Source organism: Sus scrofa, chromosome 3 (assembly GCF_054392235.1).
Source record: "Sus scrofa isolate SSC_HxYL_T2T_F1_AM1 chromosome 3, Sscrofa_HxYL_maternal_Yorkshire_Landrace_v2.0, whole genome shotgun sequence".
NCBI lineage: Eukaryota > Metazoa > Chordata > Mammalia > Artiodactyla > Suidae > Sus > Sus scrofa.
In genome coordinates, this window is record NC_139385.1 from 132280995 (window position 1) to 132408803 (window position 127809).

Genomic DNA, 127809 nt, shown 5'->3' on the forward strand with positions numbered 1-127809 from the left:
CCAGTCCTGGTATTTCTATACGTCAGTGATTTGACCTCAGAAGACTTAGGGAAGGGGCTTGAACTCCACTTTCCTCATGACATATCTGTTTCCTGGAAAGCTATGATCATATATCTGTGGGTATGGCCTTGGAGGCAATTTTTTTTTCTTTTTACAAAAGTAGTAGCCAATTCTCTTAACTGAGCCAACAATGGGCCAGTTATGAAGTAAGCCAGTGAACTTTCTTGGGAAGCCTGAGGCCAAAATAGAAACGGGCTCAACCTGTTTTCGGGAGTGATCTTTGCTGAGAATATATTCTTGCTGCAGCTCTGTTTTAGAAACTTAACTGGTCACATTACACCTCAGTCAAATTCTTTGGCAGGTAATACTGTCAGGCAGCTGACCTAACCTGCAGAAGGAGACTGAACACATGGTTCAGAACTACCATATCCCGATGTCTGCTAGGTTGGATCCCAGGGGCTGGATGGAGAAGTTACCCTGCTGTGTGCCCCTTGGGCTCCACTGTGCCTTTTTCTGCTCCCACCGATGAGTGCCCTGTACCCCCAGGTTTCTTCCAACATCTACTCCTCTTCAACACCTACTCTGGATTGTCTCTGCCTTTCCTGAAATTCAGGTACCCATTATCCACTCTCATCTACAGAGATACCTGAAAACAAACAAAAAGCCAAAAGATGCTCTCCAGGAGGAATTTGCATTTGAATTGACTCACACACTTTGTAAACTCCTATACTGAGTGAGTCCAGAGAAGGGCTCTGCTTCTGAGGTCCTAGAGGCAAAATCATAGACTTGCCGTCAAAGAACCAGGACGGTGCTACCCAATGTGGCCTCCACCTGCCACGTGTGGCCACATGTAGCCACATGTAGCACTTGAAATGTAACCAAAGCTGAGCTCTAAGTGTAAAATACACAGCAGATTTCGAATACTCATCATGATTTTAAAAATCTTGGTGATGCTTTTGATATTATTACCTGTTGAAATAACATTTTGGATAGGGTGAGTTAAATCAAACATTATTAAAATAAATTTCACCTATTTATTTCCATTAGAATATGGCTACTAGAAAATTAAAGATTATATATGTGACTGGCATTATATTTCCATGGAACAGTGCTGGAGGACAAGAGGAGAGGAGTCATACTATAAAGTGTTATAAAGACACGGGAAATGTGCCAACGTGGGCCTTCCATATCTAGAGGCTGCCTTGGCATCTTTTGTTCTTGTTCAGTGTTCTTTAAGCAGAAGCACCTGAACTACAGAGCTTGAAAAACCAGCTCACATCCTGGGCGGGTCTGCAGGATTCCCCTTGTGGGAAGGGGAGGCTCATGGGCTGTGCTTCACTTCCCATTACCACCTAAAGTATCTGTTGAGTGGCTCCTGCCTCAGCAGTGACCAGCCTCTGCCAGAGCAGTAATTCTAGGGGGGAAAAAAAAACTCAGCTGAGTAATATTCAATCACTCTAAACAGGGTGTTACACACTTTCAAAAGCTCTTTGTAGCTACAGTAGGTTAAAAGGAGAAGGTAAAATAAGGGTATGGGAGAGAGAGAGGAAGAGAGAGAGGGGTCAGGGTGAGGAGTGTGTGTGTGGTGGGGGGAGAATGATTATTCTGACCTCTCTCTGGTGAGGGATTCTGTGCTCCCAAACAACCTTATTTTCCTTACTTCTTTCTTCAGCCCCCACATCCCTCTCTGATCTATAGCAGTGTTTCTTTCTCTAAGTGTGATCCAAAGACCACCTGACTTTCTGGCAGTGCTGCCCAACAATTCATGTGTATAACAGATTCTTCAGATGAGTCGCAAGAAGGCTGAGAGAGAGAACAACTGGTCTGGAGTATTTACCTGGACCTGACGCAGCACACACCTTCCCAAGGTGTTCCCCTGGTCCATGCTGGTCAGCCTCAGCCTTGTTTGTCCTGCCCTTGTTCATTTCCACTTGAGTTCAGCCTTGGGGGCTCCCTTTGAGCTGTGCACAGGGCCCCTCAATGTCACTCTTACTGGGCCAAAAGAGCAATGGCCTCTCTCATTGGATATCACCAAGCCAGCTTTGCCCTCACAAACTCCATTCCAGATCTGTTAGTTCATTCAACTGGCAACACGCATTCCCCAACCATAGTATCTATTACACACCAGAAGCCCCACTGCATTCTGGAGACACACAGGAACCAGAAGGTCCTGGACCAGGGCACTCACTTTCTAGAACAGAGGTTAGCAGTGTGCAAGTAGTCAGAAATGGGCTTCAGGATGTACCGTATATCAGGCGACAATAATCGTGTATATTCCCACGTAAATTTTACTGGCAAGTAAAAGTTTGCCAAAAGTCTTAAAGGTTTTGCATAACTGAAAAAGGGCTAAGAGCTACTGGATGGGTTGATAACAATGTGGAGTGCTTTTTAGAAAGAGCAGATGTCATGGCAAGCTAGCCAAGTGATGCCAAGTCAGGACCATCAGTGACACTGTCATTAACAGGTCAACTATTTGCTCCAGGATGGGTGATACCAAAATGCAGAAAAGTTTCTTTATGTACTGAGATAAAAAATGTCCCTGGAGGCACAACTAAATGACACTATTGATGGTCTATCCTCCTTATATTCACATGTCAGTATATCTTTTTTTTTTTTTTTTTAGGGCCCCACCCACAGCTTATGGAGGTTCCCAGGCTAGGGGTCAAATTGGAGCTGTAGCTGCTGGCCTATGTCAGAGCCACAGCAATGCTAGAACCAAGCTGCGTCTGAGACCTACACCATATCTTATGGCAACGCTGGATCCTTAACCCACTGCTTGAGGCCAGAGATCGAACCTGTGTCCTCATGGATACTAGTCAGATTTGTTTCCATTAAGCTACAAGGGGAACACCCCATGTCAGAGAATTGAGGTTTGTGTGAATAGATGGCCAAGAAAAATGTTTTGGTAGAAATGAGTCATAAGCTGTATCCTAAGAGCAATTGGGGGAGTTCCCTTGTGGCTCAGCCTTTTAAAGATCTGGCATTGTGATTGCTGTGGCTCTGGTTCCTGCTATAGCTTGAGTTCATCTCCCAACCCAGGAACTTCTGCATGCTGCAGGTGCAGCCAAAAAAGGTGTGTGTCGGGGGGAATTAGGATTGGACTAGGGCTTGCTGGGTAAGAGTTGAAGCTGCTGGACCAGCATCATCTCCTATCCATGTGTTTCTGAACACTAGAACCCACAGCTGCAAAGCTGATGGAAATCATTCAGAAAAGAGCTCTCTTGGCACAAATGAACCTACCTACAAAAAGAAACAGACTCACAGACACAGAGAACAGACTTGTGGTTGTCAAGGGGCGGGGGAGGGAGTGGGATGGACAGGGAGTTTGGAGTTGGTAGGTGCGAACTATTACATTTAAAGTGATTAAGGAGTTCCCGTCATGGCATAGTGGTTAACAAATCTGACTAGGAACCATGAGGTTGCGGGTTTGATCCCTGCCCTTGCTTAGTGGGTTAACGATCTGGCGTTGCTGTGAGCTGTGGTGTAGGTTGCAGACGCGGCTCGGATCCCGCGTTGCTGTGGCTCTGGCTTAGGCTGGCAGCTGCAGCTCCAATTAGATCCCTAGCCTGGGAACCTCCATTATGCCACAGGAGCAGCCCTAGAAAAGGCAAAAAGACAAAATAAGTAAGTAAGTAAATAAATAAATAAATAAAAATAAAGTGATTAAGCAATGAGGTCCTACTGCACGGCACAGGGAGTTACATCCAATCTCTTGGAATACAGCATGATGGAAGATAATATGAGAGAAAGAATGTACGTATATGCATGATTGGGTCACTATGCTGTAGAGCAGAAATTGAAACAATACTGTAAATCAACTAACTTTAATACAAAAAATAAAGGTAATATAGAAAAAAATTAAAAAAAAATAAAATGTGTACTTCCAAAGTGAAAAGAAAGAGAAAGAAAAAATAAAAGAACTCTCCTAGAAAGCAGCCTAATCCACACCAGAATCCCCCCCTGGTGCTCAGAAATGGAGATTTCTGCTTCTGTAGCTTTTCTTCCTGGAGAGGAACCTTCCCAGGAGCCTCTGTCATGAGGTTGGCATCTATTTGGAGAGAGCAGAGAGGATGCCTGAGACTCCCAGTCTGCCCGAGCTTGCACCATCCGGAGGCGGTTCAGGAACTGCTTCGGGGGGAGGAAGGAATGTTCCCTCTCAGGACTGGGACGGGGTGGGGGTGAAGGTGGGGAAGCTGCAGCGTGAGCTTTGAACCTGATCTCTCAAGCTCAACAGGAAGACTCTGCACCATCCACGACTTTCTTATGGTGCCCAGTTTGGCACTTCCAAGGCCCCCTCTTTGAGGGTGGGGGCTGGATTTTCCAAGGAAGAAGGGACCTTAAACAATCTTCTGACTTGTAACAGTCTCAGAAAGGCTGCAGGTAGGCGAACAGTCTTTGTTTCCTATTGGTCAAAAGACTACCAGGTGACTGGTGAGGTGAGTGCCAGGTGATTTTAGATCACAGATTTCAACTCTCAAGAAATCCACGAAACAGGGAGTTCCTGCTGTGGCACAATTGGATCGGTGGCATCTTGGGAGCTGTGGGACACAGGTTGATCCCGGGCAGGACACAGTGAGTTAAGGATCCGACGTTGCCACAGCCGCTGCTTAGGTCACAACTAAGCCTGGGATCTGATCCCTGGCCCAGGACCTCCACATGCTTCGGGGCAGCCAAAAAATTTTTAAAAATTAAATTAAATTAAAAAGGAATAAAGAAATCCACAAAATGATTGCATTCACCTCTGTTCTGTGGGCTCTTTATTCTGAATTCTGCACAGGAGCACATTTCCCAGGCCAGTCACTTCAGGCAGGAGACTGTGTTTCTCAGGACACCCCACCACCCGCCGTGGAAAAGGAAGGGGCTGCGCCTGGGTTCAGATCCCGGTCCCACTAGTTACTCACTGTAGAATCTTCCATCCTTTCTCTGAGCCAGGGCTCATCTGTAACACATGGAGGATAATTCACTGGAACTCACTGAGCTGTAGTGAAGACTAAATAAGACAAAAGCGCCCAGCAAGTGGTGTTAATGTGAGTTGGCTCTTAACTTTCATTTTTAGCATCGCAAATACAGAGCATGCATTTTCATAAGTTCCACACCACCCACTTGGCACGAGTCATTCTTGGAACCTCTGTTTCCTCGATGCTTTCTAGGATCCCTTCCAGCCACAAACACGTCAGGGTCTAAAATTCTGAGCAAACATTTGCAACAGGCTTTCTTTAGGGGCAGAAAACGGCTCCCTTCAGCACATCCTATGGGGCTGCAGAGGACAGTTTCAGACCAAGCCATGCAGCTGTTGGGCCATAGACGTCTGTGTGAAAGATGAGTAGAAGGAAAGGAAAAACTTGGAGCCCAAGAAGAACTGCAAAAGAAAGACAGCTGCAAGTTTGTCCTGAGTAAATCAATTTGTGACGTTTATTGGGCTATTTCCAGAAGAACACCAGCAAGAAAACTGGAAGGCAGGATGATCTTTTCCAAGAAGAATCTTAGCCAAGTGGCCTATGATAACCAGGCTTGTCAACTAGCGTCAGGCTGGCTTAATGAGAAGATCAGGAGTTTGGAGATACGCTGACCTAGGAATTAATTCTGTCCCCACTACATCTTAACGATGATTTGGGGCAGGTTATTTAACCTCTTTGAGCCTCACTTTCCTCCTCCCTTAATAACAAGAAAAAGGGAAAATAATAAAACTTGCAGGGAGGTTGTGGGTGTTAGAAATTAAGGAAAGTACTTGATATTTAGCTAGTATTCAATAAATAGTCGCTATAGGACTATGAGCATAGCACTTGGGGCATATACCATAGAAACTTCTGGACCTGGAGCCATCATTTCTCAAGTTTGTACCAGGTACAATGCAGAGGACTTGGGGGGTGGGGAAGGAAGAAGCAAGCAAGGCTGGGGGTGGGTGGATAGAGAGGAGAAAAGGAGATCAAAAGGTCTATAAATATCTGTCAAACTTTAAAATGCAAATCCCTTGTCTGTGACCCTGTTGGGACCAAATCTTCCATTATCACCTTTCCAGGAAGAGCTTGAGAGACAAAAAGCTTAAGCAGAGTCTTTCCCTTCATGGTGTGTTTTGGTTTGGTTTGGCATGATTTGGGGCCAAGCCTGGATGTCATTCGACTCAGACCTGAAAGCATAAGCATGGTTTTCTTTGTGGACAGGCTGTGAGTTCCTCAAGGAAACTGTCTAACTCTTAATATATCCCCTGCAATTTGCATAGAGTATCTGCCTGTTCAATGAATGAGATGGATGGATGGATGAACAGATGGAATTAATTCTGAGCATAGTAAGTCAGCTTCACCAGCTGGTGACCTAGTCCTCAGGCATCTCCTTATCTTCACTTCACTGGGAGCTGTGGTTGGAGGTTGGCGGTTGGCAGAGTCCCCTCGCAGGGACAGTCTTCATGAAGGGCAGCTGTTGCCTTCTGAGAAACACTTGGATAGCATCTGCCAACGACCAGGGCTCTGTGCAGCCCGCACACGGGGAATACGTGGTACTACAGGGCAGCTTTGTCCTCCCTGTTTCCCAGAGAAGTGGCTTCCTCATATGAGTCCCTGTTGATGATTGATTTCTGGAGAAAGTATGGAATTCCAGGTGGATCTTACAGAGGAGACCTTGAAGGGTAAGAGAGCCAATGATTATGTGACATTCACCTTGTGTTAGGTCCTGGTCCATAGTCCCAACACATGCCCTACCCAACTATCACCCTAAGTCAGAAACATGGAGCCTCACTCCTTTCCTCCTCTCCTCCTCCCTTGCTGGCCTTGTTTTCTCATGAAGTCCTATTTGTACGCAAAGGGTGAGGGGAGTTTTGGGTTTTTTTTTTTTAAGACAAAAGGATCTAACAGATGTGCCTAGCCTGGGATGCCATAAAACGCATACCATTTACGAGACTTTCCTGACAAACTCACCTGACTTTGTCTTATCCAAGAACCTAATAGTCTTCCTTCCCCAGCTCTAAACTGCTCCCACTGTTGGAGCTTCCTGTCAAGTCACTCCCCACTAGGGAGTCCCTGAGGATCTGCTGGGTCCTCACTGACCGCTCTCTTCTGCATTCTGATATCCTCTGGTGTTACTCCCTTCACCCAGCACCTAGTTGTAGGATCTGCTGTTTTAAGAACTGATGAGTCTGGTAGCACAACTAAGCTATAACCTTCTTGAAGAGACGGACCAAGTATTATTCCTGTGTGTTCTGCACCAAGCCTCACCAGGACTGAATCCATCTCATGAGTTCCAACAGAAATTGCAGCATGTAGGTAGTCAAAGCTTGGGCTTGGGCTTCAGGAAGATTTGAGTTCAAAGGTTAACTTTATCCACTCATTCAACAAGGATATTAAAGGCATGCTACATGTTAGGTGCTGCTAAGAACTCTGGGGATATAACAAAGACCAAGACAAAGTTTCTTCTCTGGTGTTGTTACTCCAATGACATAAGACAGACAAACAAACAATCTCATAATTTGTGAAAACAAGTGGGGGTTGGAGTGGGGAGGTGACTACTCGGCTAGTGTGGTCACAGAAGTACTAGTTGGATGTTGTTAAGGACTTTACTATCCAGAGATCTGCCAGAAGTCCAAGCAGAGGGAACAGCAAGTTCAAGAGCCAGAAAATGGAAATGAACTCCATGAGTTTAAGGAAACAAAAGAAAGCCAGTGCCACGGGGGCGAGGTGAGCGAGGGGGAAGAGGCAAGAGATAAGGTTAGGAAGACAGGCAGGGGTTGGCCACCAAGGACCTTATAGTCTCTGTCAAGGACTTTGGAATTTAAACTGAGAGTGATGGAAAGCTTTTGCAGGGGGGCTGTTAGAAAGCAATTTGCCTATTTTATTTATCTGGCTGATGTATGCACTATGAAGGGCATGAGTGCTTTGAAGCAGAGATCAATTAGAGGGCACTCTTAGGAGTTCCAGTAAGAGACTATTGACCAGCCCTTTGCAGGTAGCAACACAACTGGGAGGAAGTGTATGTGTTAATGGCGTGACCACAGGTGTGTTGCTTTACTTCCTTGGGTTGCTTTCAAGATTAATGAAAAATATACTTAACTGATTCCATTATAGTGGGATATCTGGCCCATGGTAGGCACTGTGCAAAGGTGATTCAAGTCAGAAATGAATGCTGAAAAGGAGACACTCTTCACTGATTCTCTGCTGAGAACGTGCAGACAACCTTGTCTTGAGGACATCTGACCTTAGTAGTTAGAGATTTGAAGGCAGGGGACAAAACTTCTAGGATATTTGGTGTCCTGCTTGTTCCTCACATTTTGCTCCTTCCTCACTTCCCCAAATATCTCACTTTTCCAAGTGTTAACTGTGATAGTTATTTTTTAATTTGAAAATTAAAGTAACATCTGTGATCATTTCTGGAATATTCACCATACGACTTTTCTGGGACTCTGAACTACTCTGACTCTGTGGGCAGTTTCCTATAAATAAGATTAGTAGAGGTCATTGCATTTCTCTGAGGGGTGGTTGCTTAAAAAACAAAACAAAACAAAACAACAAAAACTTTAAAAGTGTGGACTATATAGAAGCCTTAATTCTAGCCAAAGAAGCTTTGGAGCTGGACTAGCTCTGGATTCAAATCCTGGTCCTGCTCATTACTAGATATTGACCTTGGATAAATTCTCCATTTATAAATAGGGGATAAAATTGCCCACCTTTCAGAGTTTTTGTGGGGCCATACATATGGATTCTGAAGCATCAAATAAGTGGGAGGACAGAAAACAATGTATATAATTTCTCTTTTCCCAAGATTCACAACTGCTTTGTGTAACTTGTGAATCTACTCATACTGTTTAGCACCCAACATGCTTTGCCTCTCTTTTCTTCATATGTAAACTAGAGACAATTGCCTTCTCAAAAAAAATCATACAGGTTAGAGTGGAACACATTTTAGTGACATCATCTGGGGTTCATAGACGGGTTTAGCACATCAAAACAAATAATGCTAAATTTATGCATTAATACATGTCTCTCAAAAACCCTTTGTCCTCATTATGTAAATGAAGGCAAAGGGAGGCAGAAACATCATTCCCACTTATGAGAAGGGAAGCAAGCTGAAGGCTGGGCAAGTTGTCCTTTAGAACAAGGACAATTACTCAGACCACAGCTTCCCAGGTTAAAGAAAATGTCCTTTGGTCTGTTTCACAGGATGTCGACCTGGTTGTACCGAAGCCTTTGACACCTCCCATAGAACTATCCCAGCTGTGAAGTCATGGGGCCTTCACAGGGCCTGGACGAGAGACGACTGTGTTTGGACAACCCTGAGAAATAAGCCTTCTGGCATCTGGTGTCCACAGAGTCAGCATTCTCAATTTAATAAAAATGTAAATGATTTAAGCAATAATAATTACCTTGGAGCTGTTACTGCTACCAGGATTGGTTTAAATGAAAACAAGACAGAGCCAAAGGATTTGTAGTCTACCTTTACATGGATGGTAAATAAATCACTCTTTCTCATTTTCAGAGTCAAAGCACGACCCTTTCAGACTTCACTCACAGTGGAAAGGCGGGTATCTGTTGATTGGTAAATGAAGGGATTTAAGTTATGATGACGGGAACACTGTGGAATTCAATGATTAGGTCTTTGATCAGAGAATTCTAAACATACAGGCCCTTTTGCCATTGGAGAGGTCAACATTGTCCTTTTCAGGCCTTGCACAAATTAATGCTGAGGAAGTACCATCCCTTAATCCCCATCAAAGAAGTTATGCTTTGGTGCTTAGAAAAAGAATTCTTCTAAACACAAAAGCAAAATACCCAAAGTCATTCTGCCCACAGAAGGGACAGCCTACTTTGCTGATGACTCGCACCTCCATTGCCAGACAGGCAATTTTTTGAATTTATCTGGCCCAGAGCTAAATAAGCTATCTATGCTGACAATCATCAGAAAAGGTTCCACATTTTTGGACTATCACTGGGGCTGATTCTGTAGCATCTCAGTTTAAAGGCAATGTGGCAAGTCCTTGCAAGGGGCTAATGCAAGCTGTTAGCTGAGCCCGATAAAAGCTTTTCCTGGCCAAGAAGGTGATAAACGTTGCCACGTTAATCTGCAGATGAAAGGAGGCTGACTTCAGTGGTATTATTTAAGCTGTTTTACCCTAAGTGCTAGCGGCCCAACAGGAACAGTCAGCAGGTGATTTAGCCCCTCACCTTCAGAAAGAAAGGCATATCACCATGGCATCTTAACATGACCAAAGGGGACTAGTCCCCAAGGAGCGACCCAACTGGATTTGTTCTTTCTCCACAGAGAATGGAAGCACTAAGACCCTGATTTCATCACCAGGCAATCAGCACTCATTCACTGAAAGCTTTCTGAGCCAGTCCCTCTGCTAGGTGCTACAGATTCAGAATACAAGACCCTCACAGTCAGAAGCCCGAAACAAGACTGCACATCAGTCGACACAAGGCTGCCTATAGGTAATATCTTAGAAGCCCAAAGGAAGAAGAGTTCCATAAATTCTCTAAAGCCCTCCTTAGAGAAGACTGTTTGCACTGAGTCTCGATCAGTAAATAAGAGGTGGCGACACAGAGAATTAAACTCAGGGCAACAAAATATTGCAATGAATTAAAAATTGTAATCTATTAAAAATGAATGAGTTAAAAATTATATCTTAATACCATGTCATACTATTCTACAATGAAAAGGAACAAGATAGTAATACATAGAAAACATAGATAAGTCTTTAAAAAGTGCTAAGTAGAAAGTCAAATACAAAGACTATACTATATGGTCCAATTACAGAAATTCTAGAAAAGGCAAAACATAGTGAGAAAAGCATATTGGTTGTTATCTGGGATCAAAGCTTAGGAGACTTACAAACTGCAAAGGCGCATAAGGAAAATTTAAGGTGAGGGAGCTTTTCCATATCTTGATTGTGGTGGAAGTTATACAACTGTATATAATCACCAAAATGCATCAAACTTGACCCTTAAAATGAGTGGATTTTTTTCTATATAATTATACTTCAATAAAGAAAAAAAGCTAGTGAAAAAGGAATTCAGTCTTTAGGTATATTCCTGAGAACATAAGTCAAGACTGGGTGTGGGATTAGGTGAGTAGTTCAAAACAAAATTAATTACTCCAAAATAAAATTTCATCCTCAATACACAGTGCTGGGGTTTTGTGGAACTCTAACCTCAGGACTTAGTGAAAAGCTGTACACATATTTATACAGTAACTGATTCCAATTCATGTCAAAAGCATAATTCCTTGAAAAAAGTTAAAATTTACATTACATGGGCATTTAAAATGGAGATTACTAAGAATACATGGTTCTAGTTCAAAACTGGCTGAACTATAAGATGCAGTGATTTGGGGAGTTCCCGTCGTGGCGCAGTGGTTAACGAATCCGACTAGGAACCGTGAGGTTGCGGGTTCGGTCCCTGCCCTTGCTCAGTGGGTTAAGGATCCGGCGTTGCCGTGAGCTGTGGTGTAGGCTGCAGACGCGGCTGGGATCCCTCGTTGCTGTGGCTCTGGTGTAGGCTGGTGGCTGCAGCTCCGATTCGACCCCTAGCCTGGGAACCTCCATATGCCGCAGGAGCGGCCCAAGAAATAGCAAAAAGACAAAAAAAAAAAAAAAAAAAAAAAAAAGATGTGGTGATTTTATTGAGGAAATATTCTTGGTAACTGCCGGGGTCCAGCCCCAGCAGCCAGGGAGCGTCGAAGGGGAGGATGGGCTACAAACGGCGCGGAAAGAATTGGAGCCAACATCTTAGCTGCATGCTGCAGATGACCCAATTTATTAAATGAAAAGCATCAGCTTTTATACCATTTCACAATCAAGTTTTGTGTAAGATTTGACATTAACATTTGATTTAAAGCCCTTTCTGTTCCCTCCACCTGAGATACAAAAAAAGGTTAGTTAAAACATGTTCCTTTCAACTTTAGATTTTTCTTCAAGATTACAAATTTAAAGTTTCACACTGTATTTTTCTTAAAAGGTCAACAACAGTAGCTATTTTATTCTATATTAAGAACAAAGCTTTAATAAGTAATAAACTATAATACCTAACATTCTTTAACTAAAGGTGTATGTAGTTAACAAAAACGCATGAAAGCCTTAGGCTCATGACATTCTTGAGGCTACGGTTTATTTGGCGCCAGCAAGCTAAGCATTTAACCTATTGTCCTGACTTACATAAGTTCCAAATCACCAATTTCAATAGAAAGGAGTATTATACCCAAAAATTATCAAGTGCCCCCACAAGGGATGAAAGTTACAGGTGACACTGTTATTTAATAAAAAATATATCTGTTGTAGAAAATAGCAATTTGTAGGCCATACAACACTTTTCCCAGCCCCAAACTTCTTTTTATGTAAAGGGACTGAAATCATAAGTTTCCCCTGTATACTCTTACAAAATAGGTGCCATAAATTGTTACTCCAAAACAAAGGCATTTTCCCATTACATTGTTTAAATGACTTCACTCTGTTTTGGTTCAGGTGTTTTACGTACCCAGGGCAAATCCTTAGCTGTAAGAAAGCTGTGAATCAAAGATAGAAAAAGAAGGATAAGCACAGAAAAAATAGATTAACATATTTTTTAGGGGATATCATTTTTATTTTTCAGGAAACTGATGCTTTTCAAGGAATTGCTCTGTAATCCTTCTTTCTTCAGCTTGTCTGTAGCTTTGCTAACCAGACAAGCCTCATGCAGGTGCCGACTCTGGCTTTGTTTTCTTTACTGGAGCGCCCCATGGCTCCCGACAGGTAACCATATTGTCAACTTTTTTTTTTTTTTTTTTTTGTCTTTTTGCCTCTTCCAGGGCTAATTCCAATGGCATATGGAGGTTCCCAGGCTAGGGGTCTAATCGGAGCTGTAGCCGCCGACCTACACCAGAGCCACAGCAACGTGGGTTCTGAGCCGTGTCTGCGACCTACACCATAGCCCACGGCAACGCCAGATCCTTAACCCACTGAGCAAGGGCAGGGATCGAACCCGAAACCTCATGGTTCTTAGTTGGATTTGTTAACCACTGAGCCATGACGGGAGCCCCATTAACTTTTTTTTTTTTTAAATCATAGTTGATCTACAATGTTCTATCAACCTCTGATGTATAGCAAAGTGACCCAGATATATATATATGTATATTTTTTCTCATACTACCCTGCATTGTCAACTTTTTCTAATGTCAGATCCTCAAAGTAAATTTCTTATTTTCATATGTAAATTCATGTCATTTATAATTATTCTAAACTATTTAAGGGCATTTGTGAAATTTTTTAAAGAGGAAGTTTACAGCAAAGTCAAATAGGAGTTTTAACAGGCATTTAAGTGATTTAGATCACATATCTGACTTATCATGGTTTAGTATATGCAAACTTTTGCAGTCATCAGCACTATCATCATTTACCCACTCCCCTCAAAAGCCATCTTATTAGCAGTCATTTCCTGCTCCTTCCTAAACTTCCCTCCCACAAGCTCTGGGCAAACCTGAGTCTGCTTTGTTTCTATATATTATAGGTTTGCCTATTTGAAATAATTTTTTTTTTTTTTTTTGTCTTTTTCCAGAGCTGCACCCCGCAGCACATGGAGGTTCTCAGGCGAGGGGTCCAATCCGAGCTGTAGCCGCGGGCCCATTCCCCGGCCATGGCAACACGGGATCCGAGCCGCGTCTGCAAACTACACCACAGCTCACAGCAATGCCGGATCCCCAACCCACTAAGCGAGGCCAGGGATCGAACTCGCAACCCCATGGTTCCTAGTTGGATTCGTTAACCACTGAGCCATGATGGGAACTCCTGAAATATTTTGAATAAATTGAATCATATATGGTTTTTTGTGACTGGCCTCTTTCATGTGGCAGGTTTTCAAAATTTATCATATTGTACATCCTTTCTTTCTGTTGCCAATATTTCATTGTATCTAAACACCATGTTTTGTTTATCCCTTTATCAATTGATGAGCATTTGGGATGTTTCTGCCTTCAGGGTATTGTGAAGGGCGCCAGGGACATTTAGGTACAAGTTTTTTCTGTGAATGTGTCTTCCTTCCTCTTGGGTATATACCTGGGAGTAGATTTGCTGGATCACACGGTAACGATGGTTAATCATTTGAGGAACCATCAGCTTTTTCCCAAAGTGGCTGCCCTCTTTTACATTCCTACCAGCAGGTTATGGGGGTTCCTATTTCTCTATATCCTTGCTAACACTTGTTTATATGTTTTAATTCTAGCCATCCTATTAGGAGTAAAGTGGTATCTCTTTGTGGGTTTGACTTGCATTTTTCTAATGACATTGAGAATTTTCTCATCCATTTGTAAATCTTCTTTGTGGAAATATCTATTCAGGTATTTTACCCACACTTGTCTTCATTATTGAGTTGTAAGTGTTCTTTAAACAAGTCCCTCTAATCACAAGCCCCTTTACTCCATTTATGATTTGCAAATATTTTCTCCCATTTTTTTTTTGTGGGTTGCCTCATTTTCTTGATGATGTCCTCTGAAACACAAAAGTTTTAGTTTTGATGAAATCCAATTTATTTTTTCTCGTTGCCTGAGCTTTTGATGTCATATCTAAGAAACACTTGCCTAATGCAAAGTCAGAGTTTTTGCCTATTTTTTTTCTAAGTTTTATAGTTTTAGCTCTTCATTTTTAGGTCTTTGACCTATTTTTGTGTTAATTTTTGTATACTGTATGAGGTCAAGATCAAAACCTCTTTCTTTGCATGTGGATATCCAGTTGGACCAGTACCATTTGCTCAAAGACTATTGTTTCCCCATTGAATTGCCTTGCTTGAAAACCAACTGGATGTAAATGCAAGAGCATATTTCTGCATTCAATTCTGTCCCACTGATCTGTGTGTCTACCTTTATGCCATTCAACACATTCTTCATTACTGTAGCTTTGTAGTACATTTTGAAATCAGAATCAGGAAAGGCAAGTCCTGCCTTGACGTTTCTTTCTTTAAAATTGTTTCGCTTATTCTGTGTCCCTTATATTTCCATGTATATTTTCAAACTGGCTCATCAGTTTCTGCAAAGAAAGCAGCTGGCATTGATGGGGATTGCACTGAATCTATAAATTAGTTTGGGGAGTACTACCATCTTAATATTAAGTCTTCTGATCCATGAACATAGGATATCTTTTCATTTCTTTAGGTTTTCTTTAATTTCTTACAACAATATTTTATTTATTTAGGTTTTCTTTAATTTCTTTCAATAGTATTTCAATCTTCTTTAATTTCTTTCAACAATTTTTTTTTTTTTTTTGGTCTTTTTTTGCTATTTCTTGGGCCACTGCCGTGGCTTATGGAGGTTCCCAGGTTAGGGGTTGAATCGGAGCTGTAGCCACCAGCCTACTCCAGAGCCACAGCAACGTGGGATCCGAGCCGCGTCTGCAACCTACACCACAGCTCACGGCAACGCCAGATCGTTAACCTACTGAGCAAGGGCAGGGACCAAACCCGCAACCTCATGGTTCCTAGTCGGATTCGTTAACCACTGCGCCACGACGGGAACTCCCTCAACAATATTTTCTGTAATTTCTTTCAACAATAGTTTTCAGAGTATATAAATTTTGCACTTTTTGTAAATTTATTCTAAAGTATTTTATTCTTTTTGACGTTGTTGTAAAAAGAATTTTCTTAATTTCATTTAGTGTTACTCATTGCAGGCATATAGAAGTACAATTGATATTTGTATATTGACCTTGTATCCTGCAAACTTGCTGAACTCATTTATCAGCTCTAATAGTTTTTAGTGAATTCCTTAGAACTTCACAAATATGAGATCTTGTCACCTACAAGTAGCACGGTTTTTTCCTGTTTGTTTTTTTCTTAAGGCTGCACCTGCAGTAAGTCCCCAGGCTAGGGTGTCAAATTGGAGCTGCAGCTGCCAGCTTACACCACAACCACAGCAACATGGGATCCAAGCTACATCTGCAACCTATACTGCAGCTCATGGCAACAGCAGATACTTAACTCACTGAGTGAGGCCAGGGATCAAACTCTCATCCTCATGGATACTAGTCAGGGAACTCCCAAGTAGCAATGGGAACTCCCAAGTAGCAACAGTTTTACTTTTTCCTTTCCAATCTGGTTCTCTCTAGACTTTTTGAATGCTAAATAAATTAATGTAAAACTTAGTATTTAGAAGTATTAAAGTCAATATTACATAGATTCTTTTTTTTTTTTTTTTTTTTTTTTTTTGTCTTTTTGCCATTTCTTGGGCCACTCCTGCGGCATATGGAGGTTCCCAGGCTAGGGGTCGAATCGGAGCTGAGCTGCCAGCCTACGCCAGAGCCACAGCAACGTGGGATCCGAGCCGCGTCTGCGACCTACACCACAGCTCACGGCAACGCCGGATCCTTAACCCACTGAGCAAGGGCAGGGACCGAACCCGAAACCTCATGGTTCCTAGTTGGATTCGTTAACCACTGCTCCACAACGGGAACTCCATAGATTCATTTTTAAAACAAAAGGGAGAGAAGAAAAAGTGCTACAGAAGAAAAAGAAAACAGAAAAACCGATGAATTGAGAGGCAAGAAATCTGGTTTCCGTACTACTATTAATTAGCTGTGTCATATTCAGCAAGTTTCTAATCCTCTTTGGGTTATACAGTCTATCTTCCAAATCTTCTTCTACTTGGCATACCTGTGAACTTCTGGGGATATGTAAGTAGCTTTCCTAGTTATTCAACTACTATAACCATGGATTTTTACTACATATTTTGATCTTTTTTTCTTTGTCCCTCACAAAAGAGAGTAAGATTACTGAAACTGGAAGAGCAACTAAAAGTATCTTCACATTGAGAGAAAATGTAACTCTCAGAAAGGCACAACAGAAGACATTGTGAAAATGTAGGCAATTACAGTTATTCTCTTGGGGACAAGCTGGAATATCAAAAATGCTTTAGAGAATCACTTAGAAGAAATGACTAAAAACGAGCAAATGGACAGAGCATTTACTTTGTCTACCACTACTTACATCTTAAGGCTATAACTAAAGCATAATCAATAGAGATGTTTTTTAAAATGGCAAAAGTATGATATAAAAATATACACTATCTGAAGTTTTTACTAGAGAAGACTCTTTTAAAACCAAAGGTTTAGGTAATTTTTTTAATTAAAATGGCAAGTGTTTCACAACGTACACAACTATATTAAATTTTTCTACTATACATTAGCTATATACCTTCCCTCCACTTCTGCTAACGCTGACAGTACTAGAATACTAAGTCATACCTATTTTAAATTCTCAAGTGTTTTGGAACCTTAGTTTTAATCTCTGACTTAAGGGAAGAGGACTATCCAAATAAGTAGCAGAGTCTTCTTTTTCCTTTTGACATTGTAGAAGACTCAGAGAACCTTTGGATGAGCAACAGTTTTCTTCATTTCCAGGTGTTTTGTAAGCCTGAATACCCTGTTCAGTCTCTTTAATACGTGTCTTAGGGTTACTTGATTTGTTGGTGTCATTTTTCTTGAATTGGGCTGGGCTATGCTTCTGAGAACTCTGCTTTATTTTTTGAGTTGTGGACTTAGCATTCCCAAACACTGGGACACTTTCTTCATCAGAGGACGGTCTGTCAAGGCAAACACTCTTCTTCATTACAATTTTCTGAGCAGTGTGCACATTAGCTTTTCTATTATGATCTGAAGCAGTATTGGGTGCTCCTGTTCTAACACTGGAGGTCTTTACTATTGGATTACTGACAGAATAAAGTGTAGAAGTATTTGCTTTAGAGTTTTCTTGAAACAGCTGGTCTCCTTTGAGAACTTTCCAGTTTCCAGTTTCACTTTGCAAACAAATTCCTAGAAGATCCTTTGAAAGATGTGATGGACACTTAGAACTACTATCAGCAATACAGTGTTCTTTTACAGTAAGTAGGGACAAAGTTTTCTTGTCAACATCTGGCTGTTCAACATTCTGCGGATATGATGATTTCATATGTATTCGTTCCTTTAAAGGCAAATCCTGAAGATGTAAATCAGTAATACCAGAAAGCAGGTGCTCTTCAGGAACAGTCTTTTGAAGATCCTGATCCAATAGTTTATTAACGTTTGTGGTGCACCATTCTGATTCATACGACAATTGCTCTGGGATATTTTTAAAGCTATCCGGGATAGCTGTTTCAGGTTCCGATTTCAAACCATGAGAGAAAGCGCTCCTGGAGATAGCTGGAGAATTACTAAAAGAAGTACCTTCCCAGTCAATGGTGCTCAAGTGCAGATCAGCAATTGCGGATATATTATGGGTTGAGGTACTTGGTTGACTAGATTCTGCAATTAGAGACTTACTGACAGCTTTAATCTGCTGCCTAGCCAAAGGTCTTGGAGAAGATATTAACTGTTCTTGTGTATTCAAACAGCGGGCATCTTCAGGTAAAAGCAAAGCACTCAATGATGCAGAAATAGATTTCTGGGGTAATGCGGAATCAGGGGATGTTTCCAAATCTAATTTGGAATCCTGCTTAGAAAAGTTTTCACATGTAGGTTTTAAAGTCATGTGTGACTGAAAGCTCATAATATCATCTGATTCTGGCAAACTGTTCCCTTTAGACTTAACTTTCATGCCTGAAAGGAAAAAAATATATAATACAATTAAAATCTATTTTATTTTCTTTAATATGGGTAAACAAACTAAAGTTTGGATCAGAAATTGTCTATATAAGCAATTTTTGCTTTTGTTCAGTACATTCCTAAAAACCATGTTGTACACAATTATAACAAAATAGCTATCAATAAAATATGGTAAAATACTTTCTTTTGGAAACAGTGTTATAATTGAGTGTTTTATTATAAAATAATGTTATAATTTCCTCATTGAGTTCTGTGAAATTAAAAAAATGTATTTATAGTCCAAAATATGGACCATATACATATTAGTTGCTCAATAAATGGTTAGTACAATTACTACTGTTAACACTCAGGTTAGCAGACACAGAGAAGAATAGTTTATTCTTGACTTTCAGATTTTAAAACAAAGTATGTTAAGACAACGAAGCAAGAGTACAATCCTTACTCTTTAGAACATTCAGAAAAATCTAGACAAGATAGATTCCAATAGCACAGGTAGCTCTTGTATAACATTTGTGTGTAGCATAAATAATTATCAGATATGATACTCACTTTTTTGTTTCTTGCCTTTAATTTCTGATTTTTGTTTTTGGTAAATAGCAACAATCTCAGGATAAGCTGCTTCAAACAGTGATTCTTCCTCTATTGTTTGTAGAACCAGTTCTCCATATTCATCTTCTGTAGTATAATGTTCTAAAGGATTAAAAATACAATAAACCAGTATTAATTACAGATTTGAAACATTCTTTTCCAGGTAAGTCAGTTTATCAGGTAAACTAGGTCATTCATAAATGCTTAACTTATTGCAAATCTTGCTTTACAACACTGTATTTCCATCTGTGGAAAACAAGAGTAATTTGATCACTATAAATTCCCATGAGGGAGTTCCTACTGAGGCACAGTGGGTTAAGAACCTGACTGCAGTGACTCATGTCTCTGCGGAGGTGTGGGTTTGATTACCAGCCCAGTGCAGTGGGTTAAAGCATCCAGAGTTGCTGCAACTGCAGCAAAGCTTGGATTCAATCCATTTGCTGCGGGTACAGCCACAAGAATTAAAAAATAAATAAATTCCCATGAAAATAGCAGAGTAAAGGAGAAGAGTAGTACCCCAGGTGCTATTCAGCAATCTTGATTTCTTTCGATTCAGCTATACAATGAAATTCAATGACCAGACCATTTGTAGCAGCATTTTCTTAAGAAACATAAATCAATACTATTTCCATACTGTTTTTGTAAACATGATTTACAGAAGAAATGTCAATTTAAAACATTAAATTACTGAAAATTTTTTATATTTACTATTAGTCAAATGTTATTTACATAGCAGAGGTAAACTATGCAATTAATCCTTGGTGTATATGATACATTTCTTTTTTCACACACATACAAATGTTTTAATATGTATGTGATACTTGCTAAACATACAGAGTAAAATATTATAAATTTTGCTTAAAGGCATACATACCAGGCTTTTCCCATTCTATTTCAAAGCAACGAACTCCATTTCTGATTCGGGTTTTAACAATTCTGAAAAGCAATTCATCTAATGAGGTCAAATTGCATGAGTTATTTGGAAATTTTCAATTTGTACATTGAATAATTCAATTTCCATTAATTTTTATTCTGATTTAATAATATTCTAAAAATACTATGAGGAATTATCAATAGTTACTCTTTTGACTAGTTTATTTAAAAGATAAAGAGTTTATAATTGTTAGATCTTACTAGTAGATTCTTCCTTTCACTATTATTCAGTATTCCTCTTTTCTATAATAATGATTTATGTTTTAAAGTCTATTTTGTTTCAGTTAATTTTGCTACATCACTTTGGTAAATATTTGCCTGGTAAATTAAGTCTGTTTATTTTCAAATGATATAGCTTTATTCAGCACGTACCCTGTAAGCAGAATATTGCTGAATTTCATTTACTCATCTGATATAATATCTTTTAATAAATGTTTAATCCACTTACATTTATGGTGATTACTGATATAGCTGGACTCGTACATTTTGTGTTTCTGATTACCATGATTCCTCTTTGTTATTTCTCCCTTTCACCTTCCTATATTCTTTTGGTTTGATAGTTTTACTTTCCTATTTTATGTATAGATTTTAACTGATGGTTTTAGTGGTTACCCTTAAATGTTTACATGCATGCTTTGGGAGTTTTAATTTATTATCATCATTATACATTAACCATCAGGCATCATGAAGATATTTATATATTTTTTCCAGTCAGTTCACTAAAGTAGCTAAACGTGTTTTTATCAGTTTCTGTGCTGACCACAATGTTTGTTGTAATTCACATCTTCCCTCTGAGTCCCTTATTCTTCTTACTGAAGTCGTCCTTTAACAGCTCTCTTTCTTTTTTGGTCTTTTTAGGGCCACACCCGCGGCATATGGGGGTTCCCGACCTAGGCGTTGAATCGGAGCTGGAGCCGCAGGCCTACGCCAGAGCCACAGCAACATCAGATCCAAGCCACGTCTGTGACCTACACCACAGCTCATGGCACTGAGCGAGTCCAGGATCGAACCTGTGTCCTCATGGATGCTAGATTTATTTCTGCCGAGCCATGGCAGGAACTCCATAACAGTGCTTTTAATGAGGGTCTGTGAGCAGCAAATCCCTAGTCTTCATAAGAAAATACCTTACCAACCAGTAAATAATTGTAATGATGTCTAGGTTGCCAATTATTTTTACTCAGTGCTTTTAATTATTACTCCATCATCTCCTGGCACCTACTACTGTCGTGAAAGATGAATGTTCAGATTGTCATGCTTTTGCAGCTTATCTTTTTTAATGCTTCCCCTCCAAACTTTTTGTTTTGAACATTTTCAAACCTTTAGAAAAGCTGCAAGAACAGTACGATGAAAAATCATATCTTTCACTGAGAGCCACCAGTTCTGAGTTTTAGGCCCTCCACTCACTTTATATTTTCGTCCCCTTTCTGGCCCACTGAGATAATTATGTAGTTAAGCCCAGGCGTATCTGTTTATATTTGTTTAAATAGCCTATTATTACTATGTGTTTAAAGTAGAAAAGTGTATCAAAGTATGAACTATGTTATCTTGACAGTAAGCCCTGAATAAGCTTTTAATATCCCAGTAGACATTTCCTCCATCATTATAAAACAAGGAGCTATATATCCTACTATTAAAAATATTAAGAGAGTTCCCTGGTGGTCTAGTGGTTAGGACTTGGTGCTTTCACCACTGTGGCCCAGGTTCAAAGCCTGGTCTGGGAACTGAGATCCCACATCAAGCTGCTGCATGCCACAGCAAAAAAGAAAAAAAAAAAAAGAAAGAAAAAAAATATATATGCAGAAAACATTAGATCATAAGATATTCCCATAAAAACACAGGGACTTATTCACACAATTCTTTATATTACCTAATTGGCTGTAGTTGATTAGAGTTCCTTCTACCAAGCTTCCTTTCTGTCATGTCATAGTGGGTCAATAACACCAACAATTTCTCACACGCATAGTGATTGGGCCACTCCATTTTTTCAAGAGTAAATCTCTGTAAACATGATACAAATAAAACAAGACCTTGTTACCTCTTAGAGACAAACAGCAATCTCCAGCTATATTATCTTTTTCTTCACAGTTAACATTAAAGTCGTATCAACAAGAATATTCCTGGAAAGAACAGCAAGCTTCCTAAGGAGGGAAACTGCACAAGGATTAAGCGTGAAGGTTTTTGGTTGAAATGCCAGAAAATGGCCAAAATGCTCGATGTTGGGTAAATTACTTACCCTCTTTCAGCCTCAGTTTTTCCCTTTGTACAATATAATCCAGCATCAGGTTATGAAGTTAAGTGAGATTACAAGTGACGTGCTAAATATAACAGCAAATTTTAAGTGCTGGTTGACATTGTTACTACTGCTGTTGGAAGGGATAAGCCAGTTACTAGTTATTGAACCACTCTGTTTCTCTAGCTACTATACCGGGGATTAATAAAAATAACCCCATTTAATCCTTATAGTGACCTCACAAGATAAGTAATATTATTTCTATTTTGAGGAAAACACACATCCAGGGGCACACAGCACATGACAGACCATCCAAATTTAAATTTAGGTCACATAATGATTACATTAATGGCCTTGTAAACTGTACTGTCTTCCATAACAACATGCTTGATCTTGACACTCTCTGGTTATTAGCCTCTCTCCCCAAACATATCCCTGAATATAATATATGCATACATGGTATTTAAGGTATCTTGTAAAGAAAAGCATAACTGTGATTTGTCTTATGGCCTGCAAAGTATAGTTACTGTGCGGCAGAAGAATGAGGATTAGAAATAAATGCTGAACAATATATGTGCATTCAAGAGCTATTTATTTCAAACCTCCTCTCAGACCAATCAAAGTGATTATCCCTCCTTATCTTCCTAATATCCAACTTTACACTGTAAAGCAAGAATTTATTTTCAGATACCTGAAACAATAATAAATCAGGTCTTCGGTACCTGATTTCCTTCACCAATTTATCCTTGCTCAAGAGGAATTCTTGGATAACCTAGCAAGAAAACAGAAAATCGCAGTTTAGACTTCAAACTTTAAAAAAGCCTCTGATACAAACACACAGTTGAATTATGACTTATTACCTCATGGAATGGGAATCCCTCACAACTGCAAGCTTTTCTGAAAATAAGTTGTATACATGTTAATAAGGCAATGAGGCAATTTTAGACACTCTAAAATCATCCCATCTAATCTTCTCTCATTTAATGAGAACCGTCCTTGTATAGTATCCCAGTCATCGAACTTCTCATTACAACTTCATTTAACTACTATCTTCTAGGATCGTCTGTTTTTGAACAGAATTAAGAAAAGCATTTTGTAGAACATTATTAATGTACACATGGGGAAAGCGACGTGGAAATAATTCAACCACAGGCGTATTAATAGTTCACATCGGAAAACAATGAGCACCAAAACCAAACAAGAAACCCCCACTTACTTCTTAATACTGTTCTCTACTGCATTTAGTTGCCTGCCACATTCTGTTTGGTGCCACTCGCAGGGACAGGAATATTCATAATCATGCGGTTCACAGAATCGATCAGTCTTACATAATTTACATCCGTGACGTTCATGATCCCTAGGTGAACCTTTACAGACACACGAAAAGCAGGATCTTCACTTCTTTTTAGAAATACCATCTATACAATTTCTTTTTGCCCTTGTCCAAATTTTCAAAAATAAATACTGCCTAGCACAATGCTTAGCATGTAGAAGGGTTTCAATACATTGAGGTCGAATAGAGAAATGAATACAATATTAATTCTTAGGATAAAGTAGGTCTTGAGCTATTGTTATCACATGACGCTATTTTTTCATTTTTATAAATTACACTTGTATCTGAAAGGATTAATTTGTAACATGAAATTCTATATTGATGGTAATCAATAATGGAAGACTCTGCAGTGTCTGTGTATACAAGAAAAGAATGATATTATTAGTATAAAAAAGAATATTTAGTTAATAGAATAATTTAATAAGGAGCCCATTGTGGCTCAGCAGTAACCAACCCAACTAGTGTCCATGAGGACACGGGTTCAACCCCTGGCTCTCCTCAGGAGGTTATGGATCGGATCCCGCTTTGCTCTGAGCTGTGGGGTAGGTAACAGACGTGGCTCAGATCTGGCGTGGCTGTGGCTGTGGCTGTGGCCGGCAGCTGCAGCTCCAATTCAACTCCTAGCCTGGAAACTTTCATGTGCCACAGGTGTAGCCCTAAAAAGACAAAAAAAAAAAAAAAAAAAAAAAAAAAAAAAAAAAAAAAAAAGGATTATGAAAAGAATACAGCAGTTAATTACCTCTGCTAGTGGCTGGCTCTCAGCTACCTACATAGCTATTTTTAAACTATGTTTGGAACATAAACAAATTATGATTGTGGCCAGGGTTTGGGGCTCTGTTGCCCACTAAAAGGGAAGTGTGACTACTTTCAGTATTGTTTTGAGAATATAAAGGATACCTTATAAGTGATCTAAAACCATCACTTATAAGGTATCAAAAAACTATAAAAACATTTACTTCTTCCATGATTTCATCTATAATTTTTAAAATGCTAATGAAAACACATGAAAGCAAATAGATAAAGCAGAACTTCTTTTACAAGATCAACTAACATGATCTCTTAATCTCTGGTTTCCTTTTTGACATGTAAGGGACATCATTTTTTATCAAGACTGATGAAGAGGATCTAAGGTATTTTCAATAAGAGTGAACATGGTGTATTAGAAATTAGTTTTAAAAACCATCTTCACACACAACGAAAGTGCACTATAGGACATTTAAAAATTCTTTATATGTATAAACATAAATCACTAACATTAACAACAAATGGTTTCAATTCCTCTTTCCCCTAAGATTTATCAGTACAGTATTTTTTTTCCTTAAAAAGGATTTCTATATTGAAATGTAATTTTAAGATCAAGGCAATGTGATAATATAGTTTGAAACTGCACTTGTATTTATCATTTACATCACCTATTTCATTAAATAAATACTTATGAAGTGTCTGGTATATGTATATATGACATGACTCTTGACTCTGAGGGTTTGCAAACTGGTGAGGTAGGTAGGTATGTAAAAAGTACTATTAGAACAGAGGTGAAAACATAGTGATTAGACGTGAATCCTCTAGCGATAGCATTCCCCATATCCTCTTACCTGGATGGGAGCACACAGAGCAATGAGCCAATTTGTTAACAACTAATGGTTGTGAATTAGAAGAATAAGATTCCTCAATCCACTGATTAAACCTTTAAAAGAAAATGATTTTAAAAAGAAAAAAACAAAAACAAAAACGAATAATAAGGTCACCAAAATGCCATGCTCTCAAATGTCAGGCTATCCTGTTCCCTTTCACCTGCCTACTTATTTTTCCTGTGGCAGCAAAGGTGCTGGCCTAGCCTGGGAATATAAAAACTCAAAAAATTAAACATAACTAGGGGGAAAGTTAGTCTGAATTAATAAAATTAGAATGACAGCTAATTACAACAAAATGTAATCTTACTATTTTCAAGCGTGAAGACAAACATTTTCCGAAGCGTTGTCAAAATACATAAGTGCTAACACTGTTTCTATAAAAATGATTTGTACTTAGCCATATTTGTTTGCTAACTATGTAGTTAACCATATTTGCTTACTTTTCCTTTTTAATTTTATTCTTCCCAAATGATACCTTAACTCACTCTCATGCCCAAGTATACTTTTCTTTTCTGCTTTGGAAAACTCTCATCGCTGAGATTACTAATGAATTTATTAAAGTCTTAGATCTATCAATAGCTTTACAGCTGAAAGAGAAGCATTATAGGAAAGGACACAGCTATTTGAAATCTTTCTCATGGTCATCCTTTCTTCATTTCTACCACTTAATGTTTCTTTTCTTACACTCACTATCTCATACTTACTGAAGGTCAAGACTATTTCAGTTTCTTAGTGTTGTGGTTGATTGAATTAAATTGGGAATTTGTCACATTAAAAAAAAACTAAGTTTCTTAGTGTCCTAGTTCCTTTCCTTCCTAGTCATTCTGCATTTTATCATCATCAATATTAATTTTTATGAAAGACTGCTCTCATCAAGTAAATATAAAGGACATGCTTTTAAAACGAAACAGCATCGTCTGTAAACTTTAATATGCTCTGTATCTTAATTGCCTTGAATCCTCAAATTGTACAGTAAACTCATTAGAATGATGAGACTGAGGTACTACCTACTGTACTAACAAGGCATCTTAAACTCATTAACTTAATTCACTAACTTAAACATTAGAATGAATGTATTACTACATTTGTGGCTATGGAACAAATGGTAATCGAGTAAAATTTTTGATCAAGTGTTATTTATATATTTGCAATATACCAGGCATTTCATTTATAGAAAAAATAATACCAAAATATTTATATTAAAATACTTTAAAATAAAATTAATTTAATGTTCGCTTACCTTTATTTATTGGTAAAATAGTCTAAAATAGCCTGTGGCAAATGCCCATAGTTACAAACGCATCTGACATCTTTACTGCTTGTGTTTGTAGTAAGATAATGATGTTGCAAAAAAACAAAGTATGGCCTAGGACCTATACTTTCATGATTTCTTTGGAAAACTTCAGAATAAATAAAAAACAAGTGATTTAAAATGAAAAATATAGATGAGTTTAAAAACACAAAAACTTATTTTGAAAGCATAATTCTTTTTGTAATATTTACTATTAAGTTCAACAAGAATAAAAGACTAATGTCATAAGGAAAAGTAATTTTTAGTTACCTCTGAAGTAAACTTTGCCCCTTCAAAGTCTTTATAAGTTTTAAAGCTTGCTCTTTTCCAACTCCAGGGACTCCCTTGCAGAAACAGGAAAAGAAATTCAAATGTTAATCACCAGGGAAAGGATAAGAGAAGGATGGGAGGTACATTCAATGTAAGATTGTGTAGCTCAAAGAATGATGATGGGAAAAGATGTAAGACATATTGTTACATGTAAAATCAAAACTGCAGAACAGCACACACTATGAAAAGCACATTAACTTAATGCAAACAAAAAAGTCAGTGATTGTTGACAGTGTTTATTCTAGGAAAAAAGCGGAACAGAATTTTAGAGGGCTTTCATTTTCCATGTTAATTATTTTGATACTATTTTAATATGAGCTAACTATGTATATTTGAAATCAGGAAAAAACATGTTCATTTGATTATATGAACATTTAATATTTAAAGCCCCAGACATCAAAAGATAATAAAGGAGGCGTTCCCGTTGTTTCTCAGGGGAAATGAATGTGAGTAGCATCCATGAGGATGCATGCTCAATTCCCAGCCTCGCTCAGTGGGTTTAGGATCTGGAGTTGCTGTGAGCTGAGGTCTAGGTTGCAGATGAGGCTTGGAGCTGGCGTTGCTGTGGTTGTGGTGTAGGCCAGTGGATACAGCTCCAATTTGACCCTAAGGCTGGGAACTTCCATATGCCATAGCTGCAGCCCTAAAAAGACAAAATAATAATAATAATAATAATAATAATAACAAAGGAGAATTCCAAGTTACTTCTTGAAATTAGCTCTTGAACTTAAGAAAATTAAAACAAGCATTAAGTTTCCGATACACAAAAAATATACTGAGTCTTCCAGTTCCTATAAGAGTTTATGAATATGTCTTTGTAAGCAGGGCTGCTCTTTAGCCAATATGCACCTGGACAGACATACAAGTGTTAAAACACTTCCAAACTGGTTAATAAATAGCCACTGCCCATGCGTTCTAAGTACCTGCCAGCAACAGGGTCGCCCCTCTAACCTGATTCCCCTTCCCAACCCACTTACAATCTGGATTCAGCTACTACAAGGGGAACTCATAACATAAGAGAGTATCCAGCAGCACGTTCCTCTCTATAGCCTGTGTTCTTAACATACACATCACAAGATGTATTGTGTATCACCATTCTTGCATTAGCATTTAGTTATATATTAAAATTTTTTTTTTAGGAAAATCACATTAGTACAGATTCTTAAAGATCCTTAAGCAGAAATAATAGAAAAAGACAGAAGTTTTGGTGGCAAGGGATATAAAAGGTCAAAACAGGAGTTCCCGTCGTGGCGCAGTGGTTAACGAATCCGACTAGGAACCATGAGGTTGCGGGTTCGGTCCCTGCCCTTGCTCAGTGGGTTAACAATCCGGCGTTGCCGTGAGCTGTGGTGTAGGTTGCAGATGCAGCTCGGATCCCCCGTTGCTGTGGCTCTGGCGTAGGCCGGTGGCTACAGCTCCGATTCGACCCCTAGCCTGGGAACCTCCACGTGCCGCGGGAGCGGCCCAAGAAATAGCAAAAAGACAAAAAAAAAAAAGGTCAAAACAACTAAGGCTGGTGTATAATGAAATACCACTGCAGCTAAAGTTGGCTTCTGTGAGTTCAAGTTTGGCAGTATTTTCTTTTTTTTTACATTAGATTTTATTTATTTATTTAAAAAAAAAAATTTTTTTTTGCTATTTCTTGGTCTGCTTCCGTGGCAAATGGAGATTCCCAGGCTAGGGGTCAAATCGGAGCTGTAGCCACCAGTCTACGCCAGAGCCACAGCAAAGCGGGATCTGAGCCGCGTTTGCAACCTACACCACAGCTCAGGGCAACGCCGGATCATTAACCCACTGAGCAAGGGCAGGGACCGAACCCACAACCTCATGGTTCCTAGTCGGATTCGCTAACCACTGCGCCACGACGGGAACTCCCAGTATTTTCTTACATTCAACACTGGGCTGATTTTAGACTTTAATTATGATAAAATGACATATGGGAAATAGGCATCTTCTATTTCAGAATGAGAATTATAATAATTATTTTTGTGTTATTTAATAGTTTTTCTCTCTCATATTTTGATTTCTTACTAGTTGAAAAAAAAAGACTGCTCTATTTGGTCACTGGTGACATAGATTTGAAATTAGAATTAATAATTGTACTATCCTACTATATTTTCCTCTCCTAAAAGCTGATGAAAAAAATTTTAGTCATCCTTCTTCAGACTTCTCTTACAGATATTGTCTACAGTATAATGAGGGATTTAGTAAGAATACAAAGGTGATCAGCAGGGCAATAATGGGACTATGTAAAAATAGTAGGAGCTACAACACAAGCCATTTCATATTTTTAAACATCATATTTAAGAATGGGATTATCCTTGTAATTCTTAATTCATCCCTTAACTATTACATCTGTCTGTTAAGAGTATTACATTGTGTATTTAAAGATATAAAATAAAAAGTTTTTACGAACAAAACGCAATGCAATGTTAAGAGGCATGGAAAGATGAATGGCTTAACTCAACCATCATGTTGCCTAGCAATACAAACAATAACAACAGAAACAGTAACACTGAGCATGTGCATAATTAGAAAGTTACAATGGAGATTCTAAAGCGGAACACAGACAGTGATAGAAACTAATACTGGCATGATACAAGGAAAGAGTAATTCCTATATTTCTTATACACATATTTTTTATTTTAGGGCTGCACCTGCAGCATATGGAAATTCCCAGGCTAGGGGTCAAATCAGAGCTACAGCCGCTGGCCACTGCCACAGCCACAGCAATGTAGGATCTGAGCCCCAATACCACAGTTCATGGGCAATGCTGGATGCTTAACCCACTGAGCGAGGCCAGGATACTAGTTGGGCTTGTTAGCCCTAAGCCACAACAGGAACTTCCTATATTTCTTTAAGAAGGTAGACAAACATGAATGTGAACCTCTTATCATAAGGTTTACTGAGATACAAGTCATGATACTAGTTGTCATTCTATTCTTGTTTATAACATTTAATGTCACCATGAGCCAGGTTTCAGTGTCACTTGAAATGCTGATTAGTTATTGAATAGTTTATTATACCAATATTCTAAACTAGATTCTTACTTAAATAACCATGTTATATTCAGATTTATACAGCATGTAAGTTATCAAAAAAAAAAAAAAAAGCCACTATGAACAGAAAATAAATACGACAATTTCAGCATACCTTCGGAAGATAATCACAGCCAAGTAGTATTGCTAGGCCAACCAGAGAATCTCTATCCAAACCTAGTATATTCTTGATAGACGACATTGTATAACAGTCAACGTGTGGGTCCTAGAAGAAAGTACAGATTTAGCATCGTCTTCAAAAAACTAAACATCATAAAAAATAATTTGTCAAGGCTGTCTCTAAATGTTTACTTCTAAAAGTTTAAATGGGAAAATTATCCTGATCACCAGAATCTTCATAGAATTTAACACTTCAATATTTGGAAATAAAGTCATAGTTTCAAGAAGGGCTTTAAAAATTAACTACTAGGATTTCTTGCCATGGCTCAGCAGGTTAAGAAACAGACTAATATCCGTGAGGATGTGGGTTCAATCCCTGCCTTCGCTCGGTGGGTTAAGGATCCAGCATTGCGATGAACTGTGGTGTAGGTCACAGACCTGGCTCAGATCCTGTGTTGCTGTGGCTGTGGTGTCGGGTGACAGCTGCAGCTCTGTTTCAACCTCTAGCCTGGGATCTTCCATATGCTGTAGGTGCAGCCCTAAAAAAACCAAAAAAAAAAAAAAAAAAAAGAAAAAAAAATTAACTATAGTAGTCATTTTTTTCCATGTTGTCTTCATCTACAAAAGTAGATTTCCATCTTACAAAATTAAACACTGTAAAATGTATATTACAGAAAGTAAACATTTTTTGTAAGTATATCATCTGAAGTTAATGATTATTAATAGCATGGTGCATGTTCTTTCAAAAGAACATCTTCTTTGACACACACAAGGATTTATTATTACTATATTTTAAAGTAAAGATAGGATTATATAAAAGTGCAATTTTTTTTTTGGTCTTTTGTCCTTTTTTTTTTAGGGCCGCACCAGCAGCATACAGAGGTTCCCAGGCTAGGGGTCTAATCAGGGCTACAGCTGCTGGCCTACGCCACAGCCACAGCAATGTCAGATACCAGTTGCATCACGACCTACACCACAGCTCACGGCAACACCTGATCCTTAACCCACTGCGTGAGGTCAGGGATCGAACCCGTAACCTCATAGTTCCTAGTTGGATTCGTTTCTGCTGCACCACGACAGGAACTCCTAAAAGTGCAATATTTTATGCCCGCTAATATAACTAGATATCTTAATGCCAATAATACGTACCTTTTTAATGACTGCTTACTATTACACTAGAAAGACTCTAAGGCAGTGTTTCTCAGTGGAGACACTGTTAGCATTTTCAGTGAGATAACAGAATTTTCTGGCAAGAGGTTTAGTTTTCTTGGCTCCAATCCACCAAATGCCTATAGTCTTCCTTACCTTAACCTTGAATAGTTACAACCAAAATGCCCCCTGGTAGTATTTTCCTCGCCGAGAACCCTGGCTGTATTTAGCCATTCTCTATCAATGGGCATTTGGTGCCAAACTTTTGTGATTACTAACAATGCTGCAGTTAAAATCCTCATATACCTCTCCTTGCATATGGGGAGGTGTTTTTGAGGATTGCTAAAAGTGGAAATTCTGGGTTAATGCAATACATATCACATGCAATTTTATAGTATATAATTGAAACCGACTTGGAATTAACCATGTGAAACTGGTCAAGCCTTTAGGAGAGAAATCCACATTTCAAAGGGAATGAACTATATGGCAGTGACATATATATTATCTGCTCTTGTGGCATATGGAAGTTCCCGGGCCAGGGACTGAACCTGTGCCACTCTGGCGACCCAAGCTGCTAGCCCCTGCAGTGATGATGCTAGATACTTAACCCGGTACACCACAAGAGAACTTCCCTGGCAGTGACATTTTAAAAAATTAATTAATTTATTTTTATTTTAAATGATTTTTATTTTTTCCTTTATAGCTGTGAGTGTTCTGTCAATTTTCTACTGTACAGCAAGGTGACACATTCACACATACGTATATACATTCTTTTTCTCACATTATCCTCCATCATGCTCCATCATAAGTGACGAGATATAGTTCCCAGTGCTATACAGCAGGATCTCACTGGCCGTGACATTTTTAATGTGTAAACACTGGCTTTATTAGCAATTGCACTATGGTAAGCATTTTACACTTTTTAGTTCATTTAATCATGTAATAATCCCTTTTAAAAAGGAAGTTTGTACAACAAATGCTGAAAAAGAGAAAGAAAAAAATACCTTGGTATTCATAGTGAAATTCCTATAAACAGTCTGGGCCCCATAAAGGAAAGCGTCCCCATCATTGGTGAGGCAGCCATCTACACAACCATTGGCATTGAGGTAAGCACACATAGCTTCAGCTTCCCCAGCAGCTTGGACCCAGGGAATTCCTAGGCATTCCAGCATATCAAGACACTGAAAAGAAAAAAGTAGATGCAACAAATCTAAGAATATTTTTTTTCCAGTGTTTAACTTCCACATTACAAATATTAATAGCAACTATTTAGGTATTTTGCAAATTATGATATTCAAGAAACAACTGGAAATCTGAACACTGAATACTTTATGGCATTAAAGAAGGATTGATAAACTTTTAGGTGCAATAATAAAAATTGTTTTGTAGTAATTTACTTTTTTGAGAGCCTCTATCTTTTAGAGTAAGGTACTGAAATATTAAGGGTAAAACAATATTATATCTGGGATTTGCTTCAAAATAATGTACGAGTACGGGAATGTGTGGGGGACTGGATGAAACAAAACTGGTCAAGAGTTGATTAATTGTTAAAGATTGGTGATGAGTTACTTTTGTAATGATTTAAATCTTCTGTAACGAGAAGTTAAAAATTTTAATGTCCATTAAAAAGTATTCCATATTCAATTTAAAATTTTATTTAAAAATTACTTTTAAAAGTAATGGATATTCATTTTTCACTGCTTTCTTTAATGTTATTTTTTCAAGATTCTGGAAATATCTCTAAATAATAATTAATCACATTAACATTTTTATAATTATTCTCACATGATGATCAACCTAACATGAGCTCTTCCAAAGAAGATGCTATTACACAATTTTGGCTTGACCTTAAAGTTCACCTATTACCAACCCTGTACAATGAAACTCTCATATTGTGGGAAAGCTCATGCGAATAGTTGTTGGAGTGCTCCTAGGAACTCAGTTTATATCAATCCGGTGATGCAGAAATAATCTGCTATAAGTTTTCTTTGGGTTATGAATTCAACCCAGCTGAGGAGCTTATGGTTTAGCTTTATAGCCCAGTGCATTCTTTCTCGTCCTATAGTATATGCTCATTCTATCACTGTGGAATATTGGGCATGGTGAGGAAAAGAGGCTATTTACTTACAGTTTCCAAAGGCAGATAGAATACCTATCACCTCTTCGCTTTAAGTGATTAATTGCTTGCATGCTGTATTACATAATAAAAACCTTTGCTAGATGTTGCCCAAGATGGACCAGGTTCAAAAAGACAAAGTACGATGTTAGAAAAAAGGGCATTTTTCAGGACTCTGGTGGGGAGACATTGTGTTGCAGGTATTGCTTTATTGCACCACCATAGTTGTTTCTTCCTTACCCTTAGATAAAAGTATCCCTCCCAAAAAAAACAAAAAGAGCTAAGTTATTTTAAATTCTTGTGCGTGTCATTGCAATTCTTCAAAAATCAGCGGGAGATAAGTGATGAGAATGGCTGTAATTTTCCTTACCCTACGTCTATCATGTGGGTTAGAGGTTGTGTTGTAGGCCTAATATGTGCTTTTCATGCATGTAACTAAAAGATGGCCATAGATTAGAATGAGAGGCCATTGAAATGCATAACAGGTGGACAACACTGAATCATTACAAAATGCCATGAACACCACAGTAAGTGAAATAACAAAATAGGAATAGAGCAGTTTTCTCTAAAAGACATAAACGTCTTTTTGCTGTATACTGGGTATTTAATGCCTTAAGTATGTGAGTCATAGGTATCACCAGGAATAATTAGAATCCAGTACACTTCAGATATTTTCTTTTAATTATTGATAGTCATTAAGGTGCAATAGTCACTAACTGAAAATTAGTTTTTATTTTTATTTATTTATTTATTTCATCTTTTTGCCGTTTCTAGGGCCACTCCCATGGCATATGGAGGTTCCCAGGCTAGGGGCTGAATCTGAGCTGTAGCCACTGGCCTACAACACAGCCTCAGCAATGCCAAATCTAAGCCAGGTCTGTGACCTACACCACAGCTCACAGCAATGCTGGATCCTTAACCCACTGAGCAAGGGCAGGGATCAAACCCGAAACCTCATGGTTCCTAGTCGGATTCGTTAACCACTGAGCCATGACGGGGAACTCTGAAAATTAGTTTTTAAATAAATCACATAAAAATATAAAACTGACATGGGAGCTCTCTTGTAGTACAGTGGGTTAAAGATCCAGCATTGTCACTGTAGTGGTGTGGGTTCCATCCCTGGCCAGGGAACTTCCACAGGCCACGAATGCAGCTCCTCCAATCGCTCCAAAACTCATATATATATTTGACAAAATTATATGAATTTTGTCAAATATATATATTAGACAAAATTTTTCTGGAGAAAAATAATTATTAATTGATGCAATGCCTTTTCAAAGAAATTAAATTTTTTAACCGTTAAAAAGAAAAATAGGGATAAGAATTCAAAGCAAATATGACTAAAGGATTATATCCTTAATATATAAAGAGCTTGAACAAAAGAAAAATTAAAACCTCGAGACATAAGTGGGGAAAGAAGATGATTGCCATTCCCCACAGAAACTAAAATTAAGTTAACCTCACCATTAAAAAAATAATATGTATTGGAGTTCCCATTGTGGTGCAATGGAAACGAATCTAAGAACCATGAGGTTGAGAGTTCAATCCCTGGCTTCACTCAGTGGGTTAAGGATCCAGTGTTGCCGTGAGCTGAGAGGTGGGTTGCAGACATGGCTTGGATCCTGTGTAGGCCGAAGGCTTCAATTGGACCCCTAGCCTGGGAACCTCCATATGCTGTGGGTGTGGCTCTAAAAAGCAAAAAGCGAAAAAAGAATAACATGTATTACATATGTATTACATATATATGTATTATATAAACAAAGAAATATCCTTGATTTTGCACACTAAATAGTACAAGGCTAAACCTCCTAATAGCCAATGATCTTGTGAGTGCACTGAAATTGCTCATCTCTGTCTGTACTGGTAGAAAGTCATTGGCAAGACGTATAAAATCATTCCTAAACTTTGGTCTATCAATCCCACTTGGGTAATTTCATCTTAAAATCATATGAAAAAGCTATGTTCACAAAAAAAATGATCATCATAAATTCATGTATGCTAGAGAAGAACTGAAAAGCAAACGATATACAATATACAATCATGGGGAATGAACTCATAGCTTTATATATGTTATACAGCCATTACGAGTTATGATTTTGAATACAGCAACAGAAAAATATGGGTATACTAATTAAGGAAGAAGTCCAAGATAAAAACTATTTGTGCATTATTATGGCAACTTTAAAAAATATGTACATTTTAAAGGGGAGAATAACAGCTTCTTATTGTTTTACTTAAATATTTCTCTTCTTTCTTAACTTTTATAAAAATATATATTTTATAACATATAAATATTGCATAACAATAAGTATTTTTAAAAAGGGAAGTCAAATACATATTCTATCTATAAACATTAGTCCTGAATGAGTAAAGTATGAATTAATGAGACCCTTATTCTGGGACTTCAAGTGCTAAAGATGTCATAAAACATAACATAAATCAAGTACCAACTATGTACCAGTTATTTTAGATACATTTTTTGTAATTCTCACCGTGGAGACTATTACTAATCTCATTTTACAGAGGAGGAAACAAGGCTGAGATGGGTTAAAAATCTTGTCCACTGTCTGAGAGTGTCTAGATGCCAGAGTTAGAATCTGAACTCAAGTGGCTTTTATTCAAAAACATAAAACTTTCTTCTCTACCCACACTGGCCTTCTATTTACAGTAAAGTTAGTATTAAGGATATTGAACAAGTTTTATCTGAGTAAAACATATCAAACCAGAACTATTGAATCAGATCTGAATGCTCACCTCCTTTAAGACTGATTTAAAATGTGATCTTCCTGTTTTGTGAGACCATGTTTTTCCAGAAGGCCCATACCGAATCTGATTCCTCTTATTTATGACATCAGCTTTCAGCTTTGGGGGTTCCCCTTCCATGACAAACACCAGTTTCACATCCATTAGTGTTAAACATGAGATACGAAAAAATAAGTTTCTGAAATAGAAAATTAACAATACATTCATCATCAGATATTGAGAGCAGAAATCAAGACAGCAGTATGACATAATGGCAGGAACATTAGTATCAAAACAGTTATATATGCAATAACATTTTATATACTAAGATTTTAAGTGGGGAGTTCCCATCATTGTTGGAAATTAAGATAACTCTGGCTTGGGTCGCCAGTGTCGGAAAGTGAGACGTGGACAAGGAGGAGTCTTGACAAGGCTCTTTACTTCTGCACAAGGGCTCAGGTATTCCAAAAAGCACGTGTGCCGAACAAAGGACCCTCCCCTATTTATCCCTAACGCAGGTGATTTACCTGTCCCCTCCCCATTGGTCAGGTCAGGGCACACATTCTTCCCGGTTGGCTAATTGAAACAAATTGTGGAAAAGAGGTCAACAAGAAGAGGGTCGCAGGGGCATTTCGGCCGAAACCAGCGAAAAACGGAGTAACCAAGATTTCCTTTGATAGAAAAGACGTGGCGTTACTTTCCACATCATGGCGCAGCGGAAACCAGTCCAACTAGGAACCATGAGGTTACGGGTTTGATCCCTGGCCTCACTCAGTGAGTTAAGGATACCGCGTTGCCCTGAGCTGTGGTGTAGGTCACACACGAGGCTTGGATCTGGTGTTGCTGTGGCTGTGGCATGGTGTAGACCTGCAGCTATAGCTCCGATTGGATCCCTAGTCTGGGAACCTCCATATGCCACAGGTGTGGCACTAAAAAGCAAAAAAAAAAAAAAAAAAAAGATTTTAAGTGGTTGGAGAAACCACTGCACTTTTTTTTTTTAGCGAAGGAGATTAATGGTTATTCTAATTGCTCTGTGGAAAATGGTTTGGCGGAGGAGGAAGAGATTTCATCTCAGCAGGGCAGGTAAGAGAGGCTGGCACACACTGAGGTAGTGTTTCTGGACTGCAAGAGAAGTTTGTGAACCCAGAATGTATTTTGGAAGTAGACATGGCAATATTTCCGAAGGCCTGGATGTGGGGAGGGGTAGAACAGGAGAAGATTGGCTCTCAAATTTCTAGCAGGCGGATATGTTAAACAGGCAGCTAGGTATGTGAGTATGAAGCTCAAGTGGTAAGATGTACAAACTTATGAGTCATCGATTTAAAGAAGGCATATCTAGACATGTTAACATATTATAAAATCTCAAAATGTAAAACAGTAACAAAAGACATGAAAATAAAACCAATACATCAAGTGTTTATGCAGTCATCTATTTAGCCTAAGAATTTGACTCTACCTGAGGTGGGGCTTCATGACTGTTCCAATCATTTTTTTGACTGTCTGTGCTTCACATACCCAGAGACTCAGATCAACCGCAATAGTTTTCCCAGCAAGACTGTTCAAGTGGATGTGTTGTTTAACTGGCTCCAAAACTTGCCACAAGTCATTCACTCCCATCCTGGTGATTATCTGCTACTATTTGAAACACACATTTCAAAAGATTGTTAAAAGACATAGAAGCTCAGAACAGAAATTCAAACAGCATACTTTGAGCTAGTTTAGGGGTGATTCAGAGATATGTGTTCTCCTTATTTCTTTCATGGGTCCACTTTTCAGAATGAATCAAAAACACTGGAAACACTAAAAATGGTGGAAATACTCTTAGTGACGTCAAAAATACTGATGTAACTAAAAGATTAAACATTATTAGCAGATAATAACACTGAATTTGTCCTTAAAATCCGCTCATGTCACCAAATAGGGGTTTCTCTATATTTTGGAAAAATTATTTTAAAATTTAATGTAACCAGATGTCAACGGTCCCCTTGTCCCTCCTCACTCTTTCCTCTTCTTTTCCACGTTGTCTTTAACAGTGGCTGGGAATAAAATTTTTCGCATGGTCACATTGATATTGAATGAAATTTGGAAAATAAAAATTACCCCCCCCCCAAAGGTGGTAATTGGCTTTGTTCCAGCTAATAATAAGAGCTAACAAATGCAGAGATGAGTTGAAAATCCAGGGATGTGGTAATGCCTATTTATCTTGTTGATAATTCACTCCTTGATTTACATACCTAAGGAGAGAAGAGGACTAGTCCTCTATCACAAGCAGGAAAAACAAAAAGACAAAAGCAAGGAAGCATGCATACACACAAAAAGACAAAAGGAAAAAACAAAAGATTAATGAAGGAAAACTCTGATGGAAAATTGGGAGTGGAGTCGGGGGACAGCAAATGCAGAGTTGAAGGAATATGTAATCATTTTTTAAAAAAGAGTATTGACTTTTTAAATTGCAAGGCCACACATATTCATTGTGGGAAAATAAAAAGTCTTTTAATTTTTTTTTTTTTTTTTTTTTTTTTTTTTGCTTTTTAGGGCTTTCTATGGCATATGGAGGTTCCCAGGCTAGGGGTCCATGTGGAGCTATAGATGTTGGTCTACGCCACAGCTATAGAAATGCCAGATCCGAGCCACGTCTGTGAACTACACCACAGCTTATGGCAATGCCGGATCGAGGCCAGGGATCGAACCCGCAACCTCATGTTTCCTAGTCAGATTCGTTTCCACTATGCCATGACAGGAACTCCAGAAAAATATTTTAATATCACCAATAGTTCCACTATCCAAAGAAAACTGATGTTAAACTCTTTCATGTGTATGCGACATTTTAAAAACAAAATTGACTTAAACTCTGCTATTGTAACCTGCTTTGGTATTTCTATAGGTCAGTTTTTCCTTATCAAACATGTATATGTTTCTCTTTTCCTTTGTTTTATTCTATAACAAATATTATGCAGCATTTGTATTGAAGATTCAGTCTCTGACTAGCGACCTTAATTCATCCCAAAAACACAAGGTATGAAATAAAAATACATTAAGACAAAAGGCTATCACCGCAATCCAAAGCCATTCTATTTAAATGTAACTGCATTGTCCGTCCCTTTAATATAGTCCGCAGTAAAAGCAAATGTTCTCAAATTGTACATGGCTGCAATGAAAATAAATGCTAGAAATGTGGCTGCCATTTCTCTGAGATTTTCTGAATCTTAATGTGGCCAGTTTTATCATAAGTACAATTTTGTGCACTCATTTTTATGAAGAGCTGCACAAACATTTGCTGTATCACTTTTTCAGGAAAAAAAAAAAAGATTTAAATGCAGAGAAGCATTAGGTAGTTCCAATGTTAGTATTGTCTATGTCACATCGAGGAGGCCCACTGATTGAATGAGTGGCATTGTGGCATAGATTCGGTCAAGGTTTTATCTGTTAGTGAAAAGTTGTAGTTAAATTCTGGAAAGAGTGAGACACATATATTCTCTAAGGGAGTATTTTGAAAGGAAACAAGTCTCTTAAAGCATTAACCATCAGAACATGTAAATTACAGAAAGTTTGAGGGGGAAGTTCTTATTGATAATTGTGCTTTCCTTTTATTTGTGACTCATACAGGATACTGGTATGGATTGTTATTGAAGGAAATTAAGCAATTCTTCTCTGGAGAAACATTATCATAACTGATCTTAATTCATTTAAATCTGATCCTGACTCTAGCTGTCAATTTTTTAAATGCAGTTATCTCCTGATTTAGCAATAGCTCTCCTAGGAATTTAAGATATGCTCCGAAGTGTTTACAGATTCATAAACAAGGATACTCACTGTAGCATTGTTTATAATAGACGATACTGGGAAGAACCAAATGTCCACAAGACATATCTTTAAGCAAATTATGGTATATTCACACAATGGAATAGATGATGCAGCAAATAAAAATGGGATAGATTTACTTGTACTGATAAAAAGCCTCTGAGTTGCAAAATGAAAACAGGTTATTTATTAGGGATGACTGAGGTTGAGGGATGTGAAAAATTACTCTTCAAAGTATATTTCTTTGTGTTATTTATTTAAAACTAAACACTTGCTTGTATTACTTTTCAAATAAAAAAAAACCTTAAAAATGTGGTCTTATCTGTAAAGGGTTATTAGGCAAATAAACTAGTAATCTTTAGATGATTCATGTTCTGCCTAGATACTAAGTAGCAAAGTATGCATACAGCTCATGGGTCAACTAAAAACTAATACGCTACAAATTTATGAGTATCTGAATATCAAATATGACTTTAATATGTTACTAAACTCAGATTCTGCTGTTCACCCGCTCAAAAGCCAATAGTTGAAAGCCAAGCAGCAATAGAAGGTGCTTTAATCAGAAAAGCCAGCAAACTGGGGAGAAGGCAGACTTCTATCTAGATACTAACTCCTAAGATTCTGCTCAGCCATGAAGGGTTTTAAAAGGAAAAAGGGGGAGAGAAAGTCAGTGAATCATGGAGGCAGGAGGTTGGGTCCTGGATCATCCTCCATTGCACACAGGCTGGCTGACTCTCTCTTCACATGTTCTTTTGCCTGCATGATCTGCCTGCAGGATTGCTAAAGGGGCAGTTGGAGGTTGAGAGCTAGTCATTCTTTAACTACTTAATTCTTCATTCTGCTTTCTTTTAATCTAGGAAAAGAATCAACAAGTTAGGTAGGCAAGGCATGTTGTGCATCCAGGAGAGCATCAATCAGGAGTTAGGTTAAATTGCTTAGTGATGTCATTCGTATGATTAGGTTCTTGCAAGGTTAGAGGGGACTACAAATGGGCAAACAGGAAAGGGACAGAAGAGCTGCTTTCAAGTATGGCTTTTTAGAGATGAGAGATTCACATTTTCTGGTTTCTTTCAGAATACCTAGGAAAAGTTGTGCAGTCTTAGGCAAGGCACACATCTTTTCGCTGGCCCTCCCAGCTCTAAAGTTCAGTCCTTCCTACCATGTCTCTAAGACTTCATTACATAAATTGACTTTACAGATATAAATGAATAGTAATGAATGAAGACTGACATAGTATGGTGTAGTTTATCACAGCGCATACAAACATACATTTATGTAAAGGACTGGGGATGTAAACTATATTCCTTCGAAGGGTGGTGGAAAAAAATTAGAGAAACATCGATGAGGTAGAACTGTCACCCTCGAAATATTTAAGCACATTCAGGACATTTTTAAAGACTTTAGTGGAATACGTTATTCAATGGGGCAGATATACCTGGAAAAAAAAATAAGCCCAGAACTGATTCTATTAATACATTAAGATTTCCACAAATTGGATCCCTTCAGCAAGATAAATAGGGCTTTTAACTAGACCCACAAGTAATATCTTTAATATAACAAGATCATTACACTTAAAACTTAATTATCCATGTTATTTTAATTTCTTTGGTTAGAAGTAAGTCTGGTTTAAAGAATGAGCATCTGTGGTTATGTTACAGAACAGCTAGCATTGGTAGGTGAACAGATATCATTAACGTCTTACTAGGACCTCTACCTTGGCCATTCCTTTACGATGACAGGGGCAAAGACTACAAAGCTGTAACAATGGCTGCTTAAACACAAATGGAATGAACAATGAAGGCAAAAAGAAAAAAAAGTCCTTGACAAAATTCTCTGTTAGTTTCCAGAAAGCAAAATTTGAGTTACTATCTCTGAGCTAAGGTCTTCTCTACTTAAGGATGTGACATTTTCTAGGGGAAAAAAAAGTCTTTTTCATTCCCAAGCTTTCTGGTCACCATATTTTTTTTAATTTTTTTTTCTTCTGGTTTTATTGAGATGTAATTGAAATACAGCACTGTTTAAATTTCAGTTGTACAACATGGCAATTTAACTTAATACAAGTTGAATGATTACCAAAATAAGTTTAGTGAACATGCATCCACCTCATATAGATGCAAAAAGAAAAAAAAAAACAACATTTTTCCTTGTAATGAGAACTACCCTCTTAACATTCACATATAACATACATACAGTGGTGTTAATTAGTCATGTAGTACATCACACCCCCGGTACTTACTCTATACCTGCAAGTTTGTACATTTTGACCACCTTTACCCAACTGTTTTTTAAACCACTTTGGTTCCTCAATCTAGAGTCTCCACGTAGCTACTGAAATGAATGCGAAAAAGGTTAGAATCTCTCTTGCCCGCAAGCATACTCCTATAATGTGGTGATGCTCTGCTAAGTTTCTTTCATAACCATGAAAGGATTGCTGATATCAAGACATATGCTTTTTTCCCTCCACTTTTTTTCTCTGAATGATAGGAACCAAGGGGACATTTTTCAGGAGCTAGTCCCTCTCTCTGACATGCTACAATGAGTCTCTCTCTTTTTTTTTTCCAGTAACTTAGCATTCATGAATTTCCACTAGACCTTGAATAACTCCAAGACTTTATAAAGCCTTCACTACTTTTAACTAAAACATAATGTATTAGAACTATGCAACATTATTTAAAGGGTTGGTGGTAGGCCTAAGAACTAGAAAGTCCACCGAAAGACTCAGAGGAAGATTATTTTTAGAGTCAGAGAGGCAAACTAGACTGGAAAGGATATTATTGCTCAGCCCACTTTGAAGACTCACGATGAAGAAACTTCTCTTCAGTCTCCCTCCCTAATACTTATCCTTCACCTGACAACTCCGAGTTCTAAATAAGAACATCTGATCTCCTACTTTATTGTTACATGTATAAATGATATGCATCTAATTCTTAATTCCACCATCTCTCCTCAAAACTGTTCTACCACTTGGCATTTCCAAATACCCAATTGCTTAGGCCAAAAATCTAGCCGTCATTTTTGATTATTCTCTTTACTTTGCTCTCCAACAGCAACTTGTTCAGCAAGCCCCCCATTTCCAAAACACAACCCAATTCCCCGTTTCTAACGCTACTCCCCTTGTACTGCCTAGTCTCCTAACTGGCCTCTCTGCTTCCGCATTTTACTACCCTCCACCCTCACACAATCATTCTCCCCAATGAAGCCAGAATGAACTCTTCTAGAAATTTAAAGCATATTAAAATCATCTCTCTGATAATGGATAGTGAATTTTCTTAAGGGTGACATAACTTCATTTATGGTGCTATCTTATAGCCAGTTGTAAAATGCAAAAAATATTAATGTAAAATTACAAAGTGTCCTAAATGTAATACACTCTTTTTTTTTTTTTGTCTTTTTGCCATTTTTTGGGCTGCTCCCGCGGCATATGGAGGTTCCCAGGCTAGGGGTTGAATCGGAGCTATAGCCGCCGGCCTATGCCAGAGCCACAGCAACGCAGGATCCGAGCCGCATCTGCAAACTACACCACAGCTCATGGCAACGCCAGATCGTTAACCCACTGAGCAAGGGCAGGGATCGAACCCGCAACCTCCTGGTTCCTAGTCGGATTCGTTAACCACTGCGCCACAACGGGAACTCCAATACACTCTTTTAAAGTACGATTTTAGGATTCTCTTCAGCAGATCTGCAACCTAAGGTCTTTAAGTTCCTTTTGAAAATCACTTGTAAAAGTAGAATATTAAAAGAATACCTTCATAGTTTTGAAAGGGCAAAATTATATGAAATATCTACTTTATTAAAAAAAAAAAACACCATATTTTAAGAAAGCAGTTAATTCAAAATGCTTATTTCCATGATCTATTGTTTTCCATTCCTATCATTTTCCCAGCCCTTCATCTGAAGTAACATTAAGTAGTGATGGTTAGATTACAAAAGCATTTAAAGTTCCAAAACAGGACAGAATGCAACAACTTTTAAGACATTCAAGTACAACTACACTCAAAGACAGAACAGACGGTTCTTGCATGGGGTCATGATCAATCTGATAAGGTTACTTGAAAACAGTAAACCATTAAGTAAAATATAAAAATACTGCAGGTAGAGAACTCACCCCAAACTGTATAATTTTATTTTGCATTTTATTTTAATAGGGGGAAATTTGAAATTTTTTGTGGTGTGGGATTTGGTGAGCCATTACCCATCTTTTATAATGTAATGATTTCATTGACATCAATCTGTTCATTCAATCAATGTATATTCCACACAAAAAGAAGAGTCCACTAATACATTCATAATTCTTAAGAAATAATGAGATGCAAGAATATGTATGTAAATCAGAAAAGTAAAAACAACCCAGAGTAAATAAATTTATAGCCTACTAGTGTCTTCAATTTATTTGCTTTAGGGAAAGAGCATTGGACTTGAGAAAGAAAACCTTGAATTTTGATCTTGGATATGCACTGACTAGCTATATGCCTTCGGGAAGACATTTAACCAATCTACAAAATGAAAGGTATTATACCAGAAAATTAGATCCTTTGAATATCATCACAGATTTTGACAGCTGAGTGTTAGAAGAAAATCACTCTTCCAGATATCACTGCTTGGTAGAAAGAACATGAATTTCTAGTATAAAGAAAAAGCTTAAGAATCCTCTTCAGGTTAAAACAAAACCAAATCCTTTGATGTAACCATATGGTGCCTGTAAATCAATTTATGCTCCTAAAACTTCCTTAAAAGCTAATAAGCTTTTATTGGTTAATTATAAAACTGAATGAGGTGAGAAAAGCACAGAACCTTGCTAATTCCACTAATGAATCAAAATTAAAGAACATAAAACGAGGTCAATGGTTTGATTTATGAAAAAATATATTTTTATTAACCGTTTTCTAGCTTTAAGCAAAAACATTAGAAAGAAAAATTTTAAACAATAAAACAGGAAATACTTTAAATTTCCCGATTCACATGTAGATGACTGTTATTTTCATATAAAGATTGGCAAATTGTATAAAGTTTATTTCAGTTCAGGATTGTATTATATAGGATTTATCACCTAATTTCACTAATTAATGCTGTTTCTATTATTGCTTTATTTCCACACGAATTTGCTTAAACTTTAAAGCATAAAGTAACCCAGACTTACTTGTTAATAAATACTTATTAAATGCCTACTATTGACCAGAACTCTTCTTGGTGCTGGAGATATAAATGAAAGATCTAGCCCTGCATTTAAGGACTTCTGTAGGGTGAGATTAGAGATAAAAAGGGAATTATAACGATGTGACAAGAACAGGCATAGAAGGCTAGAAAACTATAGGCGGATATAGATCTAAAGAAGGCATCTTACCTAGTCTAGGGCATCAAGGAAGTTTTCCTAAAAAAAGTGACATCTAAGTTGAAACCTCCCAACTGTGTTTCCCATCTTGTACCAGCAAGGACCACTTAGGCCAGATGCAGTGTTTTCATTTATTTTGACTATGTCATATGTGCAAGGGCTACAACGGAAACATGTATTTGATTATCTTTAGAAAAAATATTTTTTTCCAGAAATTGCATTACTGAAGACCAAAAGTTTGACATCAGTTGCTATGGGGGTGTTCTCGGGTAGCCGTAAATACCACTTGCTTCCATCCAGAAAGGAAGGTTTTTGAACTATAGAAAATAGTTTACTTAGCTAGGTCAGCATGCACGTAAAGAACCTAAAGACAAGCAGTAGGTTAATTTCACATTGAGAAGGCGCTGAAAGCTAAGCCAAGGAACTTAAACTTCTTTAGTTCCGATATTTATTGAGAGCTTTTAAAACGTAGGAACGCGCAAGGGAAAGAATGACTGTAAATAAACAACCACAATGCCTTAAGAAAAAGAACACCCCCAAGTGTGCCTAGGAGGATCAATGAAAGCTCGCCCAGATGGCCTTGAACCAGGCGTGGGAGTTTGCACTACGGTCCCCGGGGAAGGACATTCCGGACCCAGCGGCCTCGGCCCTGTCGGGGAGAGCGTGGAGCCGCGGTGGACACTTCCCACGCTTGGGGGGAGAACCAAAGGGGCGAGGTGTCTCCAGGCTCGGAAAGCAGAGCCAGATCCTGGCTGGGAGCTTCGGGGCCATTGTCCTAATGGACTCAAAAGAGAGCCGCCGACGGTGTCTTTGGAGGAGGGGCGGGAGCGACGGGGACGCGAACACAAAGCTCGCCCCCAACCCAGACTGTAAAGGAGCCAGTGAAAGGACCCGGGCGGCGCCGTTTCACCACGGTTCTGCGGGACTTACCCCGGACAACCCTTTCTCCTGGGTTTTGAAAGACGCCCTTCCGTCATTTGCCAGTTTGGCCTGAATCTTAATTATTGCTGCCTCCAAATTTCTAAACTTTCTCTTCTTAAAAATAAAAAGAAAGAAAGAAAAGGAAAAACTTGCTCTTTCCTTTCCCGAGCAAAGATTAACGTTTAGGGCTTAGCACCCAGACCCGGAAAGCTCCTGGAAGCACTTTGAATTCGGCGCCTTCTCCCACGCGGCCCCGCCTCTTCCAGGAAGTGACAGTCCTCTTTCCGCAAACGCTGCCGCACTCTCCGCTTTCCTGGCTCCCAGCCGTCTGCAGTACGCATGCGTGGAACTGTAGTTTGGGGGGGCTTCGAGCTTTCTCCCCCTCTCACCCAGGGAAATCGCCCGCCCTGCCCCCCCGCCGCGTCCCGCAGTTGCCGAGGACCGCGCGGCTACCAGCTTTCCTCATCCGCCCAGAGCCACTTCCGGTCCCCTCCTCTTACGCTCCAGTGGCGCGAAAACTCCGAACGGCGCACGCGCGGGCGGAGTCCCGGCGGGAGGGGGGGGCGGGGCGCAGGCGCGGAGCGTCCCGCGGTGGGCGCCGGGGCGTCCGGGCTCCTGCCTTCTCCCTCCGCGGGCTCGCCGTACCCGCCGCGCCAACTGCGGTCGGCTGATGCCGAGACGCCCCTAGGGGGGCTTTAGCGTCCTGTTGCGCCGCGACATCCCCGCCGACCGGTTTCCTAGGGGAGACATCGACTTGTTTGAGGTAGGGTGAGGGCGCGCGCAGTCGTCCTCCCTTGCTCCGGATCCATTCCCAGTCACTGCCCTCTTCGCTGGCGTCCCCCAGCCCACCTGGTGGCGGCCGGGTCAGCGGTGCTGTGACGAGGTCCTCGGGGTCGCTGGCGCCCGGGCGGGCTGGCCCATGGGCCGGCAGGGGTCTTTGCCTTCTCTTCGCAGGCGACACGGGTCCCTTCTGCCGCGGGAAACTTGCCCGGGTCCGCTGGGCCCCTCCGTCGGGCGGCTCTAGTGGCGAGGCTTGCAAATCCCGGCTCGGGCTACGGGACCCGGCTCCCGGCCCCACATGGCCCTTTGCCTTTGACTTGCGTGTAGGGGGAAAGGAGTGAGGGTGGGTTGGAGAATTGGGCGCTTAACAATCTGATGATACCGTACAAGTAGCAACTTAAGTATGTTTAAGAGATGTGTAAATATCACTTCAATTTGATTTGTGGTTAAATTCCAGTTTCATGAAAACGGAGACTGCATTATCTAGAAAAATTGGGTTGTGGTGTTTGGAGGTTTGATGGCATTTATTTTCCCTTATTTTCTTGTAGAAATGAATTGGAAAAGAATCACTATTGGGAATCGAGAAACACAGTCAGCACTCAAGGGTGGAGAAAGGGCTGTAGGACTGATAGAGCTTGAGAGGATACTGTGATAATTCCTAGAAAAACAACTGTTTGGTGTTTAAACCCTGAAGACAGAATTTATGTGAGCGCTCACTACTCTGTATTTCACGAGTAGGAGATTAAAAGCGAATTTTTGAAAGACGGTCATTCTAGAATGTATGTTCAAAAGAAAAAAAATCCAAATTCCCTGACTTTTAGACGGCTGTTGTGTAGTCTTTTAAAATATTCAGTGTCCTGTGCATTGGCCTGCAGATCGTTCCATGAGTGCGTGGGTGGGGAGGGAGAGTCTTAGAACTTCTACTTAGGTTTACTTTGTCTCATTCTCTTACTGTGTGAAGTATGCAGAGTTATAATTTTCTGGGGGAATTTGTATTAAACAGTTTTTTTTTTTTTCTTGAACGGCTATCAGTGCAAAAAAGTTTGGAGATTACTAGAATATTGCTTTAAAATATGTTCTTGTGTTTATAAGATAGAACCAGTGTTGTGTGACCCTGGACTAGTTGGTACCACCTCTGCAAATTTCAGTTCCTATTCTGTAACTTGAGAAGCTAACATAGTACCTAACTCACAGCATTCTTAAATATCTTGGGGCAAGGGGCAGAGAGAGTAATAATTTTATCTCTGTATCTACCTATGGTTAGTGTGAAGTATTAGAATTGAGCCTGGCAAAAAGTCAGTACAAATGGCATATTAAAGTGGTTATGCCGAAAGACCAGTTTTAGTCCCAAAAGTTTATTTTACTGAATACATTTAACTGAGTTCCTGGATGTAGAATTTTGTATAAAACTTGACTAAATATTGACTATCATTTTTAGACCTAAGTTAGGAAAATTAATCATGGCTGTACTTGGCTTATTTTCAGGAATTAATATCTCAAAATTTTACCATAATAGTATGCGTTATATTTAAGGCATAATTAAATGTCACAAATACAACCCCCCCCCCAGATGACTGAGAGTCAAGAGTAGACACTTACCTTCATGTTAGTATTTTTGGTTCACTGGCTAATGAGATACATCTTTCTCACTCAACAACACACTTTCCCTGGTGACCAGATTCAAAATACTTTCTGTGGCTTTCTTAGCTCTACTCTCAAATCTACTGCAGGGTATGTTTTACTGCCTACTGGCCTATCTCAGTATCCTAGGAGCACTTCAAACCCAGTGTTTTCAAACAAAATGAATGTATTATTTATCCTTCCTTCTTACCAAATTTGCTCAGTCTGCTGATACTGGTGTTTAGGGTTAAGAGTGAAGGTTGTTTCTGAAAATTAAAGGCAATAAAATTTATAAAGCAAGCCCATCGTTTTAATTGGCTTGAAGAGTAACATTAGAGGGATACATCACATTAGAATTCTTTCTGTAGCCTTATACATTATCAAAGGATGGACAAGAGGATAAACAGATTAATAGTCAATTTCACTACCTATAAATAGTTGAACTATTGGTTAAACTTAGTTCATGGCAGAAGGAACCTGGACATGAAAGATCAGGTTTGACTTTGGGTTTTGACAACCTGGATTTGGATCTAGGCTCTGCTACGTAATAGCTACATAAGTCTGGGTATCTTTCACCTGAGGTTTAAACTTGACACTTAACATCCCGGTTTGTAAAGGAAGAACAATACTTAAAAGGATGTTGAAGATTGAAGGAAAGGTTTGTACCTTTTAATCCCATTCAGTTATTCTTCCCCCCCCCCCCCCCGCCCCAGCTATCCCTTTCTTCTCTGTGTCTGAGTCTGTTTTCATTTTGTTTTGTTTCTTTTGTTTTTTAGATTATACATGTAAGTGAGCTTATATGGGTTTTTGCCTTTCTCTGTCTGACTTATTTCATTTAAAACCCTCTAGATCTACCCATGTTGTTGCAAGTGGCAATATTTCATTTAAATGGCTGTATAATATTCCTCTGTGTGTGTAACATCTTCTCTTTCCATTTATCTGTTGATGGACACTTAGGTTGCTTCTGTATCTTGACTATTGTAAATAATGCTGCAGTGAACATTGGTGTTCACGCCACTGCTTTTGTTTAGCGCCCTTTAGAGATTGATCTCTTTTGCCCCTATTCTCACTCTGTTTCTTCTCTCTTCTATGTTGAGGCCACAGGAATTTTTAAAAACACAAATCTGAGTATTCAAATTTTATTATCTGAAGTGTGCTTAGTATTTCCCAGTTTTGCTCATCTGGAATTGTTTGATGTGTGGACTAATGAATTTTTTCAGTTTTATTATTTATTATTTATTGCATCTCATCATTTCATGGTGTAATCCAAGCAGTGTGTTTATTTAATTCAGTACACTAAAAATGAGCTTGTTTAATGCAGAATGAATTTTTCTGTGGTGATGGTAGGAGTGGAATTGGGGATGAGGTAAATAGTCCATGGCAGATTCAGAAGCTGCAGCAATTTGCCTTTTTTCAAACCACTGTTTTCTTTTGATAATCCCAAATCTGTTATGACTGTTCTCACTGTTAGCTCCTACTCTGATATTAATAGGAAGTGTGAATTACTAGTTACTCACAATAAAATTTAAAATTTAGAAATTTATAATTCTGTTAAAATGTTTTTGGGCTCTGTCAAATTACCTGGTACATACTTGCTGTAATGAAGCTTGGTGATTGATTTTTTTTTCGTGAACTTATTTTTTATTGATAATCTACATATTTGTTCCTGTTCCTGCTCTGATGTAGTTTGCGTTCTGTGAGGGAGAAATGATATGTTCCTTAATTTTTTTTATTGTAAATAAATACTAAAGACTGTGAAGAGATTTATGGATGATGTATTAAAAATCCCAAAGGAGCTTTTTTCCTATTTTTGTGTATTACAGAATATTTTAAAGTATTTTTCTTTGCATCTGTTTATATGTCTCTTTAGCCTGTTAGAAACATTTTTACTATTGTACCTGTATTTAAATCTCAGGGCATTCATGTATGTTTTTTAAAATCCATTGTCATTAAATTACAAAGTGATTCCTATTTTAAAAGGTAGGATCCTTCAGTGTCTGTTAGATGCAAGTTACCATGGCAACCTAACAGCAAACTGCAAATCCCAGGCTAAACACAGCAAATAAAAAAACATCGTCATCATGTACCATGGTATCTTCTGTGTAGTATAGAATCTTACATTCATTGTGAGAAGCTAATCACATTTACCTTCGTGCCCCTTCCTCCCTCCAATTTTACTAGAAAAAATTACCATTTTCCAATGGTAAAATACTAAAATCAATTAGCTGATGCCTGAATGTCTGCTAACTGCAAGATCATGATAATGCATTAATAAAAAACAGTGTCTCAAAGGGTATTTAATGTTGGAAAAACCAAAAAGTAATGCTTCACCTCTGCTCTTCTCTAAAGAATAAATCATTGTAGTCGAGAAATAGAGGTATAGGTTGGAGAGGAGGAAGTCTTGGGAAAATAATGGTCTGGTGGTTTTCTAGGAAATTTAAATTAGCAACAAACCAGAACTAATATACATTAATTCTTGCAAATTAAATAATTTGAGAGTTTTGTTTGATTTTCAAATTCCTACTTGTGAAAGAGACTCAAAATAAACATTAAATTATTTGTAAAAAAAAATGGTGACTATTATGTAATTGTGACTATAAGGCTAATACTGTCTCAAAAGGCATTTGTTTAGGTGAAATGTCCTTTGGATGTTAACTAATATACCCTTTAAATGATACTCGATTTTATCATGATAAATTAGGTTCCTCGTTGCCCTTGGATAGGATGGTGTCTGAGTTTTTAAATTTGTTTACAACAGTTCTTCTCAGACTTTGTTGTGCTTGTGAGTCACCCGAGACCTTGTTAGAATGAAGATTTAGATTCACTTGGTTTAAATTGAGGCCTAAGATTCTGGATATATAACAGGTTCCTAGGAGCTATAGATGCTGCTTGCTGATCCTTGGGCCACACTTTGAATATCAAGTCTACCATTAATTCTGTGGCTGGCTTCTTCTCTGCTGCCCTCACGTTATTACTTGCTAGCTATGCCTTGTCATTTTAGGGCACTGAGTCATGGACATGCTTCTAGTATCCCCTACAGTAGCAATTTGCCAAGTGTGGTCCAGGGATCCATTAGACTCTTTCAAAGGGTCTATAAGATCAAAATTGTTTTCATAATAGTAGTAAGATATTATTTGCTTTTTTCATTCTCATTCACTTGTGACTGTACAGTGGAGCTTTCTAGGGGTTACAGGACATGTGATGATGCCATTGCTCTGAAGACTGATTGAATGTGTACTTGTGTGTTGCTTGTTTTAAGTTTTTCAGTTTTAATTTATAATGTGGTAAATACTGATAGATATAAACAAAAGCTCTTTGAGGTCCTTAGTACTTCTTAAGACACCACAACCTTGAGAACTGCTTTGCTATGGATTCTTTAAGCCATGGACACAGAGACTCACATCTAGAACTTCACCAGAGCTCTTTGCACAGCTACAGTGACTGATGGGCTAGGGTGGGAGTTTCAGCTCCTCAGTGGCGTGGCCTCCTCACCTCTTGGGGTGGTGGTAAAGGCCTCCTCTGACACCATCCAAGGGGAAGTGCGAGTAAGTAACATCCTGTTACTCCCTGATGGGGGTGGACATCCAGGTTCTCTAAGTGATCTCCAACTGATGCCGTTGTCCTGGCTTCCTACATGGCCAGCACAACCTTGTTTGACACCAGCCTGTTGGGATGCTGAGATGCCTCCTTCTATCCCCAGTGATGTAGAGACCCAGGCTACCCACATGGCCTTTGCTGACATTGAGGAGAAAGAGGAAGGGTCACCAGTTTTTTCAGCGGTATTTGACTGGAGTAGGGTGGTGATTATCTTAAAGTTTTCTGTCTTATTAGGTTTCCTTTTTCCTGGGTTTGTTTTGTTTTGGTCTAGAGAGAACAAGCTTTCATTAGGCCTTTTTGTTTTTCTCCTGCACCTGTTGGTATTTTCCTCCTTTGCTGGCTTCTCCAAGTCTGGGATAGTTGAGGCGAAACAAAAACTGAGGGAACCAGCACTGTGTCATTCCTTGGGCTGTGAGGTTCCTAGTCAATCTGCCTCATTGTCTTTCGGAGTCATCTTTTGTTTGTTTTATAGTAAGTAATTTTCAAGGTTTGTAGTTTTATTCAGCAGGAGGAATGGGAAAAAAAAGTACATCTATTCCATCCTACTAGAAGTGGAAGTCTCTGGTTTCTTTTTTTCACTTGCTCTTTGGGATAAAGAATTAGAGACTGAACTCCAGCTTATCTCTTATATTTGGCTGAATAAAAATATATGAATAAACATGAAAATATTCTCATTAAAGAAAAACAGGATTTGATAAATGCAAATAACTACTTTGGGGAGAAAAAATTTAATTAAATAGAATTCGCATGAAAGGAGTCATGACTACAGATGAAGATTTATGTTTTGGAAAATAACAGTCTCCACTATCTAATAGCTTTAAGCTTAGTTCTTTCTCACTTAAAAAAATTTAAATGTCATGCCGTAGTAGTGGTTTCACAGCATTAAGAAGATGGGGAAACTACTCAGTTCATTTAATGAAGCATGTGTTAATATAATGAAACCTGACAAAGATAGTTCCCCAAAATAGTATAGATATTTGATATTTCTGCAAAATTGGTTCTGTCAATATAAGTTAGGAAAGCAGTGGGTAAAAATTAAACACTGTATGAATGTCTCTTTCTCCCTCACTCCTCTTCTCCCTCTCATTCCTGCTCCAGACCCACTGTTCACCTGTTCCCGTACATCTACTTCATGCTGTCACTGTAACACCACTTCTGCCAGCCCCCAGCCTCCCAACACATACACACACTCTTTTTTTTTTTTTTTTTTCGGCCGTACCCATGGTGTGCAGATGTTTCAGGGCCAGGGGTCGGACCCGAACCACAGCAGGGACTCAAGCCTCAGCAGTGACAGTGCTGGATCCTTAACCTGCTAGGTCACCAGGGAGCTCCCCCCGCCCCCACGCACACTTAAAACTGGCTTTCTTGCCCTGTGTGCGTGTAATCAAATGGAGCTACCCTCTCCTCAAGTGAGGACTGACTAGAATCTTTCAGTCCAAATTCCTAGAAGAGAAAATCTCACTTTTCCACTGCTGCCCAGGTACTGGTACAAACAGGGCTGCTGTGGTGTAGTACAGAGGCTCCTAAATGGGTTGAGGCTAGAACTATTTTTCATATGCTTGTATTTTAGAAATTTTTTATTACTTACCCCATAGGTTTTTCTTTCCAGTTATTCAGCAGTTATTACGTACTATCATTTTAGATCATTAAGTATATTTTAAAGAGAAAAATGAAAGCAACATTTGGAGTAGTCAGAGCATGTAATTCTAATCAAAGACCATCAGCTTTGACTTGAGGTGCAGCATTCATATATTTAGAAAATCTTGTATCATTTTAAATATGTTAATTTTCTAGGTATACATTTTATAGTATATTGGTAAAAAAAAAGAAATCAGCATGGGCTATTTAGGGAACAATTAAGGTACACTGCTGGTACTAAGCAACACTGCTTCAAATATGCTTTTTTGGGAAAATAATTAAAATTAGTTTTATATGATTCATTGTTGCTTTATAACTTGTAAAAATTGCATGATTGCTCTGGAATAATTTCAGAAGGCATTATGCCATCTCTATAGAAACTGTAATTTCACAAATAAAAACTTTTGCTTTTTATGAATTTAGGAGTTAAAAACACTTAGGTAGGTCCATATCAATAAAATATTGTCTGTGAATCACTCTGAAATAAAATTAGCTAGTGTAGCATAAGCAGATTTTTTTTTTTTTAACAACACAATTTTTTTTTTTTTTTTCTTTTGCTTCGTAGGGGTGCACCCGAGTCATATGGAAGTTCTCAGGCTAGGGATTGAATCCGAGCTGCAGTTGGCGGCTTACACCACAGCCACAGCAGCCACAAGTCTGCTGCCTACATCACAGCTTACAGCAACACTGGATTCCTGAGCCCCTGATCGAGACCAGGGATGAAACCCGCTTCCTTATGGATACTAGTCGGATTCATTTTCAATGTGCCACAATGGGAACTCCCTAACAAAACAAATTTATTATCTTATGCTTCTGTAGGTTAGAAGTCTGGCATGTCTGCCTGGGCTAAAATCAAGGTAGCAGTAGCAGTAAGACTGTGTTCCTTTCTGGAGGTCCTTGAGTAGCTGCTTCCCTTCCTTTCTAGCCTCTAGTGACTACTTGCACTCTTTGGCTTGTGGCCCCCTTCCTTCATGCAAACGATAGTTTTACCTTTTTTAAAGTGAATAGGCGTAGTACTGAAACTTACACTTTGCCTGATTTATTTTGTTAAGTTTAATGTACACAGAGCAATCATATAGATGCTATACTTGATTTACTTAATGGTCATTATATTTGTTTAGACCTCATGGCCAAAAGAAAGGAAGGAAATTTCTTTTCTCCTGAAAATGCCAAAAGACCAAGACAAGAAGAGTTGGATGATTTTGATAAAGATGGTGATGAAGATGAATGTACAGTTTCTTTTACTAATGGTACCTCTACTTTGGTGAGTACAAAATTACAAAAATAGGTCTTTTGATTGTCATGTTTCTTCTCTCTGGTTTCTGTGGCATACTCTTAATAATTCAATATCTGGAGCCAAGGCTCTGACTGCAGATGAAAAATAATGTGATTTTCAGAAAGCTGAGGTTAGGGGAAAAACTAATTTTGAAGCTTATGTTAATTATTAGATAATATTAGTAGTGAAAACAATGAAACAAAAAGCTGGTTCTTTGGAAAGAATAATACCTTTTTTTTTTTTTTTTTGTGGTCACACCTATGGCATGTGGAAGTTCCTGGCCAGGGATTGAACCTACACTGTGTCAGTGATCCAAGGTGCTGCAATAACAACACCAGATCCTTAAGCCACTGTGCCACGAGAGACTCCAAAAGAGCAATAAAATTGACCAACCTCTAGTAAGATTAACATGGGGGGAAAGAGTGTGGTCACAAATTACCAGTATCGGGAACGAAACAGTGGATGTGACCACAGATCTTGCAAGTATCAAAAGGATAATAAGGGAATACTTCTAACAACTCTGCACACGTGGATTTGACAACTTAGATGGAGCGGACCATTTCCTCAAAGCATAAACTGCCGCAGTTCATTCAACATGAAATTCATTCAATGTAAATATACAGAGTGGTTTTGAATCACTCCGTAACTATTAAGGAAATTTAATTCATCATTTAAAAACTTCTAAAAGAGATTACTTCAGTCTCAGTTGGTTTGACTGGAGAATTCTATCAAATGTCTGGGTTTGGATTTGGGTTTGGCAAAGAATTCTTAGACTTGGCACCAGACGTACAAACCAAAAAATGAGAAATTGATAAATTGGACCTCATCCATGTTAAAAACCTTTCTTCTACAAAGGTCCTTGCTATGAGAATGAAAAATCAAGCTGCAGATTAGAGGAAAATATTTGCAAACCACATATCTGACAGAGTACTAATATCTTGTTTGTATGAAGAACTCTTAAAATTCAACATTTAAAATAAATAATCTAATTTGAGAATGGTCAGAAGACATAAAGAGACTTATCACTGAATGGAGTTCCCATTGTGGCTCAGTGGTTAACGAATCCGACTAGGAACCATGAGGTTGCGGGTTCGATCCCTGGCCTTGCTCAGTGGGTTAAGGATCCAGCGTTGCCGTGAGCTGTGGTGTAGGCCGGCGGCTACAGCTCTGATTAGACCCCTAGCCTGGGAACCTCCATATGCTGTGGGAGCAGCCACAGAAAAGGCAAAAAGACAAAAAAAAAAAGAGACTTACCACCGAAGAGGAGGATATATAGATGGCAAATAAGCACATGACATGATGTTCAACATCATTGGTCATCAGAGAAATGCAAATTAACACCACAATGAGATGTCACTACACACCCATCAGAATAGCTAAAATTAGAACAAACAGGAGTTTCCGTTGTGGCTCAGTGGTTAACAAACCCAACCAGCATCCATGAGGATGCAGGTTCGATCCCTGGCCTTGCTCCGTGGGTTAAGGATCCTGCATTGCTGTGAGCTATGGTGTAGGTCACAGATTCGGCTTGGATCTGATGTTGCTGCGGCTGTGGTGTAGGCTGGCAGCTGCAGCTCTCATATGACACTTAACCTGGGAACTTCCGTGTGCTGTGAGTGCAGCCCTAAAAAGACAAAAGACCAAAAAAAAGTCAAACAAACAAACAATGACAACACCGTATGCTGCCAAGATGAAGAGGAACTGGATCATTCATATATTGGTGGTGGGAATGTAAAAATGATACAGTCATTCTGGGAAGTAGTGTGGCAGTTTCTGTAACTGCCTGTCATGTAACCCAGTATCTGTCCAGAAGATTTATCTTCACACAAAAATCTATACATTAATGTTCTTAGCAGTTTTATTTGTAATAGTCCAGCAGTTTAATTTGTAATAGTCAAAAACTGAAACAACCCAGGGGTCTGTGATTCAGTGAGTAAATGGTTAAACATACTGTACTCCAGCCATACCCTGAAATATTACTTAGCAGTGGAAAGCAGTAAACTGCTGATAGAGTCAGCAATGGACAGTTATGCTAAGTGAGAGAAAAAAAAAAGTCTCAAAAGATTACATTCTGTATGATTCCATTTACATAACATTCTTGAAAGGACAGTGTTTCAGAAATGGAGCACAGATTAGTGAGCCAGAGGTTAAGGAGAGGGTGAGTTGGCTATAAAGGGGCAACATAAGGGATATTTGTGATGATGGAAGTTTTCTGTATCTTCACTGTATCATTCTGAATGTTCTGGTTGTGATATTGTACTGTACTTTTCAAGATGTTGCTATGAGCAGAAAGTGGGTAAAGGATGCCCAGGATCTCTCTGTGTTATTTCTTAAAACTGCATCTGAGTCTTCAATTCAATGAAAATAAAATGTATCTTTAAAAAATCTTCAACCATGATTTCCAGTATTCTACTCATACAGGGATATAAGCTGGTGTCTAGTAAAAGAGAGCAATGAAATTTTTTTTTGCTTTTTAGGGCCACACCTGTGGCATATGGAAGTTCCTGGACTAGGGGTCGAATTGGAGCTGCAGCTGCAGCTGCTGACCTGAGCCATATCTTTAGCCTACACCCCAGCTCAGGACAACGCCAGATCCTTAACCCACTGAGGCCCGGGATCAAACCCGCTTCCTCATGGATACTGGTTGGATTCCTTACTGCTGAGCCACAATGGGAACTCTGCAAGGGATTTTTTAAATAAACTATTAAAAAAGCTGGAGACATTAAGTGTTTTTCAAAAAAACATGGGGAAGTTTGGTAGACTACGGTGCCAAACTCTTGGTTAAAACATTTATATACCTTCTGTAATTAATCATGACATATCAAATGTAAAATCCTGTTTGTAATATGGAAATTATATCCCCTCCTCTCAGGGGAGTACATTTAGCAATGTTTGGATATATTTGTGGTTGTCACGGTTGGGACAGGGGACGGGGGGTGGGTAGGGTGTGCTACTGGCATCCAGTGAGGAGAGGTTAGGGATGTGCTAGACACCCCAGGGTGCACAAGACAGTCCCTCTCTAACAGAAATGATCTGATTCAAAATGTGAGTGTTGTCATCCTAAGAAACCTTGTGATACAGATATTAGATCCTTTAAGGACTTGAGAATGAGTAGTTACTCATGTAAGTTCTCCATTTAATTTCATTTACTCATCGTTGAAATTAACATTTGAAGTTAAACTTTTTATAACTTTTTTTGTTGGTAGCACTGCTGAGCTTTTTCCTGCCAGCAGATGATTGGATGATTGTAGTGAGTGAATTAGACTGATTGTTTTCTCTCATTGTTTTTTATTAATAGACTGCAGCAGAAGTTGGAATAATTGAGAGTATTCAGCTGAAAAACTTCATGTGTCATTCAATGCTTGGACCCTTTAAATTTGGTTCTAATGTCAACTTTGTTGTTGGCAATAATGGAAGTAAGTGCTTTTGCTCCTCCTCCTTGTTTGAATTTGAACAGTACATTGAGATAGAATGCATTAACTTTTAAAAAACAGGTGTCTATTAGTGCTAATAAATCTAAGTTTTAGGCCTCTTGTGTGGTCATGAATTTTTTTCAGTATTTGCCGCCAGTCTGCACCTTAAACAATTAATGAGCTTTAGTTCTAGGTTCATTATACAGTAGGGATAAACATTTCCTGCTTATTCTTTTGAATCTGTGTACTTGGAATTCTTATCATAGAAGTGTGGACAAACTGTCCTCATTGCAATTGAAGCAGCCCTATGTCTTATTTCTATTAAGCATTGTAATAGAACAAGAATAAAGAGCCATGGGGATCCAGACATGAAATAAATTAATTTTCACTGTGTGGCCAATAAAAGCTTTATGAGAAGGTGGTATTGGTGGTGGTACTTGAATGAAAACTTAGATCTTATTGGGGAGGAGAAAGCTGAGATGTTCCTGGCAAATAGTGTGCACCACCAATGGTCGGGGGGGTGGAAGCAGATGTGTGTGGAGAGAGGAGAACAGCCTCATATGGTTTTAACACAGCTTACACGGTAGGGAGGGGCAGGAGCTGACATTGGAAAGTCATGTTGTAGGTGATGTTGTTGAAGATCTTGAATGTCATGACAAATATTTTGGGATTTCATTCAGAAATCAGTGGGGGAACCAGTGAGAGTTTGAGAGTATAAAGATGACATAGTGACGATCTGTGGGACAAACTGGCCCCGTGGCAGAGGATGGACTAGAAGAAGGAAGACTTAGGAGTTAGACCAGTTGGGCAACTTTGGTGGGAGACCAGCTAGGTGTGAGGTGTACAGAGGGAGAGGAGGCTTCACTGAGCCAGTGCCGAGGGACAGGAGGCTTGCCAGCATCCAAGCTGGAGGCAGTGCTAGAACATGAAGCTAGTACATGTAGCTCCAGAGTCTGCCAAGTCGTTGTTCTTTGTTTTTCCTACTCTATGTGGTCAAGAGGAAAGTGTTTTCAGGAGAAAATGGGCAAAAGGACCAGTGCTGCAGGGAGATCAGAAGGGACAAGAAGTAAAGACAGATTGGTGGGTTCTGCAGTTAGGTCTTAACTTTTAAAACAGTAGTTTTATTAATATAATGCAAGTTGTGGAGGCGGTAAATTGGAAATGAAGGGAAAGGAGAGAATTAGGATAGGGACTTGGACGACATTCCAGAAACTAAATTGGGTTAACCGTTCTGTACTTCGGTTAATTTGTAGTATGTTATGGAAGATGATGGGCTGATAAGAGTTGATTAAATTCTTTGATGGTGGAGATGAGAAAATGATTACCATATTCTGGGTAATTGTTACAGATTTCAGAATTTTAGTTTGTGATATTTTATGTCTGTTACGGTAAAAAAGTATTCAAAGAGCTAACTAATAATATTCCAATTAGGAATGATAATTGTCAAAATATGACATGAAAACACTGGGTATATGACTGATAGTTTTTCATGTTTAAGCTCATTCAGTCAGCCAGTATGTGAATGCCTGTTATGGGCTGATATCAGAGATAAAGCATTGAATAAAACGTACAACAGTCTTGTCCCAATGGAGCTTGCATTCAGTGTTAAAAATAGTTTCTGACTTCTGAGACTTTATGGAAAAAGTAGATTTTAATTAAATTAGAATGTAATAAAAATGAGTTAAATATATATGGGCAATTAGAAAGATAAGTTGTTTTAATAGGCTGATGAGGCATGATTATAGAAGGAGAGTTTGAGGGTGGAAAAGAATCAACCTTTTTTTTCTAATAGCAACAGCTAAATACTTCATGATAGATACAACTTTTTGTTTTTGTTTGCTGCTTTGGCACTGCAAGAAAATTATAATTGAAGTATAGTGCTTTATTTTAGGGTTAGACTAGTTCACATTTTCATTGAGAAATTTTTTTACATCAAGTTGTAGGAATCAGCCTTTCTTTTCTCTCTCTTCGTAATGAATGTGATTTTCTTCAACACCTGTTTCTTTAGGTGGGAAGAGTGCAGTACTGACAGCTCTCATAGTTGGTCTTGGTGGAAAAGCAATTGCTACTAATCGAGGATCTTCTTTGAAAGGTTTTGTGAAAGATGGACAGAAGTAAGTGCTTCCTTTACATGTATTTTTTAGTTCTTTCGTAAGAAGCAGCTTCTTTAGATTCCCAGTGCATGTTGACACTATAGGAAATGAATTGGCTTCCTAGAACTGAAGCAGAAGGATCATATCTTTTCATTCCTTGCTCTTGCCCAGTGTTGCCAGCCTAGCCCCCTGTTGCCTATTCATCTCTCCTGACAGAACACTTGTGTCAGTTTTTGCCATGTGCCTGTACCCACTAACTCTGTTGTTTCTATTCCCTTTCTGGAAGAATGAGCAATGATAAATCTGTGAATTTCTGTTTAAAGGAATATTTGTGAACATTGGCCTTTCCTGGCTATTGATCCAAACCCAGCTTCAGTAAGATATGATATGGACTGAAGCAGAGTTGGTGACCAGCCAAGGCGTCCCTAAATGGAATTTCTGCCTCCAGCTCTCTAAGAATTCCAAGAAAGTTTTCCATTCTCGCATTTTATGTCCTTTACTCTGCTAGTTCACCAGTAACTAAGTCCATGATTTGAGGACTACGATCACAGGTCTCCCTTGGTGAATGGTCATATGACAGCCCTCTGTGGTTTTTTTTGTTATAGCTGCCTTCACCTAACTATATATACTCATTGCCCTGTGTGTGTCATTCATTATAGACCCCTGGCCTTTTGCCCTTGAGGAGCTCTTTTCAGGCTGATCTTATTGTGTTTAATTCTGCATCAGATAACTGAAGGGATCCTTTTTTCTCCTTGCAACTAGATGTCCCAAGCTCTGCTGTTCCAGCTCCCAGAGTGAGGCCGCTTCCGCTATTCATTCCTCTCTCCCATGTCCAGTGCCCAGAACTTCTAGAACTTTGATAATTAACCATGATGTCTTTTTTTCATCTGACAGACTTTCCTTCTGCTCAGTGTTAGATCCATCTAACTCCCCCTATTTTCCATTTTCATTCTAAAAAAATAAATTGGGGACAGGGTGTAAATCAGGTTTGTGGGTTTCTTAGGTATCTCTCAGAAACTTTAGGACTCTTAATCCTAAGCAAAGGTTCCAGGTAGACTCAGGAGACAGGAGGCAAAGATACACAGAAAATGGTTTCCTGTGCTGTATGACCTTGGGAAAGAACTATTTGGTAACAATTCCCCAGCATACTTTCTGTCTCTCCTTATCTTATTTGGGGTCTCAGCCCAGCAAAGTCTTCTCTCCCACTGTCTCTAAACAAAATTATGTCGAAGTCAACAGTTAGTTATTTTAACACTTTTCAGTTAATGGTCCCTACTCCGTTTCAATTCATTATACTTACCTGTACATTCCTTACTTGCCCAATTACCTCGTCTACTTAACCAGATAACACTTTGATCTTCCAAATAGAAGCTTCAGGAAGAAATTATTTTTTTCTGTACCATTAAATGTTTTATGTTTCAAAAATTTAAAAACATTTTTTTTCCCCCATTTGGGTAGTACCTGGACCAAAGCAGAAACTTCTTTCTGAGATGTGTCCTTGGAATACCATTTAAAAAAATGAAGAAAGAAAAAGCCTAGCTTGCACAAATCGCCAACTTTGAAGGACACAGCTGCCTGTAGATAGGAACATTAAAATATTTTAAACTGAGTTAATAACCATTAAAAGCTGTAACATGAGCTCAGTCTCCTTTTTTACTGACCTTCTCTGAAAAAGTAGCTAAAACCAGCTTCCCCAAACTCGTTAACTATTCCTCGTGTCCTTCCCTTCCTCATTTAAAACTTTTGGTATCCACAGAATTTTCCTTATTTTATAGTCTCTGATTCTGTCACCACTTTTTTTTTTACAGAATCAGTTCACCGAGCTTTTTGGTTCTGTTCTGCTTCTAAAATCCACGCAGCTCTCCCATTTTTCCTGAGGAGTGTCTACCAGTCCGGCACAGATTTGAGCCAGTCCTAAGAACTCTCTCTTCCCCATCTGAAGCATTGCACTCCCCGTTTGTGGCACCTGGGCTCAGGGCTACCTGAGGGTCTCCACTGTTGAGGGTCACAACTCTTCTTAGAGATGCTTGCCTAAGACAGCTAGGAGAAGCCAGAGAGCTGTGCCTTGAGGCTCTTTCCCCAGGGCTCAGCCCTCTGATTACCCACCCAGGCTTTGTCGAGGTGCAGGCATGGTGTATCAGTTCTCCGAATGTCTCCTCCTCTCTCACTGACTAGGGTCTCCTGCTCCTAGCTGTTGAGGTTCTTCAGCAGGGTCAGGTCACTGTTGCCTCCCTCGGCCTTCCTAATCCTAGTCCTGGTGGCATTGGGATCTTTGCACCAGTCCTGTTTTTAATACCCTGGGGAGTGGGCTATGGAGAGAGGAAAACTCATCTTCCCACTCTACATTCTTGATTGAGTGAGTCATTGCAGAACTTGTTGCAGATGTGCCGGTTACCCAGAGAAGGAACACATGCATCATATTTTTCTGTGGCTTGTTCCTTGTTCCTCATGCCCACCAGTGTATGATGTTACAGGTCACCTCTGTGCAGATAGATTCTTCTGGAATTGAGAATGAACCTGCATTCTTACTATGGCACTGCTTGCTTGTGTTGTCCTTCCAAAGGAACTCTCAGTGGTAATCTCTTTTCTCACTCAAGAGTCTACCCTATTTACAGACACTGGGCTCTGTAAATTCGGCACCAGTCATTTTAGTGTGTTGAGGAGAGAGCAGTTGTCCCAGCTCAGGTTATCCCCATCTCCTTGTACAGGTTTTTTGAGCAGTTATCTTGAGGGTTTTTTTCCATGAGCCCTGATTTTATAAATAACCTGCCTTATATTTATTAAATTCATGTGATGATAGTATGCCAGTGCCTCCAAAATTCTCGCAGTATTAAAGATAGTTTTCAAAGCAGGGAGTGTCTAGGAAGGAAAATAACAGTAGATGTTTGCTAATCCAGGGAGATATCACTATTTTTAAAATGTTTTCATGAGTTACATTTACTTGATACTAGGTAATCATACTAGTTAATGAAATACAGTGTTTTTTTTGCTTCATATTGTAGGCTAGCTGCCCTTCCCAGCTCAGACTTGATTAAAGTTTCCAGCCTTGACTGTTCATTAGAGTCAACCCACAGAGCTTTGAACAGTCTCATTAATTATAACTTTTCAGGAGCATATCTGTCTTAATTAGGTATTTCTGATTAAACACACACACACACACTCACACACACCAAATCAACCAGGATAGCTTTAGAAGAGGAGATTTATCATAAAGATGCAGGCGTAAAAAGATGAATCTCGGAAGCTTCAGGGAGGAAGTATAATTGGGTCTTATCAGTGACTCAGAACCAGAAGTCTTTGGTTCCTGGGTCTTTTTGTGCACGTGTCTCTGGCTTTCTTTGTCTCTAGGCCTCTGTCTGCCTTTCCCTTCCTTTGGCACGTCTCCCTCCCGGCCTCTCTGGCTGCACTTCTGTGTTGTGCCCTCCCCTGGCTCTCCTCTGACAGGCGTGCAGTGTGTGAATGTGTTTCCTCTCATTGCCTCTGGAACATGTTGGCTCGCTGTTACTCTTGAAGTCTTCGTTACGCTGGGTCTTCATGTGCAGGCATTTATGTCTTAGTGTCTGGTCTGTGGACCTGCTGCCTGTAAAGGAAGTGCTCTTGTGTCTGAGTCACAGCCACTCCGTGATTATCTCTGTCGGTCTGTCCAGGGGGTTTCCCGGGAGCCTGTCTTTTCTACTCTGGCTTCTCTCTAGAGTCTGCAGACCTTGTACTTGCGGATCAGAAAGTCACACCCAGGTGGGGTCCTCTAGTCCCAGAGGCCTCAGAACTTTGTAGCTCCAAGGAGTTACCATCTTTCCACTTGATTTTGTCTTAGAGTTTGTTTTAAAAACTCATGATTTTACAATAATTTTAGTTTTACAAAGATAGTGTAATTTCCTTTATGCCTTTCACCCAATTTCCATTGATGTTGACCTCTTAAATAACTAAGGTACTTTTATCAAAGCTATGCAGTTAACATTGGTGCAATATTATTAACTAAACTGCAGACCGTATTTGGATTTTACCAGTTTTCTTAATTTGACTTTTTAAAAAAGAAGGGAGTCTTACTCAGTTGGCATTCACTCTTTTTTTGTTTGTTTTTGTTTTTTGCTTTGTAGGGCTGCACCTACAACATACGGAAGTTCCCAGGCTAGAGGTTTAATTGGAGCTACAGCTGCCGGCCTACAACACAGCCACAGCAACACAGGATTGTCTGCCATCTATACTGTAGTTCACAGCAACGCCAGATCCTTAAGCCACTGAGCAAGACCAGGGATTGAACCCTTACTTTTTATTCTTAAAGGCTTTTCATAAGATGTTTTATTACATGATTTAGAGTGGTCAGGCAGTATTAATAGTATAATATTATACATTGCTGAGAGGAAAATGGGTGCCTTGTATACATGATGTGAGGTAACCAAAATCGAAATGAATTTTGTGCAATGTGGTGTTTCTGCTGTGGATAGAAAAGTCAGGGTGTTTTTTAAAAAATAGTTTCTCTTATTCTCAGCTTTGTTTGTTTGACAGATATCTTTAACATTATTCCATAATAGCCTGTCAGCCACCAGTTACTGATGTAAAGTTATTACTCAGATGAATTAGCCAGATTACTTGAAGGTTTTGAAAATTATAGTAACCTAGTGTTGTAATTGCCCTGTACCTTCACGTGACTTACCTTAAGCTTCTTGATGTAGCTCGGCAGATATCTCGATAACGTTAAGGAACAGAGGGGATGACGCCTATAGAGCAAATGTGTACGGTGACTCTATAATTGTGCAACAGCACATCAGCATGGATGGGAGCCGATCTTATAAACTTCGAAGTCAAACAGGTTTGTTTCTCTTCACTTCCTTAAAGTATTAGTAAACATCCAGCTAAAAAGAGTCAAGTGATTGTGCAGGTATCATCAAAAGGACACTTCTCATCTCTTGAAACCTCTTTCTTCGAAGAGGAGTGGTTAGTTGCATGTATGTATACATACACATGCAGATATACATACATACATTACACAAGGTTGTTCTACCACAGGGCATTCTGCAGCAAAACCATGATTAGCACAATTTGGATCCTTTTGAAATCATTTTGATCTCACATACGAACCTGCAGTTTCTATCACATGCGGGAAGGAAGGTTAGCCAAAGGTGGAAAAGGACGTAAAGGAAGAGGAGGTGGGTTACTGAAACGAAGAGTTACTGAAGAGATAGACGAGAAGGGAAAGAAAATGTTTAACTATGGGAAGAGAGAAACACTGTCACTGCATCTGTGTGCTTCTTCCTCCTCTGTCCTTACGGTGTGGCTAGTATGTCACCCCAGTTCATTCAGAAGTGTGTATGTGCAAAGGTACTTTTCTTAATGACATCAGGGAAACTAGGTAATATTTACTTTTATAAATAATTGCTCATTTGGGAGTTCCCGTTGTGGCGCAGTGGAAACAAATCCAACTAGGAACCATGAGGTTGCGGGTTTGATCCCTGGCCTTGCTCAGTGGGTTAAGGATCCGGCATTGCTGTGGCTGTGGCGTAGGCCGGTGGCAACAGCTCTGATTAGACCCCTAGCCTGGGAACCTCCGTATGCTGCAGGTGTGGCCCTCAAAAGCAAAAATAATAATAATAATAATAATTGCTCATTTAAAAAATGTGCTATTGCCCTAGAGACAATCTGGTCCTTTTATGTTTCTTGTAACTAGGTGCTGTGGTTTCTACTAAGAAAGAAGAACTGATTGGAATTCTTGACCATTTTAACATACAGGTAGTTGCTAAATTTATGTTTCAGATTAATAAATACAACTGGGTTTTTTTGTGTTATTTCATTTATAGAGTAGAAAGAATTTAAATGGCCTCTTATGTGTAAATTGACCACACAAGAATATATATATAACTATTGTTAGTGAAGTTCCTTGAAACGTCCTAGTTCAAGAACCTTGCATGTGTAATAAATCCTCTTTGATTTGACAGAACAGTAAAGAATATCTGGTCTACACTAGTATGTGCTAAAGTTTATGTTAATAAAATTGATGTTATAGAGTTTTTTTGCATTCTGCTGGCCTAGTCAGAATAGCATTCCTAAACTTAGCTGCTAAATTTTTATGGAAAGGAAATTTATTCTAGAAAGATAGAGATAGCGTTTCTCTATTTATTTTGGAGTTATTCATCAAACCTATTGGAAATGAAGCTTGAGTCCATTCTGATAAGATGTCTTGACCGAGTAACTGGAAATAGAGCAGATATAGTCCTATAATATTAGCACCCAAATCATCTTTGGAGATTGTATAATCCAGACCCCTGATTTTGAAGGTGGGAAACTGGGAGCCAGCAAAGGAAATGAGCACTTACAAGTTGTCTAGCTATGGCTGCTGATGGAGCCTGCCTTGGGATACCTGTTCGTGTCCAGTGCGCTCTCCATTGTATCACCCTGCCTTATTCCTGGATTAAGAATGGCAATAGTAGTCACCAAGGAAAAAGAACCATTATGAGTCTGAGTCTCTTTCCTAGTTTAGTTTAGAACAAGTTGTCCAGAAAAACTATTCTGTGATGGTAGAAATATTCTGTAATATGATGTCCGATGGGGTGGCCACTAGTCATATATAGCTCTTGAGCATCTAAAATGTGTCACTGAGAAATCATATGTTTTTTTTTTTTTTTTTCTTTTTGCCATTTCTAGGGCCGCTCCCTCAGCATATGGAGGTTCCCAGGCTAGGGGTTGAATTGGAGCTGTAGCTGCTGGCCTACACCAGAGCCACAGCAATGCGGCATCCAAGCCGCGTCTGCAACCTACACCACAGGTCACGGGAATGCCGGATCCTTACCTGACTGAGCAAGGCCAGGGATCGAACCCGCAACCTCATCGTTCCTAGTCGGATTCGTTAACCACTGAGCCATGACAGGAACTCTGAGAAGTGATATGTTGTATTGTATTTTACTTAATGTTAAAGTCTGAAATACTGTATGTAGCTAGTAGCTTGCATATTGGCCAACACAGGTTTAAAAAAATAATAGTAAAATCTGGAGAAAAGCAGATACAGCAAAGAAATTTGAGATTGGAATGCAAGGCAATTTGCTAATCAAAATCAGGAAAACCAAAAGTTAGAGTTTGTGGAATCATAGGTGTTGGGAGAATCAATCTCAAAGGGCATCCGGCGTAGTTATCACACGTTATCTGTACTCTTTGTGGACTCTCCGCCAGGCTGCCTTCAGTGGGTACTTGAAGTAGGTACTGATTCAAGTTAGTACCCACTGACTTGTTGGAAGTACCCACTGAAGGCAGGTACTAACCTTCAGTGGGTACGTGATCTCAGCCTGAGGCTTCTCCTTCCTTCTCTAGACAGCTGTATTGTTAGAAAGTTTTTATTAAGAGGAAAAGTTGAATAAAGCCTGTTTCTCCAAGCTCCCCCTTCCTTGGGGAGTGTAAAACATGTTTATTTTCTCTTGAGATATTTGAAGATTTTTATGATAACTCCTCATCTTGTATGATTCAGTTACCTAACGGTTCAAAGTCGTTGATCAAAGTACGAAAGGTCTAGAGCTACAGTTACACGTACAGTAACTGTTACCCACATGTGAATGGATATTGAGCTCTCAGAATGTGGGTAATCCAAATGGAGATGCGCTGTAGTGTGAAATACACACTGGGATTTGAAGACATAATGCACAGGAGTAACGCGATTTTTATATCGATTACAAATGTTAAAATGATAATATTTTAGATGTGTTAGGTTAAAAATATATTATTAACCTTATTAATTTACCTGTGTCTGGTTTTTTTGTTTGTTTTTTCTTTTTTTTTTCTTTTTTTTTTTTTTTTTGCCTTTTTAGGGCCACACCTGCACCATATGGAAATTCCCAGGTAGGGTCAAATTGGAGCTGCAGCCACTGGTCCCTGCCACAGCCACAGCAACATAAGATCCAAGCAGTGTCTACAACCTACACCACAGCTCACGGCAACACCAGATCCTTAACCTACTGAGTGAGGCCAGGAATCGAACCTGCTTTCCTCATGGATACAGCATGAGGTAGATGGGACTGCTGAGCCATAAAGGGAATTCCTGTGTCTGTGTTTTTAATGTAGCTACTAGAAAAGTTAGTTATGTGTGTGATTTGCATTATATTTCCGTTGGATAGTCCTGGTCTATAGTAACCAGGAGGAAGGAATGTTTAATGTGTTTAAGTAAATGATTTTATTTGTACCCCTTGCCTCTCCTTACCCTTTCTCTGAGGTTTACCTGGTTTTGCTTGCCTTTTGCTTGCTCCAGGTAAAGCTGCCAGGTTTTTAAGTAATCTCTAGTGTAGGAACTAGGAACCCCATTTCAGAGGATGTAGGAAAAAGAAAATGAATTTTGATGAAGCTGTTAATCTGGAGATAAAATGGCTGTCATTAAAGTTAGAGCTTTAGGTCTTACTTCTAAGAAGACAGTTGGCTGTGTGGAGTTAAGATACAACGCAGGCCTTGTAAACAACATGTGGCAGTCAGAGTCTGGTCTACCTATGTAATGCAAATGTGGTATGTACAGATTTCTTTATAACTACATAAATGTTTTTATTATCTTAGAAGAGAAGACCCAAAATCTAACCATGGGTATGGGAAACAAAATACAGTCTGCATTTTACACATGTTGAAATGAAAGAGTTAAACATTTTTTTCCACTTAAACTGGTCCCACATATTCTATACCTTACAAACAGGTTTATTTTTTAACACATAAATTCAAATTACTTTGTTACTAACACCAAAGATATACAGGAGAAATGACCTTGAGTCTCTTTGAAACAAGTTGGATTAAAAAAAGTTTTTCAACTGTAATTTGAATTCTGACCATACTGTTATTTTAATTGTACTTTAATTTGTTAGCCAAAGGTAGCGTAATTCAGGCAATGACTTATTTAAAATGACTCCTTCTCCAAAAAATGGAAATGACTCCAGTATTTCATTTACCTTATCCTCACGGAGAAATAACAGGAAATAGGAAATCTGAAGAATTGCTGTATGAAGAATAAACAGTACTTGTCATTATAGTTCTGATTACAAAGAACTAAGTTGGACTTTTTGTATTTTGTTGGAGGAAGTAACTGCCTTGCCTGAGGCTGCATAGGAGGTTGAGACAGAGCCCAAATAAGAACCCAAGTCAGCTGGCTCTCATGCTAGAGCTTTTCCAACTCTGGTCTGATGGTTAACCAGGAACATTGGGGGGATGTTCTATAAAACAGATGAAAGGGGGAGCTCCCATTGTGGCTCGGTGGTAACAGACCCAACTAGTATCCATGAGGATTTGGGTTCAATCCCTGCCTCCGCTTAGTGGGTTAAGGATCAAGTGTTGCCATGAGCTGTGGTGTAGGTTGCAGACGCGGCTCGGATCTGGTGTTGCTGTGGCTGTGGTGTAGGTTGGCAGCTACAGCTTCAGTTCGACCTCCATATGCCTCAGGTGCTGCCCTTTAAAAAAAAAAAAATAAAATAAAGGAAATAGGAAAACTTTCTAATAAAAACACTTCTATAGAGAGTTCTTGTGCTTGTGCCCATAGTATTTATTTTAGCATCATGAAATTTTGAAATATTTTCTCTGCATTAAAAATTTTTAAGATTTTTCTCTTTGTATATTTATTCTAATACTTTGGCTAGTACTTAGCCTTCCTGATGGCACCATAGAATACTTGTGATGTATATTTCAGTTGATTTCTCTTTAAGGCATATTTTAAAATGAAATATTTAAAGATAATCTTTTGTTTGTTTGTTTCAGGTAGATAATCCGGTTTCTGTTTTAACACAAGAGATGAGCAAACAGTTCTTACAGTCTAAAAATGAGGGAGACAAATACAAAGTAAGAAGCACCAAAGTAAACATGAACCTAAAAAAGGAATACATTTTTAGATTAAGTGTATATACCAAATACTGCTTTTGGTCATGTAATAAATATTTAGTATTTTTTCATAAGCCACTATTTAAAGTAATATTGTAGGGACTAATTTAGGAAATTGTTAAGTGAGATGGAAGTATAATTTTCTTGGTAAATCTTTGCTTTTACTTTTTGGATTTTAATTCTAAAAGAGAATGAATTATTCTAAAATTAATCTTTAGGGAAATACAAGAGAATGAAACTTTTGAATGGGTTTTGATATTTCCGTTGCTAAAAATATATGATGCATAAAGATTAGGGATATGAATGTTTTCTCTGTTTTCATATTTGCTTAAAGAATGGAAGAACAGTGAAAGTAAGCTTCCGCTGTGGTATTACCATCACACCAAATGTGTTTTCTTTCATGGGGTTTTAAGAACTTTTGCAAATGAATATGTATATATAAATATAGCAGGTTAAGAACATTTTGGGTTTGAAATAAGACACGTTCTTTTGTGTTTATGTCCACTTGCTAAAAGTATGTTTTTAATGTCTTTATACATAAAAGGTCTAAAAGTTTTTAGAGACCAAATTCTTCTTTTTTTGATAGTCCTGTGGAAGTTTACAGACTCCTAATGGTGTTTTTCTTGTTGTTATAGTTTTTCATGAAAGCAACCCAACTTGAACAAATGAAAGAAGATTATTCATATATTATGGAAACAAAAGAGAGAACAAAGGAGCAGATAAATCAAGGAGAAGAGGTTTGTAGCCATTATTTTTTGAGATGAGTCAATTTCTTAGAGTGCTTATCAGGTAAATGGTATTGTAAAATTATATACCAATATTTCTATGTAACTATGAAAAATGAGTAACATTTTATAGCACTCTGGGAACTGTGGTTTACACATTCAGGGTATTTATTAGCCTTTACTTTTTTGTTTTATAATAAGTTGTCCACATCTTACTTCCTCTATTAGACTATAAACTAGAAGACAGGGCAGTACTTACTTATTCCTTGCAGTATGACTGATTGATTCCACAATACGGTGTCACTGATCGCCACTGGGAAATAGTTTAAAAACTATTGTATTTTCTTTTGATGGAAAATGAGCACAAGCCTCAAGCTGATATTAGATGTAATGTGCATTTGTAATTATATGCAGTAGATATTCCACTACCCTGGTGAGATGTTGACCTTCTTTAAGGACTGACAGCTTGGTAGCAGCTATCCCATAAGTACTCACTAGCTTGGTAGCCATGTGAATTTGCTTGAATTTGAAATTGCTCAAGCCAGTGTGACCTACTTATATTTGTTTTTATATCGGTTGTATTTTGTTCTTAGGCTTTCTTCAGATTCCTAAAGAGACAACCTTATGTCTCATAATCAGAAATCTCAGAATTATAAGACTTCTATTTCAGCTTTTCATCCTTTGTATTAAGTCCCATCAGTTTTTACATGGTTCTGTAATTTGTTCTTTTGTCATTTAGTCAGTTTTATGCAATCATATACTTTCAACACTTCTTAGCCTGTTCTCTTGAAAAAGAATTATATTGATTAACTGAAGTCAGATTTATTAGATGTTACACTGACGTTTTTCCTTCAGGTTTTTTTAGGGATAGATTTAAAATTGGGTTTATAGTTTTATGGCTAATTAAGTAAAGAATGAAAAAGCGAAATGAGTATATTTATTTTTATTTCCCGCAGTATTCCTTCAAACCTGGGTCATATGGTAGCGTTCAAGGAGGTACACTATAACCATCAAGCATAATTCTATAAGCCATAGAATTTGTAGAGCACATTTTCTTGGAGTATCAGTGTTATTATTGGGGGAAAGAAGTATTTGCATATTCAAGAGTTCCTGCTGTGGTACAGCAGGTTTAGGATCCAGCATTGTCACTGCCCCCCTCCCCCCAAAAGTTGCATATTCAAACAAATGTACATAGTATATGTTACATTTATTGTTTTAAAAATGATAAATCAAGACTTTGAAGAAATTTACTTCAAACAGCTTGATTTTTAAACACCCACTTTCTTCATGGTATACTTTTCCATCAACTATTTAAGATATATTGGTTGTGAAATTTAAGAAGTGCTTCCCTAAGAGTGCCCATTGTGGCTCAGTGGTGACAAACCGAGCCAGTTTCCCTGAGGATGCGGGTTCAATCACTGGCCTTGCTCAGTGGGTTGGAGATCTGGCCTTGCCATGAGCTGTGGTGTAGGCCAGCAGCTACAGCTCTGATTGGATCCCTAGCCTGGGAACTTCCATGTGCTGCAAGTGCAGCCCCACAAAGACAAAAAAAGAGAGAGAAGTGCTTCCCTATATCATATAATAGAGTTTCTAATGTGTAATATTTATTTAGTAAAAACATTCTTACTAATGAGTTAAATGCACTTAGTTTTTGAAAAAAACTGTGGGTTTGGATAGTTTTTAAGAAATAGAATGTGAAGATTAGAAACGGGAAGTCATTCACTTATCAAATATTAAGGTCCTACAGTGTACCTGCTAGCATTGTGCTTTGGCCCTGGCCATATAATGGCAAGTACATCTGAGGATTCTTGGGGTTATATATTTAACTATTCAGCAGGAAACAGTAAATAATTGAGTATGATGAGCACTACTAAAGGAATTAAAGATTAGTTTGTTGCAAAGCACTTAATAGGGTACTAGCAATGGGGTTAGTTTCAAGGCAAGGGCAGCAGAAGGAGTGTCATTGTTAGGTAGGTAATATCTACCCTAAGAACTGAAGGGCGAATAATGCCACACGGGAGGTGGTAAGAGTGAGAAGTGTGTTCCAAGAAATAGCATGGTTAGACTCTTGGGCAGGAGAGCGTGTGGTGCTTTAAAAACCTGCATTGTGTAGAGGGAAAGTGCAAGAATGGCAGTTAAGAGGCCAGATTGTGGAGGACCTTGTAAAACTTAAGGGCAATAGAACACACGAAAGTGGGTGACTTGAGTGTATTTTCAGTAGATCCCTCCATTGCAGATGAGAGTGAATTGCTGTAAGGAAGGAACAAATGTAGAGCGATCAACCAGGAAAGTATTACTCTTGTCCAAAGAGATGATGCTGACGGAAGTTAGAGCAGTGGTGGTAGAAATGGAGAGAGGAGCTGTGAAATGATTTGGGCTGATGTTATGTGGGACATGGAGGGCAGCAGTGAAAATAGAAGCCAGATTTATGGGGCTGAAAATGTGAGGAAAACGGAAGAGCCAGAGATAATTTTCATGAAACCTTGAATGGAAAGGGAAGATGGATTTAGAAGAGGAAGTGGTGCCCAGGGATGGACAGTGGTCGTTTTGTTTGTAAGGAAGGAAAGATAAGTAAGTAAAGATGTAAATGTGATACTGGAAAGGAGTCAGTAAAGAGGGTGAAGTGGAAAAAAGATCAAAAGATGGGATGAAAAATCCATTAATTTAGCTCTCCTGAGAAGGCATAAGGGGGTGGATAGGATCCAACTAGAGGTATGAGATAGGGACTGGACTTGGGTATAATGAAGCTACCTCTTCTTTTATAGCAGAAGGGAGAGAAGACTACTTTAGGTTGTTGAAAGTTGGCGGGAGGCGAATTTCTTTCTGATAGCTTCTAGATTCTGTGAGGTAGGAGGCAGGAAGAATAAGTGAGGGATTAGGGTGGTGGGGTGTATGAGGTTTGAAGAAAGTGATTGAAATTATCCTGAAGAATGGGAAAGCAACTTGGATGGGGAAACACACTAAGATCCACAGTGTCAGACCCTAGCTGGACGTGGCAACCATGTGTAAAGAGGAGGAGCCAAGTACCCAGGTATACAGCTTTATAAGCTGTTCATACATCACTGTAGTTTTTGTTTGATGACTTTCTTTATTAAGAGAAAACTTAGAAAAGAAAAAATATAACATTTGATTTTTAGAAATGAATTCTTTCTGTCCTTCCATATTGTTGGAATGGATCCTGGGTATACTTCTGGAAGAACAGCTCCGTCTGTCTATCAGTTAGGGAAATGAGAGAAAATGGGGGACTGAGTTTTGTCTCTACTTATGTGGTCTTGAACCTTTTATTCTTTTGCTCATCTTCACTTAAAGAGTATCTGGCCATTTTTATAGTGCAGAAATTAACAAAATTATTGCACTTAGTAAAAGTATACCAAAGAACCAAAAATTTTTGATTTTCGCTTCAGCTAAAGGAGTCATTTTCCTAGCAGGTCTCTGTCAGTACTTCTTTAGGCAGTATATTCAAAATAAATTTTCAGAAAGTCTTTTCTTTTCAATGTTGGTAAGAAATACATTCTTTTTTCTTTTTTTAAGCGACTTACTGAATTAAAGCGCCAGTGTTTGGAGAAAGAAGAACGTTTTCAAAGTATTGCTGGCTTAAGTACAATGAAGACCAATCTAGAAGACTTGAAACATGAAATGGCTTGGGCAGTGGTAATTTTCATTTAATTATTTATACACGTAAATTTGTAATTTACAAAAATATACTTGGTTATAGTTAATTATATGTCGTTTGCTATATAATATCTTTTTAGGTCAATGAAATTGAAAAGCAGTTGAATGCTATCAGAGATAACATTAAAATTGGAGAAGATCGTGCTGCTAGACTTGAGAGAAAAACAGAAGAACAGCAGGTTATTTTACTTTTTTTTTATACAGATTTAGTAGTTTGAATCATTTGAGGTTGCTGATACTGTACAATTGATGATGTACGAAAAAAGCAGTTTTGAGGTACATAATTATCTGTATTTGAATTTATTATTTAGGTAAAGCCAATCTAAATTTTCAGGCAGGGACTATTGTGGCAATTCTCTTTAAAAAAAGGATTTTGTGGAGTTCCCGTCGTGGCACAGCAGAAACAAATGCTCAGTGGGTTAAGGATCCTGTGTTGCCGTGAGCTGTAGTGTACGTCGCAGATGCGGCTTGGATCTGGCATTGTTGCTGTGGTGTAGGCCGGCAGCTGCAGCTCTGATTAGAACCCTAACCTGGGAACATCCATATGCCACGGGTGTGGCCCTAAAAAGACAGAAGACAAAAAAAAAAAAAGACAAATGGTACTTTGTTACTGACTAGAGATGCTACACCATGAAGCTCTCATTCTTGGGTTCATTGAGGAGTAGAAACATAAAATGGCCTGAAGAATAAAGGGTGCTAGGTTAATAGTCAGCTAGAATAGCATTAAACCCAAGTATCAGAAAGTATTTGAATTCAGAACTGAACCCGGTGCCCAAAGCTTGCTAATGGAACTTTCAGGGAACTGAGTTTCAGGGCTCAGAACCAAGATTACCCATCTGAGGATTTTGTATTAGTGGAACATGTGTGAGATAAGCTGGTAGGTCTATTAAGGTTGATTTCAACCTGAGATCTAAGAGCCCAGGTAGAAACTACTATTTATTTATCTACTATTCAAGAAGCTGATTGGAGTCTTCCACTTGGGGAAAGAGGTAGAAGTTAGTTTAGGGGTAAATAAAGGCAGTCATTTTTTTTCTTTCTTTTTTTATTTTTCTACCACATCCTTGGCCAGGGATTGAGGCCAAGTTCCCAGGCCAGGGATTGAGGCCAAGCCATAGCTGTGACCTGTAGCACAGCTGTGGCAAAGCCACATCCTTAACCCTGTGTTCTGGGCTCTTGATGTGCTATGTCACAGTGGGAACTCCAATGCCGTAATTTTCTGTTGGCGGTTTCCACATGGTCCTTTTTACCATAGAGCATACCCACTCTTTAAATTCATCTCTTCTTTCTCTTTTTTACAGCTTTATTGAGGTGTAATTCATATACCATGCAGTTCACCCATTTAGAATTTATAGTTCAGTGATTTTTAGTATATTCATAAGGTTGTGTAGCCGCCACTATGGAGCTCCTCTATTGTCCTGCCAGAAGTAGAACTCCTAGCTTTTTCTTCATTTATAGGAACTTCGATGTACTCAGTATGACTGACGGATGTCTTAATATTTTGTTCAACTTAACTCCTGACTCCCAGGCTTGGTTGTAGTAGAGGGTGTAATCTTCCCTGCCTTGCCTTTTCCTGTCTGCCCCTAGGATAAGCAGGTAGCTCTTTTTTCTAAGGGTTATAACATTGAAAGGTAATAGAATGATGTGTAAAATAACAGAAGTGATGAAAATAGCCCATTAACTTAGTGATCCCTGCACTGAGTTTCTTACTCCCTCTTCAGGTCGTGAATGGAAATTCAGCCTCATCTACCTCTCACCTCAAATTTTCATTTCTGAGAGAATATTTTCACTAAATTCCTCTCTGTTTCATTTATTAGCTTGTCATAGGGGGAGACGTACTTTCTTCCTTAGATATCCCCTAATCTAAAAGTGGAATTTAGTCTGAGTAATAAATGTTCTTTTTTTTTTTTCAAATGGGAAGGGACAGTCATGAAGCTAGATGATAATTTAGTTTTGTAGGTATATTTTCCAGCTAAGTATTGGGCACGCTATGTAGTAAATGGTAAATTCTTGTAGGGTAAGGACTATCTTATTTTATATTTATGTCCTTCCCACCATGTCTTACATAAAACCTTTAATAGAGTATTTGCTTGTTTACTGATTATAGAATAACTATTAAATGGAAGTTTCTGAAGAATTAATGTCTAACGCAGACTTTAAATGTGTATTAACCTCATTTAAAACTGAAAATAGATGAATTATGTTTAGTTTGCGTAACACCTGGACCAACTTCAGTTTTTGTAAAAAAAAAAAAAAAAAAATGGAGCTTATACTAATGGTGTTTTAAAAATAGTATTAGTAACTAATAGTTTAATAACTGTACTATCATTTTATATCACGTTTCCTAAATAGCTTACATATTGACAATTCCCTAATTTGTATCTCCTATTCAAACTTTTATCCTGAGCACTTGATTCAGATATATCTCTTCACATCTTTACTTTCATGTTCTAGACATTTCATACTTAGCATTTCTAGTTGAATAGCTGTGACCGAGGCTTATGTGGCCCACAAAGCCTGAAGTATACACTCTGGTCTTTCTAGAAAAAGTTTGCTGATCACTGATCTAAATAGTTGTCGTTTTGTCCTTTCTGATCTAGTCCTATTGTCAGTGCTACCTTTGGTCCCTAATTATTCTTGTCCCAGAATATTACACTTACTTTTTACTGAAATCATTTCCCTTAACTTTTCCCTCCACCTCGCCTTCCATGTGCTTCCAGAGTGATTGTTCGTTTAGATTACGTAGAGATTTACATACAGATTTGATCGTATCTTGTCTCGCTGTTATCTAGGGGATTGAGTTGGAAGCTGATCATTATGGAATTGAAGGCCCTTCCACCCTTTCATCACATCCCCCACTAGTACCCTCTTAGTTTAAGCTCCAGAAATATTTTTAATTCCTAAAATAGGTTTAATGCCTTTCTACATGCTTTTTCATCTGCCTGTAGCACTTTGACTTTTTTCCTGGTACATTTTGATTAATCTTTCAAGGCTCAGCTCAGATGCTGCTTTGAAGGCATTTCTGACGTTTTCTGATAGACCTATATGTTCTTCCTCTGTGCTACCTAAGCATTATTGCATCCAAACTGTATGATCAATTTGTGTGTTTGTTTCTCTGCTAAATTTTGTCTCTTCAACTGTGTGACTTTAACAGTTGTTACAATATCTTTGTATTCCCAGAAGATAGCGCATTTGTTGGATAACTCAACATGGCATTAAAATATATTTTAGCTTTTTAAATTATTAGAGAAATGCAAATCAAAACTCCAATGAGATATCACCTCACACTGGTCAGAATGGCCGTCATCACAAAGTCTATAAATAGTAAATGCTGGAGAGGATGTGGAGAAAAGGAAAGCCTCCTACACTGTTTGTGGGAATGTAAATTAGTGCAGCCTGTGGAACACAGTATGGAGTTTCTTTTAAACACCAAAAATAGAGTTGCTGTAGAGATCTAGCAATCCCACCATAGGCATATATCCAGAAAAGATATAAAATCTAATTTGAAAAGATACATGCACCTCAGTGTGTATTTGGAAGCATCCTAAGTGTCCATCAACAGGTGAATGAATACACACACATATATATATATAAAAGCCGAAACACACACACACACACACTGAAATGCTGTTCAGACATAAAAAAGAACGAAATATTGTCATTTGCAGAAACATGGATGGACCTAGAGATTATCATACTAAATGAACTAAGAAAACGACAAATAGGGAGCTCCAGCTGTGGCTCAGCTGGTTAAGAACCCAACATAGTATCCCTTAGGATGCCGGTTTGATCTGGCCTCGCTCAGTAGGTTAAGGATCTGGTGTTGCCTCAAGCTGTGGTGTAGGTCACCTACGCGGTTCAGATCCAGCACGGCTATGGCATAGACTGGCAGCTGCAGCTCCAGTTTGACCCCTTACTGGGGAACTTCCCATAAGACAAGTGCAGCCCTAAAAAGAAAAGAAAAAAAAAAAAAGAAGACAACCAATATTATATGACATCACTTATGTGTGTAGTCTTAAAAAAATGATACAAATGAACTTAGTTGCAACACAGAAACAGACTCACAGACATGGAAAACAAACTTATAGTTATTGTCTTGAGTTTAGTTAGAGCAAAATAAGTTTGAGATATGAACTATATATAATAATTAAAAATTTTTTTTTTGTTTATTGAAGAAAAATAAAAAATAATCCAACAATGTTATTTTCTTAAAGGTCAGACTTAATGAAGCAGAAAAAAAATATAAGGATATTCAAGATAAACTAGAAAAGATTAGTCAAGAGACAAATGCACGAGCACCAGAATGTCTGGCATTGAAAGCAGATCTTACGTCTAAGAAAAGGGTATATAATGAAGCTGAGGTAAGAGAAATTTTTCCAGTATTAGAAATTGCATGTCAAATATACTGTTCATTTATTCCTAAAAGTAGAGGTTTTGTATCTGAATGGAGATCTGTGTTGCTTTCAGATTTTAAAAATGTAATGATTTCACGTGGGTATATATATGTGTGTGTATATATATATATACTTATGTATATATGTGTGTGTGTGTGTGTGTATATATATACTTATGTGTATATATGTGTGTGTGTGTATATATATATACTTATGTATATGTGTGTGTGTGTATATACTTATGTATATGTGTGTGTATATATATACTTATGTATATATATGTGTGTGTATATATACTTATGTGTGTATATATATATATGTGTATATATATATATATATATATATATACACTTGGTTTTGAAAACATATTTCTGCATATATTCAACCTCTGATTTGAAGATTTGGCAAAAGTGGACTTACTGGAGGTATTTGTTTTTCATATTACTAAAGAGTGTCTTAATTTTTTGTTAGGTTTTATATAACCGTTCCTTAAACGAATATAGAGCATTAAAGAAAGATGATGAACAGCTTTGCAAAAGAATTGAAGAACTGAGAAAAAGGTAAGACAGTTACTCTGCAATTTTCACCATTATCACATTTTGTAATAAAGTAATCCAGGTGAAATGGTGTTTTTTATTTTTTGTGTCATTGCTAAATGAATTTTATCACATTGCTTTATGTTTTTAAAATGTTATGTTTTTCATTTAACATTTTTCACTTTGAATTATTCTTTAGTGCTGATCAGTCTATGGAACCTGAGCGGTTGGAAAGGCAAAAAAAAATATCTTGGTTAAAAGAGAGAGTAAAGGCCTTACAGGATCAAGAAATTTCAGTCAATCAAGAGATTGAACAGTTTCAGCAAGCTGTAGAAAAGGACAAAGAAGAACATACCAGAATTAAGTAAGTGTCAATATCCTTAGGTTTTTTTGGCCACTTGAAAATAAGACAGTTTTCCTCTTTATTTGAAAAGTGAATACATGGCTTTTTTTGTTCTTCCTCATAACAAGCAATCTTTTAAAATCACTTTTCTGATAAGACTTCTTATAGTTGTAGAGTTGGGCAATTTCTGGGATTTCTAGTTCTTCGTCACTACTGCACTATTTCTTTTCATGCTTAGTCTTTTTTCCTCTGGCAACATAGCTGTTTTCAAATAAAGAAATCTGCTTTTAGTTTTTAGAGTAGCTGTGTCATTCACTGGTATGCAGGTATTAGGGGAAAAGACTGAAGATTTCTGTGTAACCATATCACATGTCTGTTCTGTTTTTCCACTTATATTTTTTAGGAGAGAAGAATTAGATGTGAAGCAAATACTGAATTATAATCAGAAGCAACTGAAAGAATTGAAAGATAGTAAAACTGATCGACTCAAAAGATTTGGCCCTAATGTTCCAGCTCTTCTTGAAGCAATAGATAATGCTTACAGACGAGGGCAATTTACCTATAAACCTGTAGGCCCTTTAGGTATTTGTCACCAATTAGTCAGGATATAATAAAAATTAGAAATACATTTTTATTTTCAGGAAGGGGTTTGTTGAGTCTAGTTTTAAAAATCTGTTATCAAAAACCATATAGTTATATGTAGGCTTTGTACATATTTTAAGAAATAATGATAAAATTGTTTTAAACTTTGTAACTTTCCTTTTGTATTTTTAAAGCATAAAATAGCCAAAAAAGAAAGAGAACTTAGGAAAAGTATTTTAGAGTTGAGCAGTCTGGTTCAGATTTTTTTCCTAAATGAATAAATCAGTGAACTAATTTGCATGTAATTTGGGAAAATTTGGTGATGTCAAGATAGAGTTGAAAGAGCAATCACTACCTGAGTTTTGTGTAACCTTTATAAAATAACTTGTCTTTTTAGTTTCTGTTTAGGTTGGACAACATTATTTCTAAGTCCTCTTCCAACTATAAATCTGGGGTTATTTAATTGTCCTCATATATACATGAGAAAAAAAATCAACTCACAGGAGTTAACTTTTAATCCTGTGCATCATTGGGTGAAAATGATGGTGTAAATACAAATTTTTTTGTAGTAATGTGCTGTATAGTACAGTATTGTGTTCTGTATTAGGTATTGCAGTAATGTGTGTTCATTTAAATATGTACTGGGATCCACTTCAAGAAATGAGGCATTTTTTTTCCCCTCTCTAAATCTAAAATTGCAATACTAATCAGTTTTACAGAAAAAAATAATTTTGGGTTGATTTTCAAAACTCCATTCAGAGGCTGGATTAGTATATACCTACATAGGAAAAACACTATTGATTTACATTAGAGTGAGACAGTTTTTCACAGGATTTAGTGGGTTTTCTCCCCAGGGTATCCGGTGGAGTGGGCAGATTTCCCATTTGGTTAAAATAAGATCTAGAATATCATTTAAATTGCTTTATATTATACTTTGAAGTCATTTATGAACTACTATAAAAGATAAGCACATTAATATTTCAAGATAAATTTTTATCGGCCTTTTATGATTTTTTTCTTACTCGTAGGAGCTTGCATTCGTCTTCGGGACCCTGAGCTTGCTTTGGCTATTGAATCCTGCTTAAAAGGACTTCTGCAGGCCTATTGTTGCCATAATCATGCTGATGAAAGAGTGCTTCAGGCACTGATGAAAAGGTTTTATTCACCAGGGACCTCACGGCCACAGATAATAGTTTCTGAATTTCGCAATGAGGTGTATGATGTAAGACACAGGTGAGGCATCAGTAATTAAGCATTGTTTCTGATTGTGCTTAGTCATGTGCAAGCTCAGAAAGAGAACATTTGAAATGTTAACCGTATCTATACTACTCATTTGTGAAATTCCATCAAGCCATGTCTTTAATTTGAATCTGAGCATTGGAGGTAAGAGATGCTCCCTGCCTTTGAGGTCCTTAACACGAGGTCTCTTGTGGGAGACATACAGGGAAATAGATGTTTTATGGCTTAGAAGTTGTGTTGATGAGGGAGACGGTGCAGACCTCCTCACATTAAGAGGGAGGGCCTGAGGAAGAACTTGGGCACTCGTGGTTTACAGATTCTTGAAGAGCTGTGGTTGTTTTCTCTGCTGACCCTAAAAAAGCCTTCTCAAGGGCACCATACCCAGACTGCCTTTTTTTAGCTGCTGGCTAGCTAGTCACTTTACTTTAAAATGTATGTATTTCCATTCCCAGATTACATTTTAAAATTTCTCTTCGCTCCCACTTCCACTTTTTCTTATAAATTCTATTTTTCCTTTCTTCAGTCAAATCTAATGCTATGTCCCCCATTTGAGTAAATTTTTACATGAACACTATCTCTGATTTATTCTATGTCAGCATTGATAAAACTGGATCACATGATGCAGATATAATTGAGAAGAGGAGTAATTAAATGTTAGTAGGTAAATTAGGGGAGAAATCAGAGAAGAGAATAAATGATCAGTCGTCTAATTGATGGGTTTGTTAAGTGATAGAAAGATTTAATTGCCTTCTGGGCAGATAGTCCTATGTACATACAGTGTACATGGAGGCATAGCATCATAAGTTAATTCTGCAAAAAATAGCATTGGCTTTATTTTTGGCCACCCTGCAGCATGTGGAGTTCCCGGGCCAGAGACCAGGTCCAGGCCGTAGTTTTACCTAGGCTGTAGCTGCAGCAATGCCAGATCCTTAGCCTACTGTGTTGGGCTGGGGATCAAACCTGCGTCCCAGCTCTCCCAAGATGCCCCAGTCCCATTGCACCACAGTGGGAACTCCATCATTTGCATTATTGATAGTGAGGAACAGAATAAAAGATATTTAGGGCAAAATCACTATAACCTGTATAATAGAAGGGAGAATTGAGGGCTACTGCTAGGTTTCTAACTGGAGTGAGGAGTTAATAAGTTATATTTTGGAATTGTTGATTCTTTGAGCTTTTAGGCTAGAAATACGTATGTGGGGATTTGTAGTAATGTGTTTGCATGAGAATTTGACCTTGTGTTAATTTCTAGTTTTGATCCCAGGTTTCTGAAATGTGATAAAAGTGAAATTTCAGTTGTGCCACCAGACAGCATTGCTTATGGTATAAAAGACCCCTGACAAATTAGTTGCACCTGGACTAGGAGAACTCTAAACATCTGGTGGGATGCCGGTATGGTGACTCTGTCCATTGGGCATTTCCATATGGGGACCTTGAAAATGTGAGGTGGTTATGAGAGATACTGGCTTCTATGCAGAATATATCCTCCTGCACCTGGTCCTTTGAGGACCAAGAACACTAATTTTGGACAGCTACACGGACTGCTCTGTGCACTGCTGCAAGGACTCCCATGAATAGGAATGCCTGGCGCCACCATTGTAACAGTACCAAGTGACTTATAGAAAATCCTGTGAAGGGGTGCAAAGGTGAGCGAACTTTGTACAGTGTAACGTCACTTTTCTTGGCAGTAGGTGAATTCGTGTGCTCAGAACGAGGGCCTCAGGAGATGGCCAGGAGGTGTGGAAGAATGAGAGAGGAAGCTGATCCAAAGTTCCTTAAGATTCAAACACTTATGGTGGCTGCAGGATTTTTCATTAGTAATGTTTGGTTTTTTAATAAATTTGAGTGGAGAGTGTGTATTGTTAAATTAACACTGCATTAGAATTTTTTAGAGGGTGAGTCTCACAAAAGAAGCAAGCAACTGAGAAAGTACTGTTGGGAAAATAGTTCAGTGATTGGCTAGATGGGAAAGAAAGTGAGGCCTGATGAATTAGAGAACAGATTTACTAGGCATGATAAGCCTGGAAAGATGGCAGGTTGTGGTAAGGACAGGACGTTAGAATGTACTGGGAGCAGGTCTGGGATGACAAAGCCCACGTTTGGCTCTAAGAGTAGGTTGCTGAAGTTCCAGTTGATGCAGTAGTGGAGGGAGTTGGATGCTAATCCTTTTGGGTGTTGACAGGATATTTTTTGGGTCAACTCGCAGCATTTTGAAGGGGTGTTTTTTGTGAAGAATTTTACCATTATGCATTGTGTTTCAAGTGCTAAATTTAAAAATTGGGTATTTTAATGTAGAAAAAAATAGCGAAACACTGCTAGAATATTAGAATGAATCATATACATGAGACTTAATTAGATAACCTCAACCAGCATACCTAGGAAAGTACCTAGCTTTCTGGGAGATGTAGAGAAATGTAGTTTTCTTTCCTATAAAGATGCCTGTTTGCCCTTTTTCTAGGAAGTAGAGGCTACTGAACTACTCAGCTTGCTTTTACCCACCAGTAACCACATCTGCATCTGTAGTTCTTGCTGCCATCTCAACAGAAGAGATGTTCTTTCTCTTCCAGATGATTCTACTTGAATCTCAATTGTATACTTGATTCACAAACTATGTTTTTTAGTGATTTCAACTCTCCTGAGCCTTAAACTTCCTACTGCATTGACTTTTCTCCCCTTTCAATATCCTCAGTCACTGATGTGTCTCCCATCTTACAAATAAACTCTTCCTAGGGTGACTGTGTATGCACTCTTTGACCCACTACTACCTGGCCTCCGAAATATACCTTATATTCTCTGATTATTTTCCTTATTGCCAAATACAGTGTAAAGATGTTTATTTTTTTGTATACATATTTACTTTCTCTTAGGTATCTGATACTATTAAACATACCTTCCTTGAAACTTGTGCTCCTTCGGTTACTGTGACACTATTTCTTGGTTCTCCTGCCTTTCAGATGTTCTCAGACTTTTGTGGGCTTTGCTTTCATCTCCCACTCCTTTCACTTTGGTTCTCCTCACAGCCCTGTTGTTGGTTTGTAGTCACTTTTTGACTGTACATATTCTTTCTGTATTTGGAGACATTGAAAACAGGCTTAATTTTAAGCATTTTTCTATATTTAATTATTTTTTTTCTTTATTAGGGCCTCACTCAGGGCATTTGAAGTTCCCAGGCTAGGGGTCGAATCGGAGCTGCAGCTGCTGGCCTCTGCCTTGCCAGTCAATGCCAGATCCGAGCCACATCTGTGACCTACCCCACAGGTTATTTCAATGCCAGATCCTTAACCCACTGAGCAAGGCCAGGGGTTGAACCTGTGTCCTCATGATGGAAACTCCTCTATATTTAATTTGATTGTGGTATTTTTCCTTTTACTTAGCTTTAGAAATTGCATTTTTATTAAACATTTCTTCTAAGCTTAATTCAGATCATCAAATCATTTTGTCCAATAACCCCTCTTACTGGTCAGGCTCATCATGCTGCTTGCCTGGAATTTGATGTGCAGTTTTTCCTTTGTCCCTCCTGACCTCTTTGGACTTTCTACTTGTTGTTTGGTGAGCCTGTTTCATAGTGTCCTTTCCTTGTCTCATCACTGACATGTTATTGCTGCTGTTCCTTCCTACTTTTACTTCTTCTAGATTGATTGTAGAGCATCTCTCTGCATGCAGCTAATTATAATATAAACCAATACGAAGTGCCTCCCAGCCAAGTAGGGCAAAGGGACCAGGTGGTTGTGACTTGACGCTTTTGAGCAAACTGGTAGGAGCAGTCTTGTCTAGCAGTGGTGTGTGCCTGCTCGAAAATAGTTGTTCCTTCCTGGCATGGAAACCAGTGCTGTCGGTGGACTGGCCAGAGTCTGCATTTCCCCACCCTCTCCTACCATGTCCCCTCTGTGTCAGACTCCCACTCCCTCTCCTCTCACCCTTCACCCCTGCTTTGTTTCATTGAACCTGCTTGCTGCTTCTGGAGCACCCACCCCTAGTCTTTCCTATCTTTGTTTTTACTTTCACTTGGACTCTGCCTCTTTTTATAGGAAAAGCTCCTCAAAAGACTTGTCTATGTCTGTCATTTCTCTTCCCCTTCTTTCTTGAACCTGCTCCAGTCAAGTTTTTATTGCCTTTCCTACATACCAGAGAAGCTCGTGTCAAAGGCACCAGTGAGCCTTGCTTGGCTTGGTCCTATGGTCCTGCCATACTACTCACTAACTTGACCTGGCCACTGTATGTGACTCAGTTGATCATTTTATTCTTCCTGAGACACTTTTTTGCACTTGTTCCCTAGAAGCTCACTCTGCTGGTTTTCCCAAATCTCTAGGTATTCTTTGTTAGTGTCTTGCTTATTCTTCCTCACTTGGGGAGCTCCAGTGTCAGGGTTCCAGACCTCTGCTCCAAGTGTAACTACTCCCAGCACTTAACCCTGCTGAGCTCATTCCGCTTCATGCCTTGAAAATAGTCTGTCCACTGAGGATTGCCAAATTATGTTTATGGCTGGACTCTTTCCTCTGAACTCCAGAATATAATACATTCAAGTTATATTTTCCACTTTGATGTCCACTAGACATCTGAAACTTAACATGTGTGAAAATCAGATTCCTGATATTCACCCTAAAACCTGCTCTTCCTGTAGTCACCCCCATCTCCATTTCTCAGTTACTCAAGCCAAAATCTCAGTCATCCTGGACTTCTTTTTGCCATCCCACATCCTATTGGCTGTACTTTAAAAAAATATATCCAGGATCTAAACACTTCCGCAGTGACCACCTTGGTTCAAGCCATTATTACGTCTCAGGTGAGTTTTTCAATGGCCAGTCTTCCTGCTGCTGGTTCCCTTCCACCCACATGCTCAGTGTCACAGCCAGAGTTAAGGTCAGATCACATCACTCCAGCTCAAAGTGCCCTGTGTGTTCTCATCCCTTTTTAGGCTTTACTGCAGCCTCTTGGGCCCACATGATCTGTCCTCCTGCTGACTCTTCTGTCCCCATGTCCAGAAGCACTACCCACACTGCTCGTCCCCCACAGCAGCCAGCCCCCTGGCTCCTCCAACAGCCCTTTTCAGGACCTTCCCAATGGCTGGTCCCTAGGCACTGAATGCTCTTCAGGACGCCCATGTGACTCTCCCATTCCGTCACGTGTCTGCCCGTGGTCACCTTAGTAAGGCTTTCCCTGACTTTTCCTGTGAAAAATCACTGTACGCCACTTTGTCTTAATTTTCTGTCTCTTCAGTAGAATGTAAGCTCCACGGAGAGAAGGTTATAATCTGTTTTGTTTATTGGTAACTCCTCATCCTCTGAACAGTGTCTGGCACGTAGTAGGTGCTCAGTAATACGTGATGAAGTAATTAATAGGTGTAAAGCATGTGTATACAGAATTTCTTCTCTTTGGAATTGTAGAATTAAGAAATCCCTAAGAACACCATTGCCATTTCCCCCTTAGCCAGTTGTCGCTCCTATACCTACTGTTCTTGGTAGCTTGGTATCAATGTCCTACTGAGAGCTCAGAGGCTTAAATTTAGTTAAAAGATTGAATCTCCTTAGGGTGCCCAAATTTCAATTTATAAGAATATTTTTTCTTGGAGTTCCCGTCGTGGCACAGTGGTTAACGAATCCGACTAGGAACCATGAGGTTGCAGGTTCCATCCCTGGCCTTGCTCAGTGGGTTAAGGATCCGCTGTTGCCATGAGCTGTGGTGTAGGTTGCTGATGTGGCTTGGATCCCATGTTGCTGTGGCTCTGGTGTAGCCAGGAGGCTACAGCTCCGATTCGACCCCTAGCCTGGGAACCTCCATATGCTGCAGGAGCGTCCCAAGAAAATGGCAGAAAGACAAAACAAACAAACAAACAAAAAAAAGGAATATTTTTTCTTGGAGTTCCTATCGTGGCTCAGTGGTTAACATACCTAACTAGCATCTATGAGGACATGGGTTCGATCCCTGGCCTTGTTCAGTGGGTTAAGGATCCGGCATTGCAGTGTGCTGTGGTGTAGATTACAGACACGGCTTGGATCTTGCGGCGCTGTGGCTGTGGTGTAGGCCGGCGGCTTCAGCTCCACTTTGACCTCTGAGGATTCCCACCACATCTTGGCAACCTCCATATGCCCGAGGGTGCAGCCCCTCCCCCCCAAAAAAAGAATATTTTTTCTCATATTTTTTCTGTGTTGATAAAAAACTTAGTTCTTCTCATCTCAGTAAGAATGTTAAGTTATTTAAAATGTGTTTTAAGGACTTCTTCTTGTGGCTCGGATAGTAGTAGAACCCTACTACTATCCATGAGGATACGGGTTCAGTCCCTGGCCTCACTCAGTGGGTTAAGGATCCAGTGTTGCCAAAAGCTGTGGTGTAGGTCACAGATGGAGCTCAGATGTCATGTTGCTGTGGCTCTTGCATAGGGCGGCAGCTGCAGCTCTGATTCGACCCCTAGCCTGGAAACTTCCATATGCCGCAGGAGCAGCCCTAAAACAAAATAAATAAATAAATGTGTTTTAATTAATTGACTTTTACATTTATATATGATAGCAATATAAGATTTAGGGGAATTGTAGTTATGAATTATAACAGACAGTAGGACATAATGATTAAGAATCTGAATTCTAGGAACTCCCGTTGTAGCTCAGCAGTAATGAACTCAATGAGTATCCATGAGGACGTGGGTTCCACCCCTGGCCTTGCTCAGTGGCTTAAAGATCGGTCATTGCTGTGAGCTGTGGTATAGGTCACAGATGTGGCTTGGATCTGGCACTGCTGCGGCTGTGGCATAGGCCATCAGCTGCAGTTCCAGTTCAACCCCTAGCCTGGGAACTTCCATGTGCCAAGGGTGTGGCCCTGAAAAGACAAAAAATATAAAAGAATCTGGGTTCTAGAGCTGAGCCGCCTGGCTTAAATCCTAGCCTGCCCACTTAGTTTTACTATATTGGGAACTTATTAAAATCTCAGAAGCTTCCTCATCTAAAAAAAAATGGAGAGGATAATATTATCTATCTCAAATAGTTGTTTTGAGGGATAAATGAGCTAATGCAGTCATCCCTCTGTATCTGTGGGGGATTAGTTCCAGGACCCTCTGTGGATACCAGGGTCTCGGGATGCTCAGGTCCCATAGTCAGCCCTCTGTAGCCACAGTTCCATATCTGCTGATTCAGACACCCAAGGATCCTGCAGTGTGTACTATAGTCATTGAAAAAAATCTGCATGGAAGTGAACCCACGCAGTTCAAATCCATGTTCTAGAGTCAGCTGTGTTTGTAATGTCCTTAAACCAGTGCCTCACACATAGTATTATATAAATGTTTGCTAATAAACCTATTTCAGATGTTTTCAAATATTAACACATATTTTCCATGTCTTATTGCCTATCATCTCCTCACTCGTTTTAAAATCTATATATAATTAAAGTTTGATTAAGTTAATCCTTGTATATTTTTGTCTCCTAGAGCTGCTTATCATCCAGAGTTCCCGACGGTTCTGACAGCTTTAGAAATAGATAATGCAGTTGTTGCAAATAGCCTAATTGACATGAGAGGTATAGAGACAGTGCTGCTAATCAAAGTAAGACCAGATGCTTGCTGTATTTTATGTTATTGTTAAATTTCCTAAACTGAGATTGGTTATATAAATTCCTGTTCAGCTTCTATATCATCATAGAGTTGTTGATCTTTTGCCACAGTGCTTTTACCTCATAGGAAAACCTATAGAGTAATATACAGAACTGACTTTTTGTGCATTTGCTGCCCCAGGGAACTATAACTCTTGGCTCTTCTTTGTAAAATAATTTCACAAATGTATGATATTCTTTTGGTGCATGATGCTATAAAGTTTTTCAGTTCATTCTTTATTGGCTACCAAATCCATTTTTTATTTACCCTTACAGATACTGTATATTATTATATGATAGTTTTTAAACACATGCTTTACTTGATATATTATGAATTATTTTTCTTAAAACTTTGAGCTCTGTAAAATCAGTGTTTATTCTTCATCAGTGTGTATATTTTTATGCACTTGTTAGATTAGATCACCAGTATTGTGTTTTCATCTGTTGGCATAAATTTGCTGAGAAGAGACAAGGAAATTCAAAACAAATCTGTAATCAATACAGGCAGAGTCCGTTTTTCTTGATAATGGTAACTGAGAGATAATGGTGTCAGTCATCCAAGTGTGTGTATGTCTGTATATTGCAAGTTCATATCGTAATTTTTGTGGGGTTGGCCCTGTTGTATTTTAGGCAGATACTTGAAAGAAAATAATAAAGTCCTCTTGTAAAAGTCTGACCCAAGGGAGGTTGATTTAGGCCTCACTTAAGCCTAATCCCCCCTTTACTTCCTCTGGGAAGTATAATATTAAGCATTTCCAGGCTTTCCCTACATATTTCAGTTTATTAATATTTTACTAGAATTTGCTATTCACTCACATCTTTTCTAGGGTATTAAAGTCATTTAGAAAAAGATTTTTATTTTTTAAAATAAAATAAAAATAAGATTTTATTTTTCTATGAAAAGATTTTTCTACAGAAACATTTTTCATGTGAAAAGATACTTAAAAATAATTTAAAATTTTAAATGGATAGCAGTATTAGAATTTACAAGTAAAATGTATCAGTTTGTCATAAAGCATTGTTTCCTGTGGGGTTTTTTTTTTTTTTGTCTTTTTGCTATTTCTTGGGCCGCTCCCGCGGCATATGGAGGTTCCCAGGCTAGGGGTCCAATCAGAGCCATAGCCACCGGCCTATACCAGAGCCACAGCAACGCGGGATCCGAGCCGCGTCTGCAACCTACACCACAGCTCACGGCAATGCCGGATCGTTAACCCACTGAGCAAGGGCAGGGACCGAACCCGCAACCTCATGGTTCCTAGTCGGATTTGTTAACCACTGCGCCACGACGGGAACTCCAGTTTCCTATGTTTTAAAAACTCTTACTAGCTTAATTCTTCAAATCTTGAAAATTGTTTTTTAAATTCTTTTACTTATCTTCATGGAATTATTTCATTTGAGTGTTTAAATAAAAATACTTGAATCTTAAAGTTAGGCAACATTGTGAAATTGCATGCAGCAGTAATGCTTTGACATAATTTAAAATATTATTTCCCCCTCTATTTCTTTTAGAATAATTCTGTAGCTCGTGCAGTAATGCAGTCTCCAAAGCCACCCAAGAACTGTAGAGAAGCTTTTACTGCTGATGGTGATCAGGTTTTTGCAGGGCGTTATTATTCATCTGAAAATACAAGACCCAAGTTTCTAAGCAGAGATGTGGATTCTGAAATAAGGTTGGTGTCCAGTATAGCTTTTCTATATTATTCCCATTATTTCTTTGGGGGTTCATTTTCATTCGTATTACTCTATTAGCAGTTACATCAGTAAAGAATTTTGAGAAATCTTCTTTGATCTTTAAAGATCATTTAGCTGGATATAGAATTCTAGATTGATGGTCATTTTCCATCGTCACTTTAACAACAGTATTCTGGGCTTGTCCAGCTGGTCTGCACATTATTACCTGTCTGCAAGGAGGTAAGTTTAACTCAGCGTATACATCAGTTACGTTGCTATATCACTGTTTAGCTTTGTCGTCTTTTCTCCGTGAGAATACAGGTGTGCTGGTTTACATTCTGGCCCAAGGTCCTTGTTACATCTCTGACTGGTGCTTTGAGTGGCAGTGTTCTGAAAGGAGCATCAGTTGGGACAATGAGAACACGTGCCTAGGCAGATAGGCTGCTAGAGGAGACAAAGTAAAATGCTGGGCATCGTGAGATTCAAAAGCATGCAAAAAGAATTTTTGGTACCAAAAAAACCATGATTTTCCCAACTGAACTGTCAGTTGATGAGTTGATGGGATGGAACTGAATTAATGATCTAGGAGACCTCAAATAGTTCTTAAATAAAAGAACTATCTCAGAAAACTGAATAAAAGCATAAGTATTCTAAATGGCTTATATGTAGATAGAAAAATGAGGTTTTTTGAAGTAGATAGCTGGTTTTCAAATAATATTAGTCATTTTTGTATGATGGTGAGAGCAGCATAAAGGAAAATTACCATAGTGAATACTCAAAAGTTTAGTAAAATTTCTTTTTTAGCAGCAGCAAACTATTGAATGATCAGCAGCTTGCTGTTAACAGCACTCAACATACATTTTAAATTGCTGCTGAATCTTTGTGAAATGATGGATGAAAGTCCATAGACGTTTGAAAGCGCCTGTATAAAAGTGCCCTGTAAAGTGACAAATTTTTGTCCACTGTACCATGACACTTAAACCAGGCCTTTCTAATTCTTAAATGGGCAGGATTAAATTATATAGTAGGGCAAACATAAATGCAAATGTGTAAGCAATATGGTAGTATTACTCCATGTAATTCATCCTTTTTATTTCAACAAAAAATGCATTTGTGTCCTAAATCTTTTAAAAAGTATAACATTCTTGGGAAAGATTGTCAGTGTATCATCAGCAAATCAGGATCCTTGGTTCTAGCATTTTAGTAGCAATTGCTTAATACTTACTTTTGAAGTCAGTAATTGCCTAGCTAAAAGTATTTGCATCAGTGTGTAGTGGACAGAGCTTTTGTTTTAAAACCAGGTGAGCATTAGTTTTTTAAAAAATTTTTAGAAAATTGTTTTCCACATTGATAAACTGTATTAATGGAAAATATACTAAGTTCTGATGATATTTAGTGATATTTATATCATCTGTTTGGGCCTGAACCAGTATGATAGTTGTCTGATGTTTGGAAGTTTAAAAACATTCACTGGTATTATTTAAATACAGAAATATATAAATTAGAAAACGAAAGTAGCTCATAATCCATTTCTCCATGGTCCCTTTTGACATTTTAAAAATAGATAAGTTGGAGTTCACCTGAGGCACAGCAGGTTAAGGATCCGGCACTGTCACTGCAGTGGCTTGGGTCGCTGCTATGGCACAGGTTTGATCCCTGGCCCTGAAATTTCCACATGCCATGAGTACAGCCAATTAGAATAATAATAATAATGAAGTAATTTATGCATATGGTGAGAAAATTTAAACAGTAAAGTATGCAATGAAAAGGGAGACCCTCTGTGCCATCTTTCTCTCAAAAGTAAGAACAGTTTCATATATATTTCCAGAACAGTTTAAAATTGAGATATAATTCACATACCATCAAATTCACTCTAAAGTGTACAATTTAGAGATTTTCTTGTAGCCATAACTGTTTTCTAATTCCAGAACATTTTTTATCCCACCAGAACGAAAACCCATACCCAGCAGTAGTTATTCTCTCATTCCTCCCCACCACTGATCTTGAATTTGTCTTTATGGATTAGTCTATTCTGGATATTTCATATAAATGGAATCATAATATGCATTTTTTTTTTTTTTTTTTTTTTTTTTTGTCTTTTTGCCTTTTCTAGGGCTGCTCCCAGCGGCATATGGAGGTTCCTAGGCTAGGGGGTCTAATCAGAGCTGTAGCTGCTGGCCTCCGCCACAGCCACAGCAACGCAGGATCCGAGCCATGTCTGCAGCCTACACCACAGCTCACAGGAATGCCGGATCCTTAACCCACTGAGCAAGGCCGGGGATTGAACCCACAACCTCATGGTTCCTAGTCAGATTCATTAACCACTGCGCCATGATGGGAACTCCCATAATATGCAGTTTTATGTCCAGTTTATTCCAGTTTAGTATTATGTTTTCATGGTTCGTTCATATTGCACTGTGTAGCGGTACACACGTGGTTTCTGTATCTTGCTTTGTCTCTCAGTATTTATCTTGGAGATCATTCTATAGCAGCACATTTAGAGCTGCCCCTTGGTATGGCTATATTGTAATCTCACTAACCAGTTCCCTGTGGAGGGACACAGGCCGTTTTGAAAATATGTGCATAGGTTAAATTCTAAATGGTGAAAGTACTAAGTCAAAGGGAGTGTGGAATTTTAAATTACTTAGTAGCTGTTGCCAAATAACTGACATTGTTTTATTAACATGCAATTTATGGCTCTAGATTTCAAGGTTTATTTATTGGGTAAATTGTTTTTTTGTGTAGCAAAATTACTGTTTGTTAATTAAGGTATAGATTTGTATATGATAGAATAAATGTTCATTATTAAAGCCTGCAGGGCCATCATGAGTTTTTACATCTGGCCCCATTTTTACCAGAAATATCATATTTACTCTGTTCCTTTTCTCATTTTATCATTTGTTTATCATTCAGTCAGCTAACATTTATTGATTTAGAAAAAAAAAATTTGAGCATTCTACAAGGTAGTGCAATTATAATAGTTCATCCAATTTAACATGCTTTATTATTTTACATATCAGTAAAAAAAGAAAAAAATGCTTCTAGTTGAACCACAGGCTGGAAGATGTTTTGAAAATTCAGAGATGTTAAAATGTGGGGAAATTCGAATCTTAATGAAAGCTGACCTACACTCTTCATCAGAGAAAAATTGCTTTTAACTGCACAAGTGGCCTCTTCTCCACCAGGCACACAATTTTGTGAGTCACATGCATCAGTCAGTGAGGCAGGAAAAAGATCACATCCAAAGACAGCTGTCTCTGCTAGCGTGGAGAGGCTTTATGGCTCTAATATCTGCTGACCTTACCTTCCAACTCTTTTTTTTCCTTCCCTCCTTCCCTTTCACTCCCCACATTCAAAACTGTTAAGCTGGAGTTCCCGTCGTGGCGCAGTGGTTAACGAATCCGACTAGGAACCATGAGGTTGCGGGTTTGGTCCCTGCCCTTGCTCAGTGGGTTAACGATCCGGCGTTGCCGTGAGCTGTGGTGTAGGTTGCAGACGCGGCTCGGATCCTGCGTTGCTGTGCCTCTGGCGTAGACCGGTGGCTACAGCTCCGATTCAACCCCTAGCCTGGGAACCTCTCCATATGCCTCGGGAGCGGCCCAAGAAATAGCAGCAACAACAACAACAAAAGCAAAAGACAAAAAGACAAAAGACAAAACTGTTAAGCTGACTATCAGTTTAATTTGTTTTCACTGCTCTTTGCCTTTTCGTATTTTCTATCTTCTCTAGTTGGTCTAGCTGGGGAAAACTTCAGAGAACACAAGTCAGTTGTCACTTCTCCCAGACTCAGGCTTAGGTTCCCATACTACTGTGGGCATATAGTAGTGTCCTGTTTACATTTTAATGTTATGGTTCATTTTCTCGTTGTTTTGTCATTTTGTTTGATTCCTTTATGTCTTAATTCTATCACTGTACACAATGCCCACCACACGTAAATCATATCATAAATCACACATAAATCAAATCATTTCACATCAATGAAATAAGTAAAATATGATTCCAATTTAGAAGATGCTTCTTGAAATCCTTGTGTTTTTATGTTATGAATCACTTAGTAGGAATAGAGAGCTGGTGTAAATGAATATGGTTTTGCAAACACGCCTTTATAAATAAGCCTTTCTTTGTAAAGGTCTAAATACTTACAATATTTAGAAGTAGATTTAAAGTATTTTTTCCCTTCTCTTCTCAATTAAGTGACTTGGAGAATGAGGTCGAAAATAAAAAAGCCCAGATACTGAATTTACAGCAACATTTGTGTGCTCTTGAAAAGGATATTAAGCGCAATGAAGAATTTCTTAGAAGGTGTCAACTGCATTATAAAGAATTAAAGGTAAAAAGACATTTCATTTTCTCAGCTTAATCACATCCAAGTTATTTTTAAGTTGTTATCATTCATTTAGTTAGAAGAGTAGTTCTTAAACTTTTTGGCCTCAAACCCCTTAAAAGTCTAAAAAAAGCTTTCATTTATATGGGTTCTATCTATAGGTATTTATACTATTGAAAATTAAAGCAAAACTTAAGAATATTAATTCATTAAAAAAAACACAAATAGATTACGTGTTAACATTTTTATGAAAAATAACTGTATTTTCCAAAACCAAAAATACTTAGTAAAAAGATTGACATTTTATATTTTTGTAAATCTCTAATATCTGGCTTAATAAAATTCATCTGAACTGGCATATCAGCTTCTGTAATCAGTCTGTTGCAATGTTACATATCATAGAGTTTATAAACCTCCTGTATACATAGAAGAAATTGATAGTAAAAGTGGTCTTAAAAAATGTCTTAAAGAGTTCCCATCATGGCGCAGTGGTTAACGAATCCAACTAGGAACCATGAGGTTGTGGGTTCGATCCCTGCCCTTGCTCAGTGGGTTAACAATCCTGCGTTGCCGTGAGCTGTGGTGTAGGTTGCAGACGCGGCTTGGATCCCGAGTTGCTGTGGCTCTGGCGTAGGCTGGTGGCTACAGCTCCGATTAGACCCCTAGCCTGGGAACCTCCATATGCCACGGGAGCAGCCCAAGAAATAGCAAAAAGACAAAAAAAAAAAAAAAAAAAAAAAAAAGTCTTAAGTGTTTTTGTGAAAATAGTTTTGACCTCATAGACCATCTGAAAGAGTTTCAGAGATACCCAGGAGCTACTGGCATTGGGTTTTAAGAACCACTGGAGTAGAGTAGTATTTCCGTAACTTGAGATTGGATGTTTTAGGAAAATATTTTCTTGGTGGACTCAACGTTGCCATCACTTTAACTGCAAAGATGGAGGGCTTACATGTGCTTTGCATGGGAAAGGATTAGCAATTATAGTGATAAAAGCAGGCTTTATACATAACTTCCCTTGGTTCACTTAATGCTAATGTATTCTTTCATTAACTGTGGAATCCTTCTATAACATAAAACAGTGGAACTTTGTCAGTGAATACAGCCTTTTAGGGTTTTATTTCTCATTTGTTTTTATGTTACTAAAATCTGAATACTTTTTTTTTTCAAAAGATGAAGATCAGAAAATGTCTTTCTGAAATTCGGGAACTTGAGAATATAGAAGAGCACCAGTCTGTAGATATTGCAACCTTGGTAAGATTCTTTTCTTCAATTTAAATATAATGTTAAAGGACAAAACCATCATTTAGATTTAGAATATCTGCTGTCAGCTTTTTTATAAAAAATCATTTTGCTTGAGGCTGCTTTTTATAATTGCTGTCTCCGTTTACAAATAAGATCGAAACTACCTGGTGTATGGCCTTCGAGTTCCTTAATATTTTGCATGTACATAGCTTGCGTGCATAATAATTAGTTTTGTCTTCAATTACATGAAATGAAACTTTGTCAAAGCTTAATTGTGCATCTAAATAGTAATGTAGTATGCTAGGTAGTTCAAACCAAACTACCTAGCATAGTGTTTTTCAGAATTAATCAGTATCAGTATTAGTGATATCTTTTAGTCAGTTGTAGTTGATCTCTTTGCCTTATTCTCTTTTTTCCAAGTTCATGGGGAAAAACCCCACATATTTGTTACTCTATTTTAATTTATTTTAGGTTTCTTTCTATGACATTTAGCTTAGCTTCCTGAGTTATTATAAGTAGTGAATTAGATAGATTGCAGAATCTTGTTAAAATGAATAAATAGTTATCAATTGTCTACTCTGTACCACACATCATGTTAGATGCTGGGGGACTCAACAGTGAACAAAGCAGATAAAATCTCTGCACCGATAGAGTTTAATCCAACGAGAATTGGTCTTTATTTTTTATTAGTGATCTGGTTTTCTACTTGGTGTTTTCCTGCTGTAAATCCTTTTATTAGTAGACTAAATTTCTTAAGCGTATGGACTATGTCTTGATTTATTTTTGTTTACTCAGCTTCTGTCTGGCAGAAAATAGGTATCTATATATACTATATTTTGAAAGAAAAAGTGAGTAGATAGAGATTATTCCTTTTAATTATGACCTCAAGCACACAGTTTGTCTTCTAAATGTAATCCTTTATTATTTTTGAACTTAATTTCTTCTACTTCCTAATTTACCATTAAGAGTATGAAAATATCCTAATATTCTTTGTATTTGTCTTTAACCTATAGTGTCTCCTTTTCTAGAATTGTTTGTATTGTTTTTCTGTTTGATAACTTAAGTATTTTAATTAATTTTATATGCTCTGTAAATGTTACCAGGAAGATGAAGCTCATGAAAATAAAATGAAAATGAAAACAGTTGAGAAAAATATGGAAAAACAAAAAGAACATATGGAATATCTTAAAAGTCTGAAAATAGAAGCAGAAAACAAATATGATGCAATTAAACTGAAAATTAATCAGCTGTCAGAACAAGCAGATCCACTTAAGGTATATATTATTGTTATTCTGACATAGGTGTTTTTTATGTTTTAGTTTTATATCCACAGTGTATTTGCTAGATATTACCCTAATAGAATTTATGGTTAAATATAGCTATAATCATACAAAACTACAATGAAAACCAAATTTTCATCATCAGATCAATTAGGATTAAGTATTTCTGCTAATGCTTTTAAGGAGAATAAATTGCTAAATTTCTGTCCTCCTGGAAGATTTTAGCTTTTGTTCCCTTTTTATTATGCGATTTTTTTGTTTCTACTTTTAGAACCAGAGTCTGGGACAGCTTGTCTGTCTGTACTGTTTCTGTGTTTGCCTCTACTTTTACCCCACCTTTCCTCAATAGCTGAAGGATTAGTTGATATAAAAGCCAACTTGAAATAAAGTGCCACCCAATTCCTACTTATTAACATACCTGCATTATAATTCCAGCCTGAATTCAGTTGGCTTCTTTAAAAAAAAAAAAAAAAAATGCTTTGGAGTTCCCGTTGTGGCTCAGTGGTTAACAAATCCGACTAGGAACTGTGAGGCCGCAGGTTCGATGCCTGGCCCCCCTCAGTGGGTTAAGAATCTGGCATTGCCATGAGCTTTGGTGTAGGTCGCAGACGCAGCTTGGATCCTGTGTTGCTGTGGCTCTGGCGTAGGCCGGAGGCTACAGCTCCAATTAGACCCCTAGCCTGGGAATCTTCATATGCTGTGGGAGCAGCCCAGAAAAGGCAAAAAGACAAAACAAACGAACAAACAAAAGAAAACAAATGCTTTTTGAAACCAAATTTAGGGAAATAAATTTTAACAATTAAATTCTGTAAATTTCACTAGGTTGTTTAATAGCTTCGCTATCAGTAGCTTATTATTCTCATTTTAAATGACTGGCTCAGTATTCTCAGAACTTCAAATTTTATTTATAAGACAATGAAAAGAATTAATAGCATGTTTTAATAAGGAGAGGAATATTGTGCAGGAAAATTACCCTCTTTGAATCAGAATGTTTTTAGATATTTTAAAAGTTTAAAAGAATTTACGTGCATGTAAACTTTACTGTAATTGTCTCCATTGGCAATTTTAGAAAAAATAATTTCTTAAAGGAAGTTAGAGGAGCAGCTGCATAGAAACAAATTTTCCCTGTTCGTGGTGGCCTTCCTACAGTGTGGTGATTCCTGCCTGCTGTTATAATGCAGAGTGGTTTTGTTTTTTTCTATTTGAGATGAGAATGAAAAATAGGAAAATAGACTGGTGAATTAACTGATTAGGAAGAATATAAAACTTTAATAATGAAGTTGTAAGGAAGGGAAAAGCATTAAATGACTGAAGGATTGAACAGGGTACCTTAAAATCAAAATGATGGAGTTTGCTAAGACAATGTAGAAAAATAATTAACATTTAAATTATCCCAGATAACTTAAAATCAGAAAACGAATAATAAGCTGTTTTTTGTCCTCTTAAGGACCTCTATGTTAAAGCAACTCTTGGAATTGAGAGTCTGTAAATATGTGCAAGAGCAGAAAATATGAGCAAAAGGCAGTAATTCTTGATCTTAACTCTGTCTTGGTTGCACATAAGTGAAAGCCGGGAGGTGAGTCCTGCAGTGACTCTGCATGCAGTCAGCCAGGAGCCAAGAGGGTCTTCCTTTGCAATATCACATGCCACTAGCCAACAGGACCAAGAAGATTTGGCTAACAAAATAATTTAACTCCTCAGAAACTGTCATCATGAGGTATTAGCAGCTTCTGGATGTAACCTGTTTGCTGTCAGGACATTTGTTCATCTTGTGTCAGAGGGGTGCTGAGGAGTGGGATACTCAGTTCAAATATGTAGCCATTGATATCTTGGCTAGGGAATATTTTTCTCACTTTGAACCGTTTGTTTTGATTTACACTGCAAACTTAATGCTTTATTTGCAATTTAAATTTTTTGTACAGGGAGTGTGACCCACATCAAGTCTATGGTGATAGATGATCTGCATTATTGAAATAGGAGGGCCTCTCAGCTTCTAATAGAGATAATAACTGTTTGTTTGGATTGAGGATGACTCTGCTTTTAAAAATTCCAGGATCTAATGATTTATATTTTTTAAATATAATTTAAAAATTTATTGATACAGGGTTGTATGCAACAAGTGATTATAATATGTATTTAGCAATTTATCTATTGTTATTACATAACTAAAATTATTAGTTAGGCATCAAAGAGAATAAAATGTTTAAATGATTCTGTCCCTTCTAGCATCTTAGCCTTTTTTTTCTTTTTTTTTTTTTTAAAGTGTAATTGATTTACAATGTTGTGCCAATTTCTGCTATATAGCAAATAACTATATAGCAAATAACTTAGTTATACATACATACATATATACATTCTTTTTTTATATTCTTTTCCATCATGGTCTATCCCAGGAGATTGCATATAGTTTTCTGTACTAAACAGTAGGACCTTGTTGTCTATCCATTCTAACTGTAATAGTTTGTGTCTATTAACCCCAAACTCCCAGTCTGTCTCACTCCCCCTTGGCAACCACAAGTTTGTTCTCTATGTCTGTGAGTCTCTTTCTGTTTTGTAGATGGGGTTGTGCCATATTTTAGATTTTGCAGATAAGTAACATCATATGGTGTTTGTCTTTCTCTTTCTGACTTCACTTAGTATGATTATCTCCAGTTGCATCCATGTTGCTGTGAATGGCATTATTTTGTTCCCTTTTATGGCTGAGTAGTAGTCCATTGTATTATGTACCACACCTTCTTAATCCAGTCATCTGTCAGTGGACATTTGTTTCCATGTCTTGGCTATTGTGAATCGTTAAGTCTATTTCTTTAAAGGCTGTGCTTTCTTGAAGGTTAGAAATTCTACAGATTTAGGGCTACAGAGTTTAACTTTAGATCTAATCCATTTTAGTCCTCACCCCAAAACCAAGGTGAATGCCACTGTCTCTTTTTAATATCTCTAGGTCTCTGTTTCAACAACAAAATGAAGTTACAGGAAATACTCTTTCGGTTCCTTTTTAGTTTTAACTTTGATATTACCTTGGGCATTAATTTGTTAAATATACAAGGACAAAGCAAAAACCATGATAAACGTGGAGAAAAGAACATCAACACCCATAGTTCTTTTCATCCAAGTTTATAAGTCAAGTCTTTCTAAAGTTGCTTAGGAGAAACGATTAACCAGCACAAATCTTTCCTGATGTAATTGACCCCTTTGGCTTCTCTGTCAGTTACCTTTGTAACTTCTATCACTTGCATTGTTTTTAAGTCTTTTCAGGCTAATGTGGCTTCTCATGAAGCTACCTTGTTTACCAAAATAAAGTTGAAAACGTCATAATAAACGGAGACTTCATTTAAGAACTAGAAGATGATAATGTGACTTCTTAATCTGGGGAACACCTCACTTCTACTGAGACACAGACCTGAGCCCCTTAACACTTGCCTCTTTAAGCAGCATTATCCTGTCCTCTTTACTGAGTTGTCAGTTAGTTTATATCTATGTTGATGATTTTTTAAAGCAATCTTTTCTTTATAGATTATTTTGGTTTTATTTAAACAGGATGAATTAAACCTTGCCGATTCTGAAGTGGATAACCAAAAACGTGGGAAGCGGCATTATGAAGACAAGCAAAAAGAACATTTGGATACTTTAAATAAAAAGAAACGGGAGCTAGATATGAAAGAAAAAGAACTAGAGGTTATCCATCTTTTTTAATGTTTCGTTTACAACCTTAGTCATAATTATTAAGGTATTTTTCTTTATGTCATGTTTCCAAACATAGACGAGTTATCTGATGAATGTCTGTTTTGTATGAAGTAACAGCTGTTTTAGGTGAGTAAACAGACGAAAGACTTAGGGACTCTCAAAGTATGGGGGCTTCGTAGTCCTACATGACATAGATGTAGACAGGACTGTGGCAGTTCCTGCCTCTGAGTGCTTTGGAAAATGGCACTCCATCCTCTAAAAGAGCTCTTTAAATGCCCAGCTTGGCATGTGCATAGCCACTTTATGTCAGAAAAAGGCACTCCTGCCTCTGAGTAACTTTGGTGTGAGCTGGGCTGGAGTTCGGCTCCCACTTTCTAGATAACCCTTGCTGACAACTGTAAGCCACAGTTGGAAATGGACTATAGCTTTGCTTTTACCTGTCTTAGGAAAATAATTTAAACTCTTTAACCCACTGCCTTGCCTGTTTAAGATTTACTATATGAATGCTGTGAATATAAATACTGGGTACTAAAACGCACGGAAAACTGTGTCTGACCTGAGGACCCTGGATGCCAAACTTTTCATAATTGCTGCTTGACATTTGTTTCGCTAGTAAGTTGTGGAGATCTTACAAATTCTTAAAGTTGTATACACTAATGCAATTTTCTCTTGAAGATTTTTGATGGCTCTGGAATGTATTCTGAATATAAAGCTGAGAGAAACGACATTGATATTAAATGTAGTTAAAATAAATTTCTTAAACACAAGTTCAGAATTTTACTTTGCATATTTTGGCACAAGTAGTACAGTGAATTGTAATATCAAAGAAGAGTTTTAAAGTTAAACATCTGTTATCTTAGGAGAAAATGTCACAAGCAAGACAAATCTGCCCAGAGCGGATAGAAGTAAAAAAATCTGCATCAATTCTAGACAAAGAAATTAATAGATTAAGACAGAAGATACAGGCAGAACATGCTAGTCATGGAGATCGAGAGGAAATAATGAGGTAAGCGATGGCTAGTTTTTCTACTTTATGATATTATCCATATATATATTGTTGAGACAAAAAATAATGTTTGTGTATAAATCTTAAATTTGGATAGATTGTTGCTTTGGTGTATAGTTATAGCTAAACTAGTCTTTCATACATGTATTATTAATAATAAACTATTTTTCCTTCAGAATTACTACAGAACTTATTATAGAATGACATTTTAATATAAATGCCAATTTTTTTATCTATAAGATTCACATAGATGTGAGAATATTCAGTTTCACAAGTAATCAAATAAATGCAAATTAAAACAATTAGGAATCATTTGTATAAACAGATGAAAAAACATATTTCATGTCAGCTGGATTTCAGTGAAATGGATATTTTTATATTACTAGTGAAAATGGAAGCTCTAGTATCTTTAGAGCACAGATTCTGAAGCAAGAGAACCTCTGTTTGAATTGCAATTCTGTTACCTACTAAAGTGATTTCGGAGAGTTATCTAAAATCTCCCTGAACCTTATATTTCTCATCTATAAAATAGGTATAATTATAGTAATTACCATATTGAGTTATGAAGATTAAATGAGATAACCCATAATAAACAGAAAATATAAAATACATAGTATGTTAGATGTTATTGTTAACAGGCCCTTCTGAAAACCATTATGGCAGTTTATGTTAAGGGCCTTAAAAACACCAGTTTGAGGAGTTCCCGTCATGGCTCAGCAGTTAACGAACCCGACTAGCATCCATGAGGACACGGGTTCGATCCCTGGCCTCGCTCAGTGGGGTTAGGGATCCGGTGTTGCCATGAGCAGTGGTGTAGGTCGCAAACACGGCTTGGATCTCGAATTGCTGTGGCTGTGGCATAGGCTCCAGCTCCGATTCGACCTCCGTATCCTGGGAACTTCCATATACTGAGGGTGAGGCCCTAAAGAAGACCAAAAAAACAAGGCAGGGAAGAGGAGTGATACTGTTTTCAAAAACACTGGGAAGAAAAGGGGAAGAGTATAAAAAGGCAGGCAATGAAAAGCTTTTTACTTTTACTTATCTAATTATTAAATATGCTTTCAGTGTTTCTTATGCAAATGCAAGATATGAGTGTCTATTATTTTTTATCCTTGCAGATATGAAAAGCACACTGTATAAATGTTTTTGGTTACTTTCTTTGTTAATATATTTTGTTTATTTATTAAAGTATAGTTGGTTTACAGTATTGTGCCAATTTCTGTTATACAGCAAAGTGACTCAGTCATAAACATCTATACTTTTTTTTTTAATATTTTCCATCATGGTCTATCCCAGGAGAGGTTGCTTTCTTTGACTGAATAATGTATTTTGTAGATCTTTCCATGTCATTACATAGGTATTTTCTCATTGTTTTTGTGTGTGTGTGTGTTTCACAGTATTTAACGCTCCCCTACTGGTAGATGGTTGAGTTTTTAAGTTTTAACTTAATCTTTTGCTGTTATAAATGGTGCACAAGAAATAATTTTGTACGTGCATCATTTTGTCTGTATTTAGAGGTGTTTTGTGTGTGTGTGTGTGTGTGTGTGTGTGTGTGTGTGTGTTTTAATAGGGTAAACTCCATTTTGGCAGATTCCTCTTTCTAGGGCTTATCCTTTTTTTCACTCCCATCAGCAATGAGTGCTTGTTTCCTTACAGCCTAAATAGTTTGTTATTTTCTTAGATTCTTTTTGCTGATGGATATATTTCCTTTAAAATATATATATACCTCAGTGTAATTTTAATTTGCATTTCACTTCTGAATGTAGTTAACATCTTTTCATGTCTTAAGGACCATTTATTTATATTTCTTTTGTCTCTAACTTTTGAGTTTGAAAGAAAATTTAGCCTAGTGTAAAATCTTTTTTCTCTTGAGTATCTACTTATGATTTTCATATGTTAAATTCTCTAACTTAACCATAATGTCAAGTTCTTTGATCCTAACCTTGGTATACATAGCGTTTTTTTTGCCTTTTTTTTTCTTTTTTACGGCCACACCTATGGCATATGGAGGTTCCCAGGCTAGGGGCCAAATGGGAGCTGCAGCTGCCAGTCTGTGCCACAGCTGCAGCAGTGTAGGCTCGGAGCTATGTCTGTGATCTCTACACCACAGGTCACAGCAATGCCAGATCCTTAACCCCCTGAACAAGGCCGGGGATCAAACCCACAACCTCATGGATGGATAATAGTTGGGTTGGTAATCTGCTGAACCACAGTGGGAACTCCCACAGTGCTCTTATGTAGATTTGTCTTGTTTCTTAGATGTTTTCTTTTATTTTCAAATATTTTCTGTTCTGTTGTTTAGTTTTCTTTTTTGAGGTCTTCAGTTATACAAGTGTTGCATATCCTTTGTTGCTTTTAGTTTTCTTTTGTCTAACCATTCTATCTGTTTTTTCCCCTTTTTTTGTTTGCTTTTCTCATTTCTGATCTCTGTGTCTGTTGATGTTTTCTGTGTTGGCTGTTTGCCCCATGCATCATCTCATTTTGTCTTCATAGCTTTGTGTTTTTGTTTTTGTTTTGTCTACACTTCAGTGACCCCACTTCAGTTCTGCAAGTTTTTGCTTCTCCTCCTCTTGTTTGGTTGTGACTTTTTGTTGTTTTACCTATCTGTTAGCTTTATCTATTCTTACATTTCTGCTTTGAGGTATTCTTTCCTGGGAGCACTTGTCTCATGTTTTGTTTTCTATTGCTTTAATTTATGCTGTTCAATTATAATTTTAATCTACTTTTGGCAGCATTGTTCTAACAAGTTTTTGTTGTCTTTAGGGAGAATTTCACAGCTCTTTCCCAGCTCCTTTTTTCCCCCCTATAAATATCTTCGTATGGATGTCTTGTGCTTTTTTTGTTAATCATATTTTTAATTAGTTGAATTTTCCTCGGCTTGACATTTGAAGGAGGATAGGGCAGATAACTGAGAGCTGTGGCCAGGCTTTGCTCTTCATACTTCATCAGGATCTTTCTTTCCCTTGCTAAGCAATGAGCTGTTACACTCCACAGCCCTGCTTCTTTGACCTCTTTGACCTTGCCTTGTTGAGGCTGAGGTGGGGGACCCTAATGCTCACCCTGTGTTCTTCTGTTCCTGCTTGGCGTCTGTCACTAAGGGGAATGTTTCTCGCCTTCCAGTGTGATCCCTTCCTTTTTAGAAGGTCTGTATTTGCTGGCATTCTCTTAAGATCAGCCACTCCGGGCCCCATTTGGGCATTTCCTCACCCCCTTTCTTTGTTTTCTCTGGGGCTTGGACTTTGTTTCTGCCCAAACAGTCTTACAGCTCTCCCCAGTCAGAATACACTGTCATTCTAATAGCGTATTTTGTCTTGAGATTTATGAAATCTGCTTCTACTGGGCCCCTCAGCACTCCCTACATTCCCTGTTCGTAGTATTAAATGTATTTGAGATTTTACTTTATGTTTCAGTGACTGGTATTTATTTACTTAATATTTTATTCATAAAATAGGCAGTATCAAGAAGCAAAAGAAACCTATCTTGATCTGGATAACAAAGTAAGGACTTTAAAAAGGTTTATTAAATTACTGGAAGAAATAATGACTCATAGATACAAAACATATCAACAATTTAGAAGGTAAGTACATTAAGAAATATTACCACGTCTACATTTTTGGCTCTTTTGTTGCTGTTGTTAATCACATTCTCCTTTAGAAAGAGTAATATATTAAATTAAAACAACTTGCATGATTCGTTTGGGAAAAAAAAAATGTTTAGTGTCTGGGATCCTAAAATTAACCAGAGAATTCTGGATTTGAAGGGACGTTTATAGCAATCTTTTTTAACCTTCACTACATTAGATTACTGGAAAACTCAAGGATGGCTGTTCAGACTCTGCTTCCTTTGGAGCTCGTTGGTTCCTGAAACAGCCTCTTTCACTCTTGAACATTGCATGTTCTTGAGGGATGCAAGTTTCCATGGGATCTGTTTAGTTTCTCAGTTGATTTACCATGATCTGCGGGAAAGTTGTAGCTGTGTGGATGCAGAATCTGTTTTGTTATTGCTGCTGTATCCCCAGTACCTACTACTGTGCCCGAAATACAGTAGGAACTTGATATATATTGATTGAATGAATGAATACAGATCAGTGAAACAATATTATCAACATACCCAGAAACATGCAGACTCACAGGAATAGATTGATCCCAGCTAAAAATCACAAGAGAAATAAACCAGGGTTGACCCTTTATATACTTGAATCCAAAGCAGCCCTAATCGTTCTACCTAACCTCAAATTTCCCTATGGCATTCCCTTAGTAACATGATTTTATCTGCCTTTATACCAAAAAGTACAGTCTTAAGACCATAGGAAAAAAAATTTTAGTGAGCTCTAGTACATATGGGGAAGTCAGATGAAGCCATGATGAGAAACAGGCTTTGCATGTTTGACCATATTCCTTAACTAAACTGTAGGTTAGTTTTTGAAATGTGTGTTTCAGTTTTATAAGCATGTTATTAGGACTTGAATTAAAGAGTTTTTAATTTTATCCTTTTGAGGCTGCTTTTAAGTTTTTAGGTGAGACCAGAGCAGGCTTTGGTCAAGGACCAATTTTATTCTACCTGTGAACCCGTGCTCTTCTGAGTGCTCTACTGATACCCTGTGAGTTATATTCCACTCGTGCCTGTGGGAATGTGAACTAGTCCTGGCTCTGGGTGACCTCGGGATTGTTTCTGCTGCTTTGGGGTGTTTCTCTTACCAGTCTTGGGCAGTGTCCTCACACCAGCACTGACGAGGAAGGGACTCAGCCCGAGGCTCGCCCAGCCTCTCTGGGTTCTCTAGAGTTCTCTCTGTGCTGCCCTTTCTTCTCTGGACTCTGCTTCCTGAGCCGGAGCGGCCCTGGCCTCGCCAAGCCCCCAGCTCTGGCTTCTCAAACCAGGAGACCTCTAGGCTCTGCTTGGCTTTCCACTCCCTTTTACTCTTAACAGAAGCAGTAATTTGGGGACATCCCCTGGGCTCGATCTGTTTGTTTCCCATCTTTCAGAGATCCTTTTGGCTGAACTGCCGGCAGTGTCTGATATCCAGGGTCTGAAAGCTCATTTCATACATTTTGTCCAGTTCTCTAGTTGTTTCACTCAGAAGAATAAATCTAATGCCTATTACTATACCTTTTCAAGAAGCAGTAGATTTGTTTTTATATCATTAATTAGAAATTTTATATATATAAAGTATTTTCTGTAAAAGCATTGGTCTTATAGTTTATTATCTCTGTGTTTTATATTGCTTATATTTTATATGCATATATATGCATATATCATATACAATATTTATATACATATATCACACACATATACATATATCATATATAATACTTGTATATGATATTTATATTGTTTATGGTATGTTTTGTATTATTTATACAGTCTTGGGAGTACAGTAAAAAATGGTCAAAATTTTTAACAGTTTTATCTCTATAACCTTGCCGTTTCACATGGACAGTCTCTTTTAGACACCCCATGACTGGAAGCACTTGAAGAATACATGTCTGTATTGAAAGGTAGAAAAGTTAACAGTAAATTCTGAAAACCAGCTAGCAGTAGTTGTTGTGGCAGCAAAAGAAAACCCAAGCTCTTGGCATTTTCTAATGTGGAGATTTAATACAGTATAGAAAGGGAATTGAGAGGGAAAAGAATAAAATGATAGCTATTCTGAAGAAAAGAACCTAAGACTCATCAAGAAACAAAGATGTTAAGAAAAATAGCTAGTCACCTGTTACCCAGATCTTATTTTCTAAATACCATTTCTCACCAAAAGGAATCAAGGCTCCTTGGAAAAATGGCTGATGATATCAGATCTGAGCAGAGAAGGTACTGATGAGCCTCTTGATACACCAGAAAGTAAGGAAGTGCCCCCCCAAAATGTAGTCATGATGAAAGAGCGTAAGAGGCAGCTTTTAGGAGCTCCCATTGGCAAAACTGGGACAATTTGAAGACCCAAATTAATAAGAACAGTAATGGGTGGTAACCCAATGAATAAAGTAAGAATCTGTGACTAAATCTTTATAAATAGAAGGGTAGTAAGTAAATAAATAATTGAGGAAAACAAGAAAGGTCTTCCTTACAGCAGAGTGCCATCTGATAAATAAGTGGAGTTTGCGCTGTGAGGCAGCGTGTAAGGTATCACAGACACAACGTGATGTGGAGATTGCGCTCGCCCTTTTGCTGCTATAAAGTTAAAGGGAAACAGGCAAGTGAATAGGCTGTTTATCATTCTCTTTGACACTTCTAGAGGGCAGTCCTCTCAAGGACAAGATTTATGTCTTCTGTATAGGGTGATATAAATACATTGAATAATCAGTAGATTCCTGTGGACTGGCTAAAATATAATGGGTTTTATTGTACCTGGGATGGAATTACTTTATGTTTATTATAAAAGGAAATGGGGTGGTAGAAATGTGGAGACATGAACAAAATATAAAGACATGGGCAAAAATCACCTAAAATTCACCCAATGTTAACATCTTGGCATATATTCGTCCGGTCTTACATTGCTGTTTAAAAGATCATGATGAATATACAGTTCGGTATCTTTGTATTCTTCTTAATGTTCCCAATTTCTTTTTTCAAGGTGTTTGACTTTACGATGCAAATTATACTTTGACAACTTATTATCTCAGCGGGCCTATTGTGGAAAAATGAATTTTGACCACAAGAATGAAACTCTTACTATATCAGTAAGTATCCTAACTCTTTGCATTTAATCATTTGGGGAATTAGCTGCCGCCTTTCTTTTTGATGATAGATGGGTAAGTTTTTACCCCTGTTGTCATTGGGAAAATAGAAGAACCTATTGTTAAGATAGTATTTGCCGAGTATTCAAAATTTAAATAATTTTACTGACTGAAGTTACTAGTTTAGCTTTTTTTTTTTTTTTTTTTCCATACAACTTCATTATTTTCTTATGCTGATAATTAGGAATTTTGTTTTCATTGACAGATATTTACCTTTTATTTTCATGCCACTCATTCTTTCTTATAATCCTTACAGCATTTATGTGAGACATTATAGAAAGTCCATATTCTCTGGTCTCACTATAGGAAACCAAGAAAAAAATTCTCAGTGAATATTCTACCCCACGTGATTGTCTTTGTACCGCTTATTTTGAAAGGTATTCTTATATTTAGCCCCTTCTGTAGAAACAAAGCCACCACTTTCAACTTTGTGAGTCTCTGCGTGCAGATTCTTTCATAGTCACATGCAATTAAAGGAGGAAGTGTGGGATATAGCGTTAAAAATCATGTAGTCAGTATGTCAAGAGCAACTACCCACTAAATAAACTTTTCGAATATTTGCTTAGTACTTTTAGTTGTCATAAATATTATACTTCCGTTTTAATACTTAGAATAAGTAATAGTTTGCAACACACATATACAAAAAAGGATACATATCTAACATTTTTTAAAGATAATAATAATTAAGAAAAAGAATGGCAGTGCATTTAAAATTAGATAAATTTTAACTTATTAATATACCAAGGAACTTCATTAATACACCAAGTGGCCAGTAGGCACCTGAAAAAGTACTCAGTATCAGTGATCATCAGAGAAATGCAAGTTTGTACCATAATAAATTACTATCACACTCCTGTTAGCCTGACCAAAATCAGCAAGACTGATAATACCTTGTGTTCCTGAGTGTGTGGATTTTTAAGGTTCATTCCTTGCTAACAGAAGTATAATATTGCAGAACTAATCTGGAAACCTGTCTTGCAGGGTCTATTAAAACAATTCCACTTTTCAGAACTATTTAGAAACCAGTAAAATTCATCTACGGTGATTAAAGTCATAATAGTGGTTACCTTTTAGGAGTTGGTAGTGACTGGGAGAGGATACAGGGAATCTGCTGAGATGCTAGAAATGTTCTGTCTTCATCTGAGAAATAGTTACTTGGATGTATGTGTGTGTGTATGTACATGTCAAAGTTATTTAAACTGAACACCTAAGCTTTGTGTTTTTTTAATAAAAATGAAAAAAAAAGTATTAGGTGTTTGGATAATCTGTTTCTAGAACTGTAGCAATACAAGACAACTGAAACCATCAATGTCCCCATTAATCAAAAGAATATTATTACATTAAGAATTTTTAAGTTAGGTAGTCTTCATTTTACAAACAAGAAAACTGAGCCTGAAGTCCCATGATAGATTTACCAATAGAACCAGGGAGCAAATTTAGATCTCCATGATTTATCTGGGGCTTCATTTATTAGACTGATAGAAAAATGCAGTTTTGGTGCAAAAGACTGCATTCTGTAACTTGGTTCTTTTATGATGACTTTTTTTTGTGTTGAGTTGGTTTGGCTTGGCGTTTTGCTGCTTATGTTAATGTTGCCTTTTCACTTGGATTTTCATAGAGGATTCAGACTTTGATGGTAAATATAAAATTTCAGTGTTAAGTTTAAATTCAGAGTTTTTTTAAATAACCCTTAGAAGATTAAAAAATAAGCAAATGCTCATTTGAGAACCATATAACTTTTCAAATAGTTGTTTGTAGAATGTGTCTGTTAAAACACATGATAAAACTGGTTGGTACTCTGTTTTTTCACCCTGAGCGTGCACGCGCGCGCGTGTGTGTGTGTGTGTGTGTGTGTATAAAAAATCTGGAATTCTGTCAAAATGAAATAGAATTCCTTCCAAGTTCATTTATACTGTGTTCTCAGGAAATCATATAAAAGCATTATCTCACTAATCGCTTTTTTTATTGTTCCCATGATCACTCACTTATTTTTATTTACTTATTCTTTTTATGGCCACATGCAGTGGCATATGGAAGGTCCCAGGCTAAGGGTCGAATTAGAGCTGCAGCTGCAGGCCTACGCCACAGCCATTGCTACACCTGATCTGAGCTGCTTCTGTGACCTATGCTGCATCTTGCACCAATGCCAGATCCTTAACCCACTGAGCAAGGCCCAGGATCAAACCCTCATTCTCATGGAGACTGTCGAGTTCTTAACCCTCTGAGCCACAGTGGGAACTCCTCAAGAAATTTTTTAAATTTATGCATTTCAATTCATTGCTGCTGTTTTTTGGCCACGTGAGAGCCTGTTTTAAGTTGGTCCTATATCTTTTGACTTTCAGTAATTAATTTTAAAGCAGTTTAACCACTAGATGTCACTATAATTCAAGTAATGAAAGGTTATCTTGGCACTTAAAAATGTGACAAAAAAAATCCCATTTACAGTAGCATCAAAAACAATGAAATATTTAGGAATAAATTTAAAGAAATGAAAGATCTATACAGTGAAAACTATAAGACATTGATGAAAGAAATTAAAAATAAAAATGAATGGAAAGATAACCCTTGTATATGAATCAGAAGAATTAACTGTTAAAATGCCCATATTGTCAAAGCTATCTGTAGATTCGGTGCTGTCCCTATCTAGATTCCAAAGGCATTGTTCACAGAAAGAAAAAACAATCCTAAAATTCATACATAACCTCAAAAGACCCTAATAACTAAAGCAATCCTGAGAAAAAAGAACGAGCTGGAGGCTTCACATGTCCTGATTTCAAACTTTGTTACTAAGTTGTAGCAATCAAAACAGTGAACTACTGGCATAAAAATAAACACATAGACCAGTGGAACAGAATCAAGAGCCCGGAAATAAGCCTGTGCATATAAGGCTAACTAATATTTGACAAAGGAGCCAAGAACATATTATGGGGGAAAGGATAGTCTCCTCAGTAAGTTGTGTTGAGAAAACTGGATCTCTGTCTCTTTTTTTTTTGGTCTTCTCTGTAGCCACACCCACGGCATATGGAGATTCCCAGGCTAGGGGTCTAATCAGAGCTGTGGCTGCCGGCCTATGCCAGAGCCACAGCAATGTGGGATCCGAGCTGCATCTGTGACCTACACAACAGCTCACGGCAACGCCAGATCCTTAACCCACTGAGCAAGGCCAGGGATCAAACCTGCAACCTCATGGTTCCTAGTCGGATTCATTAACCACTGAGCCATGACGGGAACTCTGGATCTCTGTCTTAGAACCACTCATAAAAGTCTACTTGAAATGGATTAAGGACTTAAACCATAAGACTCCCAGAAGAAAACATAAGAAAGAAGATCCTTGACATTGGTCTTGTCAATAATATTTTTGGCTTTGAAAAGCACAAGCAACTAAAGCAAAAATAGACAAGTAGAACTACATCAAACTAAAAAGCCTTTGCTCACCAAAAGAATTGATAAAAAGGCACCCTACAGGGAGGTCCATTGTGGCTCCGCAGTTAATGAATCTGACTAGTATCCATGAGGATACAGGTTCATTCTCTGGCCTCGCTCAGTGGGTTAAGGATCCAGTGTTGCCATGAGCTGTGGTGTAGGTCCCAGATGCGGCTTGGATCCTGTGTGTATGTGTCCGTGGTATATGCTGGCAGCTGTAGCTCCAATTCCACCCGTAGCCTGGGAACTTCCATGTGCCACGGGTGAGGACCTGAAAAGACCAAAGAAAAAAAAAAAAAAAAGGCAGCCTACAGAATAGGAGGAAATATTTGCAAACCATGTATCTGATAGAGAGTTAATATCCAAAATACATAAGGAACTCATACAACTCAATAGCAAAACAAACAATCCAATTTTAAAATTGGCGAAGAACCTGAATGACATTTTTCCAAAGAAGACAGATGGCCAACAGGTACATGAGAAGGTGTTCACCGTCACTCATGATCAGCAAAACCACAATGAGATATCACCTCACACCTGCTAGAAGGGCTATTGTCCAAAAGAGAAAACAAATGCTGGCAAGGATTTGAAGGAAGGGGAACCTCTGTTTGCTGTCACTGGGAATATAAGATTGGTGTGGACACTATGGAAAACAGTATGGCGGTTCCTCAGCAAATTAAAACTAGAACTACCATGTCATTCAGCAATTCTGTATGTATATCCAAAGGAAATAAAGTCACTATCTCAGTGATTGCTGCACCCCTATGTTCACTGTAGCATTATTTACAATAGCCAGGACATAGAAACAACCCAAGTGTCGGTTGACACATGAATGGGTAAAGAAAATGTGGTGTGTGTATGTCATATATGAATATGTGTGCATATATGTGCATACACACACAATGGATTACTATTCAGCCATAAGAAAAAGAAGGAAATCCTGCCGACTGCAACAACATGGATGAATCCTGAAGGCATTGCTAAGTGAAGTCAGTCAGACAAAGACAAATAGAGTATGATCTCACTTATGTGTGAAATCTAGAAAAGCCAAACTCATGGAAACAGAGTAGAATGGTATTTGCCAGCAGTGAGGGGATAGAGGAGATGGGTAAGGATGATCATAGGGTACAAGGTATTTAAGGTAAATAGATCTTTTCTTATATTTTCTTCTAGGAGTTTTACAATTTTAGGTCTTCTGTTTAAGTCTTTAATCCAGTCTGAGCTGATTTTCGAGTGGTGTAAGATAGGAATCCAGTTTCATTCTTTTGCATGTGGGTATCCAGTTTTCCCAGCACAATTTATCCAAGAGACTGTCCTTTCCCTGTTGTGTATCTTGGCTCCTTTGTCAAATATTAGTTGACTGTATATACATGAATTTATTTCTGGGCTTTTGGTTCTCTTCCATCAGTCTTTGTTTCTTTTTATGCCGGTACAAATACTATATTGTGCATTTGAAAGTTGCTCAGAGAGTAGATCTCAAAAATGCTCACCACCAACCCCCCAAAAAGGTAGTTATGTGAGTTGATGGATGTGTTAACTAACCTCATTGTGGTAATCATTGTGTATATGTATTTCAAATTATGCCGTGTACCTTAAACAATGTTATATGCCAGTTTTATCTCAATAAAGCTAGAGAGGGGGGAAAAAACTATAATGGGAAAACTAGTTTAAATAACTTATTTTGATCACTAACCTTTGCCAAACATTGGCACTTTTATTATTAAGCCTTTCGAATTTTGGTAGATTTATGTTAGATCTGGTTATGGTGAGGAAATGTTTTCAATTTGATTATGTTATAATAAAACAAAAACCCACCTACACAGCTCAGTGTTTTACTGTAAAATATTTTAAATGGAATAGATGTCATTTTCACATCACCACGTGATTTTGTTTTGTTTGTTTTTACTATAAATCCATCCTTCTATTGCTAGCTAATCTTTTTTGTAAATAAATTAATCTGATTTTCTATACTTTGTTTTTTGTTTACTCATTCAAGGTTCAGCCTGGAGAGGGAAGCAAAGCCGCTTTCAATGACATGAGGTCTTTATCTGGCGGTGAACGTTCTTTTTCCACGGTTTGCTTCATTCTTTCTCTTTGGTCCATTGCCGAATCTCCTTTCAGATGCCTGGATGAGTTTGATGTCTACATGGTAGTGTTAACTTTTAAATTCTCTTAATTTTTTTTGATTGTTTGGGATACAAATTAGGGAAGGAATTAGTTTTACCCGTAATAGAAAAGATCCTGCTCTGACACTTCGCCTGTGTTAAGTGTAGAGAAGAACTAGAAAATTACCATTCTTTGCACACTGTCAGGGACCCTGTCCTAGATTTCAGCCTTTTCTCTAGTTTATTTCCCTCTTCCGTTTTAACATGGAAGTATAACCAGCTCACCACCCTGGCTTCAGCTCTCACCACTCACCAGTTTGTTCTCTCCCATGTTGCACAGCCACACTTTTCAAAAGAAGGGGGAGCAAGAACATTGGACTTGAAAGTTAAAGAACTGAAGATTAACCTGCCTCTGTCACAGTTATCCAAGTGACTTTGGATAAAGTGTCTGTTCTCCTTTGGGCCTCAGGTTCTGCGTCTATAAAATAAGATTATGAATCACCCACCCCATAGGCTTAGAGTGAGGCTCCAGTGAGGTGCTCTGGGAAATGTGCTTCTGTGTGCAGGCACATGGAAAGTCCTCCCGCTTTGCTGTTCATCATTCTCCTTACCTCTTCCTGCCTCATTCGTTACTAAACCTGCTGTCATCTGGGTTTAGACGGCAATACTCGAGCAAAACTTGTTTAGCAAAAATCATCAATGAACTTGAATTCTTTAAAGGATTTGGCACCACAGACTTATCTTCCAGCCCTCAAACTGTGCCTTCTTACCCATTTCACACTTCTCTTTGTTCCCAGCATGCCAGTCCGCCTCCCCTAATCCAGGCACCTTTAAATGTTTGCGGTCGTCTTTGTTGTTAATGTTCTTGGATATCATATTCTACCTACTCCACTCACCCCGCCTCCACACACACACATGCACGCAGTCCCAAAGTCTACTGCCTGCATTTGGGTACCCACCAAGTCTGAGCATCTCATTCTGCTGCCCTCTAGACCCATGTGCCCAGCTGCCTGCTAAACATCACCTGATGAGCAAACCACATGTCATGCTCAGCCTGTCTCAGACGGAACTTGTTTTCCACTCAAAGTCTTTCTTTTCCTGGATTAGTGGCAGATTACCACTCCCAACCCCAAGACCTGTGAAACCAGTGGTCTGTGATTCTTCTTTCCTTGTTACACATTGTCTGCCCTCTGTCTCTTCCTCATCTAAAATCCCCTCTGCTCCTTCCTCTCCTCTTGCTTGTTGTTATTGTTTGCTGTCCACTCCCCCAGGCTTTCATCCTGCTCCCTGGTCGGAAGATCACATTGGTTCACATTGCACACACCATAGAGGGTGCGAAGGAGGACAGAGTTTTTACAGCACCTTAATCATTGAGGGAATACTGGAGAGGCTCAATTTAATAGGTTTGAAGCTAGTCACTTTTGATGCTGTTCTCTTGAGTAACTATTACTGTGCAAGTTTGATTTATTCTGTAACATCTAGTTGTATCTTTTGACTATTTCCTGATTAACTGTTAAATATATTTGAGGCAGGGAACTATATTTAAAAATACTTTGGGAGTTCCCGTCGTGGCGCAGTGGTTAACGAATCCGACTAGGAACCATGAGGTTGCGGGTTCGGTCCCTGCCCTTGCTCAGTGGATTAACGATCTGGTGTTGCCGTGAGCTGTGGTGTAGGTTGCAGACGCGGCTCGGATCCCGCGTTGCTGTGGCTCTGGCGTAGGCCTGTGGCTACAGCTCCGATTCAACCCCTAGCCTGGGAACCTCCATATGCCGCAGGAGCGGCCCAAGAAATAGCAAAAAAAGACAAAAACAAACAAACAAAAAAAAAATACTTTGACTATAGAAATTACCTGGAAGATAATTTGTAATTCAGTTATTTTCCACTAATTATTTTAGGTATTATCCTTCCCTGTTTGAATTGCTTGGCATCATAGATGGGATGGTGGATGATCCCTGGATAAAAATTCAGGGGGTTTGTAATAACCAGCAGAATCTGCTCTCATGAGAGCATGATTGACACGGCAGCCACTCTGACTTGTGCCTCTGTTCCCCAGGATATGGTTAACCGGAGAATTGCCATGGACATGATACTCAAGATGGCAGATTCCCAGCGCTTCAGACAGTTTATCTTGCTTACTCCTCAAAGCATGAGGTAACTTTGTAAAACTCTGCTGTGAATATATACACATATATATGTGTCGGGTATATAAAAGGGGGAAACGCATGTTTTATAATCTTTATCTTTGCTTTTTAGGGCCACACCCACGGCATATGGAGGTTCCCAGGCTAGGGGTCCAATCGGAGCCACAGCTGCCAACCTACACCACGGCTCACAGCAGTGCCAGATGCTTAACCCACTGAGCAAGGTCAGGGATTGAACCCGCAACCTCATGGTTCCTAGTTGGATTCACTTCTGCTGTGCCACGACGGGAACTCCATAATCTTCATTTTTAAAAGTGCAATTGCATAAATGACCAGTAAAAGAAAAATTAGCCCAAAACTAGTTCCAGAGATTTAAGGTACCTTTTCCTTATTAGATGTTTAAAATTTTGTGTGTTCTCCTGTAATAACAGAGGCAAGTTCATTTGAATATGATTACTGACTTGTTAATACTTACGTTTTGAATCTGACTTCTGTGGTTATCATAACCACCCAATGTAATTCTAGTAATTCTACTAGACGAAAGAAACAATTCATGAATTCCCTAGTCTTAACTCTTCCTGGTGACTCACAGGTACCAGTCTTTAAATAAAGAACTCTACCCTGAAGTTAGTCAGCATTTATTGGGTATCTCTAAGGTGTCAGTCAGGCTCTGTGTCACTTGAGGTTGAGATTCTGTCTCTGAAGTGGTCACTTGATCACATGGGAATTTACTGTGGCTGGAAATATCCAAGTGATTCCTTCCTGGCTAGACAAAAAGAATAAGGGTTAGAAATAGTTCATATATAAATCTCTATTATTTTCTTTTTCCTCCAAACTGAAAACCCATGGCATTTAGCAGGAAGGTAATTTTTTTTAATGAAAACAAATTATTTCCTTATTGCAAATTATATTTCTCCTAGAATTCCAGTTATTAGACATATCCCTCTATTAGCAGATCACAGCCATTCAGATTTATATTTTCATGAGATAGTTTTACTTTTTTTGGTCTTTTTAGGGCCACACCTGTGGCATAGGGAAGTTCCCAGGCTAGGGGTCAGATCGGAGTTGCAGCTGCTGGCCTATGCCACAGCCAGAGCAATGGGGGATCCAAGCCACGTCTGCCACAGCTCATGGCAACACCAGATCCTTAATCCACTGAGTGAGGCCAGGGATTGAACCTGTGTCTTCATGGATTCTAGTCAGGTTCGTTACAGCTGAACCATGATGGGAACTCCCAGAAATTTTTTTAATGTGAAAAAATTTCCTTGGAGATTGGAATAATTAATTTTGCTTCCTTTAGTTCACTTCCACCAAGTAAACTGATTAGAATTCTTCGAATGTCTGATCCTGAAAGAGGACAAACTACGTTGCCTTTCCGACCTGTGTCTCAAGAGGAAGAAGAAGACCGGAGTTGATTTGTGACTTCATGTGCCATATCCTCATATAGAAAGATGTGTAAAGGGAAAAACACTCGGGACTATCTGATGAAGTAAACTGAAACCGAAGATATTCTAAAGTAAAAGAAACTCCTATATATATCCAACCATAATGAAACATGTAAATAAGCCTAGAAGATCAACCACAACCAGCAATTTAAAATTACTATTACTTTACTTTGAGAAAATCAATTTCATAGTCCTGGTTTTAAATCTTTTTAAGTTTGTTTGTTTTTTATTTTAACCATCTATTTTATAGATTCTTTTTCAGAAGTTTAAAATTTTGTACATAATGTACATGTACATATCTGTTTAGTTTGGGTTCATTTCTATAGTATTTTGTAAGAATTAAAATAAAAGTTTGAGCACTTGGTTATATTTAGTTTTGCTTTTCCAGAATATGACATTATTCTCATTGCAGGGGTGGGGCAGTGCACATGCGGGCTGGGCATGAGGACCAGCTTACAGTGAATTTGGTGTCTGTTTTGTGCCTATTAATGATGAGGGGTCTACACAGGACTGTAAGAACTTTGGTCAGACTGCACAGATCACCTTGAACCCTGGAGATGAAGCTACAGACTGAGCTGTAGTTTTAGTTACTGTGTTTCATCACATTTAAGATGCTCTCCCTTTATAAGGCACTTTCTCAGAACACTAAAGCACTGCCAGCTCTGCGACAGTGCCTTTCTCTCAGTCCATCGCCCACCCAGCTAAGTGTCACATCCCTGTTGGAACTGGGTTATGACACACTTGTGCACCCTGGCCTGCAGCATGCTGGCCTGCTTTTAAAGTCCCTCAGTTTGCAATCCAAGGCCTCCCAAGCTCTGGCTTAGTTGAGAGAGGGCACTGGCCAGAGGGACTGTGCAGACCAAGCTGAGAAGAAGGGCTGGAAAAATAGCAGCGGAAGCAGTGCCCCCCTGGACCAGAGAAGTAGCTGGGAGCCAAAGGCCCAGCTGCTGATGGTGAGCTTATGTCAGTTATAAGACACATCCTGAGTTAGAGTTAAGAAGTGTGCTTCTTAGAATGATGAAATATAGCCTGTTGCAAGCAGTGGTATTTATGAACTTTTTTTTAAAGAAAGTATGAGTCGAACTCGTGTTTGTATTCTCTATGTTTGATACTAGGAGTAGTGCTAACCTTTTTAAAAAGACATGAATACCCAACAAGAAGAATTGCTATATTGCTAGCAATAAATATTTATGAAATTGAAAAGAAAGTATTTTAAGAAAAAGGCAGTATTTTAAAAGCAGCGGCACTTATAGTTATGGAGAAAAACTGGATTTTGTTTTTGATGAGGGGAAGGAGTCTAATTTAGTCTTAAGTTGAGATCAGTTGGCAGATGTGAAGTCCAAAAACTTGTGCTTTTCTAAATTAAAAATTTACAGAAAGAGGAAATGTGTGCTGAATGTTTTAAACATCCTCCATTTACAATACAAAGTCTGATTTTTTTACATTTATAATTCATTTGTATCAAAACTATTTTAACATACATGTGCTTTTTCATATAAAAAAGAAATAGAGTATACCAAATGCATAAACTTTTATTAGCTAAATAATTTCGGTGTCTGAATTTTTGTGATAGTTTTTGAATGTTGTTCTTTATACAGAATGGGAAATAGAATCCTCAGGTAGCCAAGCATCTCTTGTTGAGCTGAAGATTATTCATTGCTTTGGCCTCAAAAAATTTTGGTTTCAACTATCATAAGTGAAAATATCCTCAATATTCTAATTAATGGTTATATTAATTAGAATACAAAGATTGCTTTTTTGAAATATGTTTAACTTCTAAAATAAAGCTTTAAATTTGTATGCATTTAAGTTCATGCTTTTGTGAATTGGGGAAGATACTGACAAAATTGAGCCTGTTTGTGAATAGTGACTTGAATTCCTCATACACTCTTCCACTCCTGCTTTCTAATCTGGATAGCTTTGCCTGAACTGAGTCCTGCGAAACGAGGAAGAAAAGCTCTTAAATCCTATCTTCTTAGGTCTTTGGAGTGGACATGATTAAAATCATTCTCAAAATGTAATTAGTTTTAGTAAGCCAAAATGTAAATGATACTGTCACTCATACTGATAATCAACACTAAAGATTCAGGCATCGCCTTCTTAAGTACTTTCCACAGTTCCCCTCCTCCCTTACTCTCATCCCCTGGTGCCTTTTTGCATATCTTCAGAATGTCTGGGCTGGGTAAATTATACATACACACATACATGTGGAGAGAGAGAGAGATCAAAATGTCCCCATTTTATTGCTTGGGACTCACAAATTGGATCAGAGTTGTTGCTGACTATGGTGAAAAACAAGTGACCCAGAGTGCCTGATTAAGTTTTCTGAGTACAAGTTAGATGTGGTACAAATGAGTACAAATTATTACATCCTGAGTCACTTTCCTGGTGAGATTTATGACTTGTTTATTCATCTACATAGAGGCCTATATTTTGCCTAACTTAGATTTTCAGAAGAATTAATTTGAAACTTAAGAGTTCCAAAAGTTTAAGCAGTTAGGAGTATTTCATGAACTAAATGCCTATGTTTTTTAACTGGAACATGTTTTGTTCTTTAAGTCAGTTGTTTCTTTGAGTCAGTAAATGAAATTTGCTTAATTATATATAATATTGATACCTGGCCTATTACATTTTGGCTAGGGCTCTGGATAGAATCCATAGGAACTAAAGCGGCGTAAGAATACTCACTAATCATTTTGCTGCCTAGTTTTACTTCAGTTTAAGGATATAAAGAGTAATTCGTTAACATGAGTGAGTTCCTGCCATGTGCTATTGACTTTGTGGGTGTGTGTGTCTTTAGGATGGCACTCACAGCATAGGTAGTTTCCTAGGTTAGGGGTCGAATTGGAACCATAGCCACCGGCCTCCACCACAGCCATAGCAACGCCAGATCTGAGCTGCATCCTTGACCTATGCCGCAGCTTGCAGCAGCAACGGATCCTTTAACCCACTGATACTAGTTGGGTTCTTAACCCCCCGAGCCGTGATAGGAACTCCACTAGTGACTGTTGTAAGCACTGGGAATCCTACTGTAATATGGAATCTGCCCTCATGGACCTTAAAGTCTAGTTAGAGAAACATAGTGCCATATGGTAATTGCTGTGAATACTAAAGCAGAGTAAGGAGTTGGGAGGGGAGTGGCATTTTGGACGAAGTGTTAAGGAAAGACTGCAGAGTAATGGTTAAGCAGAGACCCAGAACGAGTGAGAGAAGAGCTATGGAAAGATGTAGGGTTAACAGTTCAAGGCAGAGGAAATAAGCGCAAAGGCATTAAAGTGAGAATGAACTTCATGCCCAAGAGCTTGGTGAGCCTGTGGGATGAGGTTCAGAGGCAGGCAGAAGCAAGACTGAGGTCTTGGGCAGGTTTTCAGACCAGGTCTGGTAAGCATCTTCAAAGAAGCCCTCCGACCGCTGTGGCTTAGGTTTGGATTAGAGTAGGGCAGACATGGAAAGAGGCAAGCTGGAGGCTCTTGCAGTGATCCAGGTAAGAGGTTATGGTGACTGGGATTAGAGTGGTGGGGAGAAAAGGGTCCAGACTGGAAATGTAGAGGCAGTGGAACTTGCTGAGGAGAATACACTGGGCCCTTGAACAGTGTCGGGGGTTAGGAGGCAGTGACCCTCCAAACCAATGATCCCTGGCCCCACTCAGTGGTTTAAGGATCTGACATTGCCGTGAGCTGTGGTGTAGGTTGCAGACAGGGCTCAGATCCGGTGTTGCTTTGGCTGTGGTGTAGGCCAGCGGCTGCAGCTCTAATTAGACCCCTGAGAACTTCCAGATGCCAAGGGGTGTGGCCCTCATAAGACAAAAAAAAAAAAAAAGGGAACTTCTAAGGTGTACCTGGCTGAATGGCTGAATTTCAGAATTGCTACGAACTAGAGGCTGCTGTGAGCTTTCTGGTTCTTCCTTTTTTTTAAAGTGTCTATTGCAATTATGCTTTGCCATCCCAGTGTCCTGGGGTGTGTTGGGGAGAATAATTATCCACTATCCACTGGGCTCACAGGCTTTGGGATCAAAAAGAATGGTACTCAGTGGGCTGGCTCTGACGAACCCCATCATGGAGGCTTTAGATGATGAGATTTGGGGCCTCAAGCTGCCCCTAAGGTCAATGGTATGAGGCTCTAATGGTTGCTTGGGAGGGGTTAAGTGCATTTTGTATGTGAAAGAGGCGTGAATTGTGGCTACAGGGCAGAGTGTGGTGTTATTTTCCAAGCAACATTAATCCTGTCAGGTGTTCTTCTAGAACCTTGCCAGTAACCTATCAAGACATAGAGACAAATTTCCTTCTTGACTGTGACTAGGTTTGTGGCTTTCTTGTGACCAATAGTGCTGCTTCCTGACTTCCAACAGGTCAGAAAAGACTATGAAACTTCCAGTTTCTTGGCAGGAATACTTGTACTGGCGACTTGAACCCTAGGTAAATGGTATGACCGCTCTGAGGCCGCCATGCTGCGTGGAAGCACAGAGGAGCCCATGTGGAGAAGCCTTGAGGCTGGAAGAAGAGAGATGCTCTATCAGCTCCCAGCTGCCCCTAGGACCTCTTTCAGCTCAAGCTATCCTGTGTCTGCAGCTGCCTGAGACCCCCCAGCCAGAATCAACCAGGTGAAGCTTCTCAAGTTCCTGACCCACATAAGCCTGACAAATAAGAAAATGATTGTTTCTATTTTAAGCCACTGTGTTTGGGGATAAGACGTTGTGGTACAGTCCACGGAAACAATTCCTTTTTTTTTTAAATGGCCACACCTGGGGCATATGGAAATTTCCAGGTTAGGGGTGGAATCAGAGATGTGGCTGCTGGCCTAAACCACAGCCATAGCAACACCAGATAGATCCCAGCTGCATCTATGACCTCTTCTGCAGTTGGGGGCAACGCCAGATCTTTTTTTTTTTTTTTTTTTTTTTTGTCTTTTTGCTATTTCTTTGGGGCCACTCCCACGGCATATGGAGGTTCCCAGGCTAGGGGTTGAATCGGAGCTGTAGCCACCAGCCTACACCAGAGCCACAGCAACGTGGGATCCGAGCCGCGTCTGCAACCTACACCACAGCTCACGGCAACGCCGGATCGTGAACCCACTGAGCAAGGGCAGGGACCGAACCCGCAACCTCATGGTTCCTAGTCGGATTTGTTAACCACTGCGCCACGACGGGAACTCCGCAACGCCAGATCTTTAACCTACTGAGTGATGCCAGGGAACAAACCCACATCCTCATGGAGACAATTTCAGGTCTTTAACCCACTGAGCCACAATGGGAACTCCACACGGAAACAATGCTAACATGTTGCTTCCGTTTATTTTGTGTGCCTTTGGTGTGCTTCTCTGAAAATGTATTTTTCATTTCTATGTATTATACTCTGCAATAGGTTTTATTGTTTTTATCCTCCTTTCAGCATTTTATTTTTTTAATTTGATTTTATAATAATTTTTATTTTTTCCACTATAGCTGGTTTAGAGTGTTCTGTCAATTTTCTACTGTACAGCAAGGTGACCCAGTCACCCATACATGCTTACATTCTTTTTTCTCACATTATCATACTCCATCATAAGTGACTAGATGTAGTTCTCAGTACTATACAGCAGGATTTCATATAAGTGATATCATATGATATTTGTCTTTCTTTTTCTGACTTACTTCACTTAGTATGAGTCTCTAGTTCCATCCATGTTGTTGCAAATGGCATTGTTTTATTCTTTTTTATGGCTGAGTAGTGTTCCATTGTGTATCTATACCACATCTTCCTAATCCAATCATCTATTGATGGACATTTAGGTTGTTTCATTATTGCTACAATGAACATGCGGGTGCATGTGTCGTTTTCAAGGAAAGTTTTGTCCGGATATATGCCCTAGAGTAGGATTGCCGGGTCATATGGTAGTTCTATGTATAGTTTTCTAAGTTATCTCCATACTGTTTTCCATAGTGGTTGTACCAATTTACATTCCCACCAACAGTGCAGGAGGGTTCCCTTGTCTCCACACCCTCTCCAGCATTTGCTATTTGTGGACTTATTAATGATGACCATTCTGACTGGTGTGAGGTGGTACCTCATAGTAGTTTTGATTTGCATTTCTCTAATAATCAGTGATGTTGAGCATTTTTTCATGTGCTTGCTAGCCATCTGCGTATCTTTTTTTTTTTTTTTTAATCTTTTTGCCATTTCTTGAGCTGCTCCCGTGGCATATGGAGGTTCCCAGGTTAGGGGTCGAATCAGAGCTGTAGCTACTGGCCTACGCCAGAGCAACGTGGGATCTGAGCTGCGTCTGCAACCTACACCACAGCTCACGGCAACGCCGGATCCTTAACCCAATGAGCAAGGCCAGGGATCGAACCTGCAACCTCATGGTTCCTAGTCGGATTCGTTAACCACTGAGCCACGACGGGAACTCCAAAGCCATCTGTATATCTTCTCTGGAGAAATGTCTGTCAGGTCTTTTGCCCATTTTTCAATTGGGCTGTTGGCTCTTTTGCTGTTGAGTTGTGTACGTTGTTTGTATATTCTAGAGATTAAGCCCTTGTCAGTTGCATCGTTTGAAACTATTTTCGCCCAATCTGTAAGTTGTCTTTTGGGGTTTCTTTATAGTTTCCTTTGCTGTGCAAAAACTTGTCAGTTTGAATAGGTCTGATTGGTTTATTTTTGCTTTTATTTCTGTTGCTTTGGGAGACTGACCTGAGAAAACATTTGTAAGGTTGATGTCAGAGAATGTTTTGCCTGTGTTCTTTTCCAGGGGTTTGATGATGTCTTGTCTTACATTTAAGTCTTTAAGCCATTTTGAGTTGATTTTTGTGCATGGTGTGAGGGTGTGTTCCAGTTTCATTGATTTAAATGCAGCTGTCCAGGTTTCCCAGAAACTCTTGCTGAAAAGACTTTTTCCCATTTTATATTCTTGCCTCCTTTGTCGAAGATTAATTGACTGTAGGTGTCTGGGTTTATTTCTGGGTTCTCTATTCTGTTCCATTGGTCTGTGTGTCTGTTTTGGTACCAGTACCACACTGTCTTGATGACTGTGGCTCTGTAATATTGCCTGAAGTCTGGGAGAGTGATGCCTCCTGCTTGGTTTTTGTTCCTCAGGATTGCTTTGGTGGTTCTGTGTCTTTTGCGGTTCCATATTAATTTTGGGGTTGGTTGTTCCCTTTCAGCATTTTAAAAATGCTCATATGACTGTGTGTACATTGGATTCCTGCTGATGCCCTGTATGCCGGAGGCTGCACCCACTGCACTTTACTTCCCTGCCTATTCCTCTAGTCGTGAACCACTAGATCACCTCTGGTTCCCTCAGCAGAGACAGAGTTGTCACGGACATCCTGGGACAAGTACAGCCTCTGTGAGAGCTTCCTGGGACAATATAGTTAGGAGTGAGAACGCTGGGTCAGAGGGCATAGGTACACTTATTCTAACCATACTGCCGGACTGGCCTCAGGATCCTGCACCATCTACACCAGCAAGCAGTGAGGATTAAAACAAGAAGATAACAAGGTGTTCACTTGTTGGCCCGATTTCGAAATTTTATTTATAAAAAGAACCATGATCCTGCTGGAAGGTTGGTTTTTCTTAAGTGCCCCAAATGCCAACGTGGCTCATTTCCTTCACTTGGGTCTTACATCAGTGTCACCTAACCAGCCTGTAGCCACTGCTGCATCCCATCAGTCTCCATCCCTCTTTGCTTGCTGTGGTTTTCTTCATCGTTCTCACAATTAGACGTGTGTGTGTGTGTGTGTTTATCGTTTGTCTCCCACCATAAGAATGGTGCTGGGACCGTACTAGGTGATCCGTGATGTTTTGCTATGGGTGCATATGGGACAATTTGCTATGGGAGCATATGGGAATGTACTAGGTGATCAAAGACATTTTGCTATGGGTACATCTTCACCAAGGGCCTTTCTAAGCCCCCCGCTCCCCAGCTCCTCACCCCACCCCAGCCTCACTTAGTCAGAGGAGTCTGAACGGCCCCATCCCTCCCTGGCTCCACTTTGGACTCACCAAGCACAGGGGTTAAGGGCACCAGGACATCCTATTAGCACCCGGGGATGTTCTCTCTGGGGCAAAATTTGGTTCTCTCAGGGTTTCAGGCACTGTTGGTGTCCTATAGGAGGAAATTTGCTCGATCCCACCTCTTGTTGAATGGATGAGTGGAAGCATCAGGCCCTGTCCTCTGGTTTCATTTCATGATCCTAAGACAGACAAAGGGAGAGTATTTAGGGGAAAAAAAAAAAAGGGCGCGCCATAAAAGTGAATGCTTCAGCGCTGTACTGTCGGATATGGTAACTCCTAGCTACACGTGGCAAATGAAATTTAAATTAATTGAAATAAAATGAAAAAATGCAGTTCATCGGTCACACTAGCTGAACTCAAAGTGTTCGACAGCCACACGTGACCAGGCAGGTTACAGATGTTTCCGTCATCCCAGAAAATTCTGCTGGACAGCGCAGTAGAAACACACCAGATCCATCCAGGTTTGTTCTGAAAATGCAAACCCACCTTTAGAGTTCTTGATGGACTCTCTCTGCCTCCCTGCCTCAAGCTTAAAACAGGATTTTGTTCCATCGTGAAAACAACAGGGACACTTCTGATTTGGAAAGACGGAGGGCCTCTTTCCTACTGGCTTCTTTCAAGGACGCTTCTCAGCCTGCTCTGCACCCTCCCCACAGTGCGTAGAATATGACGCACCACAGTCAACACTAGCGAGCATTTTTTGAGAATGAGCAAGTTTTACATTTCACTTAAACTTTACGTGCCATAGTCATTGCCCCTTTTAGGGCCAGGGTGAAGCATGTGGACATTGCCTTTCTCCTTGTGGTTGTCATGAATTCTTTGAATTCCCAAGTTGTGTGTTTAAAGGTAAATTGATTTGCAATGAGAAAGACTGTGCTTCCTGTGCAGCACGTCCATATGCTAAGCGTCATTCTACAGGTTGTGGTCTTGTTCAGTTGTGTTGTTCTGTTACTTATTCCAAGTAGCATAGTTTAAAAGAGCGAGAAGTTAGGGAGTTCCCATCGTGGCTCAGCAGAAACGAACCCAACTAGTATCCTTGAGGTTGCAGGTTCAATCCCTGGCCTTGCTCGGTGGGTTAAGGATCCAGCGGCGTTGCCTTGAGCTGTGGTGTAGGTCGCAGACGCGGCTTGGATTCCGTGTTGCTGTGGTTGTGGTGTGGGGCCAGCAGCTGCAGTGCAGATTCAACCCCTAGCCCGGGAACCTCCATGTACCATGGGTACAGCCCTAAAAAGAAAAAGAAAAAAACACCCTAAAAGAGACATTAAACTACGTATTATACACACAGACAGTGTCTGGAACAAGGGAGTCCAAATCATTGTCCCCAGGTTAGAAATAGAACTAATGGATATTTATAATGTTAATGTAAGGCTCATTGAGTTACATTTCCTCACT

At 38.5% G+C, this 127809-nt stretch overlaps 2 protein-coding genes across 7 annotated transcripts; one reads left to right on the plus strand and one right to left on the minus strand.

Annotated features, from left to right (window-relative positions):
* Positions 1–17045: 17045 nt before the first annotated feature.
* Positions 17046–46286, minus strand: GEN1 (GEN1 Holliday junction 5' flap endonuclease). Of its 2 annotated transcripts, none has more exons than XM_013987932.3 (14): positions 46082–46286; positions 37478–37653; positions 36034–36220; positions 32168–32344; positions 30010–30120; positions 26797–26870; positions 25197–25288; positions 23485–23635; positions 23129–23165; positions 22960–23040; positions 21906–22036; positions 19980–20041; positions 19067–19207; positions 17046–18511 (listed from the first exon to the last, which is right to left on the minus strand). In XM_013987932.3, exons 2-14 carry the CDS (start codon positions 37636–37638, stop codon positions 17196–17198), a joined length of 2721 nt encoding a protein of 906 aa, XP_013843386.1. In that variant the 5' UTR covers positions 37639–37653; positions 46082–46286; the 3' UTR covers positions 17046–17195. The 2 variants fall into 2 exon arrangements, with proteins under 2 accessions (XP_013843386.1, XP_005655320.1); XM_005655263.4 differs by having other exon boundaries at positions 37478–37656.
* A 364-nt stretch (positions 46287–46650) lies between these two features.
* On the plus strand, positions 46651–120233 carry SMC6 (structural maintenance of chromosomes 6). Of its 5 annotated transcripts, XR_014839790.1 has the most exons (29): positions 46651–46835; positions 54829–54971; positions 58282–58399; positions 60405–60510; positions 65163–65299; positions 66155–66216; positions 70195–70275; positions 70950–71051; positions 74571–74690; positions 74792–74890; positions 78923–79069; positions 79574–79662; positions 79838–80002; positions 80385–80563; positions 81592–81796; positions 83055–83194; positions 83280–83448; positions 89217–89331; positions 90887–91047; positions 95243–95378; positions 96543–96623; positions 97718–97888; positions 101432–101569; positions 102439–102584; positions 106036–106161; positions 109150–109255; positions 114732–114884; positions 116897–116994; positions 118285–118802. XR_014839790.1 is itself a non-coding variant. In XM_003125342.5 (27 exons), exons 2-27 carry the CDS (start codon positions 54834–54836, stop codon positions 118397–118399), a joined length of 3294 nt encoding a protein of 1097 aa, XP_003125390.1. In that variant the 5' UTR covers positions 46651–46835; positions 54829–54833; the 3' UTR covers positions 118400–120233. The 5 variants fall into 5 exon arrangements, 1 of the variants encoding a protein (XP_003125390.1); XR_014839789.1 differs by having other exon boundaries at positions 83055–83448; positions 118285–120233; XR_014839788.1 differs by lacking the exons at positions 83055–83194; positions 83280–83448 and adding an exon at positions 108646–108768 and having other exon boundaries at positions 106036–108389.
* Positions 120234–127809: the final 7576 nt, after the last annotated feature.

Bases quoted from the DNA above. Each gene is read 5' to 3' on its own strand.
- GEN1 (XM_013987932.3), bottom strand. From the start codon at position 37,638: ATGGGAGTGAATGACTTGTGGCAAGTTTTGGAGCCAGTTAAACAACAC. The intron at 36,221-37,477 runs GTAGAGTCAAAT...TTTCTATTTCAG, and splicing joins GTCATGAAGCCCCACCTCAG to AAACTTATTTTTTCGTATCT. The intron at 18,512-19,066 runs GTGAGTATCATA...TTTTCCTTTCAG, and splicing joins TAAAGGCAAGAAACAAAAAA to GCATGAAAGTTAAGTCTAAA.
- SMC6 (XM_003125342.5), top strand. From the start codon at position 54,834: ATGGCCAAAAGAAAGGAAGGAAATTTCTTTTCTCCTGAAAATGCCAAA. The intron at 71,052-74,570 runs GTTTGTAGCCAT...TCTTTTTTTAAG, and splicing joins AGATAAATCAAGGAGAAGAG to CGACTTACTGAATTAAAGCG. The intron at 79,663-79,837 runs GTAAGACAGTTA...ATTATTCTTTAG, and splicing joins ATTGAAGAACTGAGAAAAAG to TGCTGATCAGTCTATGGAAC.